This window comes from Lates calcarifer, linkage group LG11 (genome assembly GCF_001640805.2).
Source record: "Lates calcarifer isolate ASB-BC8 linkage group LG11, TLL_Latcal_v3, whole genome shotgun sequence".
In the NCBI taxonomy this organism is placed as follows: Eukaryota; Metazoa; Chordata; class Actinopteri; family Centropomidae; genus Lates; species Lates calcarifer.
In genome coordinates this window covers 13287708-13431886 of record NC_066843.1, presented here as the reverse complement: position 1 = coordinate 13431886, position 144179 = coordinate 13287708, and the positions used below count along the sequence as shown (strand labels likewise).

The window sequence follows — 144179 nt, the reverse complement described above, 5'->3', positions numbered from 1 at the left end:
GTGTCACAGTTCTCCTACTGCAACACAAAATTGGGTGTAGAAAACAGCATGTTTGACCTTTAAAGCAAAGTGGCAGTAACAATATATTAAAGATCATATTGTATTCACTAAAAAATGCCACCACTACACTTCTCTAAATTTAGGTAGTAATTCTATTAACTAAATCACATTTGTCTACTTTTGTTTGTAGTTGGTGCATGGGCATTATTTGTGCAACTTGTCTTTGTGTATGTGTGTTACCTCTACTTGGTCTTGCACCCCCAACACAAGGTAGATGATTGTTTCAGTGTCTGTGGTCTCTCAGTCAAATATATATAATATATATAATATAAAGTGCTTATATACTGATTCACAAGCCAAGCCATGCATGCCACAGCAATAATAGTCTTTCAAAAGCAAATCAGCATCACTATAAAAATACTTGAATCAGCAATAAACATTAAATGTCAATAATCTTGAAGGACATTCAAAGCTTTTAGCTTTATGGTACACTCATATCAAAGAGATATAAGGCAGTACTGTTTATTTATTTATTTATTTGACGTTATCAATTTATATATACATATCATTTATACTTGAATTGACTGACTAACTAATTGATTGAATCCATTTGGACCCATAAATTATATTATTGGACTACAGGAAATTCATAGAATTTATTGGTCATCCCCCTTTGTTCAAAGCTGGGTGTGGATTGTCCTCAGTATTAACTAAATAATTACTCTGCATTAGATCAAGAGAGCCTGATCAAATGGGACAATGATGTGGGGGCAGATGAAGATAACATGGGAAACACAGCCCTCACCTTCATCCTTCTCTTCCTCATCACTCTGCTGTTCACCATTGGAACCACTGCTTTCAAGGTAACTATGAGTTAATTAGTTTGTGTACAGATTTATAATTAACTCAACCAGACAAACACAACCGTGTAAATAGTTTTATAACATAGAAAAGCTGAAAGAAAACTCCTTGTAACAAAGGCTGATAGAACATAGCCGTGATAAAGAAAATGTCAGTAACACATGATGAAAGTATTTGTAATCTAATTACACCATTACTACCTGCCATGCCATTATACAATATGAATGTTTGATTACATCTTGTTGCTGTTGTAAATACTTAACGACTTTGACCAACAACTAAAATAAGAATAACAGCAACACTTGTGTAACTTGATGCAACTCTGTAGTAACCTGGGACATTTATTGATGTCTTATCAAAAATGTAACATTTGTTGCTGTTATTGTTAATGTTGTATTTTTTTCTCATGAGTTTATGAAGCTAAATTAATCAAATTACAGCACAGCAAAAGAAGACATATCAGCCAATCATTTTATACATTAGAAGAAAAGTACATGCATGTTGCAGTGTCTGAGTCAACAAGCTGACTAAAAAGGCCTTAATACAGGAAGGAATCAAAAAATAGGCTCTGCTGTCAAATATTTTTTACTTTAACTGTATGGGAATTGCTTACAAAGAGGTCAGACAGCATTCGGGATTATTTATGTGTACTATACTATTTAATGATGCAGCAATGTTGTAACTGTTTGTGTATACTCTGGCCAAATAATACATTTCTAGTATAACTACACATACAACTGCTGGTAAATAGCAGGAATTTAATCATTTTTGGTGCAAAATTACTAATCCATATTTTTTTCTGTCTTTCAGGTTAAATGAAACAAAACAAACTTTCTGTAAAAACAAAATTTTCACACTTTTTTCTTGTAAACTCCTACTGTCATGTAAGTAATCAGACTGTACTTTTTTTATCATTCTAATACAAGAACTTTATATCTTTTTGAAAATAAATGCTGAAATGAGGATAACTTTTTTCTCTCTTCCATCATTTTGAAATTGTTTATACTATTCGGTTTCACTACTGAAATTTTCATACACAATGCTCATTACAGTACCCTTAACATTTGATCTTCTTTTATTATTAAATTATATTATATGAAGTTATGTTCATCACCTCTCCAGCACCTGGAATCAACAGCCTTTGTTCATCTCAACATGTAAATTTGGAGACTTCACAGTCGGTTAGTTTTTGAGTCTGTTATTATTAGACTTGAAACCTAAAACCTCTCTTAGAGTCATGAGAGGCCACATGAAATGAATGTGAAAACATACGTAAATTGATGTGAGATATTTAAATATGTACCCTGTTTCTCTTACTGGCATAACCACACCTCACACCTGGTGTCTGAGATGCACTGTTGCTCCTGGTATTGTTTCACTTCTGTATTTTGGTCCTTTTTTGGGACCTGGGTGTTACTCAATTCTTCCGCTTGCTGCTAGCCCTGATCACTCTGCCCTGTCACGCTGCAACATCTGTGCAACAGACTTCCAGCTTCTCTCCACCTGACTTTAAAACACTGTAAAAATACAACTTTGCCATCTAGCCTAAATACAAAGATATTACACTTAGAATTGAGACTATACTGCTGGTGACTTGACCAAAATCTGAAGGTATGTATAAATGAGGAGATCAAATCAGCTCATATTACAAAATTTTACACATCTAACATTTGGAACGAGGCAAATAAAGACAAAATAATCTCTGCTCTATTTCAGGAGAGCGGGTTATTTCTCCAAAAATCACATTGTACCCTGTTTGGGAAGGTGACATCGTGGCCTCACCAGTCAGACTTGTCTGCACCCTAAGTAGCTTCTATCCAGACAAATTGAAGGTGGAGTGGGAAAGGGACAACCAACCTCTAAACACTGTACCAACTGAAAAGAAGCTGCAGAGTGTGGAGGACAAGGAGAAAACTTTCACTCTAAGCAGTGAGATCGAGCCAAATATGACACAGTGGAAAATGGGGTCAAGTTTTACATGCAAGGCCACTCACAACAAAAAAGAATACAAAAAAATAATAGATATTTGTCAAGGTAAGTATGTCTACTGTTTTACAGCAGAATATGAAGATTGCTGTTATCATGAAAGTTTTATGAAAAAAATTGCCATTACTATAAATTGAATTGTTTTAATGAGAATAACATATACATGAACAATACAACGGTTTTTCCTGCAGTCCATGCAAGTGCTACTCCTTCCATTCATGTGGAGATTCCCAGCTTCAAGACTATAATGATGGCAGAATCTGAAGTGAAAGCAACATGTTCTGTCCACACTGTTCTTGATGCCAAGGTGACCTGGGCTGATGGATGGAAAAGCTGCAACAAGTGCCACCGAGACGAGAAACGCAACTCATATAATCAGTGATGTGACAGTTGGAAGAAGTCAGTGGATACAACTCAAGTTGATAACATGTAAAGCTGATCATAAGTGTTTCTCATTCACTGAGAGAGTGAATGTTACTGGTAAGACGACTATACAACATGAAGGTCAGATGTGTTGTAACTGCAAAAGACTGTAAAGAAATAATTCTGCTTTGCTTCCTCTCTGTATCATCCAGGGCCTGTAGTTACAGCTCCATCAGTGGAGATCAAAAGATCTCTCCCACATTTGCTGAAGGGAGAAAGTGCTGTGCTCCAGTGTGACATCACAAACCTCTCCTCCAGTGACCTCTACGTCACCTTTCAGGCCAACAATGTTGATATCTCTGACAAACAGTATGTTGATCTTCCTGAAGCCTCAGGCCTCCATTCAGTCACAAGACACTTCTCTGTCCCTCAAAGTCACTGGAAGAAAGACACAACTTTCACCTGCAAAGTCCAGCAAGGTTTCTCAAACAGCTTCACACAGTCGAACCCAACTGGCCATATCTTTGGTGAGAGAAATTATTCTCCTGTCCCCTCATGACAGTTGATTCAATGTTTCCTATTTTATTAATCTGTAATATATTGACTCACTGATGCACTTATTCATCACTTATTTAGTGGAGCCATCTATGGAAGTTCTTTTGGTTCCCAGTGAAGGGTCAGAATCACAGAAACTCTTCTGCTCTGGATGGGGCTTCAATCCTCAAATTAAATGGCTTTCTGAGTCTCAGGAAATACCTTCAAACAGTGACATCACCATGGGTGCAGATGGACATGTGGCCGTAACCAGTCAAGTTGAAATCACTCAAAAAAAGTGGATAACAGGGAATGACTTCACTTGTGAAGTGTCTGACAAGTCTCTGAATAAAAAAGTCAACAAGGGCATCAGCCTCTGCTCAGGTAATATTAAGTGGAGTGTCACAACCTCAGTTGCCTACTGAGATCATTATGACCACCAAACACTGGTTTGCACAAAATTTAAAGTATCACATCAATATACTCTTATTATATTAAAAAGGATCCTTTACAGTTACACATTAACTCAATATTTGGTCTTGCTTAATGATTCTTTTTCTTTCTACTTTTCATTGTCAGGTTATTCAAGAGCCTCTCCTTCCATTCATGTGGAGATTCCCAGCTTCAAAACTGTAATGATGGCAGAATCTGAAGTGAAAGCAACATGTTCTGTCCACACTGTTCTTGATGCCAAGGTGACCTGGCTGATGGATGAAAAAGCTGCAACAAGTGCCACCGAGACGAGAAACGCAACTCATATAATCAGTGATGTGACAGTTGGAAGAAGTCAGTGGATACAACTCAAGTTGATAACATGTAAAGCTGATCATAAGTGTTTCTCATCCACTGAAGAGTGTGAATGTTGCTGGTAAGACAACTATACAACATGAAGGTCAGATGTGTTGTAACTGCAAAAGACTGTAAAGAAATAATTCTGCTTTGCTTCCTCTCTGTATCATCCAGGGCCTGTAGTTACAGCTCCATCAGTGGAGATCAAGAGATCTCTCCCACATTTGCTGAAGGGAGAAAGTGCTGTGCTCCAGTGTGACATCACAAACCTCTCCTCCAGTGACCTCTACGTCACCTTTCAGGCCAACAATGTTGATATCTCTGACAAACAGTATGTTGATCTTCCTGAAGCCTCAGGCCTCCATTCAGTCACAAGACACTTCTCTGTCCCTCAAAGTCACTGGAAGAAAGACACAACCTTCACCTGCAAAGTCCAGCAAGGTTTCTCAAACAGCTTGACACAGTCGAACCCAACTGGCCATATCTTTGGTGAGAGAAGTTATTCTCCTGTTCCCTCATGACAGTTGATTCAATGTTTTCTACTTCATTAATCTGTAACAGATTGATTCACTGATGCACTTATTCATCACTTATTTAGTGGAGCCATCTATGGAAGTTCTTTTGGTCCCCAGAGAAGGGTCAGAATCACAGAAACTCTTCTGCTCTGGATGGGGCTTCAATCCTCAAATTAAATGGCTTTCTGAGTCTCGGGAAATACCTTCAAACAGTGACATCACCATGGGTGCAGATGGACGTGTGGCCGTAACCAGTCAAGTTGAAATCACTCAAACAGAGTGGAAAACAGGGAATGACTTCAGATGTGAAGTGTCTGACAAGTCTCTGAATAAAAAAGTCAACAAGAGCATCAGCCTCTGCTCAGGTAATAACAAAATCATATCCATATCCAGAGTCATATTAATACATTAAGTGTAGAATAAGTACAATCCTAGTACTGTTTCTGAATCATCTATTAAGAATCTTAGACATTTTTTATGCATAATCATTACTTAAAAGCTGTTTTGTTTTCCCTCTCTTTATTGTTGTGTGTGTGTTTTTTTCAGTAACTCCAGCATCATCTCAGATAGTTGGGGTGTATGTTCAGGGACCACCACTGCAGGAGTTTCAGAAGAAGGGACAAGTGACTGTTACTTGTCTTCTGGTTGGCACACGTCTTAATGATTTCTCTATCACCTGGAAAGTAGATGGTAAACGTTCCCTGAATGTCCATTCAGAGCCACCAGTGAGTCACAGGAATGGGACAGAGACTTTGCGGAGCTTCCTCAATGTGTCGGCAGAGGACTGGCACGCACATAAACAAGTGTCTTGTGAAGGAAAGCACCGATGTGCCGTCCGCAGCTACCAGGACCATATAAGCAAAAGCAGAAGGTAGTGTTATACATAAAAAAGCATGGAGTTTGTTTTTTGTGATTCTTCATAGCTTTTTTTGAATTTCTAGAGGGTTCAACATAGCTTCAAAATGCAAGTTTACATCAGAAACTCACCATTAAATATAATATTCTCTGTGATTCTTGTACTGGTTGGGACTAAATGGTGAGACAAAACCCTTATTTACTGTCGTATTCTTTTGTTTTTCAAGACCTTTATCAACCAACAGTGAAGATAATACAACCAACTGACTCTGAGCTCTCTACATCAGACGTCCTCACACTTGTTTGCCTAGTTTCTGGATATTTCCCACCCAATATCAGAGTGTACTGGAAAGAGAATGGCCAGAGACTTCCATTAACTCGCTACACCAACAGTGATGCATGGCAATACACAGGGAGCAGCACTTATTCAATGAGCAGCAACTTAAACATATCCAAAACTGAGGACAAGAGTTCTACATATTCTTGTGCTGTGAGACATGAGTCATCTGAAACACCTTTTGAAAGCAGTATACAAAATGTGTTTGGTGAGTTCAGAATTATTATTTAGTACCCCACAGAGTTTCATCAAGTGATTTCTAAGTTTTTATTAAGATTTATTTTCATCAATTTCTAAGAAAAAACTTTCTAACCTGACTTGTCAATTTTCCCAAGCTTTATTTTGTCCCATGACCATACTCAGCACTAATTTATGTCTGTTTTCTGCAGCCACAGTGACCTACAGCAAACTTTCAGCCACCTTGCTCCAGGGAACCAGTGGACTCGTATGCCTGGTCTTTGACTTCAGCCCTGAATCCATTAACATCACTTGGTTTCTTTATGGCTCCATAGAACTGTTTGACTACAACACTAGCGAGCCTTATAGAGGCCAGAACGGAAAGTTCAGTGTCCGAAGCCATCTTCATCTGTCTCAAGGCTACTGGTTACCTGGGGCAGTCATCACCTGCAGGGTGACACATGCAAACACCACCCTATCCCTGAATATATCTAAACCAGGTGCTAGTTTGCTCATTGATCCTCGTCTTCTTGTACATTAATGATTGCTCGGACTAGGATAACCATGTAGTTCACACATTGAGTCAGTTTGGTAACAGCATGGGTTATTTTAATGGAATCTCTTCACAGTCCTTCCTCAATGCAATAGTTCACTAACAAATTTTATTTCAATTCTTTCACAGATATGTTGGAGCACTGTGATTTCTTTGATGAAATCATGCATGCTGATGTGAACCAAGACATAGGTGCAGGAAGCTGGTATATGGCTGTCGCTTTCATAATTTTTTTCCTCATCTCTGTCATCTATGGTGTCTCAGCTACCATAATTAAGGTAAGATGAAGCAGCTATGTCTAATTTTCCATATTATTTGTATGGTTTCAGTACCTCTGTTATGTTAATATTTTTGGTAATAATAATTAATATTTCAATACAAAACAAAAGTGTCACCAGATCCTGACATGTTCCCTGTTTTTTTTTCCTTTTCAGACTAAATGATGATCACAAGATGGATCCCATCTTATGATCCATATGTGAACTTTGACTTTTTTTCCCTTTTTTTTTTTAAAAAAAAAAAAGGCATTCGGCTTAATCAGTTTTCTATTTCTTTTTCATTTAATTTCTCTTTTGTATTTCTATATTGAATTTTATGAAATAGTTTTTTTCTATATTCATTTCTTTTGGTGCTCCATTGTATTTGCTGTGTATAAAAAATATAAAGACAAAGAAAACAGAGGAAAAATTAATGAATACATAAAATGAATGGAGCTTCAAACTCTGTGATTCAAATATCAATATAATGAACAAATATTATCTGACTGTAATCTTTCTTGCATTTGGAAAAAAAAAATAAAGATTCAAATGTGGAAAACAAAGAGTGCCATTATTTCCCTAAGTAAATTATTACACATACTGATATAAAATACTATTTATTTTTCAAGGAAATTCTCAGTACTTCAGTATACTGTCTCACAGTACAACACACCTGTATTACTCAGATTGTCCACAAAAGGGAGACAAAGCTTGACATGCAGCAGTGATGATTTGCCACCTCCATACTTTGTATGACCCACTGGTTGTTTAGTAATTTGAAGATGATGACAGATCTGAATTGAACTTACTAAATGGTATGATACAGAGGTACCTTCACTTAAAACTGCCCCCTCTCCTTTCCATACATCAACACACACATTACATATTACTGACAGCATCATCTTCATGCCATTGTCAGAGCTGACACATGCACACTTTGCATGTAGCAAAAAGAGTTTGGTCTTCAACACCATCTAGATAAGCAATCAATTCAGGAGGGGAATTAACTCTTAAAATTCTAAAAAAAAAAAAAAAAAAAAAAAAAAGACTAATCTAATAATCTAGAGACAAGTACGGATGCTTTCTAAAATGCAAAATGCATTAGCAATTAAGGAGGCCACACCCAGAGTCCAACCATACCAGCCTCTGTTTGTGCTGTATAAGCTGGCATTATTTTAATGACAACACATTTCTAGGAGTCCTACTACCACGTGTGCCTAAGTGTGCAAAGGAAAAAGACAGTAACATAAAATAGTCACTGCTTTAGCAAATGACGTCAAAGACATGACTAAGAAGATCTCTAGGGAAATGTCTGAGACCATAATATAAAACAATGTAAAGGAGAAACAGAAAGAGAAGCCGACGGATTATTTTCTAGTCATACATGTATGTGTTGTAGTTGCAGGTACTGAACAGTACAAGCATCACTGACATGGCCTGTCTCTGAAAGAAAGTTAATGTGATTCCTCACACATAGTTTTATTTTATTGACTCCGTACATACTACAAAACAATACACAAATTACGATCAAAATCATTTAATTAAAACATACTTCAATTTTTGCTGAAAAAGTAACATCCTTTCCAAACTGCAGGCTGCGCACAAGTACAGAAAATTACCAGCAATGTACATCATGAAAAAATGCATATGAACACAACAGTATATTTTCCCATGACAATGTTTAGTGTACTATATTTCTTTAGTTCTGCAAAAGTCACTGGTTATTGTTATTTCATATTCACTGCCATTGGTGCCATGCATGATAGTGTGCATGGCAATTTTCATAAAACCATAACTCCAGAGATGTTTCTTAGTGTACTGTTGGTACAAAAAATAGGCATTCATAATAAATACATATAAATAAATGTATGCACAGAATGCATATTAATGTGTATGCACTCAAATGCCTAGACTACCACATATTGCTCAGTAGCACGGAGCAGAGGTCTAGCCAAGGCACAAAATGTGTCCATATGGGGTTGACTTACACTTAGGCCTTTACATGCTTGGTATGGCTTAACAAATAATGCAAATGTATGTGTGTGTGTATGTGTTATAGTGTCATAGCATCCTGAATTTTGCACATAAGGTTTCACTTGTTGACAGCCAACGTGGGTTTTATATCTATTTTATATGCAAACTCACTTATAAAATTCCATCTTTCAGTATTTCTGTGGCATGGACACTGGACAATGTCAAGGTGGTATTTCATTCACTTTTCTTGAGCAAGTGTTGTGCAGAGCTAATTATTTTTTCCTTTTTTTAACATTTTAGTGTTATGAGCAGTAATTGAAAAGCTTTAATTCTGTGTTCCTGAATGTAGCTCATGCAATGCTACTTTAAATGTACATGTGACATGGCCACTGGACAGCTTCAACTACAGGGGCCTGATAGATAGCCTGTTTCAATGTCAGTTGTCAATGAATGCATTTATTTATTCATTTTTGTACTTATTTGTCAATTGTTTATAAAATTTGTCTGATGCTATAACTGCACTATGATTTGCTATAAGTTGAATATATTCTTCCTGTGAATAATATCAAGCTTCCAAATAAACAATTTCACTCATCTGGGTCGTAGTATTAGCTTGTTGATGTGTTGGACAGACATTTTGGTTCACATGCCAGCTGGTTAAAAGAAGTGAGAGAAGAATGCCATCTAGTGGGGAAGGCTTTGTGAAGTTTAAGTGACAAGTCACTTGGTTTTGATGCAGCAAATAGTATAGGGGAAATGACACACATGAGAAGATAACAAGGTATCTTTTTTCACAGATTTATGACAATTGCTAGTAAAGTGAGAGAATAACTTCTGTATTCATTCATGCATTCATTATCTTGTTTGTTTTTTCAGTCAGTCATCCATATCCCAACTTTCTTGCTCAGGACAAGAAAACATCTTCAAGTCCATCACAGACTGATGTACAGAGAACAATTAACTTTCACAGTCACTTTCTCTATGATCAACACCTTACAACTTTTATCTGACTCCATCTGTTGGGTGGTGTTTGAATACCAACAGTAAAAACACAGTCAGCAGTCAAAATTGTTTCTGTGCCAGATGGCAAAAATTTGTTCTTCACAGTGACAGAAATATGTTTAACATTACAAAATAATGACCGTATTAAAGAGTAATGGAGGGTGTATGTGAAGCCCTGTCTGGACGTCTGCGTACCTACCAATTTGTTGTGTCCATACACCAACTGCACATGCATCCTAGTGACCTAGACCGGGTTTAATAAGAACAAACCCGTGTCTGTTGTGCCTGCAGCTGTCCATGTGCACATCCGTAAAATTGAGGAGATGACCCACAAGCTGAAAAATTTGCTCATGCAGCCATTTGCACGTTTCTACCTACACTGTCCCCGCTCTGTGAACTGCAAAAGTTCATGACACACCATAGTCTGACACTACATGACAGCTAGGTGTGGTCACAAGTGCAATGGACTTAAACATTTCATCCCACAGAGATCAGTGCTATGATGCTTTTGCTTCAGTGGTGGGATTTGTCTGAGATCACCAGGCTCAGAGGAGGAATCCTCTATTCCAAGGTTAGCAGCAGCCAAATGAATACTTGAGGATGCCTTTTCAGAAGAGTCCACAGTGGAAGATTGGATTTAATAATGAAACAGCCACCACCTCCTGTGGTCTTTAATTAATGTTCTAAAACTTTCAGATATTGTGCTCAAAATTGCAGTTAATTTTTTCAGTAAGATCTGATTCATTAGAGGTTTTAAGAAGACAGAATTATATCATGTTAAAAAAAATAAACATACAGAGAATTGCTCTGTTCTGTCTTTTTTATTTTTGTAAATCAGTGTCTCTCTCCTTTATCAAAACCTATTCAGTACAAAACTCCTTTGTTTTCCTGATAAAGTCAGAAAATACTGTGGTCTCAGACAAGTGTGGTGAGGTTTTGGGAAGAGCATGTGTCACTGTGGTTACTACGGTAGCTACAGCACTGTGTTACACACCATAACAAAAACCATGTTAAAACTCATCTGCATCTCCCCTGCAAATTGAAAAGCAAGCACAGCTCCCAGTGAACGACCAATTAGAATATCACAGTACTGTCAAAGAATAAATGCTATTGTTAAATATTTCCTACAGTTACTGAAATGTCACAGTGATGAATGTGTTATAAGATAAACCAGTAACTGTGCAGAGAATTTTGGTCTTAATCCAGACTCTCAATAACCAAACTGAGTCAACATATACAATGTTACAGTTCTAAAAACTGATATATTTCAATACAAATGCCCTGTAATGTGATATGATGTGTTAGATGTCCATGTGACACTGCTGAGAGTTAGTGTTGGTGTTGTATTTCATTATACCAAGAAGAGTTTTGAATATTCTGTTCCCATATGTATGTATGATTTTGTATAAGAACTTTAACATATATTTCTTTCCATCCATTCAAACTGTTTATATCTGTTTAAAAATATACTTTAAACAGTGTGGGGAGGTTATATATGAGGGCTTTTTGAAACAAATTAGATACATATCACTGAAAGGGTAGTTAATGTTAAAATACAGTGAAAAGTTGGTTTTCATACAATACAGTAACTGATGGTGTAATATAGCACATAGCAAATACTATATTATGTGCTTGCCGACACTGCAAGAAGCACACATTCACTATGATAATTAAGTAACTGAAAGAATTTAATCTGCCGCATCTTAAAAATCCAGTTTATCAATCCTGCTGTTGAATAATGTGAATTCATAAAAAAAGAAAACAAGCACTTAAATTAGTCACTGCAATCCCACAAAAGGTGTTATTTTATTTCTTTAAAAGTAAGAATAACTATTGTACTGCAGAGAAGAGTATGGCAGCTACCCTGTGGCACTGGTTTTTACATTGTGGTGTGTTAATGTGTGGGGTGACCACAGTGATTCACATAGTTACAAAAACCTCTCAAGAAGCAAAAGTCTTTCTATTGGGAATGGAACATACATGTTAACACTCATTGCAATCCTAAGAAGCAGTGGTTTCAATAATATATAGTCAGCTATAGAATACATTCTGATTATGTTGTTCTTTGTGTTTGGTCACAGGTCTTTTAGATGATATACCAGAAAAATTTAGACTCAGATCAAAAAATGTTTTTGCAACTCAATCAGCATATATCAAATAGCATCTCTTCTTTGCTTGCAGGCCAACGTCATCATATACTATGATAGAGCTGGGCAATATGGCCAAAAATGCTATCATGATAACAGTATTGTTAATATTGACAATTATCACGATTAATTTCAAATCAATATTTCTGTTAAGTTTGAAGGATGATATTTAATTTCATACTGCAATATAAATTTATATTGCAACAATCATCATTACCCATTATTATCACCTACTCCTATACCATAGGCAGCCAGTGAAATCAAGTAGTGGGTGGTGGATGTGTGGACAGTGGACACCGCAAGTGGACAAGAATATTCTGAAAAGTGTCAAAGACATGCATTGACTGTGCAGACGCAGCAGAACGTAAGAGCTGATATGACTCCTCTCATTTCTATCTAATATGCACTGAAAGAGTGCATGGTGGGCTGCCATACAATATACAGCATACTATATACAGCATATAACAAACACACATATACAGCATCAATTCATCATTAGTACAAACATAAAATCTAGTTTTGGTTTTCAATTTGAAGTGAAAAGATCCAGAGCTGTTGCATTGTGTACTTCAAAGAGGGGTGTGGCAGCTACACTTTTGTATCATTTTTGTATCATGGTGTATCACTGTGTCCTGGAGTGGCCACAGTGATACACACAGTTACATAAACCCCTCAAGAGAGACAAAGGTCTTTATTACTGGGAATAGAAGATATTTGTAAACACTCAGTACAACCGTAGGAAACTGTGCAGAAAAACATGCATAGTTTTACGTAAAAGCATTTGTGTGTCATGAAAGCCAGTGAGCAGGGTGGAGTTTTTGTATTGGGTTATATCATAGTGCAGTATAACAACCACAGCAATACATCCTATGACAAAAACCTCTTTCCACTAAGAAGGAAATGCTGTGTGTGTGACTGCTTTTTGCTGCCTGTATATGTCCAACAAAACTCTCCTGTCATGCATATGTACTGTTCTGTATTCAGTTGCAATACTTGCGACGGTATTTCACCTAGTCAGTCTCACTAATTCAGGGGATCAGCAAAGCCATTAGGAATCATCATATGGAGTACCTTGAATGTCTGTACAAAGCTTCATCCTAATCTATCAAATAGTGGTTGAGATATTTTATCCTGGACCATAGTAATGGACACACCCTCGAAAAGACCAACTTTGTTATCACTAGAGCCATGTTTCTAACATGACTGAAAATCACCACATTTTAACAAATGTCATTTTGTGGAAATGTAGGAGTAGGGTTTGAAGGGTAACATTTAAAATAAAAGCAGACTGCGCCTGCACAGAAAAAACTAATCATGCACTGTATAAGGCAGTGGTTTTTGTATGAGTATATACGACTGTGTATGATGGGAACCACAGTGACAAATGGTAATACAAAAACCTGTCCTGACTGAACTGAACTGAACTGAACTGAAGCACAAAGTCACTGTACCTCAAGGTAATTCCACAATATGACTGGACTCTGACAAAAGGTGACATTCAATAGAACAGCAGAAGGGTAACTTGGATTTATGTATAGCTGTATTTTTTCACTTTTATCCTGAATAAACAGGAAAACTGTAACAACTCAGAATAGCTTCTACTTCGTTTTACTTTTTTTACTTTCTCCACATCAGTAAAGACAATTTATTTCACATACTGACAACGATAAAAAAAAGACAGATTTGTGACAGTTAATTTGTCATTATTTAAAGCTTTAAATGTAAGTAAATTTAATTATCAAAACAACTACTATTCCCTATCATAATTTTAAACATACTTCTACATTAGGAAACATTCATAGTTTTAAGTAAATCTTTTGTCCATGGTTTTACTGTAGGAGTCATTGCATGATCACATGGGAAAAAAAAAATTAAAAATTAAAAACAATCATCAGGGAATTTTCCTGCTGCCAATTCCACAGTTAAATCTTAACAGTACTGGTATGAAAACCACTTGAAGTTAAGTAACAACATTTGTGTGTTATGACTGAAAGTGATCAAGGTGGAGTTTTATACAGGGTTATATCACAGTGTGGTCTGGCAGTGGCCACAGTGATACATCCTATAGCAAAAACCTCCTTTCAGAATATAATGCTGTGAACGATGCTGACACAGAAAACAAATTAGCAGGCCTGGGTAAGTCGAACCGAAACTCTTATTAAGAAAAGCAAATATTTAAAGAAAGACATAATGAGCATAGACGTGACATAGTTTCCTTAGGTTCACAAAATGAGAAAGAGAAAAAAAAGTGATTTAAACAAAACAAAAACTTTACATAAAGTGGTGCAAAAGCCCAACCATTCTTTATAGTTACACTGTAAAAAGTACCTGGACTATGGTAAAACACTATAAAATACTGAGCATACACCATCAGGCAGAGGTTTTAGTATGGGTGTGTACTGCTGTGTATGGGGGGGTGGCCACAGTGATATATGGCAGTACAAAAACTTGCCTGAACTGAGCAGAAGTCACAGTGCCTCAACTTTTCCAAATTTATCAGACACTGTAGAAAGGTGATACTGAATTCCATTCATTGTGTGCAGAATTAGATTTTTTGTTTTGTCCTGAAAAAACATGAAAATCACAACAGTTGAGAGAAGAGCTACATTTGGCACATTAATTACTATTTTCTACACATAACTCAAAATGTACCTCTTTACTAACACACACACACACTGTTAAATACTGTTAGACTTAAATTAGAGTCAATATCAAAAGATAAATGAAGACATGTACATTTTGGCCTTGTGGTTATCAACATCCTTACTGGTGGATATTTATGTAACCCAGAGGAAACAATCTTCACCACAACAGGTGCTTCCGCAGCCAGTTAACAAACTAAAACTTTAGACTTGAAGCCAAAGGCTTCAGACACCAGCATGAATAGCACATTACACAAAAGCAAGCCAAAGAAACTACAATGTCTTTTTTAAAACACAATGATAATTAAACAATTCAATTCTAACAGAGAGCATTTGTTTATGTCAAAGTTTGAGCCAGTACCACTAAGTAGTTAATTACTTTTAAAATGAGTATACAAGAAGTTTAAGACTGGTGATTATCCACCAACTAAATGAAAGTGCCACATATCGTACAATCATAAAAAATCATTACACCTCTTCATTTAATATAATCAAATATTCATTACAGGAGTCATTCTGTACATGGCAGCTGTGAGCTGGAAAGTTGAGTTAGCAGCATCAGTTCAGGCTACATATCCCAACCACTGAAGAAATCTATGAAACAACAAGAAACCTGAAACAACACCACAACTGATGCAGGGAACCCACAGCTTGATGATACAAGTCTACTTGTAAACAGGAACTTTAAACTTTCTTCAGCTCCGCTCAGACTACTGGGTAAAATGTGTGTGGAACTGGTGATTATCAGGCTAATTTCTGCTTGGTGTCTGACTGTAAAAAATCTGGAGGTTGTCTGTTGCTCTCATTATTTACTGTGAAGTCAACATAATATGTGATTGCTTAATCAATCATCTACAGAGCAGAATCAGACAAATCTTTTATCTTTTTGTCATATTTAATTCTTATAATTTATAACACAACTATGTGAAAACAATGTGATATTGTTAAAGGGGTCGCTTGTACTAGTGATAAACCAACATTTAATTATCATCTGGAACTCATCACAGTTTTATAGAGCTTGATAGTGACTTTCAGCTTTCAACTTCAATGTTCTCACTGCATCATCTCATATTTAGGCACAGCAGGCAGCTGTTCATACCAAAATGTTAAAACAAAGCTTGTGGGATAGCAAACCAGGCAGTTGCTGTTTCTGATGAAGCATTTCAGTGGTTTTTGGATTGTGATGGAAAAAGGTTACAATTCTCCTCATTCAGGCCAGCAAACAGCCAGCAGCCAAACCATGCAATTCTTTTTGCAATTGCAGATTAATGGTGGGGTCAATACATTTCCACAGCTGCCTGTGCTTACAAATAAAAGAGCTTAAAGCTTCAGTTGTTGCTTTCAGCCGTTTGGAGTATTTCAGTTAATGCAGCTCCAAACATTTACTTACTTACTTACTTCAAACTGACTGCTCCTGCAGCTAACTTTACTGTGACTGTGTGAGTTCCCTTCCTCTGGTTCAACACCATGTCCTCTTCATAAATCAGTAGAGAAGTTGGTGGTACTGGCATACTTGACAGAAGTGTTGCATGTTTTGCTCAATATAGCTGCTTCTATTAAGACTTCCTTTCATTCATTCATTCATATTTTTGTAACTAATTTAGCTGTTAGCAGTTGAATATGGAATTTATAATAATGCATCAATGCAAAGAAGAAAAGTTAAGTTACATCATAGTCTAATGATGTGAACAGAATTAGTTGTCATGGATGTGTTATTATAGCATAACCATGAATTTTAGTTTTAATTAATACTACCTATTAGATATTGGCATGTGTTAAATTTAGTTAGTATTTATATTTGAATGAGGTAAATACAAAACTCTACTATGACAATGATTCAACTTACTTTTGTTCCTCTGAAATTTATTGAGTATATCTTGTAGTCACACCCCAAATAGCAACTCTCTCAGTTTTAAAGATGTGTATTCTCTAATTTGACAGAATGTTAACTGTCATTGTTTTCAAACTGGACAATAAACCGGTCGAGGCAGATGGCCGCCCACCCTGAGTCCGGTTCTGCTCGAGGTTTCTACCTCTTAAAAGGAAGGTTTTCCTTGCCACAGTCGCCTAGTACTGCTCATGGTGGGATCAGTTGGGTCTCTCTCTGTAAATTTAAAATAAAGAGTACGGTCTAGACCTGGTCTATATGTACAGTTTCTCAAGATAATTTCTGTTGCGAATTGGCGCTAAATAAATAAAATTGACTTGACTTGACTTAATGTGACTGTGACAAAAATTTGGCTGTTGGGAGGGAAGGAAATCAAGTTGCAAACATGTTAATAGTTCAACAGAGGCTAATGGACTGTAAGGTCACCTATCTCCAGAATAGATAGTAGGGCTTGATTGAACTGGCAATGATAATAACTGAACACGTACAAAAAATAGGATTTTTTAAAGTCTAAATTATGAAAATGTGGATTTAAGGGTGACAGGGCCGTATCGTTAGCCTTTACATATATGAAGCTTAATAGTGATTCTGCTGAATCCAATATCTGGTTGTATGAACTCCATGCTGCAAGAATAAGAGCTGACAGAAGGGTCTTATAAAGAGGAAGTGTTTACTAACCGTTGCCAAATACACCTAATTTTATGTCATCCAGACCACAGGAAATGACTACCTCGTGGGAAATAGTACAATGGGAACTGCTTTGTCAGTGAAACCTGTTTACATTTATTAGTTTAAATAACATTTGAAGTATTTGTGTTAGAAGCAGATAGTAATATATCACTGTGATGGCTACTTTGACTACTGGGGGAAAGGGACACAAGTCACAGTAACCTCTGGTGAGTAACAATCTAATATGTTTTGAATGAAGATATTTAAATATTTTTCTGGTTTAGTCTTAAATGTACCGTGGTTTAAACTGTACTTAAACAAGGATGTAATCTGCAGAAAAGAATAATGGAGGATCAAGTTAGATTTGAGGTATATACAGTACAGTAGTGATTAAGTATCAGAAATTATTACATGATAAAAGCTGTGAAATATTTTTGTACTGAAGTGCTATTGAAACCTGTCACTGTGATAACTACTTTGACTACTGGGGAAAAGGAACAATGGTGACTGTCACATCAGGTAAAAGAAGCTTTTTCTGTCTTCATTCTGAAAATTTTATAATTACATTGATAAATATGGCATATTTACATCTAAGTCGCATCAAAAGCCTCTTCAAGGTGCTAGTTTTTGTACGTTGGATGTGTTGACATATTACACTGTGATGATGCTTTTGACTACTGGGGGAAAGGCACAATGGTTACAGTTACATCAGGTAAGTCAATCTTAATTTTTTACTCTTATGTATAGATTGTGATTTTAAAACATTTTTAGTTTTTTGTTTAAGAAATATAGTTGTGACACCTCACAGGTCATTCATTTCTGGAACACTGTACATTAAATGTGTTATAATCGCTACACTCAATGTAAACTTTGGTGGTGAAAATCATGCTTTTTTCCATCTTCTGAATCCTTATCTGTAAAAGCCAAGGAAAATATGTCAGAGGGTAGATTGTCATGAAATAACCTACCATGGAAAGGGTAGATATCTGGGAACAGGTTTTTGTATGCAGTGGTTAATAATTTGTTACACTGTGACTACGGTTTTGACTACTGGGGAAAAGGCACTATGGTCACCGTCACCTTCAGGTATGTAATTCTATTGTTTCTGACTTGACAAAAAAATTTTCTAATCACATCATTAAAATATATATCATCAATTTCATGTAGTCACAACCACTGACCAGTAATAAGACAGCCAACAGTATTTTGTAATTTGACAAATAATTTACCAAACGTTTCAAACACTTGTCTGTTTAGTTCAGTTGGAACATAAATCTATCAACAAGTGTGTATTTTAGTTTGATTTTAACTGCTGCTGAAACCAAACTGTATGACATGAAGTAAAGGGTTATTGGAGTGATGAGTTTTTGTGAGAAGTGTGAAATGACTCTCTTAACTGTGACAACTGGGCTTTCGACTACTGGGGAAAAGGCACTACGGTAACAGTGTCATCAGGTAAGATTTGTACCATTTAAAATCTACAGTAGGATGCGTTTCAGACTGTGAAGTGTCATGTTTAAATTATACTGTAGCTTCTCATCATGTTAGGTCGCAATTGTAAAGGGAATTATTTTAACACAGTATGTACTGTAAAAAGTCAAACGGTGATATTCTCAATAGAACACAATGATGGATAATTATGGCTGGTGTGTTTTGAGTGATTTAAGTGGATTTTATAACAGTGGGATTAATTAAATGTTAAGATAAACTGTTTGCGTTCACCGTTAGTAGATGTAGCCTTTTCATACTAGCAGCTAAGTAGATTCAGCACTGTGCTACTATGGTGCTTTTGACTACTGGGGAAAGGGTACAACGGTAACTGTTTCATCAGGTAAGAAAACCATTAAATCTCATACATAATTGCTGAAATTGAACAAAAATAATATGTTTTTGTAAGAATGTGCCATCAGCTCAGTTAATGGATGTTTACCGACCTTAAAGCTTCATTCCTTTGAATTTAAAAAAAAAAATTACCCATGGAAATTGTCAGAGCTGTGCATTTAAAGTATTTTATCAATTTATATATAGAATAAGACAAAACTACCACAAATAATATTATTGAGGGAGCTTAATGTTAGCGCAACAAAGCACCGCTAAATAAATGGGATAGAGAAACATAAATGTCCGTGTAGGGGGGTTACTTGAAATTTCCACATTCAACATTTTAAAGGTAATGCCTTCCATGCTGTGCTTTCTTACACTACTGAATCAACTCAAGCTGACTTCTCTCTGCTTTAACCAATGCTTGGTGAAAAATGTCTTATGTTTTCAATTTGGTATTTTAATCACACTTTTGTTTTTCCTTTCTTAGTCACTTCAAATGGACCAACTGTGTTTCCTCTGACGGCATGTGGTTCTGGGACTGGAGACATGATCACTCTTGGCTGCCTTGCCACCGACTTCACACCCTCCTCACTGACTTTCGCATGGACCAAAGCTGGGACTGCCTTGACGGAGTTCATTCAGTACCCTTCAGTACAGAAAGGCGACCTCTATACGGGAGTCAGTCAAATCCAAGTGAGGAGACAGGACTGGGATGCAAGGCAGACTTGGCAGTGTGCTGTGACACATGTTGCGGGAAATGCAGGTCCAGTTGACTTCACAAAGCCAAGTAAGACCTATGCTAAGTCCTATATAAATGCCTTTTCAGTAGTTCATTTGAATTATAGTACTTTAACATGGCAGAGCTGTTAGCATATTTCAAAACTGTGCAACAATTTAAATGTTTTCAAATTAAATGTATAAATTACATACAGAAACAATGTACAAGCAGTTTGGTAATAACTGAGAAATAATGGAAAAAATTTAACTGGTAGGTGATTGCAAGTAAATTAAGGGAGAATACAGAATCAAGGAGAAGACCCTTAGCTAAAGAAAGTTTTAGATTTTACAGTACAGTAAACACAGAAATAACTACTAATCAAGTTCCACTAGGCTACGTCTGGTGAGGATATAGCATTTGGTGACCTTCTATCAAATAACTAATTCAAGTTACAAAAATGCTTATTATAAAATTGTATAATAATTATAGTTATATAGCACAATTCATGCAATAAATGTAGCTCATAATGCTTTGTACAAAAAACAAAACATTTATATATTATGTAATTTGTCTACAAAAAAGTTCATTTGGGTTACCTGTTTGGGGGGTTTTTCTGAAAATCTAAATAGCAGTAAATATCCTTAATGATTTTTTAATTCATAACTAGTATGCCCAGTAGGCAACCCAAACAGTGTGGTGGAATGAGAAGGCTGAGGCTTGCTCATGTCTTTTCAGCCTCTGACTTTATTGTATTCTTTACTAACATACTGTAGGTCTTCTGCACCATCCTAAAAACAGATTATTGCAGTGTGCTCTGCTTCTTTCCATCTATCCGCATAATCCTGCTCCTTCCTAATCTCTGTCTGCCTCCACTTTCACTGTATGATGATAATTAACATTCACATTAAATCTGTTTGCTTGCCTGAAAAGTCAATGTATATGCAGAAGTGAGCATAAAAGCTTTGTTCTTCAATTTTGTATTCTTTACTATGAAAATCTTATTTTCCTTTTGACTCTTTCTGCACACTTAAGTAACAGCTACAGTTAATTTGAGGAGTGTAATCACAATATGCATTTGTCTGTGCAAGTTGCACAACATAGCAGTACTACAGAAAAGTCATGAGATCAAGTATATTCTAGCACATGGTTCATCTCTACTTCTGCATATACAGTATGTATATATATATGTATATATCATTCTCTGCTTTCGCATACATATATTTGTGTATGTATTTGTTTTTCAGAGGTGATTTGTCAGTTGCCAACTCTCAAAGTGTTGGCCTCCTCTGAAGAGGAGAACGAGGTTTCCTTCTCCTGCTTTGCCAAAGATTTTTCACCAAAAGATTATGAGATCAAATGGCTGAAAGATGGAGTGGAAATCACCGACAAAATATATGAGATCAAAACACCTATTGATGAAAAACAGTTTGACAATGGAACTAAGCTGTACAGTGCATCAAGTTTTCTAACAATGAAGTCCTCTAAAGTTCCTCCAAAGACTAAACTTACATGCAGGTTTAAAGGGAAAAATGAGATATGTGATGGGTTCATTAATTCAACTCTGACCTACGGGTGTGAATGGAAGTGAGTAAATTTCTAAGTTTATCTTAAAATTTTTATGTACATTTCGTCTCAGTGTGTTTGCAGCCATTTCTGTTCAATACTTGTTCATTCATTTCTCACACAGCTGGTGGTCCGGGAAATGTGGAAATAAACATTGAGGACCCCTCATTGGAGGATATGTTTTTACACAGAAAAGGAACTATAAAATGTCATGTCAAGGTAAACGATGGAGCTGTTGAGAGAATTTTTTGGGAGGATGAGGATTTAAATGAAATGGCTGGCGCCTCAAAGACCCCCCCTAATGGAAAAAAAGGACAATTTACCCATGATCTTGCCATCACATATGACGAATGGATCCAGGGGATAAAGCGCTACTGTGTTGTTGAACTTGTAGATGGCATGGAGCCATTCAAGAAACTCTATGATAGGAATACTGGTAAGACGATTCTGCAATTGTGCACTAAAAGCCTGTGTTTAATTCCTCTTGTCGTGCCTTCTAACACATTGTTTCTAAGTGTTTCTAAGTGTAGCAGAGATTTCTTACAATACTGCTGGTGCTTTTATATGTGGCAGGAGGCCTAACTGTTCTCTCATGCTTGCAGGAGGACAGACTCTCTTGCGTCCTTCAGTGTTTATGATGCCACCAGTAGAACACAAAGATAAGGTGACCCTGACTTGCTATGTGAAAGACTTCTCCCCTCAGGAGGTTTTCGTATCTTGGCTTGTTGATGACGAGGCAGCAGACTCAAAAACCTACAAGTTCAGTACCACAAACCCTGTAGAAAACAATGGATCCTATTCTGCTTATGGCCAGTTATCACTGAGCCTTGAGCAGTGGAAAGACAAGGACATGGTGTATAGCTGTGTAGTTTACCACCAAACTGTGGCAAACAGCACTAAAGCCATTGTCAGATCTATTGGGCAAAGAACATTTGAAAAAACCAACCTGGTCAACCTCAACATGAACGTCCCTGAAACGTGCAAGGCCCAGTAGATGTTATTTTATGTCGCTGTGTCCTCTGCTGTTTGTTGTTTAATGTTTGTTGCTTGTGATATGACATTGTGTTTGTCTTTTTAATGCAGATTCAAAATCAAAATAAAAAAAGCACTTTGCAAATCTGTTGTTTGTCGCATGCACTTCATGTCTTTATTCAACCAATATGTTGAGCTACATGTTTACTGTAAGTCTGTGTCACAGTTCTCCTAGTGCAACACAAAATTGGGTGTAGATAGCAGAATATTTGACCTTTAAAGCAAAGTGGCAGTAACAATGTATCAGACTTTTAAGATCATATTGTATTCACCAGAGAAGCGCCAACACTACACGCCACTAGCTTTAGGTTTGTTCATTTTTACTTGTAGTTGTTGCATGAACATTGTTTGTGTGACTTGTCTTTGTGTACGTGTGTTACCTCTACTTGGTCTTGCACCCCCAACACAAGATAGGTGATTGCTTCAGTGTCTGTGGTCTCTCAGTCAAAACATTAATATACTAATTCACAAGCCAAGCCATGCATGCCACAGCAATAATGGAGTCTTTCAAAAGCAAATCAGCATCACTGTAAAAACACTTTAATCAGCAATAAACATAATAATTTAGAAGGACGTGCAAAACTCTAAGCTGTACAGTAAACTCATAACAATCTAAGTAACTAGATATAATCCAGTATTGTTTTGGGGTTTTTCGTTGTTGTCGTTGTTTTAATTCGAGGTTGTTGATTTTATACGTAGATTGACTAACTGCCCTAACACTAATTACTAATTAAATCCACTCTGACCCATGAGGTTATAAATTGTATTTCTGTACTACAGTAAATTAATATGATTTATTGGTCATTGCCTCATAAGCCTTTGTTCAAAGCTGGGTGTGGATTGTCCTCAGTATTAATTGAATTACTGTGCCTTAGATCAAGAGAGCCTGATCAAATGGGACAGTGATATGGGGACAGAAGAAGATAACATGAGAAACACAGCCCTCACCTTCATTCTCCTCTTCCTCATCACCCTGCTGTTCACCATTGGAACCACTGCTTTCAAGGTAACTATGAGTTTATATGTTCAAGTTAGGCACAATTAGAATGAACTCAACTAGAAAAAGACAACTGGGTAAATAGTTTTTGGAAGAAAACTCCTTGTAACCTGAGGACTGGAAGGACAGTAGGCTCATAGAGCATTGGCATAATAAATGAAATGACAGCAACACATGACAATAATTATTGTCAAATAATCACATCATAACTACCTCAGTGAATGACATAATGCAAACTGTTTGATTACATCTATATTGTCTTTGCTTTATTACCGCTTGGACCTACAACTGATATAATAATATCAGCATCATGTGTAACCTGATGCAGTGAATCAACATGAACTTAAAATAAAAAAACATCTTTGTTAAACAGACTATACCAGAAAAGTGTTGAATTGTGTGCTGTGGTAAAATTAGTGAAATGTAACATATCAAAAATGTAACATTTTGATCCCAACAATCATCATTTAAAATTCCATGGCTATTGTAGTAAAGTATAAATTATGTCTACTGCCATTATTGATATGTTCAATATTATCCCCCCAAAAATCTCTTAAGTATATGAAGCTAAATTAATCAAATTACAGCAAAAGCTTTTGTATTTGTGCTATAAGAAAAGCACACACATGTTGCTGCATCTGACTCTACAATAATGATAATAATATATAATAATAATTTACTTTAAATGTATACGACATCCTTGGAAAGAACAGACAGAATTCAGGATTATTTTATGATGTAACAATATTAGGTTATGGGTATACACATAACCACACATTTGAGTGGCAGCAAGTAGCAGGAACGTGATCATTTTAAAGCAAAATTAATAATCCATATCTTTCTTTTTTTCTGTCTTTCAGGTTAAATGAAACAAAATCAATTTTCTGTAAGAAAAAAAGATTTTTTTTTTACACATTTTTCTCATTAACTCCTGCTGTTATTGTAAGTAATCAAAACTGTCCTTTTTATCATTTTAATTACAAGAGCTTTATATCACTTGGAAAATAAATGTTGAAATTAAGATAACTTTTTTCTCTCTTGCATTATTTTGAAATTGTTTATATTTTTTTGTTTCACTTATGGAAGTTAAATACACAATATTCCTAACAGTACTATTAACATTTTATCATCTTTATTATTATATGAAGTGATGTTCATAACCTCTCCAGCACCTGGAATCAACAGCCTTTGTTCATCTCAACATGTAAATTTGGAGAATTCACAGTCGGTTAGTTTTTGAATCTGTTATTGTTAGACGTGAAAACTAAAACCTTTCTTAAAGTCATGAGAGGCCACATGAAATCAATGTGAAAACATATGTAAACTGATGTGAGATATTTAAATATGCACCCTGTTTCTCTTACTGGCATAACCACACCTCACACCTGGTGTCTGTGATGCACCGTTGCTCCTTGTATTGTTTCACTTCTGTATTTTGGTCCTTTCTTGGGACCTGGGTGTTACTCAATGCTTCTGCTTGCTGCTAGCCCTGATCACTCTGCCCTGTCACGCTGCAACATCTGTGCAACAGACTTCCAGCTTCTCTCCACCTGACTTTAAACCACTTGACACTGTTAAAGTACAACTTTGCCATCTAGCCTAAATACAAAGATATTACACTTAGAATTGAGACTATACTGCTGGTTACTTGACCATAATCTGAAGGTATGTATAAAAGAGGAGATCAAATTTTTTAATTTTACACATCTAACATTTGGAACGAGGCAAATAAAGACAAAATAATCTCTGCTCTATTTCAGGAGAGCGGGTTATTTCTCCAAACATTACATTGCACCCTGTTTGGGAAGGTGACATCGTGGCCTCACCAGTCAGACTTGTCTGCACCCTAAGTGGCTTCTATCCAGACAAACTGAAGGTGGAGTGGGAAAGGGACAACCAACCTCTAAACACTGTACCAACTGAAAAGAAGCTGCAGAGTGTGGAGAAGGACAAGGAGAAAACTTTCACTCTAAGCAGTGAGATGGAGCCAAATATGACACAGTGGAAAATGGGCTCAAGTTTTACATGCAAGGCCACTCACAACAAAAAAGAATACAAAAAAACAATTAATATTTGTCAAAGTAAGTATGTCTACTGTTTTACAGCAGAATATGAAGATTGCTGTTATCATGAAAGTTTTATGAAAAAAATAGCCATTGCTATAAATTGAATTGTTTTAATGAGATTAACATATACAGACAAACACGGTTTTTCCTGCAGTCCATGCAAGTGCTACTCCTTCCATTCATGTGGAGATTCCCAGCTTCAAAACTGTAATGATGGCAGAATCTGAAGTGAAAGCAACATGTTCTGTCCACACTGTTCTTGATGCCAAGGTGACCTGGCTGATGGATGGAAAAGCTGCAACAAGTGCCACCGAGATGAGAAACGCAACTCATATAATCAGTGATGTGACAGTTGGAAGAAGTCAGTGGATACAACTCAAGTTGATAACATGTAAAGCTGATCATAAGTGTTTCTCATTCACTGAGAGAGTGAATGTTGCTGGTAAGACAACTATACAACATGAAGGTCAGATGTGTTGTAACTGCAAAAGACTGTAAAGAAATAATTCTGCTTTGCTTCCTCTCTGTATCATCCAGGGCCTGTAGTTACAGCTCCATCAGTGGAGATCAAGAGATCTCTCCCACATTTGCTGAAGGGAGAAAGTGCTGTGCTCCAGTGTGACATCACAAACCTCTCCTCCAGTGACCTCTACGTCACCTTTCAGGCCAACAATGTTGATATCTCTGACAAACAGTATGTTGATCTTCCTGAAGCCTCAGGCCTCCATTCAGTCACAAGACACTTCTCTGTCCCTCAAAGTCACTGGAAGAAAGACACAACTTTCACCTGCAAAGTCCAGCAAGGTTTCTCAAACAGCTTCACACAGTCGAACCCAACTGGCCATATCTTTGGTGAGAGAAGTTATTCTCCTGTCCCCTCATGACAGTTGATTCAATGTTTCCTATTTTATTAATCTGTAATATATTGACTCACTGATGCACTTATTCATCACTTATTTAGTGGAGCCATCTATGGAAGTTCTTTTGGTCCCCAGTGAAGGGTCAGAATCACAGAAACTCTTCTGCTCTGGATGGGGCTTCAATCCTCAAATGAAATGGCTTTCTGAGTCTCAGGAAATACCTTCAAACAGTGACATCACCATGGGTGCAGATGGACATGTGGCCGTAACCAGTCAAGTTGAAATCACTCAAAAAAAGTGGATAACAGGGAATGACTTCACTTGTGAAGTGTCTGACAAGTCTCTGAATAAAAAAGTCAACAAGGGCATCAGCCTCTGCTCAGGTAATATTAAGTGGAGTGTCACAACCTCAGTTGCCTACTGAGATCATTATGACCACCAAACACTGGTTTGCACAAAATTTAAAGTATCACATCAATATACTCTTATTATATTAAAAAGGATCCTTTACAGTTACACATTAACTCAATATTTGGTCTTGCTTAATGATTCTTTTTCTTTCTACTTTTCATTGTCAGGTTATTCAAGAGCCTCTCCTTCCATTCATGTGGAGATTCCCAGCTTCAAAACTGTAATGATGGCAGAATCTGCAAGTGAAAGCAACATGTTCTGTCCACACTGTTCTTGATGCCAAGGTGACCTGGCTGATGGATGAAAAAGCTGCAACAAGTGCCACCGAGACGAGAAACGCAACTCATATAATCAGTGATGTGACAGTTGGAAGAAGTCAGTGGATACAACTCAAGTTGATAACATGTAAAGCTGATCATAAGTGTTTCTCATCCACTGAAGAGTGTGAATGTTGCTGGTAAGACAACTATACAACATGAAGGTCAGATGTGTTGTAACTGCAAAAGACTGTAAAGAAATAATTCTGCTTTGCTTCCTCTCTGTATCATCCAGGGCCTGTAGTTACAGCTCCATCAGTGGAGATCAAGAGATCTCTCCCACATTTGCTGAAGGGAGAAAGTGCTGTGCTCCAGTGTGACATCACAAACCTCTCCTCCAGTGACCTCTACGTCACCTTTCAGGCCAACAATGTTGATATCTCTGACAAACAGTATGTTGATCTTCCTGAAGCCTCAGGCCTCCATTCAGTCACAAGACACTTCTCTGTCCCTCAAAGTCACTGGAAGAAAGACACAACTTTCACCTGCAAAGTCCAGCAAGGTTTCTCAAACAGCTTCACACAGTCGAACCCAACTGGCCATATCTTTGGTGAGAGAAGTTATTCTCCTGTCCCCTCGTGACAGTTGATTCAATGTTTTCTACTTCATTAATCTGTAACAGATTGATTCACTGATGCACTTATTCATCTCTTATTTAGTGGAGCCATCTGTGGAAGTTCTTTTGGTCCCCAGTGAAGGGTCAGAATCACAGAAACTCTTCTGCTCTGGATGGGGCTTCAATCCTCAAATTAAATGGCTTTCTGAGTCTCGGGAAATACCTTCAAACAGTGACATCACCATGGGTGCAGATGGACGTGTGGCCGTAACCAGTCAAGTTGAAATCACTCAAACAGAGTGGAAAACAGGGAATGACTTCAGATGTGAAGTGTCTGACAAGTCTCTGAATAAAAAAGTCAACAAGAGCATCAGCCTCTGCTCAGGTAATAACAAAATCATATCCATATCCAGAGTCATATTAATACATTAAGTGTAGAATAAGTACAATCCTAGTACTGTTTCTGAATCATCTATTAAGAATCTTAGACATTTTTTATGCATAATCATTACTTAAAAGCTGTTTTGTTTTCCCTTCTCTTTATTGTTGTGTGTGTGTTTTTTTCAGTAACTCCAGCATCATCTCAGATAGTTGGGGTGTATGTTCAGGGACCACCACTGCAGGAGTTTCAGAAGAAGGGACAAGTGACTGTTACTTGTCTTCTGGTCGGCACACGTCTTAATGATTTCTCTATCACCTGGAAAGTAGATGGTAAACGTTCCCTGAATGTCCATTCAGAGCCACCAGTGAGTCACAGGAATGGGACAGAGACTTTGCGGAGCTTCCTCAATGTGTCGGCAGAGGACTGGCACGCACATAAACAAGTGTCTTGTGAAGGAAAGCACCGATGTGCCGTCCGCAGCTACCAGGACCATATAAGCAAAAGCAAAGGTAGTGTTATACATAAAAAAGCATGGAGTTTGTTTTTTGTGATTCTTCATAGCTTTTTTTGAATTTCTAGAGGGTTCAACATAGCTTCAAAATGCAAGTTTACATCAGAAACTCACCATTAAATATAATATTCTCTGTGATTCTTGTACTGGTTGGGACTAAATGGTGAGACAAAACCCTTATTTACTGTCGTATTCTTTTGTTTTTCAAGACCTTTATCAACCAACAGTGAAGATAATACAACCAACTGACTCTGAGCTCTCTACATCAGACGTCCTCACACTTGTTTGCCTAGTTTCTGGATATTTCCCACCCAATATCAGAGTGTACTGGAAAGAGAATGGCCAGAGACTTCCATTAACTCGCTACACCAACAGTGATGCATGGCAATACACAGGGAGCAGCACTTATTCAATGAGCAGCAACTTAAACATATCCAAAACTGAGGACAAGAGTTCTACATATTCTTGTGCTGTGAGACATGAGTCATCTGAAACACCTTTTGAAAGCAGTATACAAAATGTGTTTGGTGAGTTCAGAATTATTATTTAGTACCCCACAGAGTTTCATCAAGTGATTTCTAAGTTTTTATTAAGATTTATTTTCATCAATTTCTAAGAAAAAACTTTCTAACCTGACTTGTCAATTTTCCCAAGCTTTATTTTGTCCCATGACCATACTCAGCACTAATTTATGTCTGTTTTCTGCAGCCACAGTGACCTACAGCAAACTTTCAGCCACCTTGCTCCAGGGAACCAGTGGACTCGTATGCCTGGTCTTTGACTTCAGCCCTGAATCCATTAACATCACTTGGTTTCTTTATGGCTCCATAGAACTGTTTGACTACAACACTAGCGAGCCTTATAGAGGCCAGAACGGAAAGTTCAGTGTCCGAAGCCATCTTCATCTGTCTCAAGGCTACTGGTTACCTGGGGCAGTCATCACCTGCAGGGTGACACATGCAAACACCACCCTATCCCTGAATATATCTAAACCAGGTGCTAGTTTGCTCATTGATCCTCATCTTCTTGTACATTAATGATTGCTCGGACTAGGATAACCATGTAGTTCACACATTGAGTCAGTTTGGTAACAGCATGGGTTATTTTAATGGAATCTCTTCACAGTCCTTCCTCAATGCAATAGTTCACTAACAAATTTTATTTCAATTCTTTCACAGATATGTTGGAGCACTGTGATTTCTTTGATGAAATCATGCATGCTGATGTGAACCAAGACATAGGTGCAGGAAGCTGGTATATGGCTGTCGCTTTCCATAATTTTTTTCCTCATCTCTGTCATCTATGGTGTCTCAGCTACCATAATCAAGGTAAGATGAAGCAGCTATGTCGTTTTGGTATTTTTTGGTATTTTAAAGTATTTCCATGTCATTTGTATGCTTTTAATACCTCTAACTGTCTCCAACTGTCCTGTTTTTCCCCTCTTTCAGACTAAATGATAATGATCACGGGACAGACCCCATCTATGAACTTTGGGTTGTTTGTGTGTTTTTTGTTTGTTTTAATGGACTAGTTTTAAAGTTCTTTTTATTTTTTTTACATTTCTAAATACAAATACAAATACATAAAATAATGAAGGTTCTGATTTTGTGATTCAAATGCCAATATAATAAATATTATCTGACTGTATTATTTCTTGCATTTAGAAAAAAATAAAGATTCAAATATGGAAAATAGTGTTTGTCATAATTTGCATATAGTGCTATAAAACAGTATTTATTCTTAAAGGGCATACTCTGTATTATAGTATACTGTCTTACAGTATACTGTAATACCTTTATTATTCAGACTGTCCACAAGAGGGAGACAAAGCTTGACATGTAGCAGTGATTTGTCACTTCAGTATGAAACACTAGTTATGGTAATTTGAAGATGCTGACAGGTCTGAATTGAACTCACTAAATTACACAATACAGAGGACCTTCCCATACATACTGAATGTTTGGGTCTGCATTTCTGTACCTTGTCAGATTACAGGAATTCACAGCTGGGAGGAATGACACTAAGCACATCCATGCTTATGGTTGGCTACTGGCTGGGGACTCCATGATAGCCAGCCCAAATTTGTAAGTCTGTTGCTGAGAAGAAGTCTCAGTGCGCTCCAGCCAGTCTCAGTGCCAAGGGGCCAGCAACAAGGAGTCAGGGCACCATGACCTGCAAAACAATATACTTCATAAATCATGATCAAAATCATGGATAAAAAATATAAATAACACCATTTATGCTATTCTGTCACACATGCAAACTGGTCCAGATACCATATTATAAGATTCTAATACTGACCTCAAGTGTAACTCAAAAAACAAACAAAAATCTAAATCACTAATGAGTAACATTTCAGTGATAAATATGATATATGATATGAATATGATATATGTGCACTTTAGTTAAAAACAGTTTCAGCAGGTGGCTGCATCCTATTCATCATTCTAAACCTATAATGTCATTGGTTTCTCTGATTAAACCTGTAGTAGACACAAATTAGATGTTTAAAAAAAAACTGCAAAATAGGAATATGTGACCTGACGATGTCATAAGGTGACACAAAATTACTCACTTGTTGATCCGTAAGTTTTACTGTGAGATACTGAGATGCTGCTGAGATGAATTACAGGGGCCTGATAGATTATCTTATAAATTAATCCAATAAATATATGTATTTATTCATTTTTATACTCATTTGTTAGTTCGATGCTTATTTATAAAATTCTATTGGTGCTGTATTTAATTAATTCAGAAAAATAATTTAATCTGTGCACTTTAATCACCTCGAAATTCATGATTAATAGGTCAAATATATTCTTACTGGGAATATCAAGCTTCCAAATGAACTATTTCACTTGAAGTGTTTTATAGTATCATCTTGTTGGTGTGTTAGAGGGACATTTTGGCTCACATGCCAGCTGTTTAATAGAAGTGAGAAAAGTGAGTGTAGACTACCATCTAGTGGGGGAAGATTAAGGTCACTTGGTCTTTGTGCAGTAAATAGTATTGGTAAAAATGAAACACATAGTAATAAGATTACAGTACATTGTTTTAAACTTCTGACAGATTTATGCCAAATGCTAGTACAGTGAAAACATGATGGATATTCATCCCTTTTTGTCTCTACTTGATTCCAGTCAGGGAATCCTTGTCGCTACTTTCTTTGTCGGGGAAGCAAAGCATCCATAAGTCCATCACAGACTGAGAACAGTTATCTCTCACCGTCAATTTCTCTATGATCAACAACTAACTGCTTTTGTCTGACTGCATCTGTTAATACAGAAAAAAACAAACTTGCTGTTGTGCTACATAGCAGAAAAATGTATTTGTTCAGTCAATATTGGTGAAAACATTAATGCAAGCTGCGGCCCAGAGGAGAGGGCCATGGTAAGAGAAGTCATCAAGAACCCAATGGTCATTCTGGCTGACCTCCAGAGGTCCTGTGTAGAGATTGAAGAAACTTCCAGTACAATGCTTCGATTCAAGTGAGCAATAGTATAATATATTCTGAGTGAAGACAAGCCAATATTTGCCTGATTTATTATTAAATTTATTTTGATTTAAACTCCATCCATAGGAAAAAAAAAAAATCAGGATCAGGTTAGATTTTAGGTCTATACAATACTTTACTAATCAGCTATGAAATATTTTTGCACTGAAGTGTTACTGAAACCTGATACACTGACACCTACTTTGACTACTGGGTAAAAAGGCGCTATGGTAACGGTGTCAGGTAAGATTTGTACCATTTGTACCAATTGTAAAGGGAATTATTTTAACACAGTATGTACTTTAAAAAGTCAAACGGTGATATTCTCAATAGAACTCAATGATGGATAATTTGGTGTGTTTTGAGTGATTTAAGTGGATTTTATAACAGTGGGATTAATTAAATTAAACTTTTTGCGTTCACCGTAGATGTAGCCTTTTCATGCTAGCAGCTAAGTAGATTCAACACTGTGCTACTACAGTGCTTTTGACTACTGGGGAAAGGGTACAACGGTAACTGTTTCAAAACCGTTAAATTTCATACATAAATAAAATAAATAGTAAATAAATAATGCTGAAATTGAACAAAAATATGTTTTTGTAAGAATATGCCATCAACTCAGTTAATGGATGTTTACCGACCTTAAAGCTTCATTCCTTTGAATTAAAAAAAATTACTCATGGAAATTGTCAGAGCTGTGCATTTTAAGTATTTTATCAATTTATATATAGAATAAGACAAAAATTCCCCAAATAATATTATTGAGGGAGCTTAATGTTAGTGCAACAAAGCACCGCTAAATAAATGGGATAGAGAAACATAAAGGTCCGTGTAGGGGGGTTAATTGAAATTTCCACATTCAACATTTTAAAGGTAATGCCTTCCATGCTGTGCTTTCTTACACTACTGAATCAACTCAGCTGACTTCTCTCTGTTTTAACCAATGCTTGGTGAAAAATGTCTTGTTTTCAATTTGGTATTTTAATCACACTTTTGTTTTTCCTTTCTTAGCCACTTGCCAAACTAGACCAACTGTGTTTCCTCTGACGGCATGTGGTTCTGGGGCTGGAGACACGATCACTCTTGGCTGCCTTGCCACCGGCTTCACACCCTCCTCACTGACTTTCGCATGGACCAAAGCTGGGACTGCCTTGACGGAGTTCATTCAGTACCCTTCAGTACAGAAAGGCAACCTCTACACGGGAGTCAGTCAAATCCAAGTGAGGAGACGGGACTGGGATGCAAGGCAGACTTGGCAGTGTGCTGTGACACATGCTGCGGGAAATGCAGGTCCAGTTGACTTCACAAAGCCACCACGTAAGACCTATGCTAAGTCCTATATAAATGCCTTTTCAGTAGTTCATTTGAATTATAGTACTTTAATATGGCAGTACTATAACATGGCAGACAACAATATACAAAATATAACACAAACAGCACCCTTAACTACAGGAAGTTTGAGTTTCTTAATGTGAATGTTTTTATAGAAGATCATTTGGTGAGCTTATGTCAAATAACTAATTAAAGTTACAGAAATGCTTATCAATTAATAATCATTAATAATAGTAATTATTATCATTAAATAGCGTGAAATATCCTTAATGATTTTTTATTTCTTAACTAGTATGCCCTGTAGGCAAACCCAACAGTGAAGTGGAATGAGAAGGCTCTCAGTTTACATGTGAGTTTGGGGGGGCACAACAGAAGACAATGACATGGTGTCTGTGGTAAACAACACTAAAGCCATTGTCAGATCTATTGGGCAAAGATCATCTGAAACTAACAAAGAATGAGACAGTGGCATGAGTGGAAAAGAAGACAGTATAGGAAACACAGCCCTCAACTTCATCTTTCCACATCACTCAGCTGTTCACTCAGCCATTTAAACTTCTCAAGGTAATTATGAGTTCATATAGGTATGTTTGAGTTGTCTAGTTTAAATACTCATAACATTGCTGTTTAACATTTTGTCTTTTTTATTATTATGTTATTTAATATGATGTTATGGTCATCACTTCCCCAGCACCTGGACTCAACAGCCTTTGCTCATCTCAACATGTAAATCTGAAGATTTCACAGTCGGTTAGTTTTTGAATCTGTTATTATTAGACGTGAAAACTAAAATGTTTCTTAAAGTCATGAGAAGCCACATGAAATCTGTGAAATGTAAACTGATGTGAGATATTTAAATATGCACCCTGTTTCTCTTATTGCCATAACCACATCTCACACCTGGTGTCTGAGATGCACCGTTGCTCCTTGTATAGTTTCACTTCCTTACATTTGGTCCTTTCTTGGGACCTGGGTGTTACTCAATGCTTCTGCTTGCTGCTAGCCCTGATCACTCTGCCCTGTCACGCTGCAACATCTGTGCAACAGACTTCCAGCTTCTCTCCACCTGACTTTAAAACACTTGACACTGTGAAAGTACAACTTTGCCATCTAGCCTAAATACAAAGATATTACACTTAGAATTGAGACTATACTGCTGGTGACTTGACCAAAATCTGGCTTCTATCCAGACAAATTGAAGGTGGAGTGGGAAAGGGATAACCAACCTCTAAGAAATGTACCAACTGAAAAGAAGCTGCAGAGTGTGGAGAAGGACAAGGAGAAAACTTTCACTCTAAGCAGTGAGATGGAGCCAAATATGACACAGTGGAAAATGGGCTCAAGTTTTACATGCAAGGCCACTCACAACAAAAAAGAATACAAAAAAGGCAATAAATATTTGTCAAAGTAAGTATGTCTACTGTTTTACAGCAGAATATGAAGATGGCTGTGCTTGCTCATGCTCATGAAAGTTTTATGAAAAAAGTTGCCATTACTATAAATTGAACTGTTTTAATGAGATTAACATATACAGACAAACACGGTTTTTTCCTGCAGTCCATGCAAGTACTACTCCTTCCATTCATGTGGAGATTCACAGCTTCAAAACTGTAATGATGGCAGAATCTGAAGTGAAAGCAACATGTTCTGTCCACACTGTTCTTGATGCCAAGGTGACCTGGCTGATGGATGAAAAGCTGCAACAAGTGCCACCGAGACGAGAAACGCAACTCATATAATCAGTGATGTGACAGTTGGAAGAAGTCAGTGGATACAACTCAAGTTGATAACATGTAAAGCTGATCATAAGTGTTTCTCATTCACTGAGAGAGTGAATGTTGCTGGTAAGACAACTATACAACATGAAGGTCAGATGTGTTGTAACTGCAAAAGACTGTAAAGAAATAATTCTGCTTTGCTTCCTCTCTGTATCATCCAGGGCCTGTAGTTACAGCTCCATCAGTGGAGATCAAGAGATCTCTCCCACATTTGCTGAAGGGAGAAAGTGCTGTGCTCCAGTGTGACATCACAAACCTCTCCTCCAGTGACCTCTACGTCACCTTTCAGGCCAACAATGTTGATATCTCTGACAAACAGTATGTTGATCTTCCTGAAGCCTCAGGCCTCCATTCAGTCACAAGACACTTCTCTGTCCCTCAAAGTCACTGGAAGAAAGACACAACTTTCACCTGCAAAGTCCAGCAAGGTTTTTCCAAAGGGACTAGGGGGTCATACAGAGCTGCCAGGGGGGCCTTAAGATGGCTGTGAATGTTAACTAAACGAATGGTCAATCTGTAGTGCTTAATTTGTATAAACTAAGCAAATAAATAAATTGGTCAAAATGCAGTATAGCATGCAGTGGCATGGCCGTACGCACCATTGAGGTCCCCCAAGGGAATGTCTTTGTCATATGTAGGGGGGGCCCTGGAATTTTTCACTGGACACAGGGGGGGTTTGGCAGCAGAAAGGTTGAGAACCACTGCTCAATACAATGTATATATACTGCAGTACCAACATGCCTGTATTACCCTGACTGTCCACAGGAGTGGGACAAAGCTACAGTTGTGATTTGCCACCTTTGTATGAAACTCTTGTTATGTAGTAATTTGAAGATGCTGAAAGGTCTGAACTGCACTTACTAAATGGTCCCAGAGAAATCATCATTACCATTTCATCACAAGATATTACTGACATGACAGTATCATCTTCATGCCATCTTCAGAGCTCACACGCACACTCTCTTTGTAGTTGTAAACAGGGTACAGTCGACAGCACCACTGAGCAAAGCCTAATCTAGAGTCGTGTACAGATACTTAAGTAATTAAATGGGGAAAATTAAAAAAGGAAATACATACCACAGCATGAATGCATCACTCCATCTCAGTCTAAAGCATCTTGATTTCACTGCTCTCTTTGTCCCTCTTACTTATGTACTGCAGGATGAGCTAAGGGAAGGCAAGCCATAAAACACCACAGTGACACAGAGGCCTAGCCCAGAATCCAACCATACCAACCACATAATAATACTCACTAGATGAGTAAGTACCAAGGTATGCAAGTGCAGTGAAGCTCTGTTTGTGCTGTATAAGCAGCCATTATTTTAATGACAACACATTTCTAGAAGTCCTACTACCAACCAAGTGTACAAAGGAAAAAAATCAGTGACATAAAACACAGGCACTGCTTTAGCAAGTGACATCAAAGACATAACAAAAAAGATCTCTGGGGAAAAGCCTGAGAATTGTACAGAGCGGTATGTTCAACATGAACCTAAAATAAGACAATGTGAAGGAGAAACAAAGCAAGAGGCCAACAAATTATTTTCTGGTTATACATGTATGTGTTCTAGTTACAGATATTGTACAGTATTTGTAACTCAAAAAGAGAGCTAAAGTGATTCTTTACACATTGTTTTAGTTCATTGCCTTTATGCATAGGGCAGTAGAGTATACTTTATAAATTCTGATCAAAAAAACAAACTATAAATAACACTGTAATTGCTATTCTGTCACACATGCAAACAGGTTTAATAAATCACAACTCAAACCTAAAACCTGCTTTGTCATCATCTTTGCCTACTTTGTTCATGTTAAGGCTGGTAAAGATATCATCCTATAAGATTTGACTATTAACCTGGTGTTAATAGGGGTGTTCCTGAACAAATATTCAAATCACTGTTGTCAAAAAACAAAATTAACATTTCAGTTTCATTACAGCAGGTGGCAGTATCCTATTAATCATTCTGACCTATTTCTTTGATTAAACCTCTACCAGACACAAATGTAAAAAAAAAATAAATAAATAAAAAAATACGAGGAAAATAGAAATGTCTTTAATGAATGATGTCATCAGGTGACACAAAACTCATTTGTTGAGATACTGAGACACTGCTGAGGTGAACTATAGGGTCCCAGTAGATAACCTGTTTATTATTAAAGATTATTATTCTTATTAAATTCAATAAATGTGTTTATTCATTTTTATACTTATGTGTTAGATTTTCAGTTAAAGTAATCAACTGGTGCACTTTAATTACCTTCAAACCTATGATTAATAAGACAGTTTGGTCCACATGCCAGCTGGTTAAAAGAAGTGAGAAAAGTGAGTAAAGACTACCATCTAGTGGGGAAGGCTTCATGAAGATTTAGGTCACTTGGTCTTGGTGCAGGAAATAGTATTGTGAAAACAGAGCACATAAGAAGATTACAGTATATTGTGTTCACACCAGCACAAAAAACACAGCAGTCAGACTTGATGCTACTGCGCTACTTGGCCAAAAACATGACCTGAATGAGCTTGTGGGAAAGAAAAAAGGTTATAATTCTCCTCAGTTCAAACTGACTGCTCCTGCAGCTAATTTTACTATGACTGTCTGAATTCTTCTCTTGTTCCAACATTATGTCCCCTTCATAAGTGAGTGAAGAAGTGGTACTCCTGGCATACTTGACAGAAGTGCTGCATGTTTTGCACAATAAAGCTGTCTTTATCAAGACTCTCTTTATTATTTTTGTGGAATTTTATATAATGCTAGAATTTGGATCCAGCTGTTCTTTCCGTTTTTTGATGTAACAGATTGATGAAGTTGAGTATACAATAATAATAATGTATCAATGCAATTCATAATTACTTTTCGAAGTATTTTGCATTTCAATACACTATTTCAGGATTTTGGCTACCACGCAACTGCATAACTTTAGAAAAGTTATCTGATGGTCTCCTAATGCTAACAGAATTATTATTTATCTCTAGGTTATTGGTTCAGATTGTAAAGTAAACTGACAGCAGTTGTTATGAATATGTTCTTAGAGCATAACTTTGAATTTGAAAGTTTTAATTAATATTCAGAAAATACTGGCATGTGTTATCTACCCCCTGGTTAATGTAACTGTAGAGCCTGCTAATGCAATCTTCCAGAGGTAATCTTTGCAGTCACATCCCAAATATCAACTTTGTCAGTTTAGCTACAAGAAGTATTCTGTAAAATTCTGAACTGAAATTGATGCATTAAAATTTAAATTTGACTGGATGTTAACTGTCACCATATTCTACAGTATATTTAAACTTTTTGGGTGTTTTTTTATTATTTATATATTTTTTGTTTGTTTATTTTTTCAAATTGATTAGCTTTCTCTATTAAGTGAGGAGAACATCTGGCTGCTGGGAATGTAGGAAATCAATCCAAGAAAAATATTAAATGCTGAACTTAGGCTACAGTTGATGGGCTCCAGGATGGACAGTATGGTTTATTGGACTAGCAACAAAAAGAGAACATGTACAAAAATAATATGACTTTTTAAAATCAAAATAACAAGGGTAACAGGGTCCTATCATTATCCTTAACATATATGAAGCTTTATAGTGACTCTGCTGAATCTATTATCTGGTTGTGTGAACTCCCATGTTGCAGGAACTAGAGCTGACAGGAGGGTCTGATGAGGAGGAAATGTTTACGAACCGTTGGCAAACACAGTTAATTTTATGTCACCCAGACACAGGAAATGAATACATTAAGGGAAATGGTTAATAAATAGTACAATGGGAACTGGTGTGTCAGCGAAACCTGCTTACATGTCTTGGTTTAAACAATATTTTATGTATTTGTATTAGAAACAGATTGTGTTTGATGGCTACTTTGACTACTGGGGGAAAGGGACACAAGAAACAGTAACATGGAGAGCAAAAATCTGTTTTCAGTGCAGTCAATTTATATAGTTTGTCTACAGTGGAAACAGAACAATGGTGACTATTAAAAAATTAATAATTACCTTGCTAAATATGGCATATTTACATGTAAGTCGCATCAAAAGCCTCTTCAAGGTGTTAAGTTTTTGTATGTCAGATGCATTGTCATATTAAACTGTGATAATGCTTTTGACATCTGGGGGAAAGGCACGATGGTTACAGTTACATCAGGTAAGTCAATCTTAATTTTTTACGCTTACGCATAGATTTTGATTTTAAAACATTTTTAGTTTTTTGTTTAAGAAATATAGTTGTGACACCTCACAGGTCATTCATTTCTGGAACACTGTACATTAAATGTGTTATAATCTCTACACTCAATGTAAACTTTGGCGGTGAAAATCATGTTTTTTCCATCTTCTGGATCCTTATCTGTAAAAGCCAAGGAAAATATGTAGAGGGTAGATTGTCATGAAATAACCTACCATGGAAAGGGTAGATATCTGGGAACAGGTTTTTGTATGCAGTGGTTAATAATGTGTTAGACTGTGAGCATTCTTTTTACTACTGGGGAAAAGGCACTATGGTCACCGTCACCTCAGGTATGTAATTCTATTGTTTCTGACTTGACAAAAAAATCCAAATCACATTATTAAAATATATATCATCAATTTCATGTAGTCACAACCACTGACCAGTAATAAGACAGCCAACAGTATTTTGTAATTAAACAAATAATTTACCAAATGTTTCAAACACTTGTCTGTTTAGTTCAGTTAGAACATAAATCTATCAACAAGTGTGTATTTTAGTTTGATTTTAACTGCTGCTGAAACCAAACTGTATGACATGAAGTAAAGGGTTATTGGAGTGATGAGTTTTTGTGAGAAGTGTGAAATGACTCTCTTAACTGTGACAACTGGGCTTTCGACTACTGGGGAAAAGGCACTACGGTAACAGTGTCATCAGGTAAGATTTGTACCATTTAAAATCTACAGTAGGATGCGTTTCAGATTGTGAAGTGTCATGTTTAAATTATACTGTAGCTTCTCATCATGTCAGGTCTCAATTGTAAAGGGAATTATTCTAACACAGTATGTACTGTAAAAAGTTAAACTGTGTTACTTTGCTGCTTTTGACTACTGGGGGAAGGGTACAACAGTAACCGTTTCATCAGGTAAGAAAACCATTAAATCTCATACATAATTGCTGAAATTGAAGTAGTACTTTATCAATTTATATATAGAATAACACAAAACTACCACAAATAATATTATTGAGGGAGGTTAATGTTAGCGCAACAAAACACCTCTAAATAAATGGGATAGAGAAACAAAAAGGTCCGTGTATGGGGATAACTTAAATTTCCACATTCAACATTTTAAAGGTAATGCCTTCCATGCTGTGCTTTCTTACACTAATGAATCAACTCAGCTGACCTCTCTCTGTTTTAACCAATGCTTGGCGAAAAATATATTTCAATATTTTAATCACACTTTTGTTTTTCCTTTCTTAGCCACTTCAACCGGACCAACTGTTTTTCCCCTAATACCATGTGGTTCTGGGGCTGGAGACATGATCACTCTTGGCTGCCTTGCCACCCGCTTCACACCCTCCTCACTGACTTTCACATGGAACAAAAACGGGACTGCCTTGACCGACTTTGTACAGTACCCTTCAATAGAGAAAGGCAACGTCTATATGGGAGTCAGTCAAATTCAAGTGAGCAAACAGGACTGGGACGCAAGGCAGATTTGGCAGTGTGCTGTGACACATATTGCAGGAAAAGCACAGACCTCTCACATCACAAAGCCACGTAAGACCTATACTAAGTCCTATGTAAATGCCTTTTTAGTAGTTGATTTGAATTCTAGTACTTTTACATAGTGTATTTTAAAACAATGTTTTTAAATTTATGTTAATTTATATTAATTACATATGTACCAATTTACACACAATTTGGTAATAATAACTGATTAATAATATAACATTTAATTGTTAGGCTACTGTAAGTAAATTGAGGTAGAATACTGTATCAACAAGAACATCCTTAACTAAAGAAAGTTTTAGATTTTACAGTACAGTAAACAGAAATTACAGCTAAACTACTGGGCTATTTCTGGTGAGGATTAGAACCTTTAATAGCTGATGTTTTTATATAAGCTCATTTAGTGACCTAGTGTCAAATAACTAACTCAAGTTACAAAACCTTCTATTAATAACTGATATAATAATAATTATATTCATATGCAATACATTTTGCTCAAAAATCTTCATGCAAAACAAAAAGACAAAAAAAATACAACATTCAATCCATCCGCATATTCCCGCTTCCTCCTAATCTCTGCCTCCACTTTCACTGAATGATGATAATTAACATTCACAGTAAATCTTGTTTGTGTTGCTTGCCTGAAAAGTCAGTGTATATGCAGAAACGAGCATAAAAGCTGTTGTTCAATTAAGCAATTTCTTCAGTAGGAAAATCTTATTTTCCTTTTATCTCATTCTGCAAACTTTTAACTCACAAACTCAGTTTTCTACAATAGATCTAGATTACATGAACAGTGTAGCACATCATTCATCACTGTCTGCTTGTGCATAATACATATATATATGTAAATATAATTTTTGGCTTTTGCATACATATATCTGTGTATGTTTCAGGGGTGATTTATCAGCTGCCAACTCTTAAAGTGTTGGCCTCCTCTGATGAGGAACGACGGACAGAGGACAAGGCTTCTTTCACCTGCTTTGCCAAAGATTTTTCACCAAAAGATTACGAGATCAAATGGCTGAAAGACAATGTGGAAATCACTGACAAAATATATGAGATCAAAACAACTACTGGGGAAACAAAGTACAAGAATGGAACTAAGCTGTACAGCGCAGCAAGTTTTCTCACAGTGCAATCCCGTGATTTGCCAGCTAAGTTGACATGTGAGTTTAAGGGGAAAAAAGATGAGGATGAATTCCATAATTCATCTGTGACCTATGACTTGAAAGACACATGTAGTGAGTAAATTTCTTCTTCTCCTTTGAAAAATGTATGTAAATTACTCGCTGGTGTTGCAGCCATTTCTGTTTAATAATTGTTTATTAATTTCTCACTCAGACACTCACACAGAATGTCCTGAAGCAGATGTGGACATAAACATTGAAGGCCCCACACTGGAGGATATGTTTTTACACAAAAAAGGATATTTAAAATGTCATGTTAAGATAAACAAGCGATCTGCTGAGAGGATTTTTTGGGAAAAGGAGAAAAATGAAATGAATGGCACCTCAATGACCCCCACTGATGGAAGGCACAACATACTTACCAATCAGGCTTGACATCAACTACGATGATTGGATCAAGGGGATAAAGCACTATTGCATTGTTGAACTTAAAGATGCCTTTGAACCATACAAGAAACTCTATGAAAGCAATACTGGTAAGATTATTCCGCAATTGTGCACTAAAAGCCTTTTAATACTTCTTGCTGTGCCATCAAAGACGTTATGAATGATATTTTTAAGTGCAGGTACCTTTATATGTGGCCTTTATATGTGGCAGGAGGCCTAACTGTTCTCTCATGCTTGCAGGAGGACAGACTCTCTTGCGTCCTTCAGTGTTTATGATGCCACCAGTAGAACACAAAGAAAAGGTGACCCTGACTTGCTATGTGAAAGACTTCTCCCCTCAGGAGGTTTTCATATCTTGGCTTGTTGATGACGAGGCAGCAGACTCAAAAACCTACAAGTTCAGTACCACAAACCCTGTAGAAAACAATGGATCCTATTCTGCTTATGGCCAGTTATCACTGAGCCTTGAGCAGTGGAAAGACAAAGACATGGTGTATAGCTGTGTAGTTTACCACCAAATCTGTGGCAAACAGCACTAAAGCCATTGTCAGATCTATTGGGCAAAGAACATTTGAAAAAACCAACCTGGTCAACCTCAACATGAACGTCCCTGAAACGTGCAAGGCCCAGTAGATGTTATTTTATGTCCCCGTGTCTTCTGCTGTTTGTTGTTTAATGTTTGTTGCTTGTGATATGACATTGTGTTTGTCTTTTTAATGCAGATTCAAAATTAAAAAAAAGCACTTTGCAAATCTGTTGTTGTTGTTTGTCACGTGCACTTCATGTCTTTGTTCAACTAATATGTTGATCTACATGTTTATTGTTAAGTCTGCAGTCACAGTTCTCCTAATGCAACACAAAATTGGGTGTAGACCACAGCATGTTTGACCTTCAAAGCTCAGTGACAGTAACGATATATCAAACTTTCAAGATCATATTCACCCAGCTAATTTCAGACAATAATTCTACTAAATAAATTATATTTTTATTTATTTATTTATTTATTGTAGTTTGTGCATGAACACTGTTTGTACGTCTTTGTGTACGTGTGTTACCTCTACTTGGTCTTGCACCCCCAACACAAGATAGGTGATTGCTTCAGTGTCTGTGGTCTCTCAGTCAAAACATTAATATACTGATTCACAAGCCAAGCCATGCATGCCACAGCAATAACAAAAGCAAGTCTTTCAAAAGCAAATCAGCATCACTGTAAAAACACTTTAAGCAGCAATAAACATTAAACATGAATAATGTAGAAGGACAAGCAAAAGTATTCATAACAACTAGAACTGGATATAAGCCAATCTCTTTAAAAATAATAATTGGTTGTCAATCTTATACTTGGATTGACTGACTGACTGTTTAGTTTACTGATTGAATTCACTCACTCAGACCAATGAGGTTATAAATTATATTATTGCACTAAAGGAAATGAAAAGAATTTATTGGTCATTGCCTCATGAGCCTTTGCTGGGTGTGGACTGTACTCAGTGTTAACTGAATGATTACTGTGCATTACATCCAGAAACCCTCATCAAATGGGACAGTGATACGGAGGGAGAGGAAGATATCATGGGAAACACAGCCCTCACCTTCATCCTTCTCTTCCTCTTCACTCTGCTGTTCACCATTGGAACCACTGCTTTCAAGGTAACTATGAGTTTATTTGTTTGAGCTGGGCACAGATTTGGAATTGACTCACCCAGAAACACCTGAGTAAATGTTGTGTAAATGTCATAATACATTATGAATGTTTGACGAAATCTTGTCGCTGTTGTAAATACTGTATTAACCACTTTGACCAAGTGAAAGAACAATAACATTTGTGCAGGGAAACAACATGAACTTAAAATAAAAAGCATAAGGCTAAGGTTAAGCATAAAGAAAATTCCTATGTATGAAAAGTGCTGAATTAACTCCATGGCAGCCTATGGTACAGTTTTGTCTTAGAAAAAGTGGAAAACTTTTGATCTTGACAATCAATTGTTTAACCACACATTTAAATGGCAACAAATAGCAGGAATTTGATCATTTTGGTGCAAAATTACTAATGCATATTTTTTTTTTGTTTCTCTCTTTTCAGGTTAAATGAAACAAGACAAAGTTTCTGAAAAAAACAATGACTTTTTTCACAAATTTCTCCTATATTCTTGTAGTATCATGTTAGCAATGAAAACTGTCCTTTCAATTATAAGAGCTTTGTCTTTTAAAAAAAATAAATGTTGAAATGAAGATAACTTTTTCTCTCTTGCATTATTTTGAAATTGTTTATATTGTTTAGTTATACATATATAAGTTTGATACACAATGCAAAACAGTGCTATTTTATTAAAATCTTTATATTATTTAATATGATATCCATCACCTCCCCAGCAACTCAATAGAACAGCCCTTGTTCATCACAACATGTAAATTTGGAGATTTTACATTTAACCTTTCTCAAAGTCATGAGAGGCCACATGAAATGTGAAAACGTCTCACTAATGTGAGATATTTAAATGTGTACTCTGTTTCTCTTACTGGCATAACCACTTCTCACACCTGGTGTCTGACATGCACCGCTGCTCCTTGTATTGTTTCACTTCTGTATTTTGGTCCTTTTTTTTGGGACCTGAGTGTTACTCACTGCTTCCGCTTGCTGCTAGCCCTGATCACTCTGTCACGCTGCAACATCTGTGCAACAGACTTCCAGCTTCTCTCCACCTGACCTTAAGACACAAGACACTGTAAAAGTACAACTCTGCCATCTAGCCTAAATACAAAGATATTACACTTAGAATTAAGATTACTCAGTTGGTAACTTAATCAACATCTGAAGGTATGTATAAGTGAAGAGATCAAAACAGCCCATATTTTAAAACGTAATATTTGGACTGAGGCAATCTCTGCTTTATCTGAGGACAGTGGGTTGTTTCTCCAAACCACACATTGCACCCTGACTGTGAATGTGAAATTGGGGCCTCACCAGTCAGGCTCATCTGCACTCTAAGTGGCTTCTATTTAGACAAATGGGTGGAGGGTGGAGTGGCAACAGGACAACCAAACTTGAAACATTACACCAATTAAAAAGAAGCAGCAAGGTGTGGAGGAAATGGAGAAAACTTTTACCCTAAGCAATGAGCCAAATATGAATAAAATGAAGTTTTACATGCAAGGCCACTGCACAACAAAAAAGAATAAGAAAAAATACAGTAAATATTTGTCAAAGTATGTTTCAAAGATGAATATAAAGATTGATTTAATGTGAACAGTTTCACATTAAAAAATAATAACTTATATTGCTATGACATGAAAAGTTTCATGTTAAAATGACATTGTGATAAGTATGCATACACTAAGGACTTTAAATTAGATGGTGCTATACAGAAGGAAGAATCAGTCTGACCCTTTGGAAGTAGCATAATTTCTCATTGATCAGCTGGAGGGACACAATAAAGCACCATGGATACCAAGCTACACTACATCTTCATATGTTACACTATATCTTGAAAATATCTTGTTATAAAGAGAAAAAGATCCTGTTATAACAATAACATTTTCATGTTATAATGTGATAGTGATCTATGTTCTTTTTCTGGTGTGGCAGCAATACATTTTCATACTTAACAAAAAAAATACCCATTTTTCTGTAAACTATTACATGTGTGGGAGCCCACATGACATTCATTCCTCTAGGATCTCAATGTTGCTAAAAGTGATTTCAATTTTTCACATATATATTTTTCTGTTGAGTCATAAGAAGAGACTTTTTAACTTGACTTATAAATATTCCCAGAGTTTTCTTGCTCCATGACTTCCTCAATATTAATTCCTGAGGATAAATAAATTTCCACAGCCACAGCCACAGCAAACCTTCAGTCAACTTGCTCTAGAGAACAACTAAACTTTATTATTTTGCAGAATGTGTGCTTGGGCATTAAAAATTGCACATCAGGATGACCACTTAGTTCACACACTGAATCAGTTGGATGTGAACTTTAATATTACTGTACAAAACAGAACTGTCACCAGATCCTGACACATTCCCTATTTCTTTCCTTTCAGACTAAATGATGATGATCATAGGATAGATCCTATCTTATCTTAAAATTGTGAACATTTATTTGATGGCATATGGTAGCTGTATATTTTCTCTTTTTAAATTTGTTATTGAATTTTCTTTTCTATATTCATTTAATGTAGAATTTTAAGGAATTGGTTTATACTATATTCATTTATTTTGATAGTTCACTGATTTGCTATAACGCATATGAAGGAAGACAAAAAGACAACAGGAGAAAACTGAATGAGTACATAAATAAAGCTTCAATACAATACTTTGATTCAGGTAAGTAATAATCTAATATACTACTTTACCTACTGGGGAAAAGGAACAATGGTGACTGTCACATCAGGTAAAAGCAGCTTTTTTTTCCTCTTCATACTGAAAATTTAATAATTACACCGTTCAATATGGCATATCCATTTAATCCATTTAAGAGGCATCAAAAGCCTCTTCAAGGAGCTAGTTTTTATATGTTGGATGTGTTGACATATTACACTGTGGTTACAGTTACATAAGGTAAGCCAAACTTATTTTTTTACTCTTTTTTACTTATTTTTAGTATTTTGTTTAGGAAATATAGTTGTGACACCTCACAGGTCATTCATTTCTGGAATACTGTACATTAAATGTGTTAAAATTGGTAGACTCAACTTAAACTTTGGTGGTGAAAATCATGGTTTGTTTCATCAGGTAAGATTTGTATCATTTAAAATCTACAGTAGGATATGTTTCAGACTGTGAAGTGTCATGTTTAAATTATACTGTAGCTTCTCATCATGTCAAGTCTCAATTCTAAAGGGAATTATTTTAACACAGTATGTACTGTAAAAAGTTAAACTGTGTTACTTTGCTGCTTTTGACTACTGGGGAAAGGGTACAACGGTAACTGTTTCATCAGGTAAGAAAACCATTAAATCTCATACATAATTGCTGAAATTGAACAAAAATAATATGTTTTTGTAAGAATATGCCATCAGCTCAGTTAATGGATGTTTACCGACCTCAAAGCTTCATTCCTTTGAATTAAAAAAAAAAATTACCCATGGAAATTGTCAGAGCTGTGCATTTAAAGTATTTTATCAATTTATATATAGAATAAGACAAAACTACCACAAATAATATTATTGAGGGAGCTTAATGTTAGCGCAACAAAGCACCGCTAAATAAATGGGATAGAGAAACATAAAGGTCCGTGTAGGGGGGTTACTTGAAATTTCCACATTCAACATTTTAAAGGTAATGCCTTCCATGCTGTGCTTTCTTACACTACTGAATCAATTCAACTGACTTCTCTCTGCTTTAACCAATGCTTGGTGAAAAATGTCTTATGTTTTCAATTTGGTATTTTAATCACACTTTTGTTTTTCCTTTCTTAGCCACTTCAACTAGACCAACTGTGTTTCCTCTGATGGCATGTGGTTCTGGGGCTGGAGACATGATCACTCTTGGCTGCCTTGCCACCCGCTTCACACCCTCCTCACTGACTTTCGCATGGACCAAAGCTGGGACTGCCTTGACGGAGTTCATTCAGTACCCTTCAGTACAGAAAGACAACCTCTATACGGGAGTCAGTCAAATCCAAGTGAGGAGACAGGACTGGGATGCAACGGAGACTGTGCAGTGTGCTGTGACACATGTTGCGGGAAATGCAGGTCCAGTTGTCTTCCCAAAGCCACCACGTAAGACCTATGCTAAGTCCTATATAAATGCCTTTTCAATAGTTCATTTGAATTCTAGTACTTTAACATGGCAGAGCTGTTAGCATATTTCAAAACTGTGCAACAATTTAAATGTTTTCAAATTAAATGTATAAATTATATACAGAAACAATGTACAAGCAGTTTGGTAATAACTGAGAAATAATGGAAAAAATTTAACTGGTAGGTGATTGCAAGTAAATTAAGGGAGAATACAGAATCAAGGAGAAGACCCTTAGCTAAAGAAAGTTTTAGATTTTACAGTACAGTAAACACAGAAATAACTACTAATCAAGTTCCACTAGGCTACGTCTGGTGAGGATAAGAATATAGCATTTGGTGACCTTCTATCAAATAACTAATTCAAGTTACAAAAATGCTTATTACAAAATTGTATAATAATTATAGTTATATAGCACAATTCGTGCAATAAATGTAGCTCATAATGCTTGATGCAAAAAAGACACGAAAGACACAAAAAGAAAAAAAAAATAATACAGTCATAGTTACATGTTAAGTAATTTGTCCTCTGTATCAAATGAATATTTGCTGTGCATTAGATCCAGACACTGGTTGAGTGGGACAGTGATACGGAAGGAAAAGAAGGAAACATGGGAAGCACAGCCCTCACCTTCATCTTTCTCTTCCTCATCATCCTCATCAACAGCCCTTGTTCATCTCAACATGTAAATTTGATGATTTTATAGTCCGTTTGTTTTTAAGTCTGTTATCAATAAACTTGAAAACTAAAACCTTTTGCAAAGTCATGAGAGGCCATATGAAATCTATGTGAAAATGTGTAAATTGATGTGAAATATTTAAATGTGCACTCTGTTTCTTTTACTGACACCTGGTGTCTGTGATGCACTGTTGCTCCTGGTATTGTTTCAGTATTGTAATTGTTCAGTACTTTTTGGGACCTGGGTGTTACTCAGTGCTTCTGCTTGCTGCTAGCCCTGATCACTCTGCCCTGTCACACTGCAACATCTGTGCAACAGACTTCCAGCTTCTCTCCACCTGACTTTAAGACACAAGACACTGTAAAAGTACAACTCTGCCATCTAGCCTAAATACAAAGATATTACACTTAGAATTGAGACTATACTGCTGGTGACTTGACCAAAATCTGAAGGTATGTATAAAAGAGGAGATCAAATCAGCTCAACATTTTACACATCTAACATTTGAAACAAGGCAATTAATACAAAATAATCTCTGCTCTATTTCAGCAGAGCAGGTGGTTTCTCCAAAAGTCACATTGTACCCTGTTTGGGAAGGTGACATCGGGGCCTCACCAGTCAGACTCATCTGCACCCTAAGTGGCTTCTATCCAGACAAACTGAAGGTGGAGTGGGAAAGGCACAATCAACCTCTAAACACTGTACCAACTGAAAAGAAGCTGCAGAGTGTGGAGAAGGACAAGGAGAAAACTTTCACTCTAAGCAGTGAGATGGAGCCAAATATGACACAGTGGAAAATGGGCTCAAGTTTTAGATGCAAGGCCACTCACAACAAAAAAGAATACAAAAATTTGTCAAAGTAAGTATGTCTACTGTCTACCATCCTACAGCAGAATATGAAGATTGCTGTTATCATGGATGTTTTTAAAAAAATACACATTCCTACAAACTGAGTTGTTTGAAGTGATGAACATACAGAGACAAACACGGTTTTTCCTGCAGTCCATGCAAGTGCTACTCTTTCCATTCACGTAGAGATTCCCAGCTTCAAGACTGTAATGATGGCAGAATCTGAAGTGAAAGCAACATGTTCTGTCCACACTGTTCTTGATGCCAAGGTGACCTGGCTGATGGATGGAAAAGCTGCACCAAGTGCCACCGAGACGAGAAACGCAACTCATATAATCAGTGATGTGACAGTTCACTCTAGTCAGTGGAAAAACTCAAGTTGATAACATGTAATGCTGACCATAAGTTTCTCATTCACTGAGAGAGTGAATGTTGCTGGTAAGACAACTATACAACATGAAGGTCAGATGTGTTGTAACTGCAAAAGACTGTAAAGAAATAATTCTGCTTTGCTTCCTCTCTGTATCATCCAGGGCCTGTAGTTACAGCTCCATCAGTGGAGATCAAGAGATCTCTCCCACATTTGCTGAAGGGAGAAAGTGCTGTGCTCCAGTGTGACATCACAAAACTCAAGACATTTGCAGCTTCACCCCTCAAATTAAACAGTTTTCAGAGTTTTCACCACTGCAGGAGTTTCAGAAGAAGGGACAAGTGACTGTTACTTGTCTTCTGGTTGGCACACGTCTTAATGATTTCTCTATCACCTGGAAAGTAGATGGTAAACGTTCCCTGAATGTTCATACAGAGCCACCAGTGAGTCACAGGAATGGGACAGAGACTTTGCGGAGCTTCCTCAAAGTGTTGGCAGAGGACTGGCACGCACATAAACAAGTGTCTTGTGAAGGAAAGCACCGATGTGCCATTTACAGCTACAAGGACCATATAAGCAAAAGCAGAGGTAGTGTCATCAAAAGCATGGAGTTTATTCTTTGGCTACTGGTTACCTGGGGCAGTCATCACCTGCAGGGTGACACATGCAAACACCACCCTATCCCTGAATATATCTAAACCAGGTGCTAGTTTGCTCATTGATCCTCGTCTTCTTGTACATTAATGATTGCTCGGCCTGGGATAACCATGTAGTTCACACATTGAGTCAGTTTGGTAACAGCATGGATTATTTTAATGAAATCTCTTCACAGTCCTTCCTCCATGATAACAAAGTCAACATAATAGCTCACTAATAAATCTCATTTTAATTCTTTCACAGATAATTTGGAGAAATGTGATTTCTTTCATGACATCATGCATGCTGATGTGAACCAAGACACAGGTGTGGAAAGCTGGAATATGGCTCTCCTCATTTTTTTCTTCATCTCTGTCATCTCTTTTGTCTTAGCTATCATCATTTGGGTAGGATGAAGCAGCTATGTTGTTTTCGTGAGTAATCTTCCATGTAATTTGTACGGTTTTAATACCTCTGTATGTTTAACATTGTTATTATTCTTATCTTATTATTAATGTTTCTGACATTGTACTTTTTTCCTTTCTTTACAGACTAAATGATCATGATCACAGGACAGATCCCATCTTGTAATCCAAATGTGGACTTTGGGGGTTTTCACTGGCATATGGCCTGACTAGTTTTAAATTTCTTTCTTTTTAAATGTCTTTTTATTTTCTCTCTTTAATGGAATTGGTTTATACTATACTCATCTGATGCTTCACTGTAATTGCTGTAATGCATATAAAAAAGGATAAGATAAGTCTAAAATACATAAAATAAATGAATTAATAAATAAATTATTTTTAATTATTTCTTCATAAATAAATAATGAAGATTTAAATACATTTAATGGGCAAATATTGTATGACTCATTCTACCATTTAGAAAACTAAAGATTCAAATACTGTATATATAAAGTTTGTCACAAGTAACAGCACCAACACACCTGTATTATACAGACTGTCCACAAGAGTGAGACAAAGCTCCATATGAGTGGTTATGATTTACCACTTCTGTATGAAACACTGGTCATGAAGAGATTTGAAGATGCTGACAGGTCTGATCTGGACATACTTATATTCACTAAAAACACAGAGACTCTTTTGCGTCTCCTCTACTTTCCATACATACACATACACACAAAGAGTCTCTGTAACTGTGTGCACACTCTGTCTTTGAGTTAGAGCTGCATGTTTGGGTCTGCATTTGTGTACCTTGTGGGTTTTAAGGAATTCACATCTGGGAGGGATGACACCAAGCACATCCAGACTTACGATTGGCTACCTCTAGGGTGATCTGGCACTCTGTGTGCCCCGATTGGCTGGGGACCCCATGGCAGCCAGCCCAAATCTGTGACGCTGTTGCTGGGATGGAGTCTCAGCATGCTGCTGCCAGTCTCAGTGCCAAGGGGCCAGCAACAGGGAAGCAGGGCACCATGCCCAGCAGGCTGCCTGAGAGCGTCTCCTGTTCTAATACCCCCATACACTCCCATTCTCTTTTACCAAGCCCCCTCCCTATAGGTCCTTGCTTGACCCCTTCATAAACCAGGTACAAGTAACAACCAAACATCCTCACACTCTCTCTTGAAACACTACTGTTGAGGCAGCACTGAGCATGGCACTCAACCACAAACGGTCCAGTGGCCAACACTAGAAGGCTGTGATTGAACTGAGCAGCTTCACGCATTAAATATGTTGAATTGAACATGAAGCAGTGTAGTGCCGAAAAGAGCCTACGTGCTCTGTCAGCTTTTACTTGGAAATAAAAATGTATTTTATCTTAGAGAAATTAATGCTACCTTATTTCAACTTTCAAGCAGTCTGTTGAGCAGATGCGCCTTTATGTCAAATTTCCTCTTAAAGGTCTCTATTTTACACTCTTCCTGTGTGCACCCCTCCCCAAAGGGGCTTTCCTGAAAATAAGATATTAACGACAATTTAAAAATCATATATACACACATACACACACACACACACACATATATATATATATATATATATATATATATAAATTAGCTGGAGGTCTGCAATTCTGCAACTACAGTTTAAATTTAAATTTTCTAAATTGTATTGTTATCCCCAGTCTGCTGTAACATGACAGTTTCCCTCACAAGATATCAGTCTGTCTGTCTGTCTGTCTGTCTATCTATTTGTCCATCCTCTCTGGAGCTCTTGCAAGAACAGGGTATTTTGTGCCTGTTTCTGAACCTCTCTTCTGACTGGCTTACTTTTTCTGAGTGAAACATGGCCAGGCCGCCACAGGTCATGGATTGTAGTCTGCTGTAGCTTGGTAAAAGTCACCAGTACATGCAGGCAGATGGCGACAGCCACTGTTGAGGAAAATGTTTAGCAGTCAGCCCTGAAAGTCAAATTCAGACTAAAATTCTCTAGTATTTCAACTTTAGCCACTCTGACTCTAATATGACTATCCTTGTGAAGACTGCGAGGGGACCCTGACCCCAACACTTCTTTTGTGGCAGGCAGTAAACTTTATAACCAGTCTAAAAATGACAGAACCACAAAACAAATTGTAATGCAAGTAAAGACGCGATGGAAAACGGAGGGCAGGCCAACACCAGACAGTGCAGGGCAGGGGAGTGCGACTTGTTTCTGTTGGTTGCTCCCATACTCTCAGCTCTGGTGTCAGGTGTTATGCTGAACGCACATAGCTAAAGCGAAAACTACCAGTGTTATGCCAAGTTAAAACTGGCTGACAACGCTGTCAGCAGCCCAGCAGAAGAGACACTCCACACGCATTACCAAGCTAAGACAAACACAAACTTTATGTCTATATGGAAAAATAGAAACAAGTAAATGATTCTTCGTACTGAACAACCAAATCTCATTCGACTGACAAAATTCTGAATTGGGTACAACCCTAGAAATCCCACTCTCTATAAAATGGGACCTTTAAACCCTATCAGTTTCCAAAGAACCAAAGTAAAATATGGGAAGAGAAAAATATGATCAACAACATTTTAACATCAAACATATTGCCATTCTAATGATCGTTATCACCATTATAACGATCATCATTTTCAGAACTCTCTCTCTCTCTCTCTCTCTCTCTCTCTCTCACACACACACACACACACACACACACTTGGCATGTAGTTGCACGGTTTACAGCAAGCACCATTCAGACAAGCAATAATTTCAGGAAGAAAATTAACCGTCTTTAAATTCTGAGAAGTATAAGCCTATTCTAGGCATATGTACCTGATCTTCCTGCATGTACACAATGCATTAGCAATTAAAAGAAAAGTGGGAAAACCCAGAGTCCAACTATACCAACCACACTAGCAAACTAGATAAGTAATTACCAAGGTACGCAAGTGCACCGTTGCTCTGTTTATGCTGTATAAGGTGCCAGCATTTTAAAACATTTCTAGAAGTCCTACTACCGACCAAGTATGCATAGGAAAAAGACAGTGACATAAAATACAAGCACTGTTTTAGCAAGAGACATCAAAGACATAACAAAGACAATCTCTGGGGAAAGGTCTGATATTTGTACAGAATAGTATGTTCGTGTTAATATAAGACAACATAAAGGAGAAACAGAGCAAGAAGCCTACTGATTATTTCTGGTCATAGATGTATGTCTTCCAGCCACGGTAGTGTGCAGTATGAGCATCACTTATATGCCCTGTCTCTGGAAAAAAGCTAACGTGATTCTTCACACACGCATTTAGTAAATTCACTCTGTGTATAGAGTAACAGAATATACATAACATTCATAAGTTATGATCAAAATCATGAATTTAAGAAATATAAATAACACAATTTGTGCTATTCTCATGTTCACATGATGGCTGATCTTGATATCATTTTTACAGGTTTTGAATAATGACCTCAGGAGTTCTTAAACATATATTCAAGTTTCAAATTTGCTGCAGTCCATGTGCAATTAAATTAAAAATGTTTCAGGCAGGTGGCTGCATCCTATTACTGTGTCAGTGTTACTGTAATGTCACCCATAGGCTTTTTTTCACTTATTACACTTTGACATGGCACAGAAAAACACTGACAAAATAAAATGACTGATGAATCAGTTACATGTGACTGCCTCAATTCTAGGATCCTGGTGCATGCTGGCGTAGCTGCCTAAGACAGATAAAGAAAACAGAGCTATAATTAATTTAATCAGTAACACCTCTGCTTTTCCTACCAGTACAAGTCAAACTGTCTGCAGCGGAAAAGGCTTATAACTGAGTTAACGCTGCCCTGGGCCTACTGGCTAACAAAACCCAACACCAAATTTGACCTAAAACCTGAAGTCAAAGTTACCTAATGGAATAGGCGTTGTTGTTGTTTATGGAGTGTAGTGCATCTGAAAACTTAATTCGTATCGAATTTCCAGAAACGCTAACAGAAAGTACTCGGTCTTTCATTTTACGACATCTTTATTTTTAAGGTTGACCTAACTAATTTACCCCCTCCACAAGGTAACAGTCTAAAACGGCATTTTTGCCCGGCGGCATCTGCCTATTCATCGTGAATTGAAATGAATAAAGCATGAAGCAATGGTATTAAGACAGTGTTGTAGCTGCCGCAAGCATTGGCCTAGCCAAACACGCACAGAGACAAAACTTTTAGACTTCAGCTACGATGACAAAACGACACAAACCCGCAGCATTCAATTAAAAATGACTCACCATCTTTTCTTGGCTTGAGAGGAAAACGGTGATAAAAGTGGCGAACTCCTCACAGTACATGGACTCCAAATCTTCGACAAACTGCTAAATCCCCAAAGAACAGACACACTGAAGACTGCCAAAAAAATTATTACCATAGTTTACTTTTTCTGTTCACCACGAATTAACAAATCCAACCGTTAGCCTCTTGGCAAGTCATGACCTGTTGGACATGGCTTACCTGTGTGGACAGGAAGGGCGGGGTTAGGACTGAACCATAGTATCTCCATGGGTGGGAACATCGGAGAACAAAAAACTATACCAAATGTGTGATAAAAGACATTCTGACCGATGTAGTGAACATATACTCTGTGTGAACTCTACTAGTACTGGTTCCATTACATTAAGACACAAGGACAAATTAAAGGAAACCTGAATAAATGGATGGAAAAAATAGTTTACTCCACACAGGCTCACTGCATGGCAATTAAGCGGTTAAAGCACAATCATGCTGCGTGGCATGTATAAAAATGCTGAGCAGACCCAGTTGATTCTAAATGAAAGAGGTTATTGGGGCACGGCTGACAGGAGCGTCAGTCACAAAGACTGCTCTCAGTAAATATGGTCGGACATTGGTGCAGATTTGATGGCCATGATGCCAGTGCAATAACGAAAATCAGAAGAGCAACTCTACCGTCAACAATAACAAACAGAGGGATATCATAGTAGGCGTGAGGACAAGAAGTTCAAATTTCGTAGAAAAGCCACCCCTCCCTATATGCTGTTTATTTCATTTTGTCTCAATTCATCATAGCACCACGGTATAGGCAAATACAGAGTTAATGTTTGGAGGTTATAATGTCCCATTTACTCAGTCATGTATGTTTTTATCTTGAGGTGTAGTTAGCAAATAGTCTGCTCTAGTTTCCTGCACTCACATGAAGACAAGAGTTGTTGCCATTTATGCCACTAGAGGGAGCATCCCTGTAAGCAAACAAAGGCAAGGCACCTACATACAAAGACTCACCATACTGCCAGGGAAAGGCTGGACGTAAACGTGTAAAAATCTAACCTTATGGCAGTGTTTGTGTATTCTGCATAATACCAAGTAAAGGAAGAAAATAATACTTGACACAGAGTCTTTATTCAAGTGCGCAACATAGGGTTGAAGTGCATAAACATCTCATAACAAAGATGTGGAAAAATGCAATGGTTAACTAAATCCTCCTTCACCATTCTTTCAGCTAGTTGGTTAGTGTATGTGTGGCAAACATCAAGAAAGCAGTACAGGCTGTGTGGGGCATTTTCGCTGGTATGGTTGGGGTCCACTTGACCCCTTAGCTGTAAGAGTCACTGCAAATCACTACAATGTTGTTCTGAGTGATCACTTTTATATGATAATGAAACATTTTGACCCTGATGGGAGTGGTGTCTTCCAAGATGACAGTGCCTCCATCCACAGAGCACAAGGAGTCACTGTATAAATCTTATGCTGTAGCCTTCGCAGCCACCACCACAACTCTCAACCCAACTGAATGTGATGGACCGAAGTGTTGACTGACAGTGCTTTCCACCACAATCATCAAAACACCAAATGAGGAAATATCTTTTGATAGTAGAGTTCCAGAGAGTTGCAATATCAATGTCAAGCATTACTGAAGGTGTTCTTACAGCATGTGGTGCCCCAACACCTAACTAAGACATTCAGTGTTGGTTTTCTCTTTTATTTGTCACCCATTTGTATCGTGCTATCTATATATACCCTCTATAGATGGTAGTGCAAGCTCCCACAATGACTCTCCAGGTAGACCCTTCAGAATATTGCTCAGCAGTCAAAATACAAAAAGAGTAAGATGTTCTCTTTCTGTAGCATATATGTACTCTCTTCTGTGTTAACCTGACCTTGCCTTCACACTGTTTGCTTTTCTTTCTTTTCTTATTTCTGCTTGTCTCACACATTTTCATTCAAATCACAGGGACATTTTCAGTGCATGACAGATCTGAACCTTGGTGTCAGATCAAATTGGGGAATTTAAGCTTATCCTCGATTGCACTCAAAATATTTGGAATTAAGAAAGCCTTTCTGAATTGTAATGTAAAATGTAGTCTATATCACACTGGGACAGAGAGTACCTACATCTATGTTTCTGACAGTATCGGTCCCTTAAATACAGCTCAGAAAATAACACACAAGTTTCATTTATTTAAACATGTAAATTTCCCCACGGTGGGACTAATAAAGGATTATCTTATCTTATCTTATCTGCACAAAAGCATAACATAAATTTAAGTTTCCTGCATCAGTTTTGGTTGCAAGTATAACAGAAAATCACAACCATATTGTTAACTAAAAAGTTACTGTTGTCCAAAAGCTGAGAGAATCATTACTGTGTAAAAGAGATGTTATGCTGTCTTGGCTAAGGCGTCCATATCCTTCTTAATGAGAGAGAGAAAAGAGAAACCCAAAATAAGAGTTGCATCCAAAATGTATATTTTACCTGAACATAATATTTGAAATTCAATGATAATATCACATGACCAAACTGAACACACCATGTTGAACAATTTGGGTGATCCATGTTCTGTCTGCATACAATATTTTTACAAATGTTTATTTCATGCAATAAATAAAGAAATCAAAGAAATGATAGGTGTTTTCACAGAGGACATTTTTGATATGCCACAGTAAGGAAAAGAACTTGCATAGACCAAGAAATTAATGATGCCTGAGTTCCGCTGCTTCTGTTTCAGGTTGCTGGTGCTGCACACCACCATGGCTCACTGGGATACTTGAATAGAGTGGAGCCATCGCTGATATCAAATGTCTTGGTTTTCTTACTCTCTACAAGTCAAGATGTCTATCCTGAAAAAAAATGTTCACTATTTAACAGTTGGGCTTTCCAGAAACAAGTATATTTAACCTGAGACTGCTTGTCACACTTAATTATGTGGGCAATTTCCATTCAGCTTGTTATGTGACTTCTCGAACCAAGTGAGCCAATCATTACTTGGTTACTTGTTAACTTGGTGTGGCCAAGTAAAGGGGATGAATGCTATTTATGTTGTTACTGTTCCACTGATCAACATACAGTATGTATACTATGTACTTATATCCAACTGTGAATTAATGTTGTAAAAAATAAAACCTGAAAAAAACAAAGCAGAAGCAAATACTTTAGTTACCTAATGCTAGACAAAAAAAGAAAGCATCAGTTCATATTTCTTCTTCTCTTTAGCTCTTAATGTGCTTTTGTCAGCGTACTTGAATGCTAGCTGACAGAGAATTTTTACTTGCTTACTGTGAATTTGTATAACATTTGATTCCACACACAGACAACACTGAAAGCCAACTCAAATCACATTAAGTATAGGAACACTCACTACTTTTAGAAATGATACTGGAAGGGTGAATGGAAATTAAACCTGTAAATATTATTGTTTTCTATTATTAAACCTGTACTGGACATACACGGGATGTAGTCAACACCAGCAAAATAGGAATATGTTGACATGAATGGATGATTTCATCAGGTGACACTTTAATTCAATTGTTGGTGGTTAATATTTATTTGGATTTTGATTTGAAATTACATCAAATTTATCTTTATTTTAATAGAGTGCTTTTAGATGTGGATAACAAAATGTCCCCATATCCTCAATATAATCACCTCCTAGTAGCTGTTCAAGTATTTGCTGGTGACATACTCAGTTATTTGATTAAACTGAAGTCTACATAATAATTCAAATAATATGTAACTCACATGTAACAGGATATGTTCTCCTTAAAATGTAGTGATCATAGTCGTATCACCAGTATTTTAACATCTTATCATCATCTTATCTTTGCATAATGAATATGTACAGCATCAAGGCCTCTGTCCATGATACAGTATAGAACACACTCCATACATTTTGATATAATGAACAGGACAAAACAACAATAATCAGGTGACTGAAGAACTTTTGCTTAAACAGTATCATCCCATCCAAACTGCTGTCTGCAAATGAGACACAGCAGCAGATTCCAGTGACAGTGATTTTTCCCATGACTTTGTACAGTGTAGCACAAACAAAGTTAGTTATTGTTATCATCTCTTTCCATCTTATATGGCCTACATATTCACTGTCATTGCTGCCATGCATGATGGCGTGCTATTTTGAGTACATTTTTTCATAAACCCATAACTCCAGAGATGTTTCCATGTGTACTGTTGGTACGAGAAATATGTATGGTGGTGGAATTTTATCTGTGCTTCCAGCCTTACATGAATAAATGCATGAAGTATAGATGCACAGAACGCCTATTAATGTGTATGCACACAAATGCCCAGACTGCCACATATTGCTGAATAGCCTGGAGGCAGAGGTCTAGCCAAAGCACACAATGTGTCCATATGGGTTTGACCTACACTTGGGCCTTAACATGCTTGGTAGGGCATAATGCAACAGTATATCAGTTCAACACACAGGTGTGTGCGTGAGCGAGAGAGAGAGAGAGAGAGAGAGAGAGAGAGAGAGAGAGAGAGAGTGTGTGTGTGTGTGTGTGTGTGTGTGTCAACCACCTTACATTTTGCCCATAAGATGTCGCGTGTTTACGGCCAGCAAGGGTGCGGCTTTATCCCTACTTTATATGCGCGCGCCGAGTTCACCCAAGTTAACTGAGTACACACACACACACTCACATGCTCACACGGCCTACTTTTCCCAATTCTATCACTCATATGCGGAGAGAGAGAGAGAGAGAGAGAGAGGAGAGAGAGAGAGAGAGAGAGAGAGAGAGAGAGAGAGAGAGACCCAGGGAGAGAGAGAGAGGGAATGAGAGACCGTGTCTCCTTGCAGGCTGCTGCTGTTGCTGTGCCAATGCGCAAACAGTCTACGCCGTGGGATAGGTCTCCCCAAATTGAGGCTGCGCTCGAAACGATCATGCGATTGAATGACGAGCGCGTCATGCTTGTCTTCCTCCTCTCCTGCTCTGTGCGATCAGTGGCTCTGTGTTCCGCAATCCCCTGGGATACTGTACCGCCCTCGATGGCTCTGCTATCGGCGCTTCGCTCACACTGAATGGCTGCCCGGAGCGAGGAAAAGCGGGGAGAGAGAGCGCCGCGTCTCCTCCTTTGAACCAACGCTCTGCATCAACTTCCCAGCGAGGGGGTGAGTGTCATGTCTGCCGCTGTGTGAGGCGCCGTGCCGGGGTCGTTTCAGGATCCACCGGCGGCGGCGGCGGCGGCAGCAGAGGAGGAAGGGGAGGGAGGGGAGGGAGAGGGGCTCTGAGCCGGTGTTCTTAGTTAGCGCCGTGGATTTAGGTTGACGATGAACGGTCCAGCAGATACGGGACAATAAAAGTTTGGGATAAGTATGCGACTTAGGGGATGGGGTCCAGGATGGCACCGTCCTAAACTTTAGCCGATTCCAACCCTATTCGTGTACAGTGAAACCTGCCCCGTTAACAGCGTGGAGCGTTAAATGGTTAACTTCACGTGGCTCTTCTCACAAATATGTGAAAATGCCATGGCAGTCGAGTTTTTTGGCACGGCAGCCCCTGCGAGCTCCGGTTGTAAAGAATTGTGCCTTGTTGTGCTCCCACCCCCCGCTCCGTGCCGCACTGGTTCCGTCTGGCTCGCCCTCAGCTGCTGCGTGTCCTGGGATGACCTGTTGATGTCGGTAGAATGGAGAATGGCAGGGGGAGCGATTTCCCCCATCACCAAAATATTTAAATAAGCAACATTTGGGCTTGACAACCGGCGTCGCAGCACAGCTACCTCGTCCGCTTAGGCAGTAAGTGTCTTGTTTATCTTTTGAGTGTGGACTATCGCGGAAATGCTTGACATTGTGCAGCTGGGACTGAGTGTGCATGAGGTGGATGGTGCGCCGGGGCGAACCCAAAATATTTAACAGTAGTGTTAGCTTAGCCATTAGCCACCTCTATAGGCCTGCTGCGGATGGGAGAGGGCATTAAACATTTCAGCGCTGTCAGCCACAGGGGAGATGGGGTTGGGGGGGGTGGGGGAACAAATTACGACCTCCTGGTCCGAGGAAGCTGGTTTAGAGTAATATACTCGAATGCCATTTGACGGCACGTAAACAGTAACACACCGTCGCCCTCACCCGGGTATCACCGGGGTTTGCTGCCATCCTGTGTCGCCCCCCCCCCCTCTCCCGTCGCCTCCCGGCTTCGGTGCCAGCAGACAGTGGAGCACCCTCGGCGGGTAGACTGGCACACGGCGCGGTCACCCCGTTGTGTTAAAGAGCTTCCCGTTATCTCGCATCCTATCCCGGTTAAACATTTCTGTACCGGGGCAGGCTGTAGTCGGGAACACTCATTGGGCATGTGCGAGTAAAGCTTCAGTGATATTAAGAAGTTTGGAAGCTTGTTGTCTGTGCCGCTCTCATAATCAGGGTCTCTCTCTTATATAAGGATAATCACGAATCAGGCCTGTATATATGTCTCGACTTGATTAGGAGTAGCACAGCCATGCAGGCATGAGCATATGAGAACCAGGAAATGCCCATAGAGGGAATGCATTGTGTGCCAGCAGCACCAATGACTCCACAATTATCATCCATATAAAAGCCCATGCTGTTTTCAACTGTAGAACTGGATTAACTGGAAAGTAGTTACACAGTATAAGTTCAGAAATATGTTGATAGCTTTCCCATCATAACATAACATAAGCCCTACGAATGCAGGCAAAACATTCATAAGGCTTACTATCAAAAGTCTAAGGTCTTAAGTATGTTGTGAGTATGTTTGACCTACTTTCCTCTCCCGGCTGGTTGGTATGCGATCTAAGCCACAGGGTGAGTTTGGGTGCTTTTCATTAGTTCACATGGCTGAACTCTATATATTTAATGGAGTAAAGACCTGAGATGATCCCTCTCATCTTTGCAGGCCCCACTGCCCCTCCTTGTTGCATAAAGACACACATGCACACACACACACACACAGTCACATTCTCTCTCACTGTCAGGGCAAACTGTGCAAACACACCCTGCTCTCAGCCCTGTGTTTGTGTGTCTTTATGTGCACGCATGTGTGCTTACTGCGGCTCGCCAAACTGTAAACAAGCAGTATTGTCTAATGTCTGTGTGTGACTCAGTGTGCCTTTTGTGGGTTTGTTTGAGTTTGTGTGTGCGCATCTGTGTTTTAGTATGAGGGAGAGGGAGCTTGAGTGAGACAGAGACAAAGAGAGCATTTCTCTTTACCCTGGAGCTTGGCTAGGTCCCAAATGAAAGGCTTTGGATATGATGGGGCGGCTCACCCCAGCCCTCATCAGTCAGTCGCACCAAAGTTGGTTGTATGCCTCTCACAGCCAGGGTGGGCTTCAGTCATTTTTGTTCTCATAGCATCAGAGATTGTCCTTTGTTTGGTATGTATCTCTGTGTGTTTGTGCAGCGTGCATTCATGCAACACTTTTAAGTGGTAAAGCATCCGTGTGAAAAGTAGCTTTGGCTGTGCATGCACACTTTTGTGCAGTGCAGGCCTGTATCCTCATCTAGCGTATACAGCATACAGCACACAGCACACAGTATGTGAGAGCACTTATGACTGGTCTTCTGCTTTACGTAAAGGTTTATGGTCAATGAAATGACACGTGCTTATGAAGCACATGTGTCAATTCTTAGCTGATATTATGGGGGTAATATAGTGGTTGAGGGTACAGAGGGCATATAAAGTTTTTTCATGTGAATCCCAGTACTAAGAAGTGGATTCCTCTACATGCTATTCAGTAGAAATAAAGTAATGTATACATGCAAATCCTAAAACACAAAAGAAAATATCTGGTATAATTCCTGCATTGTGTCTTTACAAACCCTGTCACAGAATATTTAGCTATCTTACAGTATTAGGCACAAACACAGCCTGCACACAGCATTCATAGGGGAACACTGGTTCACTTTAATTTAATATTGACAGGCATAATATAGGAATCTTTGAGGGAGTGCAGGGCAAGGGGGTATGTTTGCCTTTGACTGTTTAGAGAAGTGAATGGAAACATGCTATGCTGTGTTTGTTTAGGCCACACACACACTTTTGCACATAGAATAACAGAACGTGACCCAGTTATCTAAGGACACAGGATTTTATAGCTCATAGAAGACAGAAAATAAAAAGGCTTTTACTGAGCCTGCTCTTGGCAATAACAACTACTGCAAGGCTGAAGTGATGTATAGGATTAATGCAATGTAGATTATCCATGGAGGCTTCAACAAAACTTTGTTTCAAATATCTATGTCCCGCTAGCCTGCCAAAAGCTCCCAGTAAGACTGTGTGAAGAAATATTTGTGGCCCATGTCAATTGGGTATGCCAAGGGATATAATTCTTATTCAGGACTATTTTCCTCTAGAAAAGAGGCATTTCATCATGAATAATTTGACCAAGCAGTAATGAAAAATAGACTTGCATTAGGTTTAGTGTATGTTTGGAATCACTGTGTACCAGTGGAAGACTGTCAGCCATTTTATTGTGTCCATTAATATAAGAGTCTGACATTCCTCGCCTGTTTTGTTGTAGGTCTATTCTCCTTGAGCTTTCGGTCTCTTAACATAGCCTTGTTACGTTACACCTCCTCCTCACATTTCCTGCTGATACCCTCCTCACACCAAAGAAACGGCGCAGGATAAAACAGTTTTTGTGATTGTTGTGAATGGGTCTGCCTAAGCTATCCCACCTGGGACCATGACCCTGCCCACAGCCAGGGTATAAAGCAGTGTAACCATTGTATCAAAGTGTGAATAGAGGGTAATAGATGAGTCATTGCATGAGCTACTCTGCAGTTGTCATATGCATAATCTCACGTACTCAGTTTTCCATTGCTATACGCCTGCCCAAGTTAAACAAACATTCACTGTTTTAATATTACAGTTAAAACCCCACCTAAGAGTAATGTGTATGATACTACATCTGGTAACCCATCATAAAAAGAGCAGCAGCCTGGTCCTGTTGAATCCCTGTTTAATAACCAGGATGTGGATCAACATGTGTATGTGGTATACCTCGTTCTATTGTAACAGTGTAATTTCTTTCTTCCTCTCTCATTCTCTCCATTTCCTTGTTTCTGTCTCTCTTTCTTTACTAACAAGACCCTTTGGTGGTGTGCGTAGGCGCACCATGGCCCAGACCCTCCAGATGGCGATCCCAAACTTTGGCAACAATGTTCTAGAGTGTCTGAATGAGCAGCGACTGCAGGGCCTCTACTGCGATGTCTCCGTGGTGGTCAAGGGCCATGCCTTCAAGGTACTGATGTGACATCACGTTATTGTTTTCATTATAGAAATTAGACTTATCTTGAAAGCTAAAGTCACATTTGGAGAAGTTAAGTCTTGGGTGTAAACAATAGTCTTGAGGCTCCGTAGCAGTCATATTGCATGGACAGTCTGAAACCAGGGTTGTAACTTTCTTGTAACTTTGGAACTGAGCTGGATGATGTATGGTTCAACCGCCAACGCTAATATATTTTCACAGTGTACAGGTTTTAATCTGTGTACACTGAGGAATTTTAATTCATTTGCCGTCTCTAGCTGAATGTTGGGTAATTATTGGAATCACTTGTTATAGTCTTTACCTTGAATGGCAACATGCATACTCCAGACGTCCTTCATGGTATGAAATTTTCCACTTCCTCTGTGGGGGTAAAGAGTTAAAGATTGTTATTTATTAATAAAATGCTCAGGGCCATTGGTGGGATGTCATTCATCACTCTCATCTAAAGCTCCCTCAATCAAAGAAACACTGAAATGCATAAATCATATTTAAAGTAGACATTTTTCTGGAATTTTAATGACTTCCCTTCCAAGAAAACAGAGAACTCTAAATCAGTATTGTGGGAATAATATTACACAGCAAGAACTATTAAATAAATAAATAAAATGGTGGGCATAGAACCACCATACTACTGACTGAACTCATCCCACAAACAGTTTCTCGGTTAATATATTAATATCCTTTACTTTCTTTAATTATTACTTTTGTTAAGTTTAAACTGTTTTTCTTTGGCAACATTTTTGTGCAGCTGTTTTACATGCAGATGACACTAAACACTGATTTATTTGAAAGTGTTGCTTATTCTGTTAATAAAAACGGTGTTTGTTTCATTTTATGAGCAAAGTGCTTACGTTAAAAGTAAAACAAGCAATCAAAAAAGTCTAGTTTTAGTTTTAGTATCAAACCCCAGTTAGAGTATTGGTTAATTTGAATGATATCGAGCCCTTAACAAATCAGTTTATTCGTTTTTCATGAATCTCCTTCATAGCTAGGAACTCTGCATTTACCGCAAGCCCTTTGCTTAAAAGCTTTGACCTAAGGTGTCTCATCACTTGACCATCTTTGATTGGATCTCAGCAACAGTTTCGTACCCTACGTTAACATCATCTTCAGCAAAACATTGAAATAATATTAACAGGACACCTTATCTTCTTTCGTCTTAGGCTCATCGAGCTGTTCTAGCTGCTAGCAGTTCTTATTTCCGGGACCTCTTCAGCAGCAGCAGCAACGTTGGAGGTGAAGCAGCAATGAGAGCAGCCCAACCATAGTGGAGCTCCCGCCGGCAGTGCAGCCCCAGAGCTTCCAGCAGATTTTGGCTTTCTGCTATACAGGCCGTCTCAGCATGACGGTGGGGGACCAGTTTCTCCTCATGTATACAGCCGGCTTCCTGCAGATCCAACAGATCATGGAAAAAGGCACTGAATTCTTCCTCAAGGTAAAAGGCTGAAGTGGTTTTCAGTAAAACCGAGACATATTGACACACAGAGAAAAGAGGCTTCTAAATTTTCCCAATTCAAGTTTTCAGTGCTTTGAGTTCAATAAATAGACAAACTAAATACCACTGACATCATTGTATTGAGGTGGCAGTGCCCTCAAACCAGGTCAAGCCAAACTGAAACTGTTTTACCACAGCTGAATTAGAGCTTGAGTTCACTGGGATTTGTTTTTTATGGCAGACCAGCAACTAGTGTGGCAAAACCATAGGAGCACATATCCACTGGTTCATCATTGCAGTCATGTATGCTGACATACATGCATGCTGTCATTTCTAGGTCTCGTCCCCCAGCTGTGACTCTCAGGGCCTTCACGCAGAGGAGGCCCCACCCTCTGAGCCCCAGAGCCCCGTAACACAGACCAGTAACAGCGCAGCCCGGCCTGCCTCCTGCCTGACGCCGCTTCCTCTGGTATCGCGAGTGAAGACAGAGCAACCAGCCAGCCAGCCGGAAGCAGCCACTCCTTATTCGGTGGTCTGCACTCCTGTGGCCAAGCGGCTGTGGGAGGGCGGCAGCAGTCGGGATGGAGGCGGGGGGGGCTCAGGGGGTGGTGGTGGGGCCAGGAAGGCAGCCCGTTATTCCCAGGAGGCAGTGCGGGGCAGTGCCATCCAGAGCCCCGGAGCCCTCGGACTGGCCATGGGCATGGGCGCGACTGCAACCAGCCTGGCGGGCATGGTGGCCAGTGGCGGGCTTAGCGGCAGCGCCAGCACCAACGGGAGCTCTGCAGCAGGACTCGGCATGTCAGAGGGTGCCAGCCCCGGCACCCTCAGCACCTATGCTAGTGACTCACCCATCAGTTACCATGATGATGAAGAAGAGGAAGAGGGGACAGATGAATGTGCTGAAGAGCAGTATAGGCAAATCTGCAACATGTATACCATGTACAGCATGCTCAACATGGGAGCTGCAGGTAACGAACATGAGATAATAGTACATATAAATGCAGCTGCAAGAATGACCCAAACTCATTTGCCTGGATTTTGTCTCATATTATTATGGATTAAATACCACATCTATCTGATTTGAACAGATATTGTGCTGTAGGCTCATAAGCACAGATATATTTTCTGTGTGTCTAAATGTGATTTAGTTCTATTCTAATTTTGCAGTATTGTGTCTCTCCAGCTGCTGGCGAGCGTGTTGAAGCTCTACCAGACCACACAGAGACACGGGGTCGGATGCGAGGTCGAGATCTGACATGTCTCCCCGCAGAACTCGTCGCTCAGATAGGCAACCGCTGTCATCCCAAACTGTATGAGGAAGGAGACCCTGCTGAGAAACTAGAGTTAGTCTCAGGTATGTTTATATGTGTGAGTGTATGTGTGTGTGCTTCAAGACGCATGTCTTTACAAAAGACAGACGAGTTTTACATGAGATGGTGAAGTGCACAGACTTGTTTTTCAGTGTTTATCTAGGCCTTCAAGTGGAAGATATGTGTATAATCTATATTACAGAAAGGCCCAGCTGAACAATAAAATAATCATGCAGCAATATACCAGTGTTTTTTCAAGGATCTAAACAGAACAAGGCCAACAGCAATGATTATGTACACAGATATTTAAAGGATGCTGTCCTCAAATGACTGGACTTGGCATTGGCATTCAGATTGCACAGCAGTATTGCACATGTGACTCAGTATGTTTATGTCAAGGACATCCTGTGACAGTGTCTGTGTATCTTATGGGCTGGGTTACATACCTCTCAATAAAACTGTGCATGTGACAGAGTGAGAGAGTCAAAACAATAGCAAAAATATAGGAAAGGAAAAGAGGATTGTTCTCACCTGTGACACAGATGTAAATTCAAGATAGAAGAATATGATAAACAAAGAGAGATTTAAGATGGCAAAGAAGCTAATTCCTCCTCGAAACAATGACACGTTTGTCCCGACATCACATGAGCCACATAAATTGAACATGAGCAGGTCAAAAATAAGACAATAAATAGGTTGTAAGTGGTGATAAGTTTTGATTCTGTTTTGTAGTTCATTTGTTGAGATTCTTTGCACGTGCATTCTTTGCAGGTACTTCTGTGTATATATCGCGAGCCCAGCTAATGAACTGTCATGTGAGCGCAGGAACCAGACACAAGGTGCTGCTGAGGAGGCTGCTGGCCGCCTTCTTTGACAGGTTTGTTCCTTCTGTCTGTGCGTCTGGGTCTATTTCTGCAAGTGTTTCATGTAAAGTTAGCAAAAGCTTAGTTTTAATATAGAAATTAAAGTTGTTTTTTTTTTTTTTTAATCTGCTGGCATAGGAGGGATAAAACAACTATTTTTGTTTTTCCTCTGCTCTGTGTTCTGTGCAATTCATTCTCATTTTGATGTATCAGGAATACTCTGGCCAACAGCTGTGGAACAGGCATCCGCTCGTCCACCAACGACCCGAGCCGCAAGCCCCTGGACAACAGAGTGCTGCATGCGGTCAAATGTGAGTGTACATGTTTTTCTGTCTGTCTGTGGGTGTTTGCCCACAAGCATGCAAACAATTTTAACAGTTGCTTGCGATGCTGGGTACAGATAGAGGGGAGTGTGCGTGTGTTCATATAGTACATAAATATATTTTAAAGCACATTGTTGCTGGAGTGAATCTTTGGCTCTAATCGTTTATCAGTTAAATGTGTCAGTTTATTTGGTTAGTTTTGGATTAAGGTCCAGATGGCAGATTATTCAGTACCTATTGAACCTTTCTCTTAAAGATTAGGTGTTAATATAAAGGTAATAACTTGCAGTCACCACTAGATAGCAACATTGACCCTGAAACTGAATGTCAACAGCAGACAGACCCTGAAGAAAACACTGTGTTATTTGGGTGTATATATAACCAGACGAATGTGTATTTAGCTGTTTACGGAAGAGGGAAAGTTTTAAATAGAAGTCACGTGTGACTGTCCATACCCGGTGAAGTTTGGGCTTGCTTTGTTAAGATGGACAAATTTCCCTACATCTCATTAGTAAAATGAGAAAGGCAGCCAGAGATCTGTCTCTGAGCTGCTTCGATTACAATAACCATACGAGGCCAGTGGGATCTGCACGAGTCCTGCAAATACTCCATATTGTTTAAAAGGTGTCTTCTTAAAACCTATAAAAATTATGACATTTAAGAAACACACTTTTTGGCTTTCTAGCAGATGTCCGTTAAATATGAAGCTGCTACCAGCAGCTGGTTTAGTTACTGTTGAACAGAGTCAGACCAGCTGTTTACCCCCCTCCAGGTAAACTTGAGCAACTCTTGCAGTATCAATACAGCAAACGTTGCAGTGTGAGGAAGGGGAGCTTTGGTATCTAAGACGGCTTTAGCTCTCCATGCTCCTGCTCCTTGCAAGCAGGCAAGGTTGTACCAGCACCTCAGTGGAATAAGAATAAGCAAGCACCATACCACACATTACTTATTAAGCGATGTGTATTCCAACAGTGAACATTAAAAGCGTAACATTTTCCCTCAAGAAGACTGTCATCAGAAAACAGTCACCAAAGCAGTCACTGCTTTATTGGGGTACAACTACCTAGGATGGGGTTGTAAAGCATCAAAAACTGACTTAAGAGACACAGCTTGATTATTCATTTGGCAGGTGTTTATAAAAGATTATGAGCCAGTTTATAGTGAGCCATTACAACAAACAGTTATATGAGATGAACAACTGGAGTGATTAAACTTAAAGACATAAAGACATCAAGGACTGATTCAGACTTCCTAAATACTGAATCACATGTAAGTAATTCAAAGAAACTGCTAATTCAAAACTCTTCTCTTCATACTTCTTTGAGCCCTGTTTTTGTTGTTCAGATTCCTATCTGCTTCATGACCGTAGCTCTTATCTCAGTTGTAGCTCACAACATGAGATGTAATCAGCTTAACCTGTGTTTGTTTCTTTCTCATGTCAGTTTATTGCCAGAACTTCGCCACCAGCTTCAAAGAGAGCGAGATGAACGCCATCGCGGCCGACATGTGCACCAATGCGCGGCGTGTGGTCCGTAAGAGCTGGATCCCCAAGCTGAAGCTACTGATGGCCGAGAGCGACGCCTACTCTGCTTTCCTCCCCGATGGCGTCAAGACGGAGGACGACGCCCTGGGAGCCGAGCAGGCATTCGACCCCGCCTCTCTGGAGGCCACCGCCGGTGCTGGCATGGAGTCGGGTGGCTCTTCAGGTGAATCACTACCGGGTGTGGGCGGGGACGGAGGACCGTTATTTTGAACACTGTGTCTGGGGAAGGTTGCAATTTGGTGACACACATACCAGTATTCCCCAGTTCTGCTTGCCTCCTCACTCTTTGGCCCACGCTGATCTCTCACATTTGACTGTCTATACTACACTGCTGGGGTCAACGGTTGTTGTTGCCCTGATGTAACCAGGACGTGAAAACTTAATTTTTTTTTTTTTTTTTTTTGCTTTATGACTGTACAATGGAGTTAGTCGAGGAATGGGAGAGAGTTAGTTTTCTCCTAACTGCCCTCTGCCTCCCCTTGTCTTTTTAAGGTGTGTAAGCGCATCCACTGTTGCATATTGAATACATTCCCTGATGTGCGGGTGGTGGGGGAGAGTTACCGGTACAGCCTGGAAGAGGAGGAGGAGGAGGAAGGGGATGGTTGATGGGACAGGCTAATAGTAGAGGTGGCGAGTATATTGAATGTAAGTGTCAGTGGCATTTCTCTCTATGCAAGCCTGACAACTTGTGTTTTTGCCACTGGGGAAAGGAACTAAATTTAAAAGAGATACATTATTAAAATAAATAAACACTACCTGCTCTTCCTCCCCCCCCTTGCATCTTCCACCCATCACCCTGCAAGTATTCTTCACCCCACCTCACCTTTCTTGAGACCAGAGAATCTCACCTGAGTGTTTTCACTGTGTGGTATCTTATAGAAATATATCTCATCTTTCTGTTTCCTAAATTTTTAGCACGTTTGTCTATAAACTGAAAAGTGATCCAGAGAGAGAAGGAAAAGCTTTTTACTGAGATGATTGTAAAGAAAATTGAAGGTAATCAAACAGGTAATCAAAGATGGTCATATTTTTAGAAGACAAACTATATTTATACAAGTGTCCATGTCTAGAATGGCGTGAGCGAAGAGAGTGAGAGGGATTGTTTTAAAATCTCGATCTTCATGTTTTATTGAAAGAGGTCTTGTCAAACAAGGAGAAGTGCTATTTTTGCAGAAAAAAGGAGTATAATAAAGCAGTCTTATCATAGGACCCATAGTCATTTATTTTTATCTTTATTTTACAGTGCGGAGTGATGGAATGAGCAGTTGAACTGCTATATTTGAAGCATTTCATCTTCTGTTCACTAGCTTAAAAGGAATAATAAGACTGATTCAGCTGGCTTGACTGTTGTCTATGATAAACATTTCTTGTTAGGTTATAAACCTGCAACGTTTGCCTCCTTCGATAAAACTTTGGCCCACAATTTTGACGATTAAACGTAGAAAGCCAAAAAGTGTATTGTAGAAAGATAAAGGTTACATTGGTCTGATAACTCTGCTAGCTTCTTCTTTGTATTGAAATAATTGAAAAGAGAAAAACAACTGCTGACATTTTGTGAAAATGCAAAAGTCACAGGAAATAATTCTGGAATATTGGAATGTGCCTTTGAAATGAAATCAATAAGCAGAAGGCTGGTGGGTAAAGTGATGTCAAGGAGGAGGCAATATTGCTTTAAGCAAATAGGTTTTATGGTACTATCCATGTGAGCGTGAGACATAGTTCTTTGGTAAAGAAGGAGAGTCTGTATTTCGCGGCTGTGACTTTTGGTATGTAGTTTATTCATGTATCTAATGCACCACCTCTTTAATAAGGAAATTCAAAATGGCTGACGGTTTTATTTTGGAGTTTGAAATGATTTTTGCACCTTCCATGTGAGGTAGAGTGGAGGTTTCTGCACCTTAATGAGAAGAACCAGTGGTTCATGCACCTTTTGGGAAATGTTGTGTAGCAATCGAACCCCCTTTAGGTGGAATTTGTCTTTTTTTTTTCCATTTCTACCTGTGTTTCTTGTTTCTAAAGTGGCACAAACTCCTACTGTAAATAATCAAGAAGACTGTTGAGTTAAATCCCAAGTGTTCCTCCTTTCTGTTGCTGCGTGTGTCTGATTATGACATGTCAAAAACTGACCTTTTTTTATGTGAAACTTAGTGTTTGCTAGAAACTTTTTGAATGCATGTTGACTCGTAGAACGGAGGTCAGTACAGGGGATTCATTATTCCCGTTACAGGTGGATATATGGGAAAGTGGTCAGAGTCTGACTTAGGAATGTGCTCTCAACCTGAAATGCTCTCACAGACGACTGATTACTCTCTCCTTCTGGAAAGGCATTTCTAAAAAGCTTCTATTTTTCTGAAGACTGGTACAGTGTAAAAACAGAGAAGGAATATGTGCTTCTTATTCAAGGCAGTTGAGTCAATCTTATTGAAAAATGAACTATAAGCACGATAGATATAGCTCAACCTATTTTCATTATTGTTTAAAATTATAAAAAAAAAAAAAAAAACATTTACTTAGGTGCTTTGACCGTGAGATTTGTGGAAAGAACAAAAATGCAGTACCTTGTAAGTATTCAGTAAGGGTAATGACAATAAAACCTCAATTTTGCATTTGACTGTAGATGCCTCATGAGCACCCCTCCCCCACATACCTCCTCAATATCTTTGAAGACTGTTGTGCTTCCTGTCCTTTATGCAGCTGGTGTCATGTTTCACTTCCACAAGATTATTCATGTGTTTCAGAGAGGCAAAGCAGTGGTTTTAGGTAGTTAAATCAGAATTATAATAAGTATATGTAATTTGCTTAGAGGCTTTCAAGTGGTTTTTGAATCAGGGCCCAAAGTCTACGGTTCAACACATTTTTTAAAATTATGACAGTACTTAAGTTAGTCTTTGGCAGTTGTGTTGAAGTTACCATCATCCATTAAATAGTTTGCTGGGATATGACATGATGTTATGTGGAAAACCTGTCATTTAAAGATGAAGATTTTCATAAAACTGAAAGCCCTAGAATGCTTTACTTAAGACTCTCAAAATAAATCCACTATAACAGCCGATCAGATTCTTAGATAATTGCTTTGAACACAGTGAGTTAAAAGACCAATAGAGTCCAATCACAAGCCTCTGAATTTAATGTAGGGAGTTTTGATATCTCATTGAGCATAATGTCTTTTGAATATGTCAATGTTCATGCTTAAAAAAAAAAATGGGCATGAAAATAGCCAAATTATTGTCCAGCCAAGATGCCTGGGTTTATTTCCATAATCACAGGATTGTCAATGATTGTGTCGCTCAGAAGGGTATAATTACCACTGACACTCAAACAAAAGACAGCGAGTCTCAGATAGAAAAAAATTAAGATGAGAAAAAAAACACAAAGTAGCTTTTAATGACGTAGAGCAAGAAGTAACAAGGGTTTAAATTAGCTGTTACCATGTTACACGATAACCTATTGAATCACTTATACTTCATTCTGAGTCACTGACTAGAGCTGAAATATCACCAGTGAATGGTATTTATTATAAGGAAGCCATATTACTCTGCTCTTACAAAACAGCAGCCCAGCCCAAATACAGAAATATCCACACTGCACCAATGACTAATTCAGAATATATTGCTGTTGCGCTTCATGAAGCTTCAACACTGGTTTTAAGGCTTCTGTTGTGATCAGTTGAATCAGCTAATTAGAAATAACCATGGTTATCGGTACAAGTCAGGGGATTTACCTCTGGTCAGCTTTCAGGGCCAACTCTACTTATGACTCAATAAAAGTCCCACACTCACAACCTACTGCACTGTGCTTCATCTGGAATAGTCGTGCAAGGATGGTTGTTTTGCTTTGTGCGCGTTTGAAAACAGAAGGCTTTAGTGCTTTTTTTTTTTTTTGTTGTTGTTGTTGTTTTGTTTTCAATACTTTGTAAGCAAATGTAATTTCTGTACCTTTCAGCATATGTGTTTACACTTCACAAAACATGTAGACCTACACACTTGAATGGATAAGGTGTGGCATGGCATGGGGAACCTTTTTGTCACTAAACAGTACATATATAAATATGATTATATACATGTATAGATAAATACTGTATATTATATATAGATGCACACATAGAGGTCAGATTGTTTGTTGTGCACTCGCAGCATGAGGTATATATTTACCTAGAAACAGCGCTTCTTCACAACCTGTGCAGTAATTGGTCTGCCCATGTCTTTTCCCCTGCGCCTTGCCCTCTGTAACCCTGTAGCGCCAGTTGACCTCCTGTACTGCTCATCCTATTCTTTCTGTGTTCCAAGTGCCAATAACTTTGTGAAAGCCCTGTAACTGTGACCCAAACATTATCAAAGGTAATTGCACATTAACGACTGTAAAATAAATAAATACAAATCATAGAGAAAATGTCAAAATGGATTAAATAATGAATATCTTAATAAAAGATTTGTAACAATTTCTCTCAGACTCCTTTTTTACTCTTCAGCTGTGTGTCGCGCGTCTTGTTTTCAACTTGAACTGTAAACGCTGAGATACGACTATGTATCCTTGTGATTTCTAATTCATTAACTGAATAAATAAACTTTGGTAAAATGTTATCAAGAAATTGAAAATTTGTTGCTTAGAAAAATATATAGATATGTAAAATATATTGCTTAGAATAAACTTGAGCATTCCTAATTTACACCTATATCTAGATTAAGAAGTTCTTATTTGGAGAAATGCACTGTGAAATGGTTTACTGTGGTTTACTGTGAGCAGTTTTCATAAAGCTATAGATAAAAAGTGTAAACATGCATGTTCATTTTTGTTCCTCTTCATGCACACTTCAGGACTCACACCTGGAGGGTGCCACATATGATCAATTATCTTCATGCTCTATGAACATATCATCTCACACTGCTCTTTCGGCCTTCATTTGGCTATAGTTTTGTTTTCATACCTACCTATCTGAGAGTGAGAGTGTGCAGCACAGATAAACTGCACAGTACTTTACATATTTGAAAGAAAATCCGCCTCATGAGGCCAGAATTCACAGGCATGAGTTAGAAAGACCAACTTAACATTAAAAATATGTTATATGTTATATTATCTCAAAAATACTAATTTATGCTATGTATATCAAACTGTGATTTTACCTTTACTAAAATGTGGAGACAGGTTATAAGATAATTAATTATTAAATTAGTCTATTGTATTAAACTTAAATCTAGTCATTACAATAACCTAATTTTATTCATGATGGTTTGATTGATCAAAATAATCGGTTTGGAAATCTCTTTAAAATTCAGTCTGTATATGATTACAAATGACCCTGTAATATTACCTCTGCCCAGAAGGTTGTGTTTTCATTCATGTCTGTTTGTTGATTAGTTTGTTTGTTTGTTTATTTGTCAGAAAGATTACACAAAAAGTACTAAACCATTTTGCATCAAACTCACTGATGTGTCTGGACTGGGACCATTTGGCCTTAGCAGAGGTTTGAGTGCCATTCTATGTCCAGTGTAAGTTTCTAATGTTTCTAATGTGACTAAATCAGCAAATTCAGAATGATGCAGTGTAATCTTTTAAATATTGACCGTATATGAGATAATTGGCACTATCGTTTCCTTGCATGTGACCTCCTTAAAACTTAGCTTTGCCTCAAAAGCAGATAGTAAACAGTACATTGCCCAGAGCGGAATCTAGTAATCTTTTTAAATTTCCCTTGTTATTGCACCACCCAGTGTTGAAAGGCTGTCAAGGCAACTGCGGGAGATCTAGTGGATTAGACTGCACAGTCAACTTTACATTTTCCAGCTCAACAGTTCAAACTTAAACCTGTTGACAATACTAAACTGTACAGAAGGAGAGACACTTAAGTTGAAAAACACTCTATCCATTGTGTTCCAGGCAGTACAGAATTTCTCCACCTGAGGAGAGGAAAACTGGGGCATACAACACACTAATAACTGACCCATGCAAATATATTGTACAGCTGAGTGAAATAGCCACTGTTTTGCCTGCTCCATTTACTTTGTTGTCACATTAATGAACTGTGCTGTAAGCAAGGAACAAGCTTTTGCAAATGACTGTTTTAAACCTACAATAATGTATATTTTTCATATTAACACTGAATCAGTTGACTCTGTGTAATGTGAAAATGGTTGCTTATTGTACCATAATTATCCCATAATTTTGCCCTAAGGAGCTTTGTAGCCTCTTTTAGCTTCTTGTTTTGTTTTTACTGCTTGCACATTTAATCTCTGGTTATTTGCCATACAGCAGACAGACAAATTAGCAGATGTCTAGCGATGAACATCAAACACATAATCAGATATTTTTCCTCAGGAATCTGTGAAGACCAAAACAAAGCTAGAATTCCTTTTGCCAGTGGCTCAAAATATGACTCCAACGAGATGTGGTGGCTGTGAACTTGTCTGTTTGCGGTGATGTTTTACTGCTCTCTGGTGGACAACATTAATTAACATAATAAGACATAATATCTTGCAGAGGAATGTACTACAGTCCAATGTGATGGTTATATAATTCTCCAGATGTGGAATGCAAGCATCTCAGCAATTCTGAAAGGTGATCAAATTTCAGTGCAAGATTTAGCATGGGTATGGAAAAACACAAATCCTGACTGGATTAATAAGATAATTAAATAATGCAGGCCCAGAAGAAAATGTGGTGACGCATCAGCCTATTCTAGTGAAAAGGGGCTATGAGCAGAGGCAAAAGGTAAGAGTGTTCAATGCCTCAGTGAGGTCTACAGGTGTGTGTGTGTGCCAGGTCAGTTCTTTCTTCTCCCAAAGTGCACATTTGCTTCAACTCCCTATTATGACCACAGGGGAGCACTATTGTACAGTGATGTGCTAAGCACTCAAAGGTGAACCCAAAACAACATTCCCTCCACTCCAGTTGATGAGTTGAATCTCAGTTGTGAACTACGAAACCATGAGTTTCAAAACCTGAGCAGGAGGACAGGAGGAAATGTTGGCCCTCTGGACTGACATTTTGCACTGTGACAAAATCAAAGTGTGTGTCTGTATTATAGGCAAAACTAGGCACAAAGGGATAATTGGTTATGAATTACTTGTCAATACCAATTTCTCTTTTTTTCTTGCTTTCACAGGTTTTGTGATCCAGAAGGTCACGTGATATTGATATAGATTCATTACTGCCAAAAAAGACAACAACATTTTTCTGATAGTTGCATCAGATTTTAAAAATGCAAACGTCAGCCTGTTATCCTCTGCAGCTGGTGTTTTGTTGGAATACAGCCACACCAGAAACAATCACCTGCATTCCACACATTCCTCTGGAATTATGGTGCAGCTTTGGGGGGGGGGGGGAGTCTCTCTCTGTCCCTCTCTCTCCCTCCAAAAGCTAAAATCCTCAGGGAAAACACACCTTCAAACTGATGCACGAGAGCAGAACATACTGTTTTATGCTGTCATATTTACTCGTACAGGTCAAGCTCCTAGTAAAATATGAAATTATAGTTTCTGATCATCACACAACCTGGAGGAATGGATTCCATTGCCCATATAAGGTCTCCGGGAAGTGGCTAGACCCTGACGCAATCCTCGCTGCTGTTACTTTAAATGGCTTCAGGAAATGAGGGCTCCCACTCACGTCATGGGTTTTCCTCTGCATGTACCACAGAAGCAGGATGTGCTTAATATGGGCATCTGCTAACCTCCACCCCACCCCCCTCCCTCGTTTCTTTTTTCCTGCAAAAGGAAGCAACATGCACTGGGGGATGGGTGAGACTGGAAGAGAGCTCAGAGACTATTAACCAGCAGCCTCTTGACTGTTCCACAGGCAGTGAAATGGTTTTCATTCCTGGTGTGAGAGAGACTAAAAATGGACAGACATGTCACATTTTTTATGACACTTTTCCTGCTTCGGCTTTCGCTTATCAGCCAAGTGCACTGCAGCCAATTTATGATTTGTACATTTGTAAATAATTTTGAAACATGTCCTTCATCATTCCAAATTGTCTGACATTTATTTCTACTACTGGGATTAATTAGAAGTCACTTGCCTGATGAACATTACCGACTGACTCAAGCCTCCTTAAATGAATTTCACTGTTCGATGGTATTTTAACAACACAGCAAGTTTCTGTTTCACGTTAGCAAATCAAATTGCTTGAATGTGGAAGAGATGATTTAACCTGACTCTCTTTAAATCTGCATGGAGAGTATGTATGTAAGGAGACACCAGTTGTGTAGGCTAGACGTAATACCTCAAAACTAGAGGGCAAAATGTAACAGCTGTGAATAGATGCTAATCTGAAAAGTTGCCAATTACATTTGCAATTTCATTATTTATGTTGATGCCTGATGATGCCAAACTTTAAAACAACACTCTAAGATATCTCCCAGGGCTGCAAAAGTGCAGTTACTAAACACATTTATCATCAAAACTAGATTCAGGATCAACACAATCTGTAGCACAGCCTACAGTGCAAAGACAGGTGTGTGTTTGACCTAGCTTTGGAAAACTACTGTAAGGGGGAGGAGGGCTGCTGGTCCAAAGTCCAAAATCCAAAGCTGGTCTGTGACCTGTTTGTCTAACTTGTCTGATAAAATATCTAAAGAGCTTTGTGATTTAGCTGATAAAACATAGTAACACACCTTTTTTAATAGATAAACTATAAATTAAGCTATTATGCATGACTCTGTTATGGTAAGAAGAAAAAATGCATATGCTTCAGACTGAGTGTAGCATGGCACTTTATGGGTTTCTATTCAACAACGTAGCACAACACCCAACAGCTGTTGTCAAGAAATAAGTTTGTGCAAATAAAACAGCTTAGGAGTGGTTGTTGTCGATGGGGTTATATTTGCAGTATCTTCACCTGTTTTCAGTCTTAAAGGCAACTGGCCTGAATGTGTTTCCATATTCTTTGGACAGTTTTCCTTCTTTGGTGTTTATAGGCTAGCTCGTAGTTATATCCCCGCTATGTGCATGTTGGTGGTTTCTATTAGTTGTTTATTCTTCACAGTCTCAGTCTTCCTCGTGACTTCATCTTCTGTTTGGATCGTTCGCTCGTCATATCTTGATAAAGGGCACCAGTAGATTAAAATAGCCACAGAGGCCTGACCAGTTGTTGCAGGGGCTGTTTAAAATAACATACCGAGTATCAGACCGGGGGGGCGGGGCGCTGGCGTATGACGCTAGGGGAGTGACGTCAGCGAGGTGATAAGTACTTGCCCTGCGCCCAGTCTGTATTGTGTCTACCCGTGAAGTCAGAGGGGAGAGATTGAATCCGTGAAATAACCTCCGATTGTTTGTCCTGGACTAGTTTCAAAACAAGCTGTGACATGGAGGTCAGCGCTGAGGCCAAGAGGATCATGGTCGTGGCTCTGGGGAAACTGTACAGCTCCCGTAGCCAGCGTGGGGGTCTCCGTCTCCACCGGAGCCTCCTACTGACTCTGGTGATGAAATCCGCCCGGGACATGTACCACGCGGCTCAGGCGACGGCGGAAAGCGTCGCACCAGGATGTGAAGAACAACAACAACATCATCAACAAGAAGAAGAACACCCGGCGGCTCAGACGACCCCAGAGCCCACTGGAGCTCACGTGGAGTTCCAGGGTCCCCCTTCGCTTGTCCACCGGAGAGCCTCGGATTTCGCCCCGACAGGAGGTCGGAGGTTCCCCCATGGAGGGAACCTGCGCAGCAGAAAACAAGGAGAATCAGTGCCCGACTGGCCCGGCGCAACACTCGAGGAAAAGACGAGGCAAAGCAGCCGCTGAGCCGGACTTCCTGCCTTGCAAGAAAGCAAAACTTGAACAGGGAAACTGCTCTCAACAGCTTATTGTAAACCCCGTCTTGGTGGACTACGCGAACTGCAGTAGTGGACTGGGATCAACCCCAACCCCCATGCCCCTACTGAGAGCCATTGCAGCGTGTTGAAACCCTGCTATAGCCTCGAAATTGAAAGGCGATAAACTTTCCCACACGGCCTACAGGAGCCTGAACGCGCCTACAGCGGGCCTGCCCCAGGGTCAGTTGGTTGAACGCTGGGGATAGCGTGCCTTCATGGGTAGTCAAGTCCCAGACGCTGACTCTGAACAAGCCGGAGCATGTTAAAGGAATCACGGAAGCAGCCAAGTCGGTGCGAAGTCGTCCCCAGTGACTTTTGACCTAAATATGGAGCCACAGCTTTCTGCAGGGACTGAGATCAGCTGGTTGAGTCGGACCTACAGGAGTTGGTTCATCTGGACCATGAACTGCCTTTCGTAACATTTACAAGAGTCTGTTAGGGCACTCTACTCAGCAAATGTAACACTTTACGAGTGTGTATGTGCTGAATTCAAGTGGAACACATTCAATGACTGCAACTACCTCAGTATTTATTAAACTTTTTGTACTATAAGTGAATCTGGAGTGATGTGTTTTTTTTATATAACAGGGACTGAATTGTGTTTACAAGTCAGATATAAGCATTTGATAGTAGTAGTAGTAAAGTGCAGGGAGTGTAATGACACCAAAAATTTATGCTGTTATGTTAGGTGGGTGTGGGGTGCTTTTGGTGTGAGAAAATCTGTGTATCAAAGTGGTATCGTGGGTGTGTTTGAGTGTGTCAGGAAACTGGTTTGGGTGTGAAGAAGTTTGCTTCCTTCCCCCACAACTTCACATCCCCCACACACTGATTTGCAGAACAAAAGCAGGGACAATTCAGGATATTGTGGTCCAAAGAATGAGTTTGGGAAGGGGGGGTGGGGGGTGTAGAGCCACTGGCTGGCCAAACACTGCAAACAATCACACCACCCCCCGGTTCTTCAACAACTGTGGCCTGGATTCTGTGGTGGCAAGTCATTGGTTCAGATCCAGCAGTCATTTATTACTTCTCTGAGTTCAAGTAAAGTTGAATTTCAAACAACAGTAGCATCATTTCCAGTAACAGTCATTTAACACCAGTTACTGTGGAGGGTTTTCACTAAACTCATTCCATTTAAATGTATTCATAATGAGGATCAAGCTAAAAAAAAAACCTTGCACGTTTACAAGATAAAAATGTAGCTTACTTTTGAACAAAAATAAGTGAAAGCTGTAAGTTTTGGAATGCACTGCTCTCCCACCCCTCCCCTCCCCGACAAGTTGTGTGGTGGGGGGTGCAGCAGGGATTCACCGGTGGCTGTGTGTTTGTGTTGGGGGAAGGGCTTTAACCCAGGAAAACAGAAGAAGGAATGTTGGGGGGGAGGGGGGGCAGTGTGAGCCCCCTGTGAGGCCCCAACTGTGCTGCTCATTCTTCCGGCTGAAACCGGAGCACCCTGTCTGTGTACTGCAGCGGAGGGGAGGGAGTGGCCGGAACCGTCTAGGATGGTATGCCTGCGGAAAGGAAAAAAAAACAACACACATCAGACACATTACACACACACATCAGACACATTACACACACACACATACATACACACGCTTTCATTCGTCTTCGCATGTATGTACGTGTATCAGGCTAGTCCAATTGCTCAAACCCTTTCTTTACCCCCACCCCCCCTCACCAAACACACAGTGAATGAATATGCTGACACATTGCTTTTCACAGTAGACTGTAGCATGAGACACATGCGTGTATAAACTGTGTAAGTTGCATTTTATGTCCATATCTGACCAGACTCATATAATGTTTTAATGTTGTGGCTTATTGGTGTATGCAGTGAAGAATTTGAAAGAATTTTTTTGCTATTCTTCACCACTTAGAGACTGTTGATGACTGATAAAGAGCATTGTCACATGGTGCAATGATAATCACCGGAAACTCAATATCAGAAAAACCAATAAGCCCAACACTCCCAATAAATGCTTTGAATTTCCTCTGTTAAGCTTTGTTCTTATTCTGCTACTGTATTAGTGTAGAAGCATGGGTGTATACATTTTAAAACGGAGATGCTTTGCACACATCTTCAACCTCACAGCACAGCAGATCTACACAATCACCACAGTGTCATTAGTGTCTGCAATTCAGTATCAGACTGAAAGTGAAAGATGGTCACATTCTCTCCTCCCTATTGAGATAAGGCACTGAGTGACAGCCAGAAAAGTGTTTCTGCAGAACATTATGTCACACTGAAGCTAATCTTTGACGCTTCGTTTCATTCATTTCATCCTATTAGACACTTTGTGTGAAATTTAGTAATAATTAGCATATGAATTATTCAGTGTCTCATAAGGTCACAGACCTTTGACCTTTTACCACCAAAATCTCATCAGTTCATCTGTGAGCATTTGTTACAGAATAAAGAGGAAATCCTCTCAAGGCGTTCTTGAAATATCATGTTAACAAGAGTGGGACAGATCGACAACTTGAAAACATAACACCCTACAACCACGGCTGTCACCAGTGTAGACGTATAAAAAGAGTTGTGACTCGTATGAGATTAATTCATTCAACTCAGCCTATTAGGTCTGTTAACTTAAAGCTGCACTAAGGAATATTTGTCCTACTAGAGTAAATAACTGACTGCGTGTAATGTGAAAGGCATTGCATTGTGACCAACTGATTGAGAATTATCACCTAAATCTTAAGCCTCTCTCTGGTTTACAGAGTGTCTCAGTGTTTTACAGCTCATTGTTTTGGTTTTATGGCCTTTAAAGTTACTGTTGAGTTCAGTCTCTCCACTCTCATCGAACCCGTTTCCAGCCACAGCATTTAGCTGCTTTCATGGAAAACGCTGTCATTAACCCGTATAATATGTTTTGGCGATTAACACTAAGTGTTAACATAGCTTTAGACTCCACAGGGCACCTTTAAACCAAAATATGAGCAACACACACCCACAACACACATCCTCGCAGTTAAAAACGACTGCAGACAAGAAATGAGGCAGAGCGGTGTGCATTCTCTCTGGATTTTATTCTTTAGGAAGAGTTCTGTTTGGAATTACAAAATGCACTGGTAGAAATAGCGGTGAGACAGGTTGAGAGTGCGACAGATAAGAGTGTGAGAGAGACAGAGTTAGAGAGAGAGAAAAAAGAGGGAGTGAGTGAGAGATCAAAAGGTTCCACAGCCAGTTAGAATGAGTACATCATCAGATTTGGCTTGCTCCTGCACCCCCTGACCCCCACTAAAAGTAGAAGGGAGAATACACCATCTTCTGAACTGCACTTTCTTTTCTTTATATATATAGTTTTTTTTATTCATTAAAAACAGTTCTTTTTTGTGGTGTCCTGAACATGGTTGTGTTGTGCCTCAAACCCATGTAACAGAAGAAAACAAACGAGACTCTGACTCTCACCAAAGTCTCTCTTGTGTTTTTGTTCTTTAGACTTTTTTTTTTGTAATTTTTAACCTTTTTTGTTCTCAAAAATAGAAGGAAAAAAGGAAACGTTGCTTTTTAAAAACATCTATCTATTTATATATCTTTTTTTAATTCCTCTGAATTCATTAATCTGCTTTTTCTTTTATGTCCTGAAGATGACTGTTAACCCACGGTGTGGCATGCACATAGCACATGCATTTCTGGAACTAGATATTTTTTCCTTTTTTTAAAATCTTTTGTACTTAAAAACTTTTTTTTTTCTTTTTTCTCAGTAGCGGCTTTACATTGCTTTTTGAAGACTTTGTGTGGTTAATCAGCGTGTTAGTGGATTTCACTGCAGCATAGACACAAAGATGGATGGTGAATGTTTTGGGCTTTACATGTTTCATTCAGGGGGGGTTACTGAGATTACACACACACACACACGCAGGCACACTCACACATACACACACAGTCACGCACATTTATGTATGCACAAACGCACACACACGAGTCGAGGATTGTTACAATGATTTGACTGAAACGCTGTAAGGTTCAAAAAGGATTTCTGGAGACAACAGAAAGCGAAACAAGCACGAAAACAAAACACCAAAAACTTATCAGAACACATCCATTACGTGTGGCACACACACACACACACACACACACACACACACACACACACACACCACAACCAGGAGCTACATACCTAGTGTGCTTTCTGATTTTAAGTGTAGTGATGTGAAAAAATACTTGTCTGTGACATTCCACTGAGGTTGGAAAGACACTGATAGGCAGTTTTTTTTTTTTCCTTTTTCTGTTTTTTTTCGGTGCATTCTCTGGTCAACATGTGATAGGCCTCCAGGTAAAACATTGGTCAAACAAATAAAATAATAATAATGATGTTGGGGCTGACAGTGGTGTGCGTTAGTGACAAGTGTTAGTTTGAGGCACACAGAGAAACACGCAGATCGAAATAAAGATATACAGGAGTGATACACACGTAACATTGATTTTTTTTTCCAGGACCATGACAAGGCCCAGACATCTTTTTCCCAACCCATCTGAAATAGTGCAACCGTGCAACTCTGTCACCTGTGTTTACCACACGGTGAACACAGGTGAGGTGGTCTACTAGTGAGAGAATGATCTAAACTGTATTCTTGGTGCACTGATCCTGTGTAACAGCTCTGAATCAGATGGGAAATAAAGGGAGAGGTACAAAAACTAGAGGGACACTGTTTGTCCTACAGCGCCACCTGAAGGTCACACGTGGCGGTGGTAGTGGAACTCATGTTTTAGCATCTGCAGGAGAGCAGACTCTTTGATTTAAATGTAGGAAAACTGCTGTGTTTGACACAGTTTTAAAGGGGGTTTCAAAATCGTATTCATCTACAGTCTAAATTGTCTATATATGTTTAGCCTAATCTCTGATTTCAGTTTGCCCTCCTGCAAACTCATTCTCCCACAATGCAAGTGAGGGTTGGAGCTCCACCACAGGGTTGGAAAAATGATTCGCTGAGCTCAAAATGAAACGAACATACAGAAAAGAATATAAGACCAAATATGGAGAATCTGCCTCATTATCACGATCATCATGATCATTACAAGTTACTATATTATCTGTTTATCCATTATCACAGTCAATAACAAAGAAAACAAAGATGAAGAGTTTCTCTCCTTTCACTGCCTTTCTGTTGGTCTCTCTCTCTCTCTGATGTCTCTATTTTAACCCAAAACCCTGGAAGACTTTGAGATGTTACTAATTTTTCAGACTTGTTCACCAATGTGGACGCCGCGTTTCTTTTCCCACTTTGACCCTGCTTCCCAGTATATCATTTTAGGATTTGTCACCTTTAGTTACAAAAAGATACTTCCACAAAAATATGTGCACTTCCGGCTGTATCAGTGGCAAGCATTTGGCACAGAACATACAGACAAGCAAGCAAAAAAGTAATCATTTTGTTCTGTCTAGATATACACACAGTAACTACCCAATCTCCCTATATCCTTCTGTCACTTGATTGCAGAGTAAATGAAGGTACAGAGAGAGGAATGTCATACAGAGGAGAGAGAGAGAGAGAGAAACAGAAAGGTATTTTTATTTAAAAAAAAAGAAAAAAAAGAGAGAAACCCTACAGACCACAACAGAAAGGACTGAGGAAAATTTCCCCCCACATACAGTAGATTCTCATTGTTGCTATTATTATTTATTTTTTTTGTATCATTCATGCAGGATTCCACAGGGTGTACAACTCCGCAAGTCTAAAAAACGAAGCTGTGTGGGGTGCAACAGAAGATTCAAGCTTCAATGTTTTGAAGAAGTAGAAGAGGAGGAGGAGGAAGAAGAAGCAGCTGCAGGAATAGAAGAAGAAATACTGCAGAAAACAGTTACTGGTTTGTTTTTTTTTTGTTGTTTCTGAAATCCCATCTCCACATTTTTTTGTTTTTTTCTTCTCTCATAGGTCATAGGTTGAGGTTGGTTAAATTGTTTCTGGGAGGAGGGTGTTCTCCAGGGACAGGGGTAAACATCCCCATGACACCCAATCCTGTCCCGTCTAGATTTTGACTGAGGGACTTGTCAACCCCGTGCAACGCTCCCCAACTCTCCCACCCACTTCGCCTTCTCACCTCATACAGGTGGAGGGCTCATTGTCAGTTTTGTTCTTATTTAAAAACACAGATGATAAAACTCATCAATATTCAAGTGGTGGCTGGGAGGGTTGGATTTGATTCTTTCTGCAGCTAACTTAACTGAAGTTAGCTTTGAGAGGCAAAAAAAAAAAAAAAAAAAAAAAAAACAACAACAAAAAAAAAGTGGTCGTTCTTTTGTCTCTGACTGTAAAGTGTCTTTTGTCGAGTCGCAACTCTTGACATCTTGTAAGTGGCTGTAGCTCGTTGCCAGAGGCATAATTTAAGACACACAAAGACTAGTGTCTATCACCCCGCCTGCTTGCATCCATAAAACTGCAGTTTGAGGTTGGTCTCATTTGGCATCAAGAGATGAATGCAACAACAACGCAAGCAGAACATGGAGGTGGAGGTGACCTCATCTTAAACCACTTGTTTCTCCACATCCTGCCTCAGCATTCTTGTTCCATCCCTTCATCCTGACACCTATCCCTTCATCTAGCCCACCATCCCCTGGGACATGCCAAGCAGTGGAGGAGAGGAAAAATTGGACAGACAAGAAAGAAAAAGTCATGGTTTCCCTTGGCAGTCAGTGCTCTGGGTGAGAGCTTCCTATCTTCATGTTTCGGTCCGTCTGTCGGTTCTTTTTTTCCTCCTTACGCCCCTCCCCCATCGCCAGAGGCTAGCACCAGTCGTCGTCCTCGGTCTCGCTGTAGGGTTCATGCAGGCCCTTACGGGGCACCCTGGGATGCCCAGCTGGAGGGGGGACCTTGTGAGGCCCAGTATGTGGGGGTCCATGGATATGTGTGGAGGGTGATGAGGAGCGGTAGCCGTTGGGTAGGCGACGCTGGGCAGCAGACTGCACCTGGCCCTGTACAGGCCCGGTGAGGGCAGTGGTGGGAGGGGGCGCATGGCGGGCAGTCCTAGGCGAGGTGCGAGTGGGCTGTGGGTGGGGCGGGGGATGAGGGTGGGGGTTGTTTACTGGGTGTGGCTGGGGTGGAGGGAGGGGATGGGGGTTGTGTGGCTGCGGCTGCGGGGGAGGAGGCAGTGGGTGGTTGGCCAGGGCATGTGGGTGGGGGTTGCCACCCTGTATGGGGCTCTGCTCATAGGCAGGTGGTTCATGGTGGGGCTCATAGTCCTGGTAGTCCTGGTTGTAGAAGCAGCCATCCCCTTCCATCGAGCCGCCTCCTCCACCTGTGTCTCCCCAGCGAGGCGGGGGATGATGACCCTGACGGGCAGTGCCATGGTGGGCCACTGGGAGGCCAGCGGGGGGAGGGCCCTGGCCTTGGGGAGGCTCAGGAGAAAAGCGGCGAGGGGCCGGGGCTGGGGGTCTGCCCTGTGGTCCCCCGGGAGGCGTGGGCATGGCCTTACGGACCACAGGGGAGTAGGTAACATGGGGCCGGGGTGTTGCGGGGGTCTGAGGCAACTGTCGGCGGCCTCGACGTGGAGTACTGGTCCCCGAAGTTGAGGGGACGGGACTTCCGCTGACCGAACTACTGCCCTACACAAAAAGTGAAATAAAGCAAATAAAAAGAACGAACCACGAATTCAACGACAGAACATGTAGAATAAAGTAGAGGATGGGAAAGATAGAGTATGAAACAAATAGAGAGAGAGTAAGAAAGAATGCGAGATAGAGAGTCCAGGTAGAAAAGCAAGAAAAGACAACAAGAACCACAGCAACAATAAGAATAAAAGCACCAGTCATAATGTAAGTGGAGTGGAGGAGAGAAAGATAGAAATGAAAGGCATCAAAAAGTAACAGAGCAGAGCATGTGGATAAAAAAGATGAGATTCCAAACAGCACCATACATAGAGAAGCAACATGTCACGCAACATGTGGAGCAGAGGAAAGAAAACAAAAGACGACAGGAGAAAAGAAGGGTAAAGGGTTGATTTCTGGAGCAACAAGTGTGGTACAGGGTAAAAATGGTGACTAAGCATACATAAAATGTGTCTGGTTTTAATAATGAGGGAGCGTGTGATGTGTGTGCAACATGCTGAGGTTTTTTTTTTTTTTTTTTTTTTTTTTTTTTTTTTTTTTTTTTAAATGGGAGAAGCCAATTTTTCCCATTCAAAGAGAATTAGTCCCATGCAATATTTTTCAAGTTATAACATAAAAAGTCATCAAATAAGACAGAATGGTGTGCATCACAAACATTTTTGAGCAAATGTGGATACCTTGTTGTTTCCTATTCTAATAATCAGCCCAAAATGTTGTAGATAAAGTGTTTGGAAAGGGATGTTATAAAAGGAAAGGTAATAGGGGGAACGTGAGGTAACATTAACAGTCCAAAAACATTTAGGCAGGGCAGATAGGGGACAGCAGTCAGGTACGCAAATATACATTTTTATGCATATTTGTGGGGTTGTTGTAACAGTGACTTCATTTAACAAACATTTACTTGTACTCACATGATTATACTCACAGTAATGCAAATGTTTGTGTGCATGTAGTCAAACATACAGTATATGTACTGCATATGATGTATAGGGTACATGCTATCTTTGCCATTTTGAATACAAACTGAGTGTTGTAAAGGAAAACAACACATCCTGGCCAAATAGATATAATAGAGTAGCCCTACAGTGACTCTATTATATCATCATATGAAACAGTGACATCTTTCCTGATCAACAGTGAGTTTATACAACACTACATGCACACAAGTACCCAGAAGCCCACCTGTCTGTGCGTCATGCACTCGCGACCCTCGCTGGGCGATCGCGACCAGCGCCGGTCCCTCTCTCTCTCCCTCTCCCGGTCGTGTTCTCTGTCGCGGGAGTGCCTGTGTCCATACTCGCCCCCTCGCTCTGCTACGTAGCGCTCCTTGTCCACAGAGCCGTGGTGGTGGTGGTGATGGTGGTGGTGTTTGCGGTCTTTGGACCGGCCGCGATCTCTGTCACGGTCCTTGTCTTTGGACGTGAGGTCGCCTGACTGGGTGGTCGTGCTCAGGTCTGTGCCTAGGCCTGATGGAGTTATCACTGGGGTTACGTGTGGTGGAAACACTAAAGATTGCTATGATATTAATTAACAATAAAACATCATTTAAAAATAATGTGCACACAGAACTAGATGACCCTTCTGAGTCTTTCAGATACACTTAACTGGATTTTTACATAGATTTTAATTTTAAAGGCAAGATTGTGTTTTTGTTTTGTTATAACATAGCATCTACACTGTGCACCTGTCAAACCATTACATTCTAGCTTTCTATATCTACGGTTGTGTGTGCATGTAGTCTTTCCCACCTGTGTCAGCCTCTGTGTAACGACAGAGAGACCTCTCAGATGCCCGATGACTCCTGTCTTTTCGCCGGTGTCCATGTCTGGAAGTTCTCCCCTCCTCGGGTATCACGCGCTCCATGTTGTAGTCATCCGCCCCTCCTTTGTCTCTGTGTCCACGCCCAGACCTGCTGTGGCCCAGCGACGAGGCCGAGCGTTTCATGGGGCTGCTGTCGTTGATGGTCTAAGAGAGAAACAGAGAGAGACCACCAAGGGAAGGAGGGAGAGAAAGGAAGAGAAGCAAGGAGAGGTGTTTTCTTTGATTGTCGAGTTGATGTTTTCTGTGAGCTGTGGGGTTAAGAGACACCATGTATGTGTGTCTACGTATGCATGTGCATGTGCATGGGGTCTGTTTCTTGAACTGTGTGCAAGCCTCCCACCTGGCTTCCTCCCACATCCCATCCCAAATCATACACTCCCGCATTAGAAATAATGTTACAATCATGCTATTTCAAAAGTATAGACACTGTCAATAAACAGTTTATAGGTCAGAGGTCGGCAAAAAGCAGCCCATGGGCCAAATTTGGCCCTTTATCACAATTGTCTGGCTGCAACAAAAAGATTTTCAGCATTTTCATAAAACCACTGTAGATAGATGGCATAATATAGAAATCTGAATGCAATGAAAAAGGTCTTAATTGCCAATTTAATATTTAATATTCTGCACCAGGCTACTGAATAGGTTTTAATGTGAATGTGTCTTGGTGTTGGAATAAAGTCTAATAAAGTTACAAGAGAAATAACAGATAAAACCACCATTTAAAATAAACGGTATCTTACCTATTTAATTCAAACACATTTATCAGTTATCAGAGATATGTTTCTTATAATTACATAAATTCTTATAGTGCCAACTTTCACTAGGCTAGGTTAATGGGAGATCGAATTAATCAATCAGATAGAAAATATCACAACCCTCCAATGAACAGTGATAAGAAAACCTGTCTCAGCGCTTAAAGCACGACAATTGCCGGCCCCTGATGCAAAGGAATCAAAAAAGTATACAAGAAAAAAAAATAATATAAAGAAATAAAATAAAAGAGATGATGGCAAATGGCCATGCCTTCCATGCTTCTGTAACTTGCTTTGTAAAAGAAAAAAGGGATAGAAGGGTCAGTATGACTTGCAACACTCCTCCATCGTCACCACCCGTAAACCCCCTAAACACGGCACATTCCAGGCTGCACAAAAACTCCTCTATTTCTGCTCTGTCTCAGCGTGCTTTCCTCCAGCCATGCAGGTACATAGGGGTTGTCCTGAGTCCTCTTCCCACATGAGAACTTCCCTCTGCAGTGCGGACGCCTCATGCTCTGAGGCGGGACAGCAGGACAGAGCCTATGGTGCCACAAGTAGCTGACCTGGGCATTGTAACCCGTATCAGGCTGTGTCAGTGCTAGATCCTTTTCGGCAGCTGACCTTGCCAAGTTTTCCAGATATTGTGTATTAGACGTATTCACTGACAGATGACAGGTTGGCAGATGTATATAAAACAACCAGATTATCTGGCCCCATAGGAGTAGCACTGAGAATCCCAACAACATATTCATTCATGCGCACCTATACTCAAATCATTCCTCTGTCTTCATTATTCACACACAAACGCACGCACATACTCACATAAACACACACCCACTTAAACGCATTTCAACAAATTTCTTGCATGCAGATGTAAATGGAGACTTGGACACAGACGGGGAAACACTGGCTACATCATTACAGACGAGCACATGGGCATGAAGACATAGAGCAACAAAGCACTAGCAGCAGCAGCAGCAGCTGAGAGAGAGAGAGACAGAGGCACAGAGGCCACAAGACAGTGGCAAGTGACTATTGGTGATGAGAGGAGACGTGCAGAGTTCAGCCCAGTTCCAAACTCACTATGTTAAGTGCATGAGAGACGTAGCTAAGGATGCTGGGATCAGATTGGAAGCTGGGCTGGTATAAGACTTGGTCATGCTGAAAAAAGTTATCCTTATAAATTCTACAGAACCCCCACCCACCCTAGAAATGATAAAGACACAACATGAAGACATGACAAATGAGGAAGACAAGAAGTTTCAAGAGTGTGTGAGAGTGAAAGGGAGAGAAAAAAGAGAAAGAGAGAGAGAGAGAGAGAGACGAGACAGGGAAGACAGGGTACATACACTGAGGTTACTGCCACGTTGTTTCCCTCTCCTCCGCTGCTGTATGAGCACAGAGAAGACATACACACACACACACACACACACACACACACACACACACACACACACACGCACGCACGCACACACGCACAGAGCCACAAATACACCAAAGGTGTGGTCACACATGGAGCATACATATAGAACCAGGAAGGGAGGAAAAGGGGAAGGGAGGTAAGGAGACAAGGATGGATTGATACACAATGGAAAAGAAAAGGGGTAGAGAGGAGTACAAGAGTGTTAGTTGGAGATTTAACCCAAAAAGAGATGGGGTGCAACAGTGGAGAGAGGAAAGAGAGAGACAGAAAGAGAAGGAGGGACAGAGAAAGAAAGTCAGACACTGAAGCGGCAGTGAAGGTGGAAGAGAAAGACTTACCACAGACACTGCAGGTGGCTGGTGCCAAAACAGTGTTATATAGACCAGGTCACCATGAAAATGCTCAATCAACGGCACCACGGTCACAACAGCAATGAGGACAATCAGCAAAATACACACACAAATGGATATGCGTATTCACAGACAGACACACACACAATTACAGTCAACTCAAATGGCAGACAACAATGTGACAGGTACAGTGTGAATTTCAGGGCACAGAGTGAGAGCACAGAAAAACTGCAGGACAAACATAAAGTGTACACACCACCCACGCACACACGCACACACACTCACGCACACACTCACGCACACCCGTATGTGCAGGTATGCGCAAACACACACACACACACACACACACACACACACACACACACATACACACACATACACACAAGTGTGTGTAACACACAATTTCATGCTGGTTCCTGTCCTGGTTGAAAAAATGAATAAACAAGCCCCAAAAATTCTAAAGAGTTCAGCACAGGCAAAACCTTTGATAGGAAGGAAGAGATAGTTTAGTACAAAAAAAACAACAACAACAACAAAAGATAAATAAATCAGGGTTTTGACAAAAAAGAGGAATAATGGGGGGCAGAGAAGTGCATAAACTGCATGTATGTGTGTGTTTGTGTAAATCTGTTGTGTGCATATGACAACCAGAGCACTCACCGGGATATGAAACAATATAAAATGGATGGGTGTGTTAGATGGAAAATGGGACCAACCACAGTCAAAAAGAAACTCCATGCAGGTGGGAGGATGAGAGGAAGAGAAGACGACAACAGGAAGAGAAGAAAAAAAAAGGAACAGAAGGTTCCGACTTTGCCTTGCTGTGGTCCGTCTGAATTCAATTTAGGAGGTGTCAGCAAAACATTTCCATGTTTTAGCCAGAAATATTGCGATGACAGGATAGCCCAATGTAAAAAGTAACCTGGTACCAAACCAGTGAGAGTAGACATTTGTCAATTCTGGTCTTGATTTTGCAGAAATCCCTTTAACCCTGTGCTGAACCTTCTCCAACGTGGATTCAAGTAACCACAGTAACCGCAATGAGTCAGACCTTTGTGAATTTGATCTTTTCAAAACAAAAGGAGATGAGGAACATTCATAATGGGGGAGAGAAATAGAAAGAGAGTGGAAAAGTGAGAATGCTGCTCACTTGGTTGTCGCCTGGGAGGCGGGGCATGGAAGCGGCCCTGCCATGGCCTTCCATTGGTGGAAAGTGCTCAGTATCCGAGTAACCATCCTGCCCCATCTCTCTCATCTCTACCGTCTGAAAACAGAGCAGGAGAGCAGGAGATGGTGTGACTGGCTGCCATGAAAACTGATAGGGAGTAAGGAGGGTAGGTGGGAAAGTTTGTTATCCAAAGAAAGCAGAGAGCTGAGGGTCTCAGAGAGGTAAACGTAGTCAGTGGGCGAATTTGGTGAGTGTGTGTATGGTGAGTGACTTTGCCTTTTTTTCTTTCTCTGTTGTTTTAGTTCTAAATTGTGGAATGAACAGAAAGAAAAAGATATTGGGTGTTTGGGGATAAGATTGCAAGTATATTCCAAACAAAATCTAATTTGTGTTTGCAAAGCCTGCCATCAAAAATTGAGATGCAAGCAGTTGCTAGCATAGTCACTGGAAGGTGAAGATTCTTTACTGAATGGCACGTATGCCAGATGAGCTAGTGAGTCACAGCAGGAATGGATTTGAGAGAAAAATCATATGCAGCCCAAAGGATATGTGAAAAACACAACTGATCAGATGACAGTATTGACCAGGCGCAGGCTGGATGTGTGTAAATGGCAACAACCCTGATTGTTTTGGTCATAACCATGCAAATTTTTCAAATGTCAAATCCTATTTTGTTTGGAGTATACCTTGAGAAGTGGAGCTGAATTTGGCAGCTGGGGGTGCTGGCTTGGCCTTTTCTTGCTTAGTGGCACCTTGGTTTGAACCAGAGGTGCAACCTTTTTTTTTTTGCTATTGCTTGAGTTTCAATCATTAGCTGAGATGTGGGCCAGCTATTTCACCTGTAAATTTAAATAAATTTCTAAGTAAAACAACAAACTTAAAATTCAACCATTTGCAGCATTTTTTTTTACTATAAAAGGTTTTGTTGCCTCATTCTGCCTGTTGTTGTTTTACGATTTGAACTGTAGGTTATCAGTCAAACTGGTTTGCATGAAGCTGACAGCCACTCTCTTCTATCCAACTTTAAACTTCTCCAGACCTCTGTTGATTGATATGGAGAAGTGGCAATGTCATAGGGCTGACTGATACAGTGACCTGTCAGCCCCTCTTGGAGGTCTACAAGCAGAGAGGTTTGACAGCATGAAGACAGAGACATGAACCACTCTGAGGACGGAGGCAAGATAGACTCTGAATGAAATGTGTAAACATACGGTGAAGGAAAATTTCAGTAAGATTAAATAACTGCGTAAAAAGACAGGTTTGAGAGATGGAGCCAATCAAAGAAAGGTCAATGCCATATCAATGGTAAATTAAGAATGACCTACTGGGTAGAAAAATAAAGGAAACAAGGCAGTAAAGATGGGACAGTATGAGTTCTGAACTTGTCTATTTTGTAAGGTGATGTACACAGAGCAGTTCCAGTCATTTAATTTTCTCTGGGTTAATCATGTGATGAAGAGTTGTTGAGTCCATATTCATGAGCATCAGTGCGTCTTCAACAAGGACCTATTTACTGATGAGAAGCTTCAGATTATACAGCACATGCAGTGTTTAGGAAGACTGTTGTTTATTTTAACAACCACTGACCCTCAACCTTATGCATAAGATAATATTGATGATATTGACTGGACAGGGAGGGACTGTAAAACAAGAGGCAGCAGTATCTCTGCTTTAACCTCTGTTATAGTAAAGGGAGAGGACAAACCTGATGTCACTGTGGCTTCATCTAATTCATGTGAATAAGGGGGACACTGCCGTCCATAGAGACAGAGTCACAGTCTGTAACTGCATGAAGATGGTAGTTTATTTTAAATCTCCTCAACCGTTCTTTGGGTTCGCTTCATTTGGTAGCAATGACATGAAAGTCAAAACAAATGTTGAATGGATCGAGTGTTTGTACTTGTTCACACAACCTTGGTACATGACAAGGATGTATTTTATCTGTATAATGTGTGTGTGTGCTGTTGGGTGTGTGGTCCTGGGTGTGTGTGTGTGTGTGCGCACATGAGCTTTCTACCTGAGAGTTGGTCATGCTTCCCAGGCCATCCTCAGGGTGCCCCTCAGGGCTCCAGCTGCCAGCTTTCTGGGACATCTCCTGAGCACGAGCTGTCACCCATGAATGGCTCTCCGGGACCCCCCCCTCCACTGGCCTATGGCACACATACACACAAACACACACACACACGCACATACACAATCTCCTTAACTGGTCTGCTCTTAACAAACCACCTCCTGTAAAGTCAAACACTCCAACAACATCCAACTCACAGGCTGTTGACAGTCTCTGTTGTCTCAGGTGGAGGGAGGGCGTTGTTGAGTCCCGGACCCCCGTCCTGGGCGGGGGAAGGTGGCTCCACGCGCTGAAACAGTAATGGCGTTCGATTCTGTGTGAGATATACAACATGGCCGTCGCCAGCTATCAGGCAGACTGACAGGGAAATGGGGGGAAAAGGAGGCAGAGCAGGAAGAGTGGGGACGTAGAAAGGGGGGCTGTTGGCTGAAGCGAGGCGAGGTATAAGAAGTGATGGAACAGGAATACATGGGGGGCTCTTGAGCAACTGATGCCCAGCAGGTAGCTGGAGAGGATATGGGTGCATTCTGAGACCTAGCAGCCCTGTTTTATGCATCCAGGTCCATGACTGTAACCATTAGAGTGCTCTTATAAGGCCAAAAAGGAAGCGGAATTCACCCACTCAGTGGCTCAGGATTGATAAGTAATCATTCTGGGTTTCATCTGATGATCAGTTGTCATCTGATGATGGATTTAAATACTGTAATGCTGATTGTCAAAGCTGAAAAAAGTACATTTCCAGGGGGGAAAAAATCTAGAGGAAAACATGTTTCCACAGCAGTGGAAGTAGAATTGGAGGTGATAAAGAAGGGAGCAATAAAGGAGGGGCCTCATTTAAAGGAGGGACAGAGGACATCATGGCAGATAAACACTGCAACAATCCTGTGGAGGGGAACATACAGCAAGTGAAATGCATGATGGAACAAGTCAAATATGAAATGCTACATTCAGTCATTATTTTATTAGTCATCCACTTAAAAAGTTGAACCAGGACTCCCTAAGAACAACCCTTACCAATTTCAAGTGGTCATTAACCTGTTACACATGCAGGTTGGATAAAAAAAAAAAAGGAATCTTTCACATTCTAAATTGTGTTTGTGATTTTAAAATGAGTAATTTCCTTTCTCACTTTCATTTATTACAACCCAAGCCTCCCATCTATGTGTGCAAGTACAGCATGTGAAGCACATTTAATGCTTTTATTCTGTTGTGTGATGGTATCTACACTAGTGACATTTTTGGATCATGAAATCCAGCAGAGACCTCACACTGCCCTGCCCTTCTGCCCAGGTCAAGACATGCAATTGCCTACAATGCAGCAGGTACTGCTTGTGGCAAGAGGACTGAGAGGGAAGGAGGAGAGAAAAAGGTGACTGAGAAAACAAATCTGATGTTTGAGAGGTACTGTATCTTAAGACGTGTAATTAAATAAACAGGTTGATGAGTATCCTCAGGAGGATGAGGATGTCTATGGTCTAAGGCAAAATAAACCTGTGAAAACCATTAAATCTAAGTTCAAATAAGATATGATTATATGATCTCCATCATTCTAGCATGCAGTAGGATGAAATACAACAAAAACAATGTAGAGGGTAGTCATGTATCATTGATAGCTCCTCTAACAAGGGGCAGTGTGCTAACTAAAGGACAGGGTGCAGTTCTATCATAATGCAAATCTAACAGTCCGAGGTTACAAGCATGGATGATGGGGAGTGAGGAGATACAGTATCTTTACAAGCAGCTGACACAAGAAAGACCTGAGCTCAGCAAAATGAGCCAGTGTGAAGGGTCCCATGATGTTGAGGCATGGGCACCTTTGGGGCTGTGACAACATTTCAGCTTCTTAAAGACAAAACCCTGTGGTCACAGGCATATAAATCATCTACTAAATTACCATTTCAAATTGTGTGCAAGAGTAATTTTCCTCATGAATTATGTTTTTATGCATTTTTTTCTGCATAATGGCACTGCTACAATCACTATAAAACGATAAGTAACAAACTTTGCCCAGCAGATGGCAGCACTGTTTTGGCTGTTAGCAAAGAAGCATTGAATATAGGAGATGGCAGATGGCATTAGATTGGGAAGTCACTATGTTGAGTCACCCCCTTAATGCCCTTTTTAGGTGACTGAATGAGGACTCCCCCCTGATCTGGACAGGGGTTGTCACAGCCCAGGCTTGTATGAATGGGGCAACAGCCCTGCAGCCTTGATTTCAGTACGTCAGTCTGCCTTAAACTTTAAAGGATTGGATGCAGACCGAGCAGAGGGTTATTCTCCTTGAGACAGCAATACCTGCTCGTCACGAAGAGCCTGTGAGCGCTTGATCTTGCTCTGGCGGTAGTACTCCATGATCATCATGGCAGCGTAGATTTTCCCCACCGTCAGGTCTGTCGCTGCTGAGAGAATGACAAGTTACCCTGCAAGATTAGACCCTTTGGTATGGACCCTGAGCGCGAGGAATGGTAGAGAGGGGTGAGGCATGCACACAGGAATAACACTCTCACACACATCTCTCTCTCACACACACACATGAACATTGAGCAAATAGGTCTTTTCACAAACAGATTTTTTTTTTTTTTACTTTATCTTACTTTTGAAAAGGACTTTTGTATATATGGCATAGATATTTCTCACAGGTAAAATAAATCAAAGCATCTCATTGTAATATAGGTAATGCAGGTAAATGCAGTCCCTCCAGGGATTTGTAATCATGTGATCACAAGAATCAACAGAAATTTAACCAACCAAGTCATTGAAAAACAAAGTAAAAAGAATATCCGGTGATATCCGGGTACGACTGAAAATGAATGGTCTTTGGACTTGGTTGCAAATGGTATGCTCGATACATAATCAATTTCTTAGCTATATTGATGGCAAATTTCATGCACTGCACAAGCTAAAGCAACTACAGTATTGTGCAACTGGGGCTTTGGAACCCGTGCACTTGCTCTCAGTGTAATTAACACTTAAAATATGCAATATTTTTTTGATCACAAACAGCCAGCCACCTAGTGCACAGAGCTGACTGCCCCTGGAGTGAAAAGACATCTATAGAGAGTTGATCTATAGTAGGGCACCCTCTGATCTCAGGCACAGACAGGTGGGGACTGGTGGTGAGTCTATTCTGGTGAGTGTGGTGTCTGTAGCTGAAAGAAAGAAAGGACTATTGTGTGTGTATGTGTGTGTGTGTATAGTTGTTTTATATATAACATGCAGACAGTGTGTGTGAGCTGGTGTTCGTGTGTGTATCTTAGCTGCACTCTACTTGTCAGAAGTCCAGCCTGCTTCTGTTTGCGTTTCTTGATGTTCATGTAATTATGCCCTAAGTGTGTGTGTGTGGTGGTGATGTGCCAGCTGATTCAGAGGGTGCAGCAGTGAGAGAGACTGGCTGAGAGAAGCGGTCCTCAGGTGGCGTGAAGAGAAACAATGTTGGAGCACTGGGTGGCACAGGGGTGGCTGCATCCAAGCCATGTTGCAGTGCCTGCACCCACACTCTGCAACTTACACTTGTGCGGCGTAACCAGCAAATCCAGGGTCTTTTGGGAGAGGTTGGGCCAGATTGCCATCATCTCTTTTCTCAGCTCTGCGTCCATTTGGTGCTTGTCAATACCACCTAGGTACATTCAACAAACACGTGCGTGCACGCACATACAGATACATACACAGATTCACAAACATCCACACCCAGGTACATAGACACACACATATATTCAGACACATGAACATGCACACGCACACAAGTTCACACAAATCATTCATACCCATTCATATTGATACAAGAAGGTATAGGAGAGGACATACAAACATGAAAACAAACAGACAAGAGAAAGGTGCTTTTATTAGTAAGGTAATAGTAACAGCTATGATCAAGAGAACCTCGATTCCACACGATCTCAACCTTCAGCTTAACACACAACTTAACGACATGCTACACACGTGATTTTCTGTCATATAAAGCAGTGGGAGAAGCATCAGGAAGAGCTGGAGGTTTCTGGGTTCACAGCACAGAAATAGCAGACAGTGCTGCACTAAGGGGGGAAAAAAGAAAGAGAAGAATATGTGTGAAAATTAGACCAAAGGAGTTGAGAGGAATTCCAAACCTTCCGTACCCTTGGCGATCTTGATGTCCAGCGCTGTGCGGATCAAGGCCATGAGAGTGGAGTTGAAGTGGACCGTGTTGTCGTCGGCCACGGGCAGATCCATACGGAGAAGTCTCTGTGGGAGAGGCAATCGGGGATAGGCAGTGAGAAAATCGTGAAGTGAGCTGGGTGGCATGTATGTGGAACCTCCAGGTGACGGGGGGGAGGGGTGCTGAGTTTGTGGCAGGAGGGGGAGAGGGAGCGAGGAGAAGGGAGGGGTTTGGGTAAAGGAGGTTGAAGGAGCTGTGCACAGGTTCTAAGTCTGTCTGCCAGTCTGTAACAACATGCTTGTACTTAGCTACAGTGTCAAACTGAACATATTGGAATTTCAGTGCTGAAGTGACAATGAATTCAAGATTTTTTTGACAGAACCTGTGAGTGCCAAGGTTATTAATGAAGACAATTATTCAGACTCATCCCCGACTTATAAATTCATTTGTTTCATAGCTGATGTGATTTATGTATGTTTGTTGATGTCCAAAAGACCTCACAGGTTGGTTAAATTGGCAATATTGAGGCCTCAATTAGAAAACAGGAGGACAGGCTGAGAGGCAGTAATTATTATCCACAGCTCCCCCTAGGGGTTTGGAGGTTCACAGTGAAACCAACAGAGACCAGATGATAAACCAATAAACCAAAAACAACTTAGACCGATCTAAAGAAGGGGAAAACTTTGGTTTTTGTTTATCAGTTTGATCCTTTTAGGTCTTGTTGGTTTATAATCGAAACAGACGATACATAGACACACACCAACTCACAGATGACACAGTGACGTTCGTGTGTGTTTGGTGACAGAAGACGGCGACCACCCAGACATGCTGCAAATCATGGCTCCCCCCGCCCCCCTCAACATCCCATTTAAATGCCTCTCCTTTAATCCATCCATCAAAACTTTTTTTTTTTAATCTCCATTCCCCCAAACCTTTCTTGCACATCCCACCCTCATGCGGCATGCGATGCGCACACAATATGCCTCACAGGACAAGCAGCTGCGCAGCCGTACACAGAAAGCATCCTCTGTTGACAACATTAAAATGAGTTTGTGAGTCGTTTTAACGTGGCTGTTCTTGGAGGGAATAAGGAAATTTGTAGACGATGGGGCTAGGCTGGAACGATAGAGCAGCTGGCTCTATCGATAATTATCCGATGTCTAATGTGTGAAAAATGGGCACAGACTTAGAGGTTAATAGGTGAGAGAGAGCAGCATTCTGTGGAAAAAGAAAGAAGAGGAAACAAAAAAGTGGCCACCTTGAAAGTATTGTTTTGGTGCTAAGATGCATGATTATTCAGGTGACCGTAATTTAAGTGTATGTAGGAAATATGAGGTGAAAAGAAATATTTATTCTGCTAGAGAATAGAAATAATAAAAGTTGGAAGGGAAAGCTTAAGGGAAAGAGATGATAGAGGAATAAAAATCAATAGGTTATGAGCTGGAGCATGTAAAGAGAAAAAGTGACCAAAAATAGACAAACCAAAGACAAAACAATGCGGAGGGGGGGGGGAAAAAGAAAAAAACATCACCACACTTAGTTGGCTGTGTCTGTAAGAAAGCGGTCCTGCCTGAAGGCTCTGCTGTCTCTCTTCAGGACAGAGAAGATCCAAGGTTAAAAGCAATGGAGCTATTTGGGCCATTGTTCTGTGGACTGGTTGGAAGGTTAAAGGCAAAGGTTTGGATTTTTCTCATTAGCAAAGATGTTAGGGAAAGTGGTAAGGGAGGCAAGAGATGGTAACTTTCTGGAAAACTGTTCCAGCTGTAGTTATAAAGGGGATCAGATTAAGATGTTTGGGAAGTTTTGCCAAAACCATGCATGAAAAGCATGTTAGGTTGTTGAGCAGGGGGGATTGAGGGTTTAACTCTGAGTTCAGGGAGGAGGCTTTTAGAGAAAACAGTTTGGGGGTAAAACTAAGAGGATAAAGGAGAGAGAGAGAGAGCGAGAGGGAAAGAGAGCACCTGATGTAAGGATGGGAGGTGGCAGGGGCTGGGGTTAAAAACAAAAACATGATTACTAAGAAAGAGACAGAGCTAGAGGTGCAAAACCTGGGTTAAATAGTACATTTTAGATCGCTCAGCTATTAATCTTTTTATCTTTTTAACTCAGTGAAGATCATGGATGGAAATTTCCATATAGGACTGCGAAAGCAAAGCAGACTGAAAATCAATTTGTTATACCTTCCTTTACTGACATATTATAAAGTGCACTCACATTAAAACGCCATCCATGTGAAACTATAAATAATATGAAATGTCAGTACTATTTTCCTCAGGTCTGCTGGAGAAGGAGGAGGGATAAAGCAATGGTTGGCTATGGAGTGATCTCCTGTGCCTACAGGCTGTTTGGCCGGCTGCCCCCTGAGGCTCACAGTGATCTGCCAATGATGTGTCATGACTCTGTCAAGTTGATCACAAGAGGAGGTACGGGAATACGTGGTGACATGAAGGTAAATTTGTTGTCATCACTCTGCATATTCCTACTCCGATAACAATTTGTGTACAATGGGTCGTGCCCCCGTGTTGATTGCATGACAGACAGGGGCGTGCGCGGAAGAGGGAGGTGGCAGTGGTGGTTAACGGCCATGCAGAAGGCAGGTGAGGGAGTGTGTATGCGGAGGGGGAGTGGGGAGCAATATGCAGAGATGAGGGGGGGCTGGAAACAGAATAGAACTGCATTGACGACAGAACCAAAGGACAAAGAGAAGATTGGACTTGCAGATAGAAAAAGGCTGCTTGGGGGCTTGGAGCTGCTACATGAAGGGTGACAGAAAAAGAACTGCTTCTGTATGGCAACCAAAGGCTCTCTGAGGAAAACACATCACTGACACAAGCCCTTCTGCTCTCTCTACCATGAGAAATAACAGAGAATATCTATGTGTAGGTTGATACGACCTAATTCTGTGTGTGTTTGTGTGTAATATGTGAGTGTGTGTCTGCCCCATCCACAGGACGGAACGAGTCAGAGGACGTAAGTCTAGCGGACCTTCCAAGCCCTGCTGCACACGCATGCTTCTGTGTAAGAGTGTGTGTCTTCAGCAATTTTTACATGTGTGAACTGCTTGTCTAATTAATCAATATTAGTTATAGTTGTTTTTTGTACTTGGATGTTTAAATAGATGCATTAATGTATGCATTTACTACACTCACTCTATTTGCAGAATATTATTGAACTCTATTGATTGCGATGTGCGTGTTTGTGTAAATGAGCTTGTGTGTCCAATGTACACGGTGCAAACGAGCTGAGAAGGTCCCTCTTTTCGTCCCCTCCTGTGGATACACAACCCGCCTATCCCTTCAACCTAATTGCCTTGCTACCTCCACCCCACCAATCCCACACCACCACACAACGCCACAACACCGATCAGCCCACCCCCACTTTTCCACGAAAAGAAACAGAAACAGAACCAAAGAAACAACGACACTAAAGTTTACACCACGTTTAGCGCTTAAATCCCTGGCCCCCTCCCCTCCTGGACTCCCACCCAGAAAAAAAAATCCCTCCCGGCACCCATAGGAGACTCAGTTGAAGATAGGGTCCTTTCTGACCTTGTAGGCCACCCGTGCTGGACACCTCTTCCCGAGGCCTAGTGGAGGACACATGTGCCTCAGCATGTCATACATTTCCCTGCAACTGATCCTGCCACTGCATCATCAGCCAGTGCCACCACCCCGTTAACAAGAGCACAAAAAAGGGGAGAGACAGAGATATTGAGAAAGGGAGAGAGAGAGAGAGAGAGAGAAGGGAGGGAGTGGGAGAAAAAAAGATGCAAGAGAGATGGATTGATTAGAAGGAAGAGTTGAAACGAGAGAAGAGGATTGCAGTGTGAGAAATTGAGAGAGAAAAGGGGAGAAAGTGAGAGAGAAAGACTAAAACAAAGTAGAAGAACAAAACAAGAGGAAGACAAGGTTATTGGGCTGATTTGGAGAGACTGTGGCCATGTGGCTCCTCTGTGAGCTACAGTACTCTCTAACAGGTTGTTATGTCAAAAAAGAGAGGGGGGGGGTAAATGACAGAGGAGAGGGAGACAACAGGAGGAAGATAAGGATTGGAATTTTGAGAAGTAACTTTTCTCTCGTAGTATCAAAAGACAATTCTGTGCAAGCAGGACAATTGTATAATACGGTATGTGTGTCTGAGTTTGTGTGTAAGCACAGAAGAGCAGGGCAGAGCTTGACAGCAGGCACCAAGCTGCTCCTGCTCAGACGAGGAGACAGGGGAGGAAGAGGAAGGGGTGTCAATGCAGTTTCTGTCTTTCCCCCAACCCCCAAAAACCAAGAACAATGCAACACTACAGTGGGCAACCGTAGCTTGCTACATTATAGCCATGGCTCCACAGCAAGCAAAAGAAAAGAATATTCATTAAAAAAAAAAAAAAAGAAAAAGAAAACAAGAATGACTTATTTTACAATGTGGTAAAACTTCTTAATGTGTTTTTTTTCCCATTTCATTTAGTGCATTTCGCATGCTTCTCTGGGTGTCTGCATTGTCCCGCACATTCTCTCAGCAGTTCAGAATGCAAGTCGATAATGGTGGAAAAGAAGTTGGAAAATTGAAATGAAAAATAAAAAATAAAAAAATAAATAAATAAAGCGGCATTCACTCCATTCCTGGATGCTGTGGCTAGCAAGTGTGGTTGAGAGATTTTGTTTGAATGGAAGTCAAACCTTGCAGGCCACCCTATGGGGGCATTTCTTGCCTAAGCCGAGAGGCGGGTCGATAACTCGTAATAAACTGTACATGTCCTTATAATGAATGCGCCCACTGCAAGAAGAATACAGGGAATTAAGAAACACACGCGTACACACAGGAAAAACACACACACACACACACATACAGAAAGAAGAGAGAACATTGAGAGGAAAAGCACAAGATTGACAAGTACACATAGTATCTAAAAATACTTTACAATATGTTTAATATAAACAACAGACTTTATAGACATATCTACACCTGAATGCACCTATGCACACTCTACACAAGCACACACACTCACACACGCACGCACACGCACACACACACACACAAACACAGCACTTCACTGCACGCTATAAAATAAATGTGGTCCTTAGCACTGCCAATACAGTTTCACTTTTAAAAAAATCTTCTTTCCTTAATCTACTGTTTCTTCCCTTTCTCTTCCTTAGTTTGACATCCCTTTCCTTTTTCTCTCCAGTCCAACCCCTAACTGGATGTGTGCACAATGTAATTAAGGAATTGCTAACAGAGTAGAAAAGCATGTGCTTGGGTTAAAGAGCTAAATGCTTAATAGCTGCTTGTGGTGCGCAGACTGCCTCCCTCTTAAATATGTGTTCAATGTCAGCCACGTGTCTGTGTTCCCTGTCTTCTGTGTCCATTTCATAGTCAGTACGCCTGTGGTTAAAGCAAATTTCCGCACAATTATGCAAAATACACCAAGGACATGTGCTTGAAAAAAGGTAAAGACAGACTTTCCTTGAAACCTTAGGTATAGAAAACTATATTTTTGCATGTTGTTGATAAGTCTAGCCCTTGAAAATCTACAATCAGCTATTTAAATATCTAATTTTCTATGACATATCTTAATCATTTATCTATCTTTCCTTTACAGTTGACTATTATCCTTCCATCCTCTATTTTTTTCCTTTCCTTTCCTTTCCCTTCCCATTTTTCCTGTTTAGAGCATTCTATGTGCAGTCTACAGGACAGCATGAGGGCAACACACAGGCACTGGAATACAGATACCATGAAACTTAGCATGTCTACAGTAGATATTTAGGCTACAGTCAGACAGAGGAGTGTTGTTCGGAGTGTAGACGTTGCCACATTAAGTTTTTGGCAGTATGCAGATTCCAGAAGAGGGAGAACATGTGAGAAGGGGTGGGGGTGGGGTATTTAAGGACAGTTTACAGAAATCGGGGGAGGAGGAGGAGGAGGGAGGGGTTGTACGGTGTGATAGAGATAACCAGATGCCTGATGAGGTTATGCTCAAATCCGTTACAGCCCCCTTGCAGCTGTTAACTAATTGACGCTTGTGCTTTGTTCATTTTCTGTCTTTCTTTAAGCTATTTAAAATACAATATGCTGATGTTTTACCCAAAAAAGAACAAAAAAAAAGGTCACAAAATTGTTGAGAGGTTACTGCTTTCATTGCTTGGGCCTTGCTCTGTGTGAGTAAGCATGTTAAAACACATACAAGAAACATACAATAAAGCATTTGATGTGTCCAAGTGTGAGGTCGTAAACAGCGTGTGTGTGGTTGTATGTGGACTACAAACGTGGGGAATCCAATGTGTGCAAGTAGTTTGTGCAAGTAAATAAGAATTACCATTACTGTGTTTGTTTTTTTAAAATATGTGTGTGTATGTGCACCTGAAGGCATGCATGTTACCACGCACCAGGCAGCAGGATCATACTCGGCCCATATCCTGACATACTCATCCAGATGGTGAGGTCCCAATATGGATGAATCCCTAGTCAAGTACTCAAAGTTGTCCATGATGACAGCTACAAACAGATTCAGCATCTACACATGTGCAAGAGAACACACATGCACAAGCAGAAAGTTGAACAGCTGATGCTACAAGTGGAGCAAATCAAAACTCCTCAAAATCATTTCCAGGCAGGATTTAACTGTGTATAATTTTCTATAGACTCATGGACATATTTGATATGTTTTAAGCTTTCTGAATGTTGATAAATGTATTGGATTATGTAGCATGTGCTCACCAAGAATGAACAGAAGAAGATGAAGGACACAAAGTAGAGGTAGGCAACCTGGCTGCCACACTCTGGATCTGTGTTCCCTGACAGGGGGTCACACTCCTTACCCCCCAGACATGCCAGCATGATCTCATGCCACGCCTCCCCTGTTGCGCTCCTACAAAAACACAAAAAGATTGCCTTGATTTATGAAGGTTTCATTGACGAGTTTAAAGTCTACCCAAAACTGTAACAGGTTTCTTTCAGAGGGTTCTATGGGAAAAGTCGAAATGTTTAGAGGATACAGAGGCAGATACAGCGAATGCTGCATAGACATGACACAGATACTCGCACAAACATGTTCACACACACATAAGCACCTGAAGAGAAGCATGAGAGCCTGTATGAAGGTCCTAAAGTTGTTGTGCTGATTGATGGCACTCTCTCCGTCTTCTTCAATAGCAATATTCCCAAACAGCTGTGGAACACAATAATACTGTTAACACTGAAAATCAGAGTGTATTTGTTCATCAGTCACCTTTTAAGCCCTCTCTGCCACTAATGCAGAAATAAAAAAATTGAATAAAACTCTGAAACTTCACGTGTGCCATTCCCGCTGCTTGTATAATAATCTTTCACCTCCCATCATGCACCAAAACCTTAAGACCATTATCATCATCCTCATTCTCCTTATATACCTCATTTTACTCCTCATCGTTATTATCCTATAAAATATAATTAATGCATCCCAAAAGCACCACAGTACATTTTAGCATGGGGCTCTCACCCACCTGCATCCCAATGATGGCGTAGATGAAGAACAGCATGGCAATGAGGAGGCAGACATAAGGCAGCGCCTGGGGAGAGACACACAAATCGTTTGGTGTTTGATACATATGAGTGTATATGAGACTACACCTAGGCATCATCTATATATACAGTATATAAACAGTAATGGGTGTGTGTATGTCTGGAAAATTCAGACTGTGAAAGCTTATAATTGCTCCCTGTTGTGTGTGATATGCTGTATAGTTAGGGTGTAAACCTTGAAGGACTGAACGAAGGTCCAAAGCAAGATGCGGATGGTTTCTCCCTGCCTCAGCAGCTTGATGAGACGAGCTGCCCTGAACAGCCTCAGGAAACTTAGGTTGATGAAATTATTCTACAGTGCAGCCACAACATAACCAGAGAGGAAGAGGGACAGAGAGAAAGAGAGAGAAAGGTGTAGAAAGGATTAGGATTGAAAGTTGAAGATAGGAAAGTCAAGGAAAAGGGGAAGGAGACAATAAAGGGAGATTGGGAAAGTCACTTATAGTGCAAAGTGTGCAAACAATTTTCCTTAGACAACCAAAAAGAAAACAAAAATGAAAAGAAAAACAGTCAAAACTGAAAGAGATTCAAACTCAATACAAACTAAAGAATCAGGAGCCAAACAAGTCAAAGCAAACCAAACTCAAATCAGCAAGGCTCCAACAAGCTTTTCATACCCATTAGGTTAGACAAAACCAAACAAAACAACACAGGGGAAAGGAAATCATCCAAAACTAGTTTCATCCAATTGGTTAATATAGACGTAATTGTGGTAGGAGTGGTGAGTAGTTAAAGTGCAGGGACGTCAGGACGTTTTCTTGGAAGGACAACCAAATGCACTAATTCTCTCAAGGCAAAATATGCAATATTTTAAAAATGAAGCAAGCACACAGCATGCGGATGTGCACTAACACAAGGCAAAGCAGCAAATTTATGGGAGCTGATATGGCATCCAATAGGATTGGCTGCTAAAGTCATGTGACATACTATACTGATGTCACAGCCAAATAAGAGCAGTGGTTGAAGGACCAACAAAGGTCATTATATCCTGTGTGAATTTCTCTAGCTTCATATACTTTCAGTCTCATCAGTCTGATTACATGAAAGCTGAGCTGAGAAAGAGCATTATCATTTCTAGTTTTAATTTGAAAACACACAAATTATTATTATCAATTTATATAAAATATGTAATATAAGAGTTCAACCATTTATCATAGTAAAGAACAAAATATGGCAGTTTGAGTCCAAGTGTTTAAAAGGGACTGGCAGCAGGCACATGCAGGTTACAGTACAATATGTATTACATTGCTGTGTGTGTGTGTGTGCTGTAAAAATAAAGGGTTCCTGCCAAAGACATGCAAGGGGCTGCATGCATCACTTGTTCTCTCTGCCAGGGGCAAAGCTTTGGAGTCACTCTGTCGTTACTGGAAACACTCTCCCAGTCACTGTCTTATGTGAGGGCATGTATATATGTGCATACAATGAATGGCTAATCCCAATGGATGGATGTAGCAATCTATTTCAGTTTATAGACTCCAATCCTTTACAAACTGAACACTAGTCTTCTGTAAAGGATGTATCAGTATGGGTAGGATTTATGGCTGAATAATATACATATATATACAGTATATACTGATACAGTGACTGGCAGAGAAGTTAGTAAAATTGGTGACAAATAAGTTTTACAGTTTTAGAGCTCACTCAGGGTTGAGCATTCTGGGAGGTGGGGGTCACGCAAAACATGCACATTTCACAGCCACAACATTGGCTGGGATGCAGTTAAAACAGATGCAGTAAAATAAGATCTCCAAAAAATTACAAACCATCTACATGTGGATGTTGCAGACATATGGTTTATAGCAGCAAATTTTTGGATTTTTGGTTGGTTCGAAGAACAACCAGAGAGATTGACCAAGCCGGTTGTCATGGGTGGACACAGAGGATTCATAGTGCATTTTGATTGGACGGAATCGCAGGAAGTAGTAGGTGTTGGGGGGAGAAGGGGATGGGGCGAGGTAGATTACAGTAGATCGTCGTTAAGTTTGTAGACGATTTAAAGAAAGCATGTGAAAAGATAAAAAACAAGAAAGAAATCAACAGTCATTACAGAGGCAAGTTAGCACAGCAGAAAGTTTCTCTCTGCAGAATTTATACATCCGTATTGCGGAGATACCAAGGATCAAGACAACAGGGGATAGTTGGAAAAATCTATGGATTGTGAATAAATAAGCATGATTGTATACCAGGATAAAACCCCACCAGTCACAGAAATATGAACCTGGCTGGTGAATAGCATCAACTGAGCCTTGAGAGGGCTTGAATCATTGGTATCCCTTGCCTCCTATGATAGACCTGGTAGGTAAGACGTGTGGGTCACAGTGCTTTATTATGCCTGTGCAGTTCTTGAATATGGTCGAGAAAATACTGTACCAATCTGAGGGTATCCCCTTTTTGAACTGCTTTGGATCAAAGCTATCCAAGAGGCTGATACATCTCCTGAATGCAGTTTATACTTTACATTCCTACCAGGTCTACCTGTAAATCTGCAAGAGCAACTCTTAAAGTGTTTGCTTAGACAGAATGCAAAGCAAATTTTCACCTCACATTATTATAACAAGTGTATTTGTCTCTCATTTTTCCATCATCTCTGTACATTTATGAAGTAGGGTTAAGAAGCTTCAGATTAAGTGCAATTTTTTCTGCTCTAATATTTTGAAATTGCACAGATCAATCTTCACCTCAATTGCATGAGCGAATTCATGTCAAACACTGACTAACATACATACGCTGACTTTGTATGCAATTGGTCTGTGTCTGGAAACTGCCTCATGTTCTGTCTGAACACACATTTAAGAATCATTTCTAAATAAAAAAATCTTTAAAAAAAAAACTATCTCTTTAAAAAAGACTCTCTTATATGCACTCACACACAGAGACAAACTACACCAACACAAACACACATATCATTCTGGAAAATAAAATAACTTTGAACTTTGAACTGTGATTCTTTTTGACCCCTTTAGGGCTTTCATGTGATATAAAGCAACCTAAAGCAGCCATGTTGGTGTTCTGAAGACCAGCTGAAACAAGTGACTGAAATCATTAAAACTGTAAGTAGTATCACTACAGTAACATAACTCTACATCTTACCAAGCAAGATAATGTGGTCAGTCAATGTAGAAATATCATGTTGTTGCTTGCTGCCCAAACTAGCTGGCCATCTTACCATCACTGGCTCAAAGAGGAGAATCTAGTTAATCTGACAATTTACTTTTAGCTATGACATCAAAGAATGGTTCCATAACTTTAACACATTTATAGTCCCACTGTTTTGATCATTTGTGCACAGTCAGATGTTAAATGGACCTTCAAGACTTCAGCTGTAGTTATTAACAGATGCCTGCAAAGCCTCTACTGGCCACCTGAGATGCAATCTGATAATCTGATTGGATATACGGCTGCTTGCAGAAGGTCACTACAGAGCATCGGCATGCTTCGTGCCTTGGCATCAGTGGCTCAGCGCGGGGCTAGCTGGAGTCTGGTCTCTCTTCATCCCACCAACTGGGACAATTATATAAGACTTTCAAGAGATGTTCATGCATGACTGAGCAATGCAAGACTCAACAGTGGCCTCTAACTCATGCTCTCCCCTAACTCCATGTCTTGTCTACTGTATGCTTTTCAGACAATGTGACAGATGTGCAAGCCCATAGACACATGCTGACGCTCACCTAACAGTCATACTTGCTCAACAAACATACACTCAACAAACATCGGTAATACAATATCATGGCTCTCTGTTTACAGTTTTGACTCCTCTGACCAGATCTCTCAAGCACACACATCTACACACAAATGTTTTCAGATCCTGCTACTTACCCCAAGCTCTGTAACCAGAATGTCAGTGATGCTGCCCAGAACTGTCACACAGTCAAAAATATTCCAGGCATCTTTGAAATAATTCTGTGATCAGGACAAGAGAGAGACAGAAGAAGGGCGAGAGAGGAATAAAGAAGACAGAGGAGGATGAGGTGGAAATAGAGAAGGCGGGAAGGTGATGAGTTGACAAACATGGACGTGGCAGGGAAGCAGAGGAAGTAAGAAAGAAGCAGAACAGATAGAATATTGACAGAGAAAGGGGCAACACAAATAGATGGAGCAGAGACAGATCACATTGAAATTACAAGGAAAAGGATTTAAGTAACGGTACAATGAAAATGCAGGAAGAGGTTGAAAAAGAAAATGAGAGAATGAAAGAGTTAGACAGAGGGAGAACGAGAGTCAGACAGAGAGAGAAAGAAAGTGGAAAAAAAAGACATGTCAGTGTTCGACAGGAACAGGAAAGGAATTAGATGAGACAAATGGACCATCAGTGACGGCATGTTGGATGGATGCCAGCAGACAGGTTAGGGACAAATCGTACTGCATTAGGGGATTACACCAGCCATCAAACATCACATACTGTATATCACTGCATATCATAAACCAAACCAACACAAAGTCATGCTGAATTCCTTTAAGCTGCAAAAATCTTCCTTAAAAAAGCACTGAATCCACCTCTTAAGATCTAATTAATGAACTTGATCCATTTATCTGCACATAGACATTTACCCAAACAAAGACATAATAGTAGAATCTTAAATTTTCTCTTTATAAGTAGGGTGACTGAGAGAAAAACCATGGCATGGTGAGGACAAAATGCTGATGAGCGAGATCTGCTTCTTTCGCTCTCCTACATATTGCCCGCAGCCAAACTGTGCATTAGACAAGTGGAGGGACATAGAGAGAGCAAAGGAGGCGGCTATTAAAATAAACCACCTTGACAAACACACACACACACACACAGACACACAGATGTCTCCAAGGCCTGGTGTTATTTGTGTGTGTGTGATTGCGCTTGCTGAGGGGCATGAGTGAGTTTAAGGGCGCTCCGCTGGATTCAAATCCTATCCTGTTTAATCTCCACCTTCTCTGTAATCTTCGCTCCTCTTTTTACCGCCTATCTGTCATTCATTCTCCTTCTCCTAATTACTGTATTACCGTTTCCCATCTGTCCTGTATCTCCTCCCAACATTCGTCCCTAAACTATCTCCTTCTCTCCGTTTTCTTCCCTCTCCGCTCTCCTTCCATTCCTCTGCAGCTCCAATGACTGCACACTTCACTGCTGACTTCTAGCAGTTTCCAATTTCTTTTCGCCTTTCCTTTCTACCTATAATAGCATCTCTCTTGCTCATCATTATTTCCCCACAGTTGCTCCTTAAATATGCAAGCAATAATCTACGACAGACAATGTGTCCTAGTGGAGCAAAATAATGACGAGCTGCGTACAGACCACCACGACATGAAACAGAGCGGCATTTAATTTGCTGAATCCATTGTTTTCTACATCTCAGTCTCTTATAGCACATTGTTTGGTTATTGGGTATCAGCTTTTGGTTATCTTAGTCTAGCTGCATGTACATTGTCTTGAAAACCAAAAACTCAACACAGACTAGCTTTACTGGGCTGTAAGGTGAGGGTGGATATCATACAGAGTACATTGGAGCTACACTGAATTTTAGGTGTTGCTGTTCTTGGTCAAGTACTAATTTTTCTGTCCTACCTAAAACATTAAAAATCTTTCTAGAGTGTTTTTCTTGTTAAGTTTGTTTTCTGAGTGAATCCCAGCCCTTGGCTCTGCATTTAGTCTGTCAGAGGCCGCATTTATTGCTTCACTGCTGTGCACTGCCTAGCAACCATTAATAATCTATGTGGATACAGCAAAACCATCTAATAATAATAACTGATTTTCAGCACTTTCTACAAAGATACAGTAGAGCAGAACATTCTCACCACACACAAACCCACACACACACATACACTCACCAGTGCTCCAAAAGCGATGATCTTGAGTACACACTCCATGGAGAAGAGGGAGGTAAACACTATGTTCAGGTTGCCTAACACATCTTCATAGGTATCAGAAGCTCCGTCATACTATAAGCAAACACACAAACACACGTACGCACAGGCAGCGCACACATTCACACCAGCAAACCAGCGTACAAATACGAGAGAATGGATTGCCATACACACAAGTAAGTGTGCATTAAGTTAGACACACACACACAGGCATAAACACACACACACACCATCAGGGACAGAAAGGAGGGCGAGTATAAAGACATATAAGGAGACACACAGTTCAGCTCACAGAATAGGCAGTCAGGCATATTTTTTTAAATTATAGGAACAGTGTACTACATATGGGTAAGTCCAATCTAACGAGTGTTTATGTGGATGTGAGGAAGAGAGGTGGAGCAACTCAGTAGTCAGTGGTTTATGTAGTTTTGTTGATGTGTGTTTATGTTAATGTGTGCATGTGTGCACTGTCAAGGACTTTTACCTTCATCATCAGCACAACCGTATTGAGCGCGATCATTGCCATGATAGTATACTCAAATGGCGGCGACACCACAAACTCCCACATTTTGTACTGAAAGCTCAGCTTGTTCCGGGGCATGTGGCGTGTCAGAGGCCTGGCATTGATGGCAAAGTCTATACAGGCTCTCTGCAAAAAAACAGAAACACAAAAAGGGTTTGTTCTCATCCCGCTATGATCTTGTCATACCTCCCCTATTTTCCTCTATCGCAGTTATAATCCTCCCTTAATCCTTCTTCACCTCATTCTTTTCTAAACTGTAGTCCTCCATCATCTTGTCCCCTTGCTCCTGGAAGGTGATGATGATGAGAGCCACGAAGATGTTGACGAAGAAGAAGGGGAAGACCACGAAGTACACCACGTAAAAGATGGACATCTCCATCCGGTATCCTGGGCTCGGGCCCTGGTTCTCGTAAGTCGCATCCACTGAATGTTTCAGCACCCTGCAGAGGAAGAGGCAGGGAATGGGAGAGGGTTACAAGTTGTCAGAGAGCATGTGTGCATGCGTGCGACTGCGCATGTTCTCGTATACTCACTGCGGCCACCCCTCTCCGGTAGACACGGTGAAGAGGGTGAGAAGGGCCCAAGCCACGTTGTCGTAGTGGAAATCGTACTTCTTCCACTCCCGCTTCTGCGCCTTCACTTCGTTATCACGTTCATAGACCAGATACTCGCCCCTGAATTACACATAGCACATCATCAGCACAATGTGTAAAGGGGATGGTTTGCTTCCAAATGTAGACATTTTTTTGACGATACTAAATATGCAGAGGAAGGGGAAAACCATGTGAAAACCACATGGTACAAGTGCTACACATGAAGAGGCTGAACTTAATATTAGGAAGGTGACCTAGAACATTTTTATCGCCTGGGGTAAACACACTTAGTATTTCCTGACCTGCAGTCGCGCTCAAACTCTTTGGATTCATCAGTGCAGTAAAAGAAGCGTCCCTTGAAGAGCTGCACAGCCACCACAGCAAAGATGAACATGAAGAGTAAGTAGACAATCAGGATGTTGAGCACATTCTTCAGGGAGTTCACCACACAGTCAAACACAGCCTGAGGATTGAGAGAGGAAGGGACACAGACACAGATTGTAATTATTGTATGAGAGAAACACATTGGATTGAAATTATTTGTGTATTTTGTGCTCAAATTGTAGCGTACAATGTTATTAAATGGGTAAGAGGAAAAAATAAAAGATGACACATTACAATTTGCAACTTGAAAATGTCTATTAAATCTAGGTTATTTTCAGTGATGTTAAACCTTTGTTTTTCGATCAGATGCCCCCAATACTTCCAGAAAAATAAAGGTAACTGTAATCTGAGGTCAAGCTTTTTCTATGTAAACATACCTTGAGTTTGGGAAGACGTTTGATAGTCTTCAGAGGTCGTAACACTCTCAGTACCCTCAGAGACTTGATAGTGCTGATGTCTTTTCCCTTACTGCTCCCCCTGCAGTGTACACATGCACGCACATGCACGCACATGCACGCACACGCACACACGCGCGCAAACGCGCGCACACACACACACGCACACACACACACACACACACACACACACCAACACACAGAAACAGATACGTACATACACGCACACACATACACAAAAACACAAACACACACGCATACACATTGAAAGAGTCAGCAGGTTCAGGGGTGCTATGACAGGCTTAGTCCTCTCGATTCCAAAATGGCAGTGGTCAGCCATTCCTTGATGGTATTTGTGTCCGAGTTAACTCAAAATGAGTAACTGCGTCTGGGTTAAATACATAGCAACACATGCAGCATTGCTATCATATTAGACTTTTGTCTTATTTCTAAGTGTGAGGTTAGCATTGTAACTACATGCTAGAGTTAGGTGGTGTATTACAACTATAGTACATGCTATGGGAACAACTGATATCATTCCTGTCTGAATGCTATCTGGTAGCTACACTTGCTTAATACTTTGCAATGTATTTCAATGCTTTTCAAAGACAGTTAAAGCCTTGGCTTGCACATGCCCAGCTAATGGTGAAATATATTCATGCTGCATTGAAACCTTGCTTTCCATGCTGCAATATTTCCTCTTTTAAGCAGCAGCTTGAGTGATGGAGAACTCTATTCTACACAGAGACATTTTCAGAGAGAGTTTAGTCATGGTCTCAGTTAGACATAAATGACCCCATATTTTCTATCAGCAACTGTCTAACGGAAGCCTTGTTAAAGTGGTAACTTACAGTTAAGTGCCCTCCTGTTAATGTAGTGACAGTTTAGAAATGCTCTCCATTGAAGATAATTTCAAAAAAGGTAAAAAATAACTTCTTAACTTCTAAGCATAAGTCACATATTGTGACAATGTGCTCAAACGTGGTAAAAACTTGAACGGCTAAACTCTCTCTTTTGATGACTCAACCAGTTAACTACTATGAACTCTAAACTACAACTAGGATTAGCTGGTTTCACAGCATTGTTCAAACAGCATGGAATCTTGTCTTGTAGGCCATTTTGGCAAAGACAAAGATATTTTAGCGAGCATTTCTTGCTGAAATGCTAAGCCAAACCTCTTTCTTTTTAGCACTTTGATTTTGGATTTCTAGGCACATGTGTGAGAGAAGAGGAATCAATATTTCAGTTACACTGAACACTCTTCACAAAGCTCTAAACACATAAATTTAAGAACTATAAGAAAACCTGTACTTAAGAACCAAACTAAACTTAATCACATTGTTGAGTAAAAAATACTCATGATGCTAAAAGTGAGCTAGCAAAATCATAACCTCTTTAGAACATGGAAAACCTTTGATCTGTGTTTTTTTTTTTAAACAAAAATTTCTAAATTCTACAGATCAGGAAGTAGAGATTAAGGTCAAAGGTCACTGACTGTGGTCCTTAGGGGAGAAGGCAGCTGTGTGTACAGCTGCATGTGTCTTACAGCTGTTAGACCAGATGGTAGACTGCTGGTTGTTGTGTGTGAGTAGGCTTCGTGTGCGCAAGTGTGCACACAGGCATATGGGTGTGTCTGTGTGTGTGCGTGCGCATGATCACACCACTCTTAGGTTCCACAGCATTAGCACAAAATATCACACGATATCTGTGTGGTTCAGCTGAGAACCTGACGCAGGTTAACTTGAGGTTTAGTTGTGTTTGAGTCAGAGCTGTTCCATGGTGAACAATGGAAAGAAGGGAGAATAGACAAGTACAGAAGTCAACTGTGATGAGGGATGGATGAAAAGGAAAGAGATGTGTGGTCAGAAAAACAGGCACTGAGAGTGCAGAAGGAGAAATGAGGAGGAAAAAGAAAGAGAACTTTACCCGCCGCCGCTGTTGGTGGTCCAAGCGGAGAGATGAGAAAGGGGTGAGAGACAGCGAGACAGAGGGAGAGAGAGACAAAAAGACAAAGGGTGGGAGAAAGAAACAGAATGGGACACAGAGAAAGGAGGGATTTCGAGGGAAAACATCCATATGAGAGACAGAGAGAGAAAAAGAGAACACAAGGCCTGCTTTTTGTTAGATCAACCCTCCCACCCACAGACTACTGATACCAAATCAAACATACACATGCATATAAACACTCACAGTTTAGACAAGAAGCGTGAGTAAAGCACAGCACTGAACAGCTGCCTTCATTACTACAAACTAGACATCAGTATTGTCATTTCATCTGGAAAATAACACTGGATTTATTGTTATCAATTGTCTAATTAATAATTTAATTCTACTGTATTCTAATTCACTACAATCTTCATAATCTAGTTTGCGATTTCAATTTTTAAAATCTGTAAGTGTGCCCACATATAAACTCATTTTAAACATACATATAATGCCTCCTAGAAATTTGGTTAGCTTAAGTGTCTCTGCCTCGGAGGCCTGTCTGGACATAAAGCTCAGTCCGGCTGCAGAAATGTGCAGGACAGCGACACAAGCAGTCCAAGACACCAGCAGCCCTCAGACCAGACTAATTGGATTAAAGGAGCGATAAACATCTCCAATGAGACTGCTGAGCCTTTCTGGAGTGCTGTTTGATTTCCACCAATTGAATTAAGGCACTATCTGGATGTGTATGAGTCTGTTCTGACCGGTTCGGATCTTCCCAATGGCCAGTGTAGTTAACCCCTATCATAGTCAAATCTGGCTTTATTGGTGGAACTGGCTTAATTGATTGTTTTCTGACTTTGTCTTTATGTTAGTATACAGTACGTACCAGACTTGACTGTATAATTACAATTTTCTCCCTCTGGTACTCATTTATTAATCATCATTAACCTTAACTTCTTCATTCCTGTAAAAAACCACTTAAAATGTGTTTACCTGCTGTGCTGCTTTTCTATGCTCTTTTATTATTTTGAATACTTTCTGAGGTGACCTAACGTTTCATTAATTTTACCTCACTTTTTATTATTATTACTTATTATTAGTCTATACGGAACAGTTCCTCGGGAGGTACAGACTTGGTCACAGAGAGAAGAAATACAGACACTTGTAAAGTTGACCCACATATAAAACATGTAACATAAAGAGGTTGGAGGACAGAGTTAAGGACAGAAGCACACAGATAATATACAAACAAACGGAAACATAGACAGGTTTATGTGTGCCACATACACAAGTAGATTAAACTGAAATTAGGGGAAAGAGTGTTAGTGAGAAAACACACAAATGATTCAGAAAGAAAGACTGGGGTAAAGGCCAGTCTTGTAGATGGGACACCACCACTAGAACCCTGGAGCACCTGCCGTGTTTATGCTTTCTTTATTCATGCTGGCCTGAAATCAGTAGCAACAACTACAGTACAAAGGAGTAGTAGTTTTTTTGTGCAAATTCTTAATTCAAAAAGAGTCCTGCCCCATCTTGACCAGGACCCCCTGGCAGAAGAAATGGGACCTTCCTGGTTAAAAAAAGACACATAAATGAATAAAATACTCCTTAATAAAGCTGTAAAACCTAGTTGAAACAGTTCTAGCACAGCTGCACGGCTTTTGAGAGCAGAGAAACACCAATTTGAGAGCAGTCAATGCACCATCATGCAATGCAGCCATAGGACATGTAGTAATATACATTTTTAAAAAATGGCTGTAGCTCCAACCACAAAACACTATATTAAAAATTCTTCAAAAATATCTTGCATGCATTGATTCCCAAACTAATGATAAATATCAAATTATATAATTTGTAATTTGATATCATTTGACTTTTATGTAATGAATACTGCTTGCCACAAACTACAGTGTGGAAGCTGGTAACTATATTTTTTTCTACAAATATCTGGTGTGAAGGTATTAAGAACCTATAGTAAGTCTGTAATGAGTATGGTTGAAAGATGCAGTTGTAAGTTTTTAAGATGTTTTCTTCTTTGTATTCAGAGAAACAACTGAGGCCAGAAGGGTGAAGAGGAAGAAGTGCGAGGGATTTGGGGAGTTATGAATGATGAAAGAGGTGAAAGGATGGAGAAAAAAGCAAAAGAGGGAAGGGAGGGAATTCTAAGTAGGGACAGCTGGGTATTTTGTTCAAGATGTTTTTGACTATAATAAAACAACTTTCGGCTTCACTGCAGTTCAGGTTGTCTGAAAACTGAGTGATCTGGACCAAATTCGCGACCAATGGAAAAACAAGTGACAGTGGCAAAAAAGGGATAATGTTAGAGAATACCATACTGGGAAAATGCAAAGTAGAATTCAATTACTTATGTCACTTAAACATTTCCATTTTAATATACATGCATATGCAGACCATTTTCATTAACTGAGTCTATGAAAGTTGGATTTCAAGTCTCAGTTTCATTTCAGTTCACTTCCACTGAAATTTGAAAATATAGTGGGATTAATGAAAACGGTCCTATGGCTTCAAGTTTCTCAAATTTGGGAAATTTGTGATAATCTATCATCCCAGTGATTACATTTCTGTTCAAATCTGTTACTTAAGGAAATTGTGCTATTTCTTCAGTGTTGCTGTACCAATACAACCAATACAACAGCCCAACAATAAATCCTCTTTTGTGAGGATTTAGTGGAGGAGGAGGTATTGGTCTAACTGTGTGATGACGTTGTATCAGTTTGTATTATATAAAAATAGTACATTTAGAAACACAATTTACTGCAGGGCTATTGTATTGGAAAGCATTCAATTGCACAGTGGTACAGGTACCTAATGGTATAAACAGGTAACTCGGTGTATGTTGCTATTTTATTGTTGCTGGGAAATGAAATGGATGGAGATTACAGCCCACCAACTTCATTTACCCAACACAAGAGAAGGCTCTGTGCCATATGACACGAATGGTGAAGGAGGAGACACACAGGTCTAATGTCCCCAAGACTGGGCTTTTAGCCATGATAATCCGCTGAACCCAGACAGTTAGCATTAACTGTATCCAACTGTATTCAATGCATCACCTTACTGTCAAAGCAATGCAACATAAACAGCAACAAAAACATGTCTCAGGACTCTGTACTTAGTATTTTGAAGCAGCCTGCTGAATCTTGGTAGCCTGAGGGAATATTTGAACACGATTTCAGAGAACTGGAAACAACAAAATGTTAACATTCATGACTGAAATGCAGAGAATTCCATAAATGGTAAACAAATAACTTACCTAATGGGTTAATAGACTTGTGTATCACACTTATGTTCAGATTTAAAGCCAATGAATACATTTACAGGAAGCTAAAGTACTAAGCCCAGATTTGCTTTGAGGTAAATTACAAATGGTCACCTGCCCAATGTATCTAGTGAATACTTTTCTCCTTTTCAGGTGTACCCCCCCCACACAAAAACTAAACATTTGTGGGGCATGAATGCACAGATGTTGCAGCTCCCTGAAAATACACAGTTTTTTTTTTTTTTTAAGTCATCAAACAGGATCAAGCACAACCTTGTGTTTCTGCAGATGTGTGAGAACCTATGGCAGAGGTTACAACATTACCATTATAGTCTTACTGTACTGTATATCTTCACACTATTCCAATATTACATTAAATGTAACATTGACTGCAGTACTGCAGGTCTGCTTCACTTTGTATTCTTATCAAACATGCAAAAGCGGGACAGTAAATCCCAAAACTTACAATTCATGCTTTGTACCCAGCATATTACTCAAAACTTAAGCCCTAACTTAACCGAGTTATGCAAATATAACTGTATTTATCCCCACAGTCATGCAGATTAAGTAGGTTTTAAAATACCTGCTTTGCCGTGGTGGAGGGTGTGGAGATTTTTGGGAGCGAGCTCACCATGACCTGGCCTGGCTTTGCATGGGGCCTTTAATTTTAGAACGCCCTGGGCACTAAAGGGTTACAGGTGCAAAGAGTGGTCCTCACCTCTCACAGGGGGGAAGGAGAGGAGGACGGGAAGGGAATGCTGGGATCCTATTTTATATCATGTAAGGGCGCAGGCGGTTGGTGGTGGGGCTTAGAAATGGCAGGACTGTGGGAGCAAAGTTGAATGAGACAGAAAAGGCAGAGGAAATGGCCAGCTGTGGACTGGCCATTTGTAAGCATAGATAGGAAAACGTTTAATGGGGGAGCGGGCATGAGACAAGAGAATGGAGACTTAGAGAAAATGTGTGAGAGAGAATGAAAAAATAGAAATGAAAGAGAGAGAGAGAGGAAGAGAAAGATGAAGCTGAGAGAGCCTGAAAATGAGCCAACGGGTCAACGGGGGAGGCTGTACTCCAAGGTGCCAGTGAGGCAGTAGACAGGCAGGAGAGAGGGAGTGAGCGAGGAGGAAATAGAGGAGAGGACAAGGGGAGGCAGGAGGGAGACTTACGTGAAGGCGAAGGCCACCAGAGCACCACTAACCACTATAAAGTCAAGGATGTTCCACAAGTCCCGGAAATAAGAGCCCTGGTGCAACACCAACCCCAGATCCACCATCTACAAGGGAAAATGAGAGCATGATTATGAGATGTGGGCTCCTGAGCACGGATGTGCAATTTTACCAGAGAGTGCAATAAAAAAGTGTCTAATCCTCATTTGACCAAGGGTTCTCAATACTTCTGGAGTAAACTGTTTGCCCTACCTTTATCAGCATCTCAAATGTGAACACTCCTGTGAAGACATAGTCAAAATAGCGCAGAACCTGTACGAAGAGAAGGAGGGAATGATTTACTACTGTATTCAGCTAGAGGAAAAGAGTGACAGGATAAATGCGCATGATGATTTCAAACCAATAATTTTACATTGGAGCATGATTTACTTTTTACTGGTTTAATTTCAATATTCAAATTCAATGTATGTTGAATCTCTTACATTGTTGCGAGGGGATTCAGGCCAGACAGGGTCTTCAGCAGCCAGGGCAATACTGCTCATGGCAATAACCAGCAGGATGCACATCTCAAAATAACGCAGGGTGCAGATGTAGTGACACGCCCGTCGAAACCTAGGAGCAGACAAAGACATGTTTTTCCTGTTGTGTTTGTGTTATGAATGCCATTAGATCTGCTTTTTAAGTGTAAAGGACTTTGTATTTTACCTCTGTATTCACAAGTGTGTATGTTCATGCAAGTGTTGTAGCAGTGACATTATAGTAGATCAATTTTTGATCTAGGTTTTAGCTCCTGAAAGTAAGAATTCCTGTGTGTCAGTGTGTGTTGGTCCATATAGTGTAGTTAAGTGTGTCAGCACATATTTGTACTCATTCAACTTACGGGTTGGTGGTAGACATGATGAACATGGAGCTAAAGGGCGGCATGGGCCTGGGTCCTCCTTCACCCCCTTTCTCATCATCATCATCGTCCTTGTCCTCCTTCGCTGGCAAAGGCTCCGTGTTGGCATTCTTATTGACTGGATCACAGAGGGAGAGAGAAAAGGAGGGATAACAGGATGAAAATTAAAGTTAGTTATCTATGAGAAGAGTTAAAGAGGAAATGAGATTCTAGAAGAAAAATAACACATATTTATTTTGCCCTTACCCTGCAGTATGGCATTGGTGGATGGAAAAATTGGCATGTCTATTGCTGTGTAGTCAGGGTGTGGCAGCCTGATGACACTGTTGGCACGGTGATGTCCGATGTTCCCGTAGCTATCTAATGTGACCAAACTCCCACGAGTGCCACTGTTAGCAAGATGGAGGGCAGATCCAAAGCCAGGGGCCACAGTGTGGCTGGCAACTGGATTAGGGTGACCCTCACTAGGTGGAGTAGAGCCAGAGACCAGTTTGGTATTCATGAGGTTGTCCATATCCTCGCTGTACTGGCTGCCTTGCCTAGAGAGGCTCTTTTGGATGGGCCGTGTGGTAGAGAGGTTGGGCACGCTGCAATCCCTATAAAGAACGAGTAAAAGATAATGGATAGAAAAAGTGAGGAGAAAAAAGAAGGGAAAGGACAAGAGAAATAATGAAAGAAGAGGGAAGAGATAATCATCAGACCAAAACATATCCCAAACTGTCCTTTTAGCAACTGAAATTTGCATCATATCTGCATCCACTTGTATTGGACATACTTTCTTCTGTGCTGGCACATCCTCTTCCCTTCGCCGTCCGTTTGGTTGCCATGGCGATTTCTTCTCGGCCTCCTCTCACTGCCATCACCAGCTCCCTCCTGTTCTCCTCCCTCTCCACCTCCATCCACCCCTTTGCTCTTGTGTCTCCCTGTCCTCCCAGCTCCTCCCCCGCCATCCTCACCGTCCTCTGCGTTCTTTCGATGTGACCTGGGCTTCCTGTGCTCTGACTGCCCTCCCCCTCGACTACCACTCCGGGTGTGGTGATGGCGCCTGGACGGCCTCTCCTCCGAGCCCGGCCCGGGAATCACCGTGGCGTCCAATCGGACGTGCGAGGTGTGGTGGTGGTGCTCGCCTTTGCGGCTCCGCTTGCTTTCTGTGGACTCCCCCCTCTCCAAGGGAGGCCTGACCGGTGGAGCAGAGCCTCCTCCACCGCCCCCTCCTACTTGCCCACCGTGCTCATGGAGGCGTGTTTGCCTGTGGAGCTCATCAGCAGGATGGTGCTGGCTGAAGCAGCGGTCTGAATTGTTGGCAGTGGTCTTGTTGGTATTGTTGTTGCGGTTCTCATGGGGGTCAACCACTAAGGGTCGGTCCAGGTGGGTCTTCATGTCTGGGCGGATGTGCCGTGAATAGTTCACCTGCAAGGATAGGTGAGGATACAGAAGCAGTGTGGAGGTAAAGATTAAAGACACAGAAGAGACAAGAGGAAGAGATACAAAATAAAGTTATAAGTTACAAGTCTTTCTATGCTTGACAAAGAGTGGAAAATTTCTCTGAGAAAAAACATTATAACTGTAGATTACAGTCATATTTGGCAATGTCCAGTCAATATATAGATTACTGATTGTAAATCAATAAATAATAAACTATACATAAACACCAGATGAACAGCATGTAACATAATTTATCATCATCATCAACATAATTGCCGTCACTTGTGTACACTGATAGCACAAGTCTAGGGGCCTTTGTTTGCCTTGTCCTTTACATTGTTGTGCTCCTCCCTCCCTGTCCTTGCCTTCCAGCGGTCGTCAGGGTCCAGCTCATTATAGAGGGCCTCACGGCTGGATGCCAGAGTCTGCTTCCTCAGCTCCTTGGTGCGTTGTTCCCACACTGACTTACTGACACCCTTATTGTGGTTCTTCTGCTGCTCCTTACTGCAAAATGGAACAGGGTGGAAAGGGAGGAGGGAATTGGCAGCATTAAAGACCTGTTCAGGAGAAATGTACTGCAGCGCAAATATTCACACAAAGACATGAATGATGTGAAAACTAACACCAAAATATAAGTACATAAAAATAGCCAGGACATAAAGACACACTGGGGGCCACAGACATTTAAAGGGTCATTTGGCTGGGCCTATAGAACAAGGCAGCTCTACAGAACAAGGTTCTGGGTGTCTACACAGATTGCCAAAGCATAGGACAAGACAGCCCTAGTTTGGTAAACCATGTGGGGACACAAAATGGAGGATAACACTGAGGCAAGGTCAGAATTTGTTACAATAATCTATAATTAACCTACCCAAACTCACTATTTACTATTTAATGAACACACTTTATGCAAGACAAAAAGCCAAAATGGCACCCCAAAATCCCCCATGAGCTTAACTCGATGTTTGGCACAATGACCACAAGAACCCATTATTGGTTGAACTAACTGAGAAGTCTTTTAACCTACTTGATACAGAAATGCCCAAAAACTGTCAGTGACCACCTCCTTTCTTACCCTCCAAAACTTCTACGAATCAACGTTAACTCCCATTTCTCTCAGGGCCAACAGTCAACCACAGTAAAGCAACAGCCGTACTGCGAGGTGCAGGCAACAGAAAATGTATTCTCAAAAATAAGCCAACAAAAAATAACAGCTAAAGAAAGCCAAGTATGTGATTGATAAAAGAGTTAAAGAACAAAGGGACAAGGAAAGGAGGGTGTTCTAAACACAAAAGAAAGCGAGGAATGGTTGTAAAGTCAATAAACAGAAGGGATTCAGAAATGAATAAACAAATAAATAAATACCAGTCCAGAAAGGGGTCGGTAGCGTTGTGACACTCACTGTGTACTTTGTTGCTGAGGAGGGAAACAGCTGGTGAGTGAGATGGCACGAAAGAACAGAGGGAGGATTTCATTCCAAAATGGGCTATCCATCCACCATTAAAAAAAACAGTCTGTCTACCCTGAAGAATGGTCACTATTCAAATAAAATGGGCTGTAAAAACTGAATATCAAAATATGTAAAATACATTCCTGAAATGTAAAAACTGAACAAATCTTAAGTGCCAAAAAGATTTTGCATTTTGGAATGCAACCCTTCACACACAAACACACATATACACACAAACATATGCATCCAGACATTCACACATACACTCTCACCTCTACAATTTGTTCCATCTCTGAATCGAACACAATCCTATTTATTTTTCATTGTCCTCCTTTTTACACTCTCACAAATTTCAGCTTTCTTGCATCACTTACGTTCTCTGCCCTCTTCTGTTCTGATCATTCTGTGCATTTTTTGCAATATCTTTCTCAACTCGTAGCTGAATCTCTGATGTTCCTCTTTGTCTGTACAGTACCTTTAACTTATACCTTTTTAGCTATGTTTTCATGAATTAGTTCCACTCTTGTTCTTTGAATTCTTCAAGTCTTTCTTTACTTCTCCTCCACTATTTATATTATCTATAATATTATTTGGCCGGGTAAGTATATTATTTATTTCTACTATTCATTGCCCTTTTCTCACTTCACCATTATATTATATATATCCTCTTGAAAATCTAATATCCCTCTCAAGTACATGACATTACACTAAAGTAAGCTACAGAAGTATTTCTTCAATTCCAAAAATCCATATTAAATTATGGTCTTTCATACATGGGAACATGCAGTTGAAACTGTGATTTGTGTGCATATTGCAGAAATATTTCACTAAAATGTACTTATAAACATGTGCTGATGAGGGTTAATCATACACAGAGTTTTTAAAAAATGAACAAGTACATGTTATGTTTTTCTATAGAGCACGCTGACAGTTACATATGCCCACACATTATAACTACTGAAAACACTATGGTGAGACTCACAACAGTAAAGTGATTAAAGCCTGATTCATTAAATTGCTACTGTATTCCTAAAATCTGTTTGGATTGCATGGCTGTTTGAGGGTGCACTGCATTGTCGTTTTGAGAGTACTAGTTAGTGTTATGTAGCTTTACAACCGTTTTCCATTGGTGTTATGTAGCTTTCATGGCAGCCTCCATCCTGAATCTACCATAGAATATCTTCTTAAAAGATTCTTCATGCACCACTGATGTCTCCAAGTTTAAAATCCCTGCTTGGTGCTTGGGAAAAAAAAACATAAGGACTATCTCCATTGGAATTTCAATGTCTTTCCTTTTTAAAATTTGGATTTACATTTATACAGTGAAATGTAATACACACTGCCCTGTCTCACTTTTGCTACTATACACAGTTTATTGAAAAAGGAAGGACTGAGCAATGTGTCGAGACATCTTTCATATTTTCTTTATACAGTTATGTGCAGGTGTCCAGTTTTCCGGGTAGATGTTCAGGCAAACAACCTTTGCAAGTCAGCAATAAGAAGCAAATGTACCTTTTTAATTAAACCAGAGCATACTCTTTTCTCTCTCTTTCTCTCTCTCTCTCTCTCTCTCTCTCTCTCTCTCTCATTCTCACACACACACACACATACAGATACACATGCATTGTATTGAAAAATAAAAATCTAATCTTAATAGGACTCCCAGGTAAAATAAAGCTTACTGATACACAGACACAAATGCTCACAGCACAGTGAAGTACAGTACATACAGCACATACAGTAACAGTGTGATTCACAAAATGATGAACATGTTATGAGCATGTATGTGTTTGTGCATGGGTAACGTAAACTTTAACCCTTAAGCATGTTTGTTCACTGGATCTGTGTGTGATCTGTGTGCAATAATGTGTGTGTGATATAAAGTGGGCAGAGGCTGATGTATCAAAGCTGTAAAGGTCAGGACTGTGTGTGTGTGTGTGTGTGTGTGTGTGTGTGTGTGTGTGGCTTGGGCTCCCCTGTTGTGCTTTTATTTTTCTTTTTAACAGACAGACCACAACGTGGAGTGTGTGTGTTTCTATGAGTGAGAGTGTGTGAACTTTACCGGGAGTGAAAGGAAAGACCCCTGTGTATACAGAAAAAAAAAGAGATCAAAGACTCTGTCTCTCCTGACCAAAGGAGGGCTGGCCCAGATCAATCCAACACTGGCCTGTGTGTGTGTGTGTGTGTGTGTGTGTGTGTGTGTGTGTCTATGTGTGTTTTAATGTGATAAAGAGAAATAAAATGAAAATTTATTGCTAAATTCATTGTTATTAATAAAATGTGTGTGTCTATGCATAGATGTAAAAAAAATGGATCAGCCTTTATTCTGAAGCAAGGAAATATCTTAAAGAAATTGCGTTGTTATTGTACAGATGCAGGAATATGAATAGTGTTGCTAAATGAGCACATAAAAGGGATCAGAATGTGCTTTAAGTTGATCTTTTTAATATAATCTCTTCAAGTGGGAAGTTCTACGTGGCTCACTGTGATGTGCAAAGCTCTTTAAAACAGCATCACCAGTAGGATCTGGAGTAAGGGGCTTGACTCTTTTGACCGCTCTCTAAAGATATGTGCAAATGTTCTGCCATAAAATACCTGCTTGGTGTGAAAACATTTTTTAAATGAATACAAAAACACGAGCGCAAGAGTAATAGAGACAGAAACTCACGCTGCAATGGAGAGGTTGGCGGCAGACAGTGGGCTGACTTCAGCCACCTCCTTGGCTTTCTGTAAGGCGATCTTCTGACTGGCAGCCTCCTCTTCCTCTTGTTCATCCTAGAGAGAGAAAGAGATTAGGAAGGAAAGAGCAAAAGATGAAAGACGTGGGAATAATTCAAATGAGGGAAACAGAGAAATTTGTTGAGCCGAGGAGCATAACTCCTGTAGTGAAACGGTACTGAGATGTCAAGTAAAACTGGACAGTAGAGAACCTTGGTCAATTCCTGCGCGTTAGCCAAATTGTCCACAGCGATGGCCAAGAACACATTCAGTAGAGTGTCTGAACACGGAGTTAAAGGAAATCCAGCATGTGGAAGTTTGTTTGGACATACGTATACAACATGCACATACAGTAACTGACTACAACATGGCTGACAGAATGTGGACTATAGAATGAGCACTATGGTCATTAAGATCAATATCTGTCTATGTGCAACTGCATCTGCATGGCTGTGTATTGAGGTTAAAATTAGCAACTAAAACCAAATTGTCAAGCATAACTATAAACGTTTTCATTTCGTGTATATGTGTGAGTGTTTCATGTGCATAAGTGCTTTCTTTGCATCTGTGCTGTCAAGGGATACAGTTGCCAAAAAGTGTGAGTACGATGAAGAAGACAGAGAAGGCCATGCCCTTGTTGACTCCGCCCTGAGACTTGATGCCATCGTACATCACCATGTTCCAGTCCTCACCGGTCAGGATCTGACACACACACACACACATATATGTATATTAATAGTAGGAAGAGGCCATACCCAGTCCAAGGACATTGATGCATTGATACAGAGTATATACTGTACACCCACACACAATATGTATTCTTTTAAAATGTCATTAACAGACAAAACACACACTCAGCCTCTCTCAGACACACACACACACACACAGACACACACACACACGTAGGCACACCTTGAACATGTAGACAAGGTTTAGCACAATTATGCTTTTGGCTAATGACATTTAAGGATTCAAAAGTAGCATTCTACATTTTATATCACTTCCTCGTATGCAAATCCTCTTTAGTCCTTTAATCGTTTAGTCCTAATCCAGTCCTCGTCTTCTCCTACCATTCTGCTTCCCTCCCTCCACCAGCTTCTCCTTCCCTCCCTCCCCTTTACAGTACATCGTCTTCTCTGCTCACCTGGAACACTGTCATTATTGCTGCGGGGAAGGTATCGAAGTTGGTCGGAGGAGTGCCATTTTCAAAATTAAACCTAGCAGGGGGAAAAAAAAAAAACGAGTAGGAGAGAGTGTTGAAAAGGAGAAGTGTGAGGATAAATGCAGAGAGGGAGAGGAAAGGAAGGGAGGGAAAAAAAGAACAAAAAGCATTTTACAAGCATAACAAATATCTTTCTGAAAAACTGCTCAGAGATGACTTGCAATTAACAGAAACTAATCTCTTGGTAGAAAATTAAATGACGACTATTAAAAGGGAAGAAGAGGAGGAGAGAGAGAGACACAGAGAGAGAGAAGCCAAGGTAAAGAAAAACAGCACTGACTGTCCTCCGAAGAGCTGCATGCCCAGCAGGGCAAAGACAACTATGAAGAGGAAGAGCAGGAAGAGCAAGCTGATGATGGACTTCATGGAGTTGAGCAGAGAGACGACAAGGTTACGTAAAGACGCCCAGTACCTGACAGACAGAAAGTATGAGATTAGTTGCGGTTTATATGAGTGTAATAAGTAGTGCTTTATATGATTATGAGAAATAATAAATCTACATTATTACTGACTCACTTGGTAACTTTGAAGATCCTCAATAACCTGAGAGCTCGTAGCACGCTGATGCCAAATGATGTGCCCGGCTGGATGATGGACCACAGCACTTCAAATATACTACCGCATATCACCTAGTACAAGCACGCACAAGCATGTGGTTATTAATCATCTCATTCACAAGGAGTACATAATATGTATACACCAACAAATCATCACTACATCTTTATTTGTTGTGTTCAATGTGTCATGTTTGCGTGAGGTCTAATTGCGTTATGTTTTCATATGTACAATACGAGTGTTTGCACTTGCTTGTAAATTTGTGCTTGTGTTTGTTTGGTTTTCTTTGCGTGGGGGTGTGCCCCAGAGCGCAGCGGGACTCACAATGCAGTCGAAGCAGTTGAAGGAGGAGTTGAGGTAGGCCTGCCTGCCCAGGCCATACATCTTTATAAACATCTCCGTCAAGAATATCCCCAGGAAGATGAATTCAGCAAAATCTAAACAGAGTGAGGAAGAAAAGAAGAGAAGTGAGGAGGAGGAGGAGAAGCCCAGAAAGGGCAGTGTTTTATGATAAAATTATGATTAAATTATGTATTTGAAATGTAAAAATGCTTTTCTGTCATTTCTATTTGTAAAGAAAAACCTGTAACTTGTATAAAAATACACTTGAAGTTTACATTTGATATTTTTTCACACATCCTCTGAGCTCAACCTCTCACTGTGTTGCTTTTGGAGTCACACCATTTCAAAATATAAAACACCTTTCAATGCACCCTCTGGTTATCATATTTTCTAAATGTAATTTTATGTAAAATTGGCTTATTTGTGTTTCTCATTTCAGAAATGTAACACTATTCATGAATAGTATTTGTGTGTGTATATGCGTATGTGTGCTGTATACATGCAAAAAATGAGAGAGCGACACAAGAAGACTCTGTCCAAGAGGAGGACACTGTGTGTTTGCGTGTCCTTGTGTTTGGGTCAGCTCTTTCATGGATTTAGTCACATTTACTTAGGAATTTTCTCACCCACTCCCTTCCAGTAATGTGTGAGATAAGAGTATTTGTGCGTTTGTAGAGATCATCTGTGCGTGCTAGTGCTAAGTATGCATGTATCCCACACGCTCCTACTCACATAGAAAATCTGAAAGTGGTTCTGGCTGATCGTAGTGCACGACAGCCACACACAGCGTGTTCAGGCCCACCAAACACAGTACGGTCCAGTAGAAGGCTTGGGACTTCACAACGTGTCGGATGAGGAAGCGCAGCCGCCGCTCCCGCCGCTTGAAAGTTGACCCTTCGAGTTTGGAGCTCTTCAAGCTGGCACGGGCAAATGGTGAACCTGGAGAGGTCAATGAGGTACATAGCATATCATTATCACTACAGTGAAGTTAGCAGTTGTTTAGTGAGATGATTGTGTACATTCACTATATGGGAAAAGCAAAAACTGTCCACAGAATACAATGACAATGTAAGTAAAGGATACAACAATTAACAAGATCACATAATGATTTAACAGGTAGGTATACAAGTGCCTGGCAGATGAAGTTTTCTGTATGTACGTCTTGTACACACATAACTATACAGAATACAAAAAGAAAATCTTTTTTCTTTTTAGAAAACAGGAACAGGAGGAGAACTGCTTTGGATGAAAAGGCTGGAGAAAGAGGAGTTGGAGGAGAGACGTAGGGAGACGTAGGCAGCAAGGGCAGGTTAGACAGAAGAAAGGAGGAAAGATGAGGGGGGTTGAGGACAGGAGGAAAAAAAACGTAACATGAGGAGAGAAGTGCAAGCGGCAGAGGAGAGGGAAAGAGGGGGAAGGAGAGCAGGGTCAGGTAATGCTGATATGCAAGATAAGATAGCATCTGTATGTACCTGTGGTTTGCCTTTGAGTGTGTGTTTGTGTGTGGGAGAGAGCGACTGAGGGTATGTATCTTACCTACTGCCAGGTCTCCCTCTCCTTCCTCTGGGTTTAGAAGCTCAGCTTTGCTCTTATGGTTCTTTGTGGCTCTCCTACGGGACCCTGTAATAGGAAAGAGCATGTGTTTATTATTCTATGGTACAACAGTATTGTTGTGCTAAACTTATTAGCATTATTTTAAAAAAATCACATTCATGCATGTACAAAAACCGCAACAGCGGCAAATTCATACCATCATAATCATTTTCATTTTCATCATCCGCCAAGATGACCTCCTCTGCAAAACACACACAAAGAAAAATGTTAATATAGCATATAACAAACATCAAAATTATGCTCGATGACTTCCGCATTATCAGTTAATCTTTTTATCATTGATTGTCATTTTTCATTTTAATTAAAACTGGAAACAAAGTCTTTGGCCTGCACCTGTGCTTGTTACTCATTCCTCCCTCCTTTGTTTTTTAGCTTCCTTGTTTTTATGTAGATTGTCTTTTCAAGAAGATCAAAGGTCCGTCCTTTCTATCTGCCCCTTTATCTGCTCCTTCCAGCATCCAACATCCAACCCTCCATCCCTCTTATGTTCTCTACATCTTTCCTGCCCTCAGCAGCAGATGGGTCACAAATGAGAGAGATGAGAAAGAGAACTATGGGCAAAGATTGGGTCTTCTCTATCCAAGCATCAAACACATGTTTTTAATCATTGCAGGAGTGATGTTAATCAAGGCTGTTCACATATATATTTAACTGAAAACGTGCATCTTCAATAATTCAAGTTTGTTTGTATAACATTCTGAGGAGGGCTTTAGTTGCACTGTACTTCCTCAGGGGGTATAGTAGGTTTCAGTAGACGTGTGTCACTATGCTGAATGTGGTATATATTGTATTCATACAGCACAATGTGAAAAGCAGGGGACACGCCATCACAAATCTTGGCACAGATAAAAAAGAACAAGAGAACATGTATCTGTATACAATAGGTACAATATGAAGCTTGTCTGATAATTTAAGCTTCACACCACAAAGCACATTTATTCTTGCAAATGAAATGCAATTTAACATACAGTAAATCATTTATGATACCTGACAAAAACACAAAAAATGTCCAAATGTTGCTTTAAAGCACCTTCTCCCTTCAGCAGGTATGTATGTCTAAACTATTACTACCCCTGTGGCCATCATTTCCTGTAAAACCCAAAAATAAAAAAAATAAAAATTCACTTTGTTAACAGACTCCCCACAGAACACCCACAGAACATGCTGCTTTTATATCATACTTATATGACATGTTGCACCCATGTTCAAAATAGTTTGATAACAAATGCATTAAAATATCTAACTCTACAACATGCCTGATGGAGTGATAATTGAAAACTCGGGACATAATATATACTATGGGTACAGGTATTTTTTTGCAATGTGTTGTTATGGTTGTATGTGCCTTCATGAGTGTTAAATAGTATATTGTGCATACCAGCTTTGCAGATCCACTCCAGGTAACCATTAAGTTCCCGTTCAATCTGCTGCTGTCTTCTGAGCTTCAGGAACTCACTTCTGTTCTCCACACGCTCTCTCTCTTTGGCAAACTCCCTGCAGGGTCACACACATGGACAAATAACACACAAACTTTCAACGTAGACGTTTTGCATCTTTTATTGAGGCACACATACAATAAATCTACAATTAATCTATTTTTGTCAAATGCACTCTCTCACAAGCAGATACTTACCCTGACAACACACCCAGCACCAGGTTGAGCATGAAGAAGGAGCCAATGATGATGAGGGGGATGAAGTACATCCAGTTCCATGCACTCCCTGAGGCATCGTTGCTCTGGAAACACACACACACACACACATTAGACAAAGTAATCAATGTTTTGCTCTTCGCCTCTGAACTCAATATAATAGCATCTAACCTAACAGAAACATCACTTGGTTAACAGTTCATTAAAGTGAGCACTGGGAAATTCACCACAATTCCTAATGACCAAAGATTTGATCGACTGAGACATTAGACATTCTTTAATGCGACTCTGTCAAAAGAAGAATATATAATGAGATGACAAATTTTACAGCAGACTGTGGGCAGCTTGAAAATACACAGAATAAACCAGGGAAGCAGTCACAGATAGAATATCTGCTGCTGCATGAATCAGCTACAATGGCATATGTTTTGGTCTGTCTGTCTCAGCATCCCTCCACCAAAGAAAGTCAGTGGAATTTATTAGGCATGCTTTTCAGATTAAGATGCATTTACAGTATTTGCATGCAGGTGCTACACACATGGTATGACTTAAATGCTCATTCTTCTCATTTTGGGGTGAACATCATGTCTGCAAATTTATCTGAAACTTATCATTAAATATCCAGACATTGTAGCCATTAAAAAGATGGGAGCCAGTGCACTCAGAAGTGCTGTCCACTGCTGTTGGAAATATAAACAACAGCAGGGCTGACATGACTTTGCTTTAAGTCATCTCAATAAGTAAATGCATATCTGCCACTCTATTTAGCTGCTCTGTGCAGAGTAAATAATGTATAACAGATGCTTTGCTCTCTTCCTCTCTGTCTCTGTCCAGACTCTCCTCTCATTTTCTTTATTCACTCTTTATTGTTTTCTCTCTCCTTTTGCATCTTCTTCTGAACCCCTTCCTCCTTCATTTTGAGGTTTGCTCATTTGTTTTTATTCTTTCCTTCATCTCTTCCTTCTTACCTTCCCTATTTCCTTCCTGTCTCTGTGCTGTCTTTCAATTCTTCATCACTGTCAATGATCAGACTTGACACTGATTCCTCATTTTGCCCTCTCTCACCTCCAGACCCCCTCTTCTCTTCCCCACATTGCACTCTCTTTCTCATAGCCTCATTCTAACCGTCCTCCTCCATCTTTCCCTCTTCCTGGATGTAAGATGGTATTGCTGCTGTGTACCCAACGTACCGCAGACCCTTTTTTCTACCATTAAACTTTTATCGCTCCCCTCCCCAGCAGCTGCAAGAATAACTTGGGCTGAACAGGCCCTTTTAAATATAGAGCAGCACCGGGAAGGAGGGACACAGGGAGAGAGACAGGAGTGAGAGGGACAGAGAGGAGGGAAGGGAGGAATGAAGAGGGGAAAAAAATGGAGGGAGGAGAGACAGATGAGAAAAAAAAGAGGGAATAAAAAAAGAAAAGGAGCAATGAGAAGAATGAGATTGACTGAGAGGGAGAGGAGGAGGGAAAAGAGACGACTACAGTAACACTCAAAGACCCTCATCTACCTCTGGTCTCCATAGCAACCGTTGCCACTGACAGCAGGGAACTATTCAGTCTTGGGCATGAGTGATGACAATGTTCAGGACCTGGTGCCCATTTCATGGGCAAATGCACAGTGTGCACAGGTGAAAATGACTAGATGCTTTAACACTTGAATATAATATTTTATGAGAAAAAAAAACAACCAATGAAGATCAACACGGCAAACAAACTGATACTGTTTAATTTCTACTTTAAAAATAACCAATTAACAATTCAACTGTTTACTAACTAGTTGCCTAGGGAGGTGCTGCAGCCCATCCATGACAAGGACCGAACAGGTTTTGCATTTTGAGTTATCATCTTCTTAACTGGGATGATCCTATGATATATTCTTTAACCTAAATCTACTAGCACAGAGACCCAGTAGCCCATTCTTAATGTCCCTTCAATAATAAGGGGTTCCTTCAGTGTCTTTCATTGCTGCTTTTATGCATTCTTTCTATAGACACACTCTGTTTTCTAAAGCTAAAGTGGATAATGAGGAAGTGTGTGTAAGTGTTGAGCAGTACATACATAGTAGAGCAGTTCAGTCCAGCCCTCCATGGTGATACACTGGAAGACGGTGAGAATAGCAAACAGGATGTTGTCAAACTGGGTGATGCCGTAGTTTGGTCCCAGCCAGTATTTTCTACACGTGGTGCCCTCTGGACACAGCCGCGACGGAGGCTCTGTCCCACATGGAAACTCCTCTCGAATCTCACCTGAACATGGGTGAAAGTGGGGAAGTGTTTCAAGACAGAAGGCAGACACGTGCAAATGTGTTGGGGTTTTTTTTCCTAAGAATAGCAAGTGCTATTGATTGGCTTAAATTAGTATTTTGCCCCTTACCTTCTGGAATTGAATAAATAGAGGAAGAGGCTACATAAAGTAGTGATGACACAGCAAAATGGCCTTAGCTACTTCAATTATATAGACATTTGAGATTCATCACAAATGCTCAATAGGCCAAAAACAGTTTTCAACTTCTTGAATTCTTTGTAGATGGGATGTTATTTCTAATCTAAAAGTTGGCATTTATACAGACATTAGCAATGGATGAGACATCTGTGGAAACTGCCTTTCCCATCACTGAGAACCTTCACAGACTTTCCCATCACAAAAACATGGAACGGAAGTACCATAAACAATTTAATATAATTTTAGTGCTGTGGCATTTAAAGTCCACCTCAACCAGAACAGGCATGGTTTTCACTGGCAAATTAATCCTGACTGCTGCACTGGCAAAACACACACACACAGCCACACTAACTCCTTCACCTGTGTGATTGTCAAAGCAGGTTTTGTGGAATTTGCCCATGTAGAACTCCAGGCCGATGATAGCGAACATGAGGATGGCAAAGAAAAGCAGCAGGCCAATTTGCAGCAGAGGGATCATGGCCTTCATGATGGATTTGAGCACCACCTGTAAGCCTGGAGGACACAGTGAACACAGGATTAAGATATTTAGATTACATTACATTATATTGTAAATATAGTGTGTTTTAAATGTGTTTTCAGCCATTAGGATCGGTTACAGGGGGTCTTTTCATTCCTTAACTGAACAGGATAATACCACCAGTTTATGACTGCATCACATTTAGTTCAGGTAAAATAAACCTTTCTTAAAAAAAGAAAAAGTCTCAAGGCCAACATTCTGCAGTGACTTTTAATTTCATGCCAAATGTTGTTTTGTGGAAACTGGTCACCCTTTTCTCAAATGTATATCACACATTGTAATGGAACCATAATTTGGTTTTCACAGGAAGCTTAGTGACTTTTATGATGAGTAAGCCTTGGTTTGCCTGTTCAGCCCTGTAGTGGAGTCAAAGCTATTAATAACACTGCAGTGGTGCTGGAACGCTACTGCCACTATAACATTTAAAAAAGGAGCAGAGTGCATAGAAGAACCACTTTTGTTGGAACACTTTGGGTGCATTATGCAGAAAAACACAGAAGCTGCATAAAACCTTGACACAAAATGCTTCTCCGTGCTATTTCGATCCTCCAATAAAACCTGAAACTGTTCTGTACTTAAAAGAAATATCATTTTCACAACTGCTTTGGGATAAAGGACAGACACTAGCAAAATAAACTGATATCTAAAAAATTCTGTGTCATACATACATGATGAGTTTTGACTTACTGGGAATACCGGACACCAGTTTGAGAGGCCTCAATACTCTGCACAGCCCTGAGGGTCCGCAAGTCGAAATCTGAACCCACAGTGGACAGGATCCTAAAGGGAAAGAGACAAATGCACAAAAGTGTGCAGAGGCGATCAATATTTAAGCTAGTCAAGCTTGTCACTGTCAGTCAGCCTCTCGCCAGTTTCTCTGTCTTTCTCACTTTTACGAACACACATACACTTTAACACAAACCCATGCCAGGTCATTACCAGCAACTGGGTGAGCACTGTATGTAAATCCTGCAAGAGCCGAGCTGATCAATAGAGCTGACAAGTGAAGTAGGACAGAGAAGTGTATCAGGATGAGAGAGGGATGGGCTGAAGGGAGAGTGTTTTTGTACTGGGATGACAGAGGGACTATAAAATGAGAAAGGAGAAAGATGGAGTGATGGGGAAGAGAGGGAAAATGGGAGGACAAAGAGAGAGCGTAGAGGAGAGAGTAAGTTAGAGGCACAGAAAGACAGAGTAAGAGCATGAGAAAGAAAGACAGAGAGAGAGAGAGAGAGAGAGAGAGAGAGAGAGAGGGAGAACTGGCAGATGGGGAGAATGAGCAGATGCTGACTTGCTTATTTCTGCTTATTTTTAATCTTGGCATGTTTAAATTATTTCTTTTCAAGCAGGCATCAGACTGCAGAGTAAACGCGTTGTAGTCTGCGTTACAGCACCTGTATCACTGCTCATCATCTGAACAAAGAGTTGTAAACATCACAAGTGTGTATGTGTGTGTGTACTTGAGAGGGTTAAGATGTTCCCTTGTGCCGCCAGACTTCCAGTCAGTCCCATCGTCTGACGCACACTGTGAATCATCCTTCTTCCCACTTCTCTCTCTCTCGCCTCTCTCTCTCTCTTTTTCGTTCCGTCTCTGACACATTTCCACTTTCCTCTGTTCCACTAAGAGGCCCAGTGACACAGCAGAGCCTTAATCACAGGTTTGAAGTCAGCCTGCTTTGCTTGAAAATCCACAAAATTGGCAAGAAGTGAAAAGTAACACCGACCCAGGATCTATGGATGAAGGTATACTCAGTTGTGGTTTTGAATGCAGTATTGCATTACCAGCAAACCCCCCACCCCTCCATTTGTAGGTGCTCCATCATTAGTGTAGGCTGGGGCCCTTGTAATGACATTGTGTGATATCAAATGCCTCATCAGAGGCTGACTTGTAACTGAGAGGTTCCTGGTTTGGTCACGAGGCCTTACTGTACTTCAGCTGCATGTGTAGCCAAAACATTAGGCAAAAGTACCATTGAGGAACTCAATGAATGCTATACTCCTCCATTTTAAATATAAATACAAAATATTAAAGCTAAACCTACAAATTATTAACATGTTGTCTTGTTAATATTTGATAATTACATTATTTTCTCAGCAATTATCCCTTGGTACAAGTATAATGAATTACATAATGATTTACATAATACTTTGACTGTCATGCCAAGTGCAGGTTAGCATTAGCTTTCTGCCTATTCATGCTGGAACATGAATTTCACATTGTATTACTCTGACAGACTGCTGTAATTCGATACATGTATAGTGCTACTCTTAATATTGTTGAGAACTCTCCTTCACAGAGAGGTCAGGGTGCAGGCTCAGCTAAGATAAGAATTTAGCACTAATACATTAGCCTAGAAAATGCTTGGCAACACAGAAAATTGCACTGATGCAATTGAGGGTAGCAGTAAAGAGAGAGAGGCAGGTAATGTAGGAGAGGAAGATGAAATGCAGATTGTATTACACAAGCAGAAAGAAATGCAGTGAATACATAGAGTGGACAGAGATGAGGACTAAAAGAGGCAATAACAAACAAGTAGCTAAATTCAGCCTGAGAAATAAATAAGACAATGATTAGCAAGGCTACTGATTTTCATGTTCAAAACATGGAGACATTCAGTATTAGGATAATAAATGGGCTATAAATAGAGGTGAATTGGTGTGAATGCATGTGTGCATGAACAGTGTAACACTGCTGACAGCTAGAGTTTCTGAAAGGAATAATCTGCATAACCATCCGGAAATACACAACACAGTGCAAGTATCTCACTGTGTGACATGAACACACAAACAAACACACACACACACACACACACACCACACACTGTATGATAAATGAGTATCTGTGTGTACGTGTGTGTGTGTGCGCAGTGCATGTCACACATACAGTACACACATGTGGGGATGCAGTAACAGTAACCATTTGAATATAAACCCTCACGTCAAAATGATGATAGCACTGACGATGATGATGATAGTGATGATGGTAATAATGATGACGATGACCATGATGAAGAATTCAGTTTCTTAACAGCATCCACTGTCACAAACAGTGTCAGGCCGATGAGGCAGTTCCTCATTCACACCGTCTCCACGGTGACTGGGCCCTTTCTCATTCATAAGTGTTTCCATGGCAACAGGGACCTTGGCTCATTGATAGAATCTCTGTATCACCTTGGTAACAGGGCCAAGGGAGGAGCCTGATTGATTTATTTTTTTCCTCCTCTCTTCTCTCTTTAATGTAAATGTATCACAACGCACACAGACAAACACACACACACACACAGAGCAAAGCAAGCACACGTATGACAAAAACCATACACACAGACACACACATCTGTACAGCAAACAGGCGCTGGTTGGAGATCAAACATATTGAGTGAGAATAATTTTCTTCACGTATGCACACTGGAAAGTAGGTCATTTGGAATAACCAATGCAAAACAATTTCTTCTTTGTCAGGGACAGAGATGCTGTCTACAGTACATCTTATACACTTATACCTTTATGCCACTAAATATACACAGAGACATACAACCTGCACTTTATCCTGAGGAACACCAATGATTAAGGGGAATCAGATTAAGCAATATTGCTATTACACAATCTCCCCACTGACCCCTTCTCATGGGAATCCAACACATTATACAAACACAATTTTTTGCCCACTCTCTCCGTCTGCTTTCCTGCTGAATCAGCTAAATGTGGCTAATTATATTTGTCCACATCACTGACCAACCTGCTCCATCTCTTCTCCAAAATCTCAGCTTTTCTTGAGTCTTTGCTTTCCTCTGGTACCATGATTCAACTATTTCATATTTAACATATTTGCATAATGTTAAAGGCTCACTCATATTGATATTAAACCAGTTTTTTAGATAAAGATCAGTCATTATCCTTAAAGACATTATTGCACAGATTTAGCAAAATTCTGTTTCAATTTTAGTTGATTTCAGGGTCACTGAAAGGCCCTTGCTTGCTTTCTTCTTTCATGTCACTGTACCGGTTGTATCTAATCAAAACCACATGAACAAGGGTACAAGGAGGAGGCACAAAGGGGAGGAGGATGCAAGGCAAGAATGGCTATAAACTAAGTGTAATTGGACTAATAATCAATAGTGGGCATAAAAACAACTAGCTCATTCCCAGTGCCAAATCACTCAGGCAATTTATTACAACAGACAGGTCAACACACACACACACATATATATATACACACACTTGGGCACAGAAACATGGATGCATAGAAATCATCTGACATCCAACAAGGTTGTAGAGTGAATAGCTAATCTATTCAGACATGTTAAGTGCCATTTGTGTGTTTGTCTTTGTATGTGTTTAAAAAGAGCGTCTGCAAGTGCACTAGGGGTGAGTAGGAAATGGAAAGGAATGTTTGAAGTGGAAATTTGTGTGCATGTGTGCATGTGTGTGCACACGCTGGTCAGTGTGTTATCAAAGGTTTCAGCCAGAGGTGGGTAGAAAGGCCAAGTTGCCTTTCATCTTCAAAGAGCTGCGCTGCTAAAAACACAACCGCCATTCATAGAAAGCCCAACAAAGACTGTGGTGTGTAATGTGAGTGTGAGAGAGAGAGAGAGTGTGTGTAAAATGTATTGACCTCAGTCAGTGTACAAAATGTATCATGGGAATGTACAGTATGTGTGCTTTCAGTGCTGCAGCATACTTTCTGTCTGTACATCATACTACAACATCCACTACACAGTGACTACACTGTGTGTTTTGTGACTGTTGTTTAAATCGCAACATCAAGATATTGTTTACTTCTATAAAATCTTTGATTTTTTTCTACATAATAATGTTCATGCCATATAATTTTCTCAGTTCTTCCTCTGGACTTTGCTTATTATGTCCTCTGCCTCCTTCCTCTCTCATATTTACCAATTTCCTTTTCTGTGATGCCTCTGTTTTTACTTACTTACTATTCTTAGTCCTTAAATTCATTTTTCATCTTCATAACTTTACATTTGAACCCAAAATAGTGCCACCTGATGTGTTTTCAATCAATTCATACATAAAGTTTCCTTTCCTGACTTTTCATGAGTGCCCAGAGTTCTGCACCACTTCTCAGACTGCAGATGTAAAATGAATCACATTTTAACCAAATTTCTGCAGCTCAGACATTTTGAGAAACAGCATCTGATGCCCTTGTCAATCATTTACTGATAGACCTATCAATTTTATTTTAGTTGCATGCCTTTTAGCAATCAATACTGGTAGAGCTGTTATCAACCTGAGGCCATCAGCTCACTTCTGAAGAATCACCCAAAAGACCTGAAGGCCAGAGAGACGAAGGAAGAGAGAAAGAAGAAGGGGAGATTTAAACACTAAAATCCAGCTACTGTCCAAAGGATAATAGATGATCTCCATGTCTTAGCCAGGACTGTTAAGAAATATTGCGAATGCAGCCTGAAGACAGTGTAAAGAGTCTCTACCTACATAACAAAGCTCAGGTTTGTTCTTTTCAAAAACAGGAAGTATTTCACAGTTACAATAATCGAGGCAGGTTGTTATTAGAGGCCTTTAATGTCATCTGGACATTAACTATGAGAAAATATTCTGCTTACATGTAGGAGCAACAACTGCACTACAACACCAGCAAAATGCCTGTGCCTACCGGAGAAGATTTAACTGCTGTGTCATGCTTGCTCAGAGGGTTTCACTTTCAAAACATAAAGATTTCCTATTATAAAACACGGCCTGCCTCTCCTTCCTTTCCTTCCTCTCCTTCCTGCATCTCCTGCTGCCTCACTGACACTCATCTTCTCACTCCTCTTCTCTCTTACAGTCACTCTGTTGTGCCATGCTGAGATGAGCTTGGCTTCATGATTGCTCTTATTAAAGCATAAGGACATACTGCCAGACTGAGTGCTGAGTGTGTGAGTGTGTGTGTGTGTGTGTGTGTGTGAGAGAGAGAGAGGGCCGAGGGGGGCAATCACTTGTTTCAGAGGTGCTTTGTCAGCAAAGACGCACAAGGTTTATGTAACCCATGAAGCTCTCCAAATCGCCACATGCATACACACATGTAATGACCTCAGCATAAAAATCTGTGCCAGTACTCCCACACCATAATTTCAATGGACACAGCAGCCAATAGTAACACAGTTCTACTATGTGACTTGTCAAGTGAGCAAATGCAGTGATTTAGTGTATGTCTGTACGTCTCTGTTTTAAAAGACAGAATGGTGTAATGTGAAATTTACAAAGTCGGTACTTCTTTTCATTAACCCATCACTCATGTGGTCACATTCATCTAAATCGCATTAATCCGTAAACACAAACTGCACCCCTAAACAAGCATGCTACAGTTGTAAACATACCATCTCACAGCCTGCCTGTACATACAAAAGATAGCTCACTGTGGCTTTAAAAGAAGGAAAGTCATGTAGATAAATGTATCAATAGATGGACACATGATGGGAATCACAAATGAATCAGTGCCCCCTTTCTACATCACTGAAATATGAAAAATAAATCTGCATGTGTGTACACATAACCGTTATGCTCACATGCTGTATTTCTGCCACTCCATCAAATTACTCTAGTCCTTTTCTATGACCTATAATCTTATCAGTGATAGTAATTCTATCGTGCTAATCCTATCATGTGTCTTAACTCACCCTTGTTGACACCCTCTCTCAGACTGTGTCACATTTCTTCCCTTTACTTTCATCTTCACTATGTTTTAAAATATTATAGCATGGTGGCCCCATGTTTTGCATTGCAGTTAGTTAGTTAGTTACCTACAGTTTTATTGTTGGTCTCTGTTTTTCTGTCAAACCTGTATAAATTAAATATTTTAAAAATCAGCCTACCATATGTTGTCATTATTGTACTACTATTCCTCCTTTACTTGATTTCCTTCATATTCTGAACTCTTGCATTGTCTCTTCGTATGTGTCACCATTGCCTGTCTGCTTCTACTCACTACCAACACCAATGACGTTTTTTCTTACATCCTCTTTTACAACCTTCTCTCCCACCCCCCCGTCTCTGTGTATACTGTGGTGACATTTGTTCACTACCCAGGTTGCTGGCTGCCTGCAGTTCTGCTCTGTGATCTGACTGCTGCCTGTCCCAGAATGGGGCCATTCATTAGGGCAAAGAAGCAAGGAAAGGACACTCACAACACACACACATACACATGTTGAGGAAAAAAAACACATCAAATTCTGGCCTTGTGTTTGCCTAACCGTGTATTGCATTTATAAGCACTCATGTAGGCACATACTGTGCATGTACATTATGTTTGTTCCTGCGTGTGCTCGTACTAGGTGTGTGTTCAGCTCATATCTATTTGTTTGCCACTCACCCTGTGAGTACCACCACAAAGTCCATGACGTTCCATCCGTTCCTCAGGTAAGAGTTCTTGTGTAAGGCGAAACCAAGTGCCAGGATCTTTATTCCAGACTCAAAACAGAAGATCCCTATGAAGTACGGCTCTGTATCATCCTGAGGGAAGAGAGAGAACAAGCAAAGGAAGCAAGCGGGGGAATAGGGGAGAAGAAGAGGAAGGAAGATTAAGAAGGATGGGAGACAGATGAAAGACAGAGGTAGATAGATGAGTCCTGGTTTGGAGCCAACTTTTTGTGGACACTAACGCCACTTATAATGGAGATGGGAAAAAATTTGAGTGCATCAACTTTGTCTATGCAGGTTTACATTTAAATGTTACATTAGCATATCTTCTTGTGAATCCATGTTGATAAATATTGTGTGTGTATACTTCCCACGGTATAAGAACGTGTATGTTCCTCAGTTGTTGTAGTGCACAGAAAATTTGGATAACTTTTTTTTTAAAGGTGAAAAAATCCTTGTATTCTACCTCTCTTATAGCAGAGTAGCTGCATGCATCTCCACTGAAGCAAAATCAATAAGGCGTGAGAACTGTCACTTGAATGAAATCATGTTTACATATGGCTCACATACCGTATCATGTCTGTTTAACTTACCAGGCGTTCAGACAGTGGTGTCTTGTCCCCATCAGGCAAATGTTGCTCCAGAGCCAGGACGATGCAGTTGGCAATGATGGTGGCTAAAATCATCCACTCAAATGGAGTGAGGAAAGTCAGTCAAGGAACAAACACTTCTCAACACATCAGTCTCAACAGTTAAAAAATACAGTTTAACAGGAATAAGTAATTGTCTGTACATAAACATAACACAATGTGCCATTTCATCTAAGCTAATCAAATCCTAATCAAAATATTTCAAGGTCTCTCACTGTGCTTGTTTTCACATTGTTTGCTATATTCTGTCATATCAATATTTCTCTCTGGGTTTAT

General features: G+C 39.9%; 5 protein-coding genes, 1 long non-coding RNA gene and 5 gene segments (V, D, J or C); 9 read left to right on the top strand and 2 right to left on the bottom strand.

Annotated features, from left to right (window-relative positions):
* LOC127142993 (Ig heavy chain Mem5) overlaps nt 1–21712 on the top strand; it is a 102451-nt gene extending 80739 nt beyond the window's left edge. The window contains exons 4-6 of the mRNA XM_051074027.1: nt 17728–17776; nt 19861–20160; nt 21336–21712. Coding sequence (XP_050929984.1) covers nt 17728–17776; nt 19861–20160; nt 21336–21679 — 693 coding nt within the window. The 3' untranslated portion in view covers nt 21680–21712. The remainder of the gene's footprint in view (nt 1–17727; nt 17777–19860; nt 20161–21335) is intronic.
* Nucleotides 1–30478, top strand: part of LOC108880742 (uncharacterized) — a 155373-nt gene extending 124895 nt beyond the window's left edge. The window contains 14 exon segments of the mRNA XM_051074025.1: nt 2578–2895; nt 25904–26191; nt 26287–26601; nt 26711–26992; nt 27188–27261; nt 27263–27456; nt 27458–27477; nt 27573–27887; nt 27997–28278; nt 28461–28784; nt 28996–29313; nt 29495–29782; nt 29965–30114; nt 30235–30478. Coding sequence (XP_050929982.1) covers nt 2578–2895; nt 25904–26191; nt 26287–26601; nt 26711–26992; nt 27188–27261; nt 27263–27456; nt 27458–27477; nt 27573–27887; nt 27997–28278; nt 28461–28784; nt 28996–29313; nt 29495–29782; nt 29965–30114; nt 30235–30239 — 3173 coding nt within the window. The 3' untranslated portion in view covers nt 30240–30478.
* LOC108880901 (Ig heavy chain C region, secreted form-like) lies at nt 5961–7477 on the top strand. The segment is given in 4 exon segments: nt 5961–6448; nt 6630–6917; nt 7100–7248; nt 7405–7477. Coding segments are annotated over 4 exon segments (813 nt in total).
* LOC127143018 (uncharacterized) lies at nt 30326–37097 on the bottom strand. The gene is made up of 2 exons (XR_007814161.1): nt 36467–37097; nt 30326–30958 (listed from the first exon to the last, which is right to left on the bottom strand). It is a non-coding gene; the product is annotated as an uncharacterized LOC127143018 (long non-coding RNA).
* LOC108880777 (Ig mu chain C region secreted form-like) lies at nt 33925–36459 on the top strand. The segment is given in 5 exon segments: nt 33925–34175; nt 34303–34361; nt 34802–35018; nt 35169–35455; nt 35551–36459. Coding segments are annotated over 5 exon segments (999 nt in total).
* Nucleotides 37098–39100: 2003 nt separating the features above from the next.
* LOC108880753 (Ig mu chain C region membrane-bound form-like) lies at nt 39101–44875 on the top strand. The segment is given in 6 exon segments: nt 39101–39350; nt 40810–41109; nt 41958–42305; nt 42406–42727; nt 44164–44288; nt 44722–44875. Coding segments are annotated over 6 exon segments (1174 nt in total).
* Nucleotides 44876–46982: 2107 nt separating this feature from the next.
* LOC108880835 (Ig heavy chain Mem5-like) lies at nt 46983–49147 on the top strand. The segment is given in 3 exon segments: nt 46983–47032; nt 48060–48362; nt 48941–49147. Coding segments are annotated over 3 exon segments (339 nt in total).
* Nucleotides 49148–50365: 1218 nt separating this feature from the next.
* On the top strand, nt 50366–51747 carry LOC127143024 (immunoglobulin heavy constant gamma 2-like). The segment is given in 4 exon segments: nt 50366–50371; nt 50600–50867; nt 51180–51242; nt 51467–51747. Coding segments are annotated over 4 exon segments (342 nt in total).
* An 8573-nt stretch (nt 51748–60320) lies between these two features.
* Nucleotides 60321–74730, top strand: LOC108880733 (nucleus accumbens-associated protein 1). The gene is given in 9 exon segments (XM_018672415.2): nt 60321–60702; nt 64634–64787; nt 65978–66052; nt 66055–66249; nt 66587–67217; nt 67433–67603; nt 68331–68436; nt 68636–68733; nt 70188–74730. Coding segments are annotated over 9 exon segments (1959 nt in total). The 5' UTR covers nt 60321–60484; the 3' UTR covers nt 70499–74730.
* Nucleotides 74731–79474: 4744 nt separating this feature from the next.
* ier2a (immediate early response 2a) lies at nt 79475–80650 on the top strand. Its single transcript, XM_018672402.2, has 2 exons — nt 79475–79912; nt 79947–80650. The coding sequence occupies exons 1-2, from the start codon at nt 79588–79590 to the stop codon at nt 80180–80182; spliced, it is 561 nt and encodes a 186-aa protein (XP_018527918.1). The 5' UTR covers nt 79475–79587; the 3' UTR covers nt 80183–80650.
* A 4967-nt stretch (nt 80651–85617) lies between these two features.
* cacna1aa (calcium channel, voltage-dependent, P/Q type, alpha 1A subunit, a) lies at nt 85618–143947 on the bottom strand. Its single transcript, XM_051073848.1, is given in 48 exon segments — nt 85618–87640; nt 88826–89109; nt 89392–89608; nt 93143–93256; nt 95178–95310; nt 95429–95520; nt 97527–97630; nt 98740–98847; nt 99344–99449; nt 104031–104127; nt 105741–105868; nt 106072–106222; nt 106425–106522; nt 106836–106901; nt 107090–107206; nt 110734–110817; nt 112720–112830; nt 113240–113404; nt 113517–113718; nt 113812–113952; nt 114174–114334; nt 114633–114732; nt 121026–121132; nt 121278–121337; nt 121508–121637; nt 121906–122041; nt 122170–122519; nt 122699–123333; nt 123684–123852; nt 124714–124764; nt 127467–127573; nt 127729–127796; nt 128101–128218; nt 128661–128733; nt 129019–129150; nt 129255–129367; nt 129618–129730; nt 130368–130574; nt 131172–131255; nt 131386–131430; nt 132628–132743; nt 132883–132986; nt 134961–135148; nt 135705–135857; nt 136570–136609; nt 136611–136662; nt 143207–143346; nt 143847–143947. Coding segments are annotated over 48 exon segments (7182 nt in total). The 5' UTR covers nt 143940–143947; the 3' UTR covers nt 85618–86821.
* Nucleotides 143948–144179: the final 232 nt, after the last annotated feature.

What these genes read in the sequence shown, in the direction of transcription:
- ier2a (XM_018672402.2), top strand. Translation starts at nt 79,588, where the DNA reads ATGGAGGTCAGCGCTGAGGCCAAGAGGATCATGGTCGTGGCTCTGGGG. An exon ending in GGATTTCGCCCCGACAGGAG is followed by an intron (nt 79,913 to 79,946) that starts GTCGGAGGTTCC and finishes GAACCTGCGCAG; the next exon opens with CAGAAAACAAGGAGAATCAG.